This window comes from Papio anubis, chromosome 2 (assembly GCF_008728515.1).
Source record: "Papio anubis isolate 15944 chromosome 2, Panubis1.0, whole genome shotgun sequence".
Classification (NCBI taxonomy): Eukaryota; Metazoa; Chordata; class Mammalia; order Primates; family Cercopithecidae; genus Papio; species Papio anubis.
Genome location: NC_044977.1, coordinates 67,575,676 through 67,697,571, shown reverse-complemented (window position 1 = coordinate 67,697,571; position 121,896 = coordinate 67,575,676). Strand labels below are relative to the sequence as shown.

At 41.6% G+C, this 121,896-nt stretch overlaps 1 protein-coding gene across 2 annotated transcripts; it reads right to left on the bottom strand.

The window, feature by feature from the left end:
- Positions 1-6,787: 6,787 nt before the first annotated feature.
- RYBP (RING1 and YY1 binding protein) lies at positions 6,788-76,995 on the bottom strand. 2 transcript variants are annotated; one of them, XM_003894188.4, is made up of 5 exons: positions 76,750-76,995; positions 75,880-76,005; positions 11,349-11,525; positions 11,155-11,253; positions 6,788-10,832 (listed from the first exon to the last, which is right to left on the bottom strand). In XM_003894188.4, exons 1-5 carry the CDS (start codon positions 76,779-76,781, stop codon positions 10,580-10,582), a joined length of 687 nt encoding a protein of 228 aa, XP_003894237.1. In that variant the 5' UTR covers positions 76,782-76,995; the 3' UTR covers positions 6,788-10,579. The 2 variants fall into 2 exon arrangements, with proteins under 2 accessions (XP_003894237.1, XP_017810783.1); XM_017955294.3 differs by lacking the exons at positions 75,880-76,005; positions 76,750-76,995 and adding an exon at positions 62,597-62,761.
- Between the last annotated feature and the right edge of the window lie 44,901 nt (positions 76,996-121,896).

Below are 121,896 nucleotides of genomic sequence, written 5' to 3'. Positions count from 1 at the left end.
GGGTGAGGGTATTGACCAGGTCACTGTCTTGCAACTGTGTCCTTTGATCCAAACAGCAGCAGAGGCTGGGCGCGGTGGCTCATGCCTGTAATCGCAGCACTTTGGGAGGCCAAGGTGGGTAGATCACCTGAGGTCAGGAGTTCGAGACCAGCTTGACCAACATGGTGAAACCTTGTCTCTACTAAAAATACAAAAAATTAGCCGGGCGTGACAGCTCACAGCTGTAATCCCAGCTACTCGGGAGGCTGAGGCAGGAGAATCATTTGAAGCCGGAGGTAGAGGTTGCAGTAAGCCAAGATCGTACCATTGCACTCCAACCTAGGCAACAAGAGCGAAACTCTGTCTCAAAAACAAAACACAACAAAAACGACAACAGAGTCAATGCTGGTCTTCCATTGGCTTTTTGGGGTGCTGGGATGGTTGATTTTCATGCTTTTGAGAGGCCTTCAGGAGTATGTGTGAGAGACAGCCGCTGGCTCGATCTGCCAACTGCCAGAGACTAGCAAATGCACATGGAATCTGGAACAAACAAACAAAAACACCTGCTCATGGGAGGGCCTGGGAACTCATACCTCCCCCTCTTTCCAACCCTCCCCAAACTAGGCACTCTGTGGGGTGGGAGGTAGGAAGGTATCAGGCTTTTTCAAACTTTCCAGCCAAAGTGCCATCAGGGCAGAAGAGTATACTAAGAACAGGAAATTTCTGAGTTCTTCCCTTTTGTTCTTAGAATACATGTTGAATTTGCATTTCACCAAACTCCATAATTTGGGTAGTGAGATCATCTGCTGAGCTCCTGCTGTGTGCCAGGTGGTGTGCCACCTTCCCTCTCTCCCCCTGGGGAGGACCAGCCTTTTCCAGGAAGGCAAGCGTAGGCACTGATGAGGGAATTACCCTGGCTCAGGCAGAGTAAGTCCAAGGCTGGGCTCGCCAAGTCCCAACACACCTTCTGGCAGCAGAGTCTATTAAGCAAAATCTTCAGATGTCTGGGTCGCGGGGCAGCCGGGGATTTTCGAAAGCACTGAAGTGAATGGTCACGTCAAGAGGCTGCCAGCCTCTCACCTGCTGTCAGGAAGAAAGGCTTCTGGTGTCCAGGGAGTCAAGAACGACTCACTTAAGCAGGAGTGTGACTAAGATGAGAGCGGATTCAAGAGCGCTACTGACAGCCAGAGTACACTGTTAGATCTCTCCCAGAAAATGATGGACGAGAAACCCACAAGGCGGGAGTGCAGCTCCCTGCCACGGTGCCGGGCCGGGCCATGCTGTTGGCATGCAGATGCTCCGGGAGCATTTTCTGGTCTGCAATTACGATGCCAGAACCTTCCCTCTTCTGCAGTTGGGATTGCATTTGATGGCTCTGAATGGTCCTATCTGTAACCACTAGGCACCTGAACTGAACGTGAAATGAGCTGTCACTTTGCAAAGCTACAGTGGTTCCCAATGTGGCCCCTACGGTGGGAAACAGCAGGTTGCAGGACATCAGAGTTAGTACCCAAGTGGAGGAGGGAACTGTCATTTTCTGGGCATCTACCAGGAGCCAGGACCTCATCAGCTCACTAAATCCTTACAACTGTCTTACCGTTCTACAGAGAAAGAAATGAAGGTTCAGAGAGGTTTAATGATGCGCTCAAGGTCACAGATGCAAATTGTACCTAGTATGTCTTACCTGCAAGTCCCTCGCTCTGTTCACTTAAGCTTTCACCCAAGCTATATAAGCTGGTGGAAGGTAGGTCAAATTTTTTTAAGTTTTTAAAACACCATAGTAAAGAAAGTTAAATGGGTCTCTTTCCTGCAGCACTTCTCACAGTCTTTGATACGCTAATGATCACTGTGAAACTTCAAGAAGGCGTCTATGTCAAACAGTCATTGCCAAACACATTTGACCAAAGCTAGGCATCTGGCCTACTTGATGTTTCAAGGAACACGCTTTGGGGCAAGCTGTGCATTCAGTCTCTTGAAAACTAAAAGCCAGGGCTCTACATTAGACAGCCTTGATTCAAACCTTGACTCCCCTACTCACTAGCTGGGTAACCTTCCTGTGCCCAAGCATCCTCATTTGTAAAGCAGGGAGTTAGGATTCCTGCCTTCCACAACTATTTATTGCGTTCTTACTGAGTCTCCAGACATGGAGGGCTGTATCAGTGCTTACCTCACAGAACGTGACTAAGATGTTATTGCAGAGATTCGCACACTTTTTCTAGAAAGGGCCAGAGTGTAAATATTTTAGGCTCTGGGCCGCACAGTCTCTGTTGCAATGACTCCACTCTGCTGTCGTGGTGGGGAAAACAGCCAGTCATAGACAATGCATAAATGAATAATTGTGCTGTGTTCCAATAAAACTTTATTTACAGACACTAAAATTTGAATTTCATATAATTTTCACATCACAATTATTCTTCAAAAATCATTTAATAATCATTAAGATGATTTATTTTATTTTTTGAGATGGAGTCTCGCTCTGCTGCCAGGCTGGAGTGCAATGGCATGATCTTGGCTCACTGCAACGTCTGCCTCCTGGGTTCAACTGATTCGCCTGCCTCAGCCTCCTGAGTAGTTGGGATTACAGGTGCACGCCACCATGCCCAGCTAATTTTTTGTATTTTTAGTAGGGATGGGGTTTCACCATGTTGGCCAGGCTGGTCTTGAACTCCTGACCTCAAGAGATCCACCTGTCTCAGCCTCCCAAAGTGTTGACATTACAGGTGTGAACCACTACATCCAGCCTAAATTATTATTCTTTAAATATTTTTTTCAACCATTAAAAAAATGTAAAAGTAATTCTTAGCTTGAGGGCTGTGCAAAGACAGGCATTGGGATGGATTAGGCCCATGGGCTGTAGTTGCCAACCCTTGCTATATTCAATAGAGTCACTGTGAAGATTAAACGTGTTTACAATGCCTTATTAAAACAGTACCAATAAAATGTGCCATTCTTTCTATTTCAGTAAGTTTTGCAATGATGATACCAATCCATGTTGCATAGAACTAATGAATAACTGACCAGGCACGGTGGCTCACGCCTGTAATCCCAGCACTTTGGGAGGCTGAGGCGGGAGGATCACTTGAGGTCAGGAGTTTGAGACCAGCCTGCCCAACATGGTGAAACCCTGTCTCTACTAAATCCAAAAAATTAGCTGGGCGTGGTGGCACATACCTTTAATCCCAGCCACTTGGAGGGCTGAGGCAGGAGAATCCCTTGTATCCCGGAGGTGGAGGTTGCACTGAGCCAAGATTGCACCATTGCACTCCAGCCTGGGCAGCAAGAGCAAAACTCCATCTCAAAAAAAAAAAGAAAAACAAAAAAGCAAAAAACAAACCACTAATGAATAACTGTCAGAGGGCTGGGAACATAAACAAAGGTTGTAGAGTCAACTGTTGTTCCCACCACTTCTCCTCACATGTGTCTCCATTTCCAGTTCACTCAGTCTCAACTGGGCCTAAGCTCCCACGTGGGATTTATCAACCTCTGTAGAAGAGGGGTGAGTCCAGCCGGGGTGTTGGCATTCCTGCCTCTGCTCAGCAGCCCACCAAAGTGGTCCCCATCTTGCCGGCCAGCACAGGCCACACGCGACACCACGACACGACACAACACGATTAACAGCATTAACAGCGCCGGAGGCCGCTGATTGTTCTAAGATGGATGGAAGCCACTTGTAATTCTCCCTCTTATTCCCCTATTTGTTTGCTGCCTTCGTGTGCATTGTCAGGATGATTTCTACAAGCAGGAGTTGCTTGAAACTTCACAGTATAATTTATTAGAGGTCTTTGCCTCTTGGGAATGCCTTGAATTCACACATTTTCTAGATTGCTCTAATTCCAACCAATAAGATAACTTTATTGGAGACTTCTCCAAACGGGTACAAATTCCTTTTAATGTGAAGAGGCAATGAATACAATTTGTAAACCTGCCTGGCTCCCAGACACCGAGCGCTCCTCATTCTGAGGCTGCTGTGATGGTTGAATGACTCAGGCTGGAAAAAATGATTCTCATCTAGAATTCACTCCATGAGTGTATTTGTGGCAGATCTAGGGGTTTGTAGCTCAAACTTGTCTGTGCAAAAAGCCTGTGGCATTTATGCACCAATGAGAAAAAATCCCATTCTCAAGAAGATATACATGTATGTACGTACACATTTATTTATGCACAACCCAGGAATTAATGCTTAGTAAGCTTCTACTGTGTGATCACGGCAGGTACCATGCATGTCTCTACTTCTTCCATCAACTTTCAACTTTTACCTTTTCAATAACAACAGGACAGTAAACGTCATTTTTAAAAAATCGAATGTTTAATGATGAAAGGTCGTATCCATTACAACACTGTTTGTAGACAGAGAAACATCAAGCAGGTGTCAAAAATCCCACTGGACTTTACATGCAGGCTTTCACCAACTTTGCTCTTTGTTTTAGTACAGGAAAACTCATGAATTAAAACTTGAAAACACAATAAATCACAAAACAAATTCTCTTCGTTTCCGATGTCATCAGTGAAGCATCAGAATGAAAGTTCAGAAAAAGTTTTTGCTCCCTGTTATTAAAAACATGGTAACACACAACCCACCTCTGGGGGCACTGCGCCATGATTCCTTGCAGCAGAGAACACAGCAGGAGCGCATACACCTCTAATCCCTATTTGAGAACTGAGGGAAATGGCCCAGTCGGCTGACTTGCCCAAGGACACCCAGGCAGTCAGAGGTAGGAGTCTCGCTTAGTTCTGTGGTTTCCAGGAATCATATCCGTGTGATGTTCTACTCTGCTATTTGAGAGTCCCGGGTTGACAGAACCAGTGGGACAACTTGGGCAAGTAGCTCCTGGTCTGGCCTGTAGGGTAAGACACTGGCAGGGCTTCAGGTCTGGGGTTCAGGGCTGCATTTAAAGTTACAGTGCTCAATACTGGCCTCCCTAAGAATCCCCTGGACTGTCCCTGTTTTCAACAGGAAGTTGAACTCTTTGAAGAGTTGGGTGCTGGATATTTAGTTTTCTTCCTTCCTGACTCCTCCAAGCCTTTCAGCTGGCCTTCTTGGATTCATGCAGTTCCACAATTGAAGCGTTCATTAAAAACTGCCTTGAAGGGTTTCCCAGTTCTTTGGGGTGGGTTTCGTCCAGGGAAGGACTGGCAAATGGGTTGTACCAGTGCTTCCCATGGCTAGAGTGTGACAGGATCATGCTTAGGGACTGGATGTCTTGTAGTGAGCCCCCATCCAGCCTTGTAGTTAATGCCTGGAGAGAGGCACTATCAGGCAGAACATCACACCTGCATATCTACCTTCACTCCCCAGGCTTCTAGACACATCCTAGGATCCTGTCTCGGAAAATCAGAGCCCTCCTGCAGTATCTAGTTGTCTACGTCCATTGTACTTTCCTGACAGAAGCCCTAAAGACAGGCCGTGGGCTTCCTTCAGTGGTTAGCAAACACCTTTCTCAGGAGTTTTGATCCTAACACAAAGATTGCTCTAACCTTCCTTGCTATGGTTTGAAGGTTAGGAGTGGCCTTCCAGAACCGCTGGGAGGTCAGGGGCGTGGACGTCCCTTACGTTCTCTTCACTGCCCAAGGTGGAGTCTGGCTGGTTTCCATTTCCACATTGCATGGCTACGAAATCAGAGAGCACAAGCCTGGGCCCTTGCTGGCTGAAGTCGCCACTCCACCCTTGATCAAGAATAATTGAGCAAGAGCTGCTTCCATGATCCTGTCACACTCTAGCCATGGGATTTTTCAATACGGGGTCTGGACACTTGGTGTTAACACTAGAGTTTGGCTGAGGACTAGAGAAAACCTTTTTGCGTCCCTTTCCGTCCACACAACTGGTAAGAAATGACTCTTCCTTGTGCCTCCCCTGTAAAGGCCAAGTGCTTGCTTTGGCCCACACCTAGTAAGGGAGACAATTCCCATCCTCCTCCAAAGGGTGGTACCAGTGCCACCAGCAGTGGGGGCCCTCACAGAGAACTCCTCAGGCACAAAAGCAAGCAGAGGGGCATGGGGTTAGCAGATTGCACGTCTGTATCCAAAATGGCCTATGGGAAACATCAGAGACCCCATCCAATCCCCGTCCTTCAACCCTTCCAGATCCTTTCCTAGACTTTTGAGGGGCCAAACCTGGGTCATGTTCAGTACTAAAAAACAAGGACGAAGAACAGAACTTGCTGTTTTATCAAAACAGACCCATTTTCAGCTCAACATCCTGCGCTATCTACACTCTTTTCCTTCCGGCGCTAGTTCAGGTGCAGACCCAGGACAAAATAATCGGGGATGGATCTTGACGTGTTTTAAGTGGTTTCTTAATTCTTTGGAAGGTTATAGACTGGTGTGCCTCAGCACCTGCAGCAGCAGGCAGGAGTCTCCCTAGTATGGGGCAGTAAGTGAGCTTGTGTGGCTTTTAGGTTAGTAACACTCTTTATTCACATCTCTGAGACAGAGTTGACCTAAACTCCAGTTGGTCAGAGACAGGGGTTGTCTTCTGGGGATTTTCAGTCCTCAATTAGCAATTTTTAGCATTATCTTCATTTTCTTTCCTTAAATCCCATTTCCTTCCTTTACATCATTGCAATTTATCTCAAAGGTTACACTTAGGAGGCAGTCCATTTTCTTCCAAATTTTGGTGATTCTTTTGCTCAATTATGTCTTCTTTTGCATCGTTGAGGCATGTACTTAAGCACCCAGCTACTTCAGCTTCTGATAAACAAGTTCTAAAATACAAAGTGAGCTCCCTATTCACATTGGAAATATTCCACAGGTTAAAAATTATTATTCTAAAGGCTAAAATCTATACACACAAAAATAGAGATTTCCAATGTAAATTTTACTATTTTATTTGTGAAAAAACTACAAGCAGAATTCATAAATAGACATTTCTATTTAAAGCAGGAAAATGATAAAGTGGCTTCTAATAACATAGTCGTGCACATGCCAGTAACAGGAATATATTAACATCTTTTATTTGCTAGACAAAGAGCAGTGTCCAATATAAATTTCCCCCAAAACATTTAAGACCTGTGAATTTTTGACCAGTTCACAAAACCACCAACTGACACTTTAGCATGAAGAAAAAAAACAAACCTAACAGACTGTCAGCTCTAAAGACATTACAGAGCAGAAACTTCCAAAAGCGTTATACAAGCTGTCTTTCTGGGCAAATGAAAAATATAGCTCGTATAATACATTAACAAAAATTCACAAGATAAGATTGTTTTGACATACTTAACAAGCATTCTCTATTTGTCTCCAACAAACAAAGCTAAGGAAATAATGTAACCATCTTTACACAGTAAATTAAGGTTACAAGTCATACACAAGAACAGAACTGCTTGCGCATTAAAAACTGTTCAGCTCCATTGTCATACTCTAAATGTTGGCTCTTAAACCATTTTCGGTTACATACAAGCAAAGGTTATTATATATTCAGCAATTAATAAATTTTCAATAATTTAAGATACGGTAGCTTAAAAAAGTAGACTGAGAATGGTCTTGATAAGGCAGGTGAAACATCTTAGTGGAACTAAACTCACAGAAGCTTCTGCCAATGTTTTTAAATATCCAGATTGAAACTGAAAGGTTTTGATTAGAATATTGTGTGGGTGTCAAGATGTCTTTTTTTTTTAACTGCATGACTCAAGCAGAGCAAAGTCAGGTAAGCTCTGTGTGCGTGCACACGCACCAGTGTAAAAGATTGCGTGGTATTAAAACAAATGGAAACTTGCAAGCATAACACTGTGCTTTTTGTTTAACCTGCTTTCTGTGCCACTGAATACCAAGTATTTCTGGTCCTCTTTTAATATATATCTTTAAAATCTACACTAGTGTTTTTACGCGCTGCCTACTAATTGTAGGGCAAACTGCAGACACAGGAAGTTACAGGAATTCCATTTCCAGAATACATGCCTGAGGGATGTCATCAATTTCCAAAATTAAAAGTCTATAAAGTACCTACTACCTCACTACCCAACAGAATACACCACAGCAACTAAAGGGCTGGCCCTATAACATCTGATTGCTTAGATAACTCCCACTGTTAGCTGTGGTTTCTATGAAGATGGTAATTTCATGCCACTTGTTCTAAAGCAATCCTCCCCTTCCTTCACCCCTCCCCATTCTTTAATTTATCACGGAGGCAAAACTGAAAAACCAAAACATTGGCATGAATGAATTAGCAGCCTATGAGTAGCTGGTTAATCAGCTTTTTCCACTAATCTATGGGGTCCAATCACTTTACATGAAACTAGTTTTTGAAAAAGTACACAGTGTGTCTGAACAAAGTGCATACCAACACTTATTGGTTCAAAAAGCAGTGCAACCTACAGGAGTTTGGTGGCATTTAAGTTTTTTTTTTTTAAAAAAGTTAAAAACAGCAATTCCTTAAACCTCTGGAAAATAAATATGGCTGACTAATTTACCCTCCCTGAGACCCTTAATAAAAGGAATATTAAAACTTTAGAAGGAATGTCTTTGCAATATCCCACTAATATTAAAATGTGGATTGAAAATTCATAGTCAAATCACTATGTATTATATATTCTGATGCCTACAGAAAGCATCTGATTTCCTTTGGTTCATTAATAAATACCTTAAAAATGTATTTAAAAAGATAAGAGTAGCTTGCATCCCAGACACAAGCATTATTTTAAAAACGGGGGAACATTGTCCATGCATTTGAGAATAGGACCACAGCAACAAATGGCACTGCTTTATAATCTATACCTTTGAGAAAAGAATTTAAATTATGGTACATTAGTGACTACAGAATAGTTTTAATGTAAATGTGAAAGGAACCTTTCCTGTTGGCTACTCAATTCAAGCTGTTAATTTTTTTATTTGTTGCCTCCACAGACAGAAATTACTTCTATTATTAAGCAAACCAGGTTTTTAACACCAAAATGTGGTGCTTCATTACAAATTAGGCTGCCCTCCTGAGTCCCTAAACATCAAATAAAGAGAGGTAACCTCAAATTCTCATGCTTGAAATGTCTCTGAAGTACTACAAACTCTGTATCTAAATGTAAAAGTCAAATAGAAGAGAGACCCCACATCCAAACAACAGCAAAACCAAAATTTAAAAAATTATTTTAATAAGGAGAGGTGGAATTGTATTAGTGGTCTTTCATTACTATTATTATTATTATTTTTTTTTTTTTGCAAGACAGTAAAAAGAGTGAAGAGAATGAAAGAGAACAGTTTATTCAAGCTATCTTTACGTCCAGGAAGAAAAAAGATTACATGCTGCTCGCAGTAAGTACGAGCTTTCCCTGCAACTCTGGCTGCAGGCGCGCAAGCCGTTCACCACTGGAGTTCCTACCACAGCAGGAGATTGAGAAACGTCTCCAAACACTGAAAAGCTCCATGTCAGGACTAGATGTGTGGTTGATAACCTTTGTTCAGTAAAACAAATCATAGTAGGTTCTGAGAAGGAAAAACAAAGAATGCTCACAACTGAATCGGTAGAGTGAAGGTTTATGAGACGAAGGGACATGAGGCAAACAAATTTTAATTACAGAAACCACCACTGCAATGTCATGTAGAAAGCAGAAACAAGGGACAGCTTCCTGTATGGACCAAAAATACAGTTTATAGACCGCTTCAATCCTAAAACTAAAACAATTTCTAGATTTACCTCAGACACGAGTAGAGGTCTGGAAAATGGAGGATGGAATTCGAGTTACAGAATACCATATTTTCATGAGTGCTTATGTAAGAACAGCAAATGATAACATGTAACCATAATTTACACGAATACTTGGCATTCTGGAGCTAGTTTAGTTACTTCTGAATGATCAAAGCCCTCCCCAACTAAACCACTTGTGATTTGTCAGTTATTCCATTGCAAATGCAGGCTATCTGGAGCAGTCTTTAAATTTGAGATCACATTGTTTAAAAAATATATATTTTTATATCGTCCAGTATTCTTTAGACAGATGAGAGAGTCAAGTTCCCACATGGATTGGAACATACTTCATGTAAGACTGATTTTAGTTAAATTTCAGCACTTTCATAGAAGGGACTGTCCCAGATCTGTAACTGTTCAATGTTGTATTCACTTCACAGTGTATCAAGCACCAGCGTTGCCATGGATTGGTTTCAAATAACCCTTTATATATAATTTTATATTTATATATATATAGTTATATCAAAACTGATAGTACATAGTATAACTGGAAGAAAGAACTAAACTTAAAAGGATATGCTGAAAGGATGGAGTTTGTGAACACAATAAATAAAAGTTCCCTCCCCCTCCCAACCCTCCCCCCGCAACAAAACAAAAACAAAAAACCAGTTGTAATGTACATGGAAAATTGTGCACAGCAGATTTTTTTTTTTTTTTTTTATAAAAAGTAGATTCAGGAGCACATCCAATTATAAATGATTGTTAGGAAAATCATATAAAACAATGGAATACATAAAAGTGTCAAGAGTAATCGTCAGGGTGCGAAATTCCTTGGTGGCCAGATGCCCATGGCAAGCAGAAATTATCCTGGCAGCATCACTAAGAGGTCGATGTCCACAGAAGATTCTCCAGGGATGCAAGCAGCATGGGCAGGTGGAGGATTTGAATTTCATACCCTGATTCATAGTTTTCACAATTCCATGTGCAATTTCAGAAAGATTCATCATTGACTGCTGACATGTCGCCCTTTGGCGTGGAGGAACGGGAGGAGCCCTTGTCTGTGCTCTCGGACCCCGAGCTGCTCTGGTTCTGCTGTTCTGACCCTGCACTGGAGGTCACTGTGGATGAGGATGTCGATGAGGAGCGAGTCTTTTCCTTAAAGTCTGTGATAATGACGGTGACGTTGCCCACAGTTACTGCCAACTGCTGTGCAGTGCTCCTGTCCACGTTTTTCAGCCGGGGCCTAGAAGCAACACCACAGGGGAAGAGCCAATTAAATAAGTTATGGATCAAAAACAGCTTCTGGCAGAACGTCATCAATACACACAAGACTTCACGACACTGTGGCAATGAATCTGAACTGCCTACCGCACATGCCAAAGCCGACTACAAAGTGTGCTGCTCAGCTTGAGCAATAATCAATCCAACAAGCACAGACAGCAAAGTTTGAGACCACTGTAAAATTACTAGCCTACAAATCCAAGGCACAAAACCACCCCAGGTTCATGATTACGATTAAGTAAATCAGAGCGGTAATTTAGTATGTCATTCTAGCTTTCGAGTACCTTGAGGTGTGATTTGTTTCGCTGGTCTTTGTTGTAGCATTTGCAGACTGTATGCTGTTTGCTTCACTAGGAGGATCTTTCAGAATGTCAGACTTTGGTCTAAATGAGGGAGATACAAAATAAACAGGCATTTAGAAGATATCTTGAATTCACTTGTAAAGTAATATCCTGTACTTTGTTAACCAGAAACTTACTTGGTTTTCTTGTTGGTATTTTTCTTGGTAACACTAGGACTAATTTCCTTGTCTTTCTCAGGTTTCTCTTTGTCCTGCTTTTCAACTTTCTCCTTCTTCTCCTTTTTAGGGGGTGGTGGGGTGGCATACTGCTGTGCCACTTGCTGTGCCACCAGCTGAGAATTGATCCGAGGTTTTCTAAAATGTTCAAAAAATATATATCACTATTTGCTTTATAATTTTTTTTAACATTTTTATCTGGTCTCACAATTCCTTGGGTATTTTATTACTGATATCTGACAACTCAAAACTAAATTATATGGTTCGTGTTATTTCTGCATGATTTTGTATGGATTATTTAGTATGGACACTAAACTTTTCCTTTTTCAAAGGAAATGATACATTCACAAGTGATAACACTAACATACACATCCCTGTGCAGTAAAATAGTCTTTGAGCCAATAAAACATGACAGTGTTTCTGAGAGTGCTGAGAACACTACTTCTTTCAAGCCGTCAAGATTATACTGACTGACAGCTTTCAAATACTCCTGCTGCAGAGGGTTAATCTCATTTTATTAAATGGACACGAGTAATCCCTTGAAAAGAGAATGAAATTAGAAGTGTGACATTCACTCCTCAATCTAATTATTCCAACTTGTTCTGCTCCCCTGCAGCTCTGTGATTGGCACAGACAACATATACAGAGCAATAAAGGTAACTATAGCTCATACTAGCTCCCAAGGGAGTGAAGACTGAAAGTCACTGTAAAAAAAATCTTACACAAGTGACACATTCATTGTGCCATAAACCATTATGTCTGTGCCAATCTCCAACTGACACTGGCTCTTAGCACTATTGTTCACAAATTCTAAGAGATGCCAAAGACTTTCACAATGCATGACCATTCACAGCCCTAAATGAGATAGGGAGAGAGGAATGCCTATGCTTTATTGCTACATAATATTAATTCTCCAAGACATTCCCATCTAGATAGATACTTGCAATATAATAAACTTTCCAAGTTCAAGATGGAAAACAAATATAGAAATGGTTCATTAACAAAGTAAAACAACTGGCTACCACAATGTAACAGTCTCCTTTAGATCCAATAGCTCCCTCTCCAATTCCCCAGGATGGAGAAATGGACTGGAGAAAAATAACTGGACAGACCAAGTCTGACTCATCAATGGGAGAATCAGTGGTGGAGGATTAGAAAACAAAAACCTAAAAACAAAACCCAAAACAAAGCTGCTGCATTCTTACCTAACGCTGTTATTCTTTGTTTGTTTTGAGGTGGAGTCTCACTCTGTTGCCCAGGCTGGAGTGCAGTGGCACGATCTTGGCTCACTAAAACCTCCACCTTCCAGGTTCGAGTGCTTCTCCTGACTCAGCCTCCTGAGTAGCTTGGTTGGATTACACGTGCCTGCCACTATGCCTGGCTAATTTTTGTATTTTTAGTAAAGACAGGGTTTCACCAAACTGTTGGCCAGGCTGGTCTCGAACTCCTGATCCACCCGACTCCGCCTCCCAAAGTGCTGGGGTAATACAGGTGTGAACCACTGCACCTGGCCAATTTTGCTATTCTTTACCAGGAAACAAAATGAGAGCCACTAAGTACATGACATGCTGGCTCCCTAAGCCATAAGTGTGGTGACTGGAGCACCTCTTGGGCAGTGGCTATGATATAGCTGACAGGGGCCACAGGAGAGGTGGGGACAGATGCTCATGCCATGACAGTATCACAGTTAATCTGAGCATTGAAGGAACTGGTTATATTCTGAGTGTTTCAGAACTGGTCATGACTCTGCAAGAAAACACTGTGAAAAAAGGAGCAAGCTCAGAGCAAGCTTACCACTGGTCTCTAGCAACACAAGTTTTGGTCATGGGATGGCATACCACGAAACCTTGTATTACCTGAGCCTGGATCACAAGTGACAAGGGATTCAAACCCATGTGAAAGTGCCCTGGAGAAGGGGCATGTACTTACTCTAAGCCAAGAAACACACAGGACCCCCTAGGTGAAAGGTGACTTTCCCTTTTTCACAGATTCTAACAGCAGCAGTAGTCATTCTAACACATTTTACTCCTTTTAAAGAGGAAGTATGATTGTGTTAATACTTAAAAAAATAATGACCACTACAAGACATTGCACATGCACTCACTGGGGACACAGATCAGCTGTCTACAGGGATTACTAAACAGTTTAAATTGGTGCTAAAATAAACTACCATACATTAACCAATATTCAGGTGTTAAAATGAAATAATGTAGCCAGAGTTAATAATGTGAATAAACCATTCAAACTATGAGAAACTACACCCTGATGAAGAGTTTCAATTAAGCCAATATGGGTACTTTACGCCAGAGAAATCCAATCCAAGAACAAGAGAGGACACCTGAACACCAATTTAAGACTATCCTAAACACGAGAAGCAAAGGTAAGCCAGGTGCTTGTCCCCAGAGAAATCTCAGCCTAATCACCAGGCCCACCCAATCTGAGACGGAGGAGCCTGCCTTACTCCGGGACAACCTATAAAAGTTGTCACTTACGACGTTACACTGTACCTGTCAATCAACTGTATACTACTCCATAGCAAAGACCACATTTAATCATCTTTGTCATCATGGCATTAGGCAGTGCTAGGTACTCAATAAAATTATCTACTGGATGAATAAATGAACACCGCAGAGAAAGACAAAGTAAGATGCAAACTGAGAAGAGGGCCTAAGCTTTGGAGATTGAGGTCGCTGGTGACTTTTAGGAGAGCAGGCTATGTGGGATCAGGGCGGCAAGAATTAAGAGCCTGAAGGTTGTCAGAGGAAGAGCACGGGAGCTCTTCCTCACCTCAGAACTGTGATGCTGAAGTAAGGGATTGCTCTGCTCATTACCCAAGCAAACTGAGGAGGATTTCTGTAGGAAACAGTGTCATGGATGATGCTGTACAATCAAAAAGGGAGAACGATGGAGGGCATGCAAGACAGAAGGGTTAAATCATCGGTCAAAGGGAGAGAAAGAATACAAACAAAAGGCCTAGGGAAAGGAATGGGGACACTTTCTACTGAGACATGAGAGGGATGCTAGGTAAAGATAAAGTGACATTTTTACTAGAAAAGATGACAATCTGAGGAAGTTCTCTCAGTTGGTCTCTCCCTTCCCAGGGAGGCACGCAACATGGCAGAGGTAGTGTAGGGGTCGTGAGCAGAATTTGGAAATGAGAAATCAGAAAAGAGATTAAATGAACCATGGAGATCAAAAGCAGTGCCTGGTTTGGTGAGTAGCAGGCACTAACAGTATAGGAGAAAAGAGAGCAGGTGATGAACGAGAGAGAAAAGGAAATTTACTTGCATCTCACAAATTACTCTTAATAGCATGAATATAGCATGCCTAAAAGAAGCAGGTCTCCACTACCCAGAGATAATGCTTATCCAAAATGGCTTATTCCCTAAAACACAGCCCATCTGCCAGGAATATTTATTGGCACACTGTAGACAACAGGTAAGGTGCCCTCTGAATGGTTCTGCCACTGATATCATTCAACAGTTCAGCAAATGCACACTCAGAATTCTTCAGTGCACGCAACACAATCTGGTATCTACAGGATGAAGTCTGTATGTACAAAAGGTAAATTTCAGCCGTAAGTCCTCTTAAAATGCAACATATAAGCACAACTGGGTGAAAGTCTCACTCGTTCCTAATGAAATGTTTGACTAGTATGGTGAAGTGTTTCTCCCTCTGTTGGTCAACAAACCAAAATTTCACAATTGAAAAGGACGCAAGACTATTCGGGATCTAGTTATTATCAAGAAAAATGGGGCATCTGCTAAACCACCTGTGTTGTTTGAAAAGTACTGCTGTGTTCCGAACGTCCTGTATGTGTCCTTAAGTGACAACCTAACTCTTAAACCATCACTTGTCCCCCTTCCCCACCCAAATCCCTCAACAACAGGTAAGCATTTATCATCTTAACTAGTATAACTGCTTTTTCAAACTAGTTCTCCCAACAAATGCCACAGTACTCCTAGAGTTGGGGAGCAGGGGATGAGGTAGGGAAATTCGCCTTTTAGAAGGCAAATGAACAGAAAAATACAAAGGCCACCAGGCTGAGCCCTCCCATATAAAGATGCTATGTTGTCAGAGATGTTCTGGCGGCTCTTGCAATCTGTCCCCTTCCCCACTTCTAGGCTAATACTCTCTTCGCTGCACGGCAAGTGGAAGAATGAGAAAGTCCAATTTCCATTGAGAGCTATGCACACTCCCACACTCCACTCCTAGGATGCTGTGCCAGGCTCTCCAGGTTAAACATTACAAATGTACCTAACATGGGAGAGAGGCAGAACCTTTTCAAAGCTATCAGAGGACAGGCACATCAAGAAGTCAGATTCAGCACAACATGCCCTCAAGGAGGAACTGTCATCTCCATTTTACAAATTAGGAAGACTGAGGAGCAGAAAGAGTAAGAAATTCATCCAAGGTTCAGCTCCATCTGGACTCTTTATGGACTCCTCTTATCTTCAGGTATCCTTAAACACTTTACAATTATGCCTTTGAAGAGTTCAGCCTGGCGTGCGTGTGTCGGGGTGGCAATGTGAGATGAAAAGGGTGATGAGGGTACTCGGGACTGAAAAACTCAGGTCCAAGTTACCGTTTAGCTAGACTCCTCCCTGAGAACAGCACTGCCACCTTTGTTAGCCTCACCATGCCTTACTCTGGCAAGAAGGGAACTACTTGGTTGTCTTTAAGAAAAGAGAAGGGGGCGGGGGAACAGGCAAGACTGTTTTCCTTGCTTTCCACTGCCTTTAGAACATTCTCTGTAAGGAATGAACCCATATTATGATACTTAACACTGCTGATGGGTGAGAAATAGTGACTTCCCACAAATTCACATTGCTTAATGAAGTCTTCTAAGTGTCATACAACACACTGTAAATAGCACTCATTTAATGGGCAAAACTTTCAACATGTTGTGGCAAGTCACTTCTTCAATACGAAGCTGACAGCTTAGTCTCTGAGATTATTCAAGTTTCCCCAACGAATCTTAAACAAGCAGGTAAACACCTTCACAATACAGCAGTAAATGTTAGATCAGAGCCCATGGCCTACACCTTTTGGTGTCTAAGTCTCAAATTAAAACCAATCAATCACCACCACCAGCACTACCAATCTCCAAAACAAAACAAAACAAAAATGACCAGAGATTCAAGATAGTAAACAGTTTCCCTCATAAATTTAGCAAACAAGCTTTTTGTGTCTTCTTCACGACTGTATTTTCTTATGAAAAGGGTATCTTCTTGAAATATTTTACAGGTTTATTGTTGCCATTTCAGTAGCTTATAAATGAAAATGTGCTATGAAACTACAATAATAGACATCATCAGGAAAATATTTATTTGCATTTAAGCAGCTAACATTTCAGAAGAGTCCATTCTATAGAAAGTGAAGCAGATCTTTATCTGGGGCATCCTTAGTGTCTGGAAAGGAAAAACTTCAGAGAGTTCAAATGTACACAACCACAAATGAGAACAGAAAACAAGACACCTTTCCTGGATTGCTTTGGTATGTGTACTGATACCACTTTCAGGGAGCACAGGTAAAACAGTTATTTTTTAAAGAGGCATTTTTCCTGTGTACTACTCTTTTCCTTTTCCTCTTGTGCAACGTGAGATCTTACTGCTCATTTCTCACATACTTCTCTGGATCTCAGCTACCACAACAAGCAAGGAGATGACAAAGCCATCTTGTGATTCAGGCAATAAAGAGCAAGAAGAGTCTCTAATAAATTGCATCCTTTCCTTGATTATGTGTCCAGCTTTTCATAAACTATCAACCATGTGTCCATTTTGCTCACTTTCCGAATTCCACCTGGCATTTCACTTTTCAATTAAAATACCCACGGGTTGTGGAATTAAGACAATAAACCCATCCATCTCAAACAAAAGGTACTTTACAATTAACACAGTTCCTTACAACCTACAAAATGCCTTCATCAAATCAGCTTACATCGAGCCCTTGAGTTCTTTGTATGCTGCTTTTATGTTCCCCCTAACCCTTCCTTGCTTTGGCAATCTATTAGTCTAAGAATTAGCAGCTTCAAGAATTTAACAACTCTGGGCAAGTCTCTCCACTGAATGCACTCTTTATCAGGATTCTTTATGATAGGTCACATTATGATACTGTAATTAGCCTTCTCACATGACCTGTTTTCCTGTCCCTACATTCAGAAGGTCATATACATGCACACTGTATAGACACACACATGTGGACTGGGTTGGCTAGGACAGATTTTACCACATCCAATAATGACTGAATTTTTATATTACTGATATCCCAAAATGCATATATCCCACCTTGGAACCTACCAAAGTATACAACTCAGCTGTTATTCTGTAACACCTGCAGACTAAAACATTCTGAAAACAAAATAGGAATGGCAGTAAAATCCAACTGCAGGAAACTAGGTGGGCCACATGTGTGAAAATGCTTTATAAACTGCATACAAGTTTTTTTTCTTCTTTGCAAAAGTACCTTGTTAAAGCCATACTGAGGCTAAATCTTTGTCTGGACTTGTCTAAGATAATATATTCCAAGTTGTAAATAACCAAATTGCAAATATGTTTGTGGAATACAATCCATGTTTAAGTTGGGCAACATATCTATTTACTTCTAAGGAAAGCAGTGTTAAAGTGTGAAAGCATCGGAGTTGTTTTATCCCAACAGCACTGTCCAGTAAACACTACTGGTCTCTGGCTTTGATGATTAATACAATTTGTTTTCTGTTCACTTAACCCATATACTCTGTTCCATTATATTTTTTATATACCAAGGAACCTATATGACCTCATGACTTGACTGAAGCCAACCATCATTATAATATGAATAATTAAAAACCCAATTGTCACTTTACCAAGATCATACATTGCAGGACATTATTAATTTCCCTCTGCTTCCCAAACAGTATTTTTTTCTGCAGTTCTTTTGTCTCTTAAATAGTACTTTCCTCTTTCATGTAAACACTTTTCTTCCATTTCTCAAATCCTTTGGCCCATCTACAAGGAGCTACTAGGTGACCTGAAGGGGGTCCTAGTCCCATTCTAGGTTACTCTTTCCCACATACATCCTTGACTCAAGAGAATCACTCTGCTCTGTATTAGAAAACTAAAAATTTCCCTCAAATTTAATCCTATCAAAATTTCACAACTCAAGTCATCCCCTTTCTTCCTAATCTTTCCTTCCGTCACCTTCACAGGTAATAGGGAAACAGAATAGTATAAAGGAAGAGTATAGACTTTGGAGTTAAGACAGCCTTTGGACTTTATCCAGACCTGCTACTGAGCTTAGGTAAATTACCTGAAATGAGAATGAGGCCACACCTGCTTTCACAGGGCTGAGGTCAGGATGAAATGAGGATGAAATTAGGTACCATTCACTTAGCTCTTGTAACAGGACATGTAGATAGATAATCCACAAGATAACTCCCTGTAAAAATAATATATACATTCCAAAACACTACTTTTCCAGCCGTAGATGTGTCTGCCACCCTTCTTCAGATATACTGGAAGGCAAGTGGAAAGATTTACAAGTGAAAGAAGCTGGTAAGTCTGCCCTGGGAAATGGTTCTAGAGACATAAATCCTTCGCATATGTTAGCATCCTAAAGTTAATTATGCTGTCTAACAGCAACAGCAGCACTAAGGAGCCTCACCAACATAGCTGCCAGTTTTTCTGCATATTTCAGAGAGAATTTTGGTTTTGCAGAAATCCCTTTTAAAAGAGGATGCCTTTAGGGAAGGCCACTGAACTTCAATTGTACAATATCCACACATGGTGTTACACAAACTCTCACCAGATACAGCTTGGTTAGAAACAACTGGCTCCAACACGACTAACAAGTATCTTTACCTTAATTAACAGCAGATTCTGAAATGTTCTCCTTCACCTTAAACTTTCATTTTGGATATTAAAATGTCTCTTATGCCCTGAAAACAGACTTTCACCTGAGCACCAACAGGTGAAAACACCATAACTTTTCTGCAACTCAGGAACATATATTCAATAAACAAAAAGAGCTAAAAGTGGTTCTGATTTTTGGAAACAAAAGACCTATTTTATAAATCAATCTGGCAGCAACAGTTATCTCAGCCCAGTGGGCCTCAAAGTGTTGATCCAGAGACTCTTGGGTGTCCACACGACCCTTTCAGGAGGATCTACAAAACAAAACTATTTCCATAATAATTTTAAAACATTACTTGCCTTTTCACTTTCTTTTCTTCAAGAGTTTACAATGGAGCTTTCCAAAGCAATGACATCTGACGTCACTGGTCCGAGAGTTTGTATATTTTCATGTTTTAAACATTTCTTAGTTTTAATTTCTGATATGGGAAGTATCTATACATATAACTAAGATGAACAAAAGCTCCTTGGGGTCATTAATACTCTTACGAAACGTAAGAGATCTTCTGACCAGAACACTTGCGAACGGCCACCGCAGCACCATGCCAAATATTGGACTGTGCGACTCTACTGCACCACGGGTCAAGAAAGAGACAGTCTTGAGAAGGCAACTTCTCAGGCTTAAATTTTTCCTCAAAAAAAAGGTGAAAAGCAGCATTGACTCCAATTGCTGGAAACATTTTGAAAATAAAGAAAAATCTTAAACTTATTTAACACTAGAACAACTTTCTAAAAGTGGGCTTCAAGTATTTAAGCCATAGACTATAAAGCTGGCTTCCTTCCATTTCCTCTCTCCTGTGGTGCCTATAACAGAATTTTATTTGTGGTTATTCAAATATTTTAAGTAAATGTCCCATAATAAATAGTCCCTTTAGCTCTCCCTCAGCCCTTCTCCAAAGAACATGCCCACTAATAAAGAATGTGTTAGTTCAATGTATCATGTAAAGAAAAGCATTCCCTAAATCGTTTTGAAAATGGACTTTTGTTGGAAAACGGCTACATTTCTTTTTGATACCTCCATTCCATATTTTCAACACAAACTTTCTTCTATGGTAAAAGATTTTTTTTGCTTGCTGATCATCTGGTTTAGTAGTGTTGCAGGATCACTGTCCCATCTGAGGCAGTGTGAGCACCACAGCAGCTGCTGGTACTACAACTACAGGCGAGGTAGAGGCAAACTTCTCCTCACCTGACTCCCTGGAAGGAGCAAAAGCCTACGTGGACATCCAACCCTACTCTCTGCGTCAGAGATGTAACATTTCTTGTGCCATCTCCTCTCGCATCTCAACTCTATCTTCGGCATTCTGGCTTATGCCACCTCCTCTCCATCTCAGTTTCACCTTCAGCATTTTGACTAACGTTTTCAAACTCAAGCAAAAGACTTCTCCAAGTGCCTAGTAAATGCAGAGGCACGGTGCTGTGCATTCTGGATGTGTGTGGATACACGTTCATTTTCCAACGGGCCAATTGAGATATAACACAAGAGATTCCAACAGCCCAGACCTCTGGTGAGGACCTTTGTCTTACATGGGGTCTGCCCTGTCATACAAGCTGGGACACGGCCCTTTAGAGAAAGGGATATCTAGACCTCCCCCTTTTTGCTTTCATATTATCTTGGAACCCTAAGTCTGTGACTTTGGATGAGTTAGATAATCTCTCCAAACTTCAATTTTTTTGTTGACAAAAAGATTACAGTAAGTGATCTATAAGGTTCCTTTAGCTCAGACACTTGTATTGAGTATTTAATAAAGACAACTAAATAGAGTATTTGTTCTTGAGGTGCAGGCAAGTTTGCAGTTTATGTTCTTAGTAACTCATGCAAGTGAGAAATAAACATTATGCTTTTACAAACCTTCTACAAACTACATATCGTTGGTTTAGTGACTTAGACATGACTGTTCCTTCTTCCCCACCAAAAATGATACACAAAAGTACCTTCTAAACCATGTCAATGATGAAGATGAATCCCAGAAACTAAGAATCTCTAAGCAAACGCCATTTTCAGATGCAAATAAATGTGACAAATCAAGTCTTTCTCCAAGAAACATTACACTAAAGCAATCCAATCTGCTCTGCAAATTACTTTAAAGCTGTCAAAGATCCTATTTAAAATGCATTTAATGATTCTGAAATTACAGTTCATGTCACAAACATGGGTACTTGCAAAACACAAAAGAATTAGTAACTTACCAAAGACAGAAGCTATTAGATAAGCCACAGTCTAACAAATACTTAACTAGTTGCCCTCCTCAGGTGTTAGTTTCCTCACCTGTCAAATTAAGATTCCAACTAAACTAAGGTAAATTTTAAGGTTTCCCTCAAATCTAACCTTTAAAACAAAACAAAAAAATAATACAAAATAACAGCCCTGACAAATTCATTCATGGTCAAGAGATCTATTATAATTACTGGTTATTAAAACTTTATTGGTTTTAATACTTTACAATTCTATTAGTGGTTATTAAAAATCACATTACTGGTTATTAAAAACTTTCTTGAAGCCCATTATCACTTCAGAAGATTCTCAACACTTCACTAACTGCAGTGTTCACAATCTGAGCACTATTCATTATTTTGGGCCCCATAATTCTTTGTTGTGGGGGCTGTGCTATGCATTGGCGAATGTTTAGCAGCCCACTAGATGCCAGCAGTACCACTCTCTCTCAAGTTATGACACCCAAATTTGCTTCTAGACATTGCCAAATGTTCCCCAGAAGAAAAAAAATCACTCCCAGGTGAGTATCACCTGTCTAACCTTAACTACAGGTTACTGTCTAACCTTAACTACAGGAATACAATATAAGGGAGTAGAAACTTTTGCAAATATGGGAGGGCAATCTAGAACAAAGAGAACTTCTCTTGTGCAGTTTTATCAAAAGATGCCTGCACAAGACATCTGCATATGTGTTCACTGTTCTGACTGGTAGGGGCTATAAAAGGGTAGGACATAGGGAGAGGAATCCCAAGAACACTGAGTATACTGATACTATATTATCTCTGTATTCAGACGTGTGATCACTCTTCTCCCGCCAGATGGAAAGACAATTTGATGGTCTCTATACAATTACAACTCTGACAATACCATCTATACCTCAAACATTTCTGGTAATCATGGTCTTTATTTCCATTAAGGGAAGGAAATGGCTTTTGAGTAAGGGAAGAAAAGTTTTAGGGTATCTTTATTTACTTGGTCAAATGGCTGAAAAATCAGGTATGAATGAAGGTGAAGAAGACTCTAAAATTACCAGTATCTATTACTAGAAACACTAGCACCAAGCTTGATAATTCCTTCAACTCCATAAAAATGGTTTTGTTTTTCTGGGGGCTGGGAGGGCACAGAGTGGCACAGGTAGATGAGAATTCATATGTCAATTTAAATAGTGATCTTTGGACTTAAAATGTTGGTCATATTTTTTTACATATGGATGAAATATTTATCAGAATAACCAGAACACATTTGCATAAGAATAGAAACTTGAATAAAGAGGAGAAACTTCAAGGCTATCAACAGTCATGTACTACATCCTAACACACCCAAGCAGGCACATCTTAGTGCCTAAGAAATTAATCATGCAAGTATCAAAGTCCACTCTAACTAAAGAAAACATCTGTCAGGAAATCTTAACCAATTCTTTCATTCTGTACTCTTTTCATTTTGAAGAACCAGAGGGTGTTAATAAGTATTTCTACATAAAAACTTAATTCTGCACAGCTCCCACTCATGAGTACTTTTCTTACCTAAGCAAAATTCTCCAAAGAACTTTTCAAGCAAGTGTGGTGAAATGATGTTTAAAAAAATGTATCAGAATGTGTATCATCTAATGTATTCAGCATCAATTAGTTAAGATGATTATGTTCGGAACACACTGCTGGGGATACTCCAGTATGTGAACTCTCCCCTCACCCTCATTTTTCACATGCCAAGGAAACCTCAGAAAGGACTCTCTAATCTCCTATACTCACCTTTCATCTTCATTGTCTTCCTCCATGCTAGTTCAGGACCTAAGTATCTTCCTATGTCCATAAGGTCCTATCTGGTCTTTTCTAGTCCTCCCTCTAGCTATTATACATGATGCTAAAAGCCAAAGGGCCTAAAGAGAAAAGGTGAATTGCCTGTTCCTCTGATTAAAACTCTGCCTGCTGCTAATAGAATAAAATCCTAACTCCCTAGCATGATATATAGGCTCTTCACAAGTTTCTTCAGACACTTCTCTCAGCTTGCTTTTTCTCCACACTCACTGTCCCAGGCCCCTCATTCATAGGACCTCAAGTCACGCTAAACTTTATCTTATCTTTTTCAGAAGATACCTTTTACCACTTGTTTTATTTCTTATCTGCTATTCCTTAGCTTCTGCAATGCCCTTTTTCTCCATATTTCTTCAATAAAACCCATACCTGCTTTAAGATCCAGCTCAAATGCCACTTCTTTCCCAATTTCTCCTGGCAAGTAAGTTTGTGGCCAGATTTTCAGTGTCCCCAAACCACCCTGACATACCTCCACCACTTAAGGTTCTACATTATAATTTATCACCCTAGTTGTCTATGTCTCCCTACTAGATGATGAACATCTCTGAGACAGTACCAACCTTTTCAATGTTATGTATACTCCCCAAACTTGCTTCAAAATAGTAATTTCTTGCCAGTAGGTCAGCTAATGCTGGCTGCAGGAGTGTATGTCCTCTGTATAATGCAGTGCAGACAGCAGATGCTACATCAGCATGTTGCATAACATTGTATTATAATGATACACTTAACTGTCTCTCTCTGAGCCTCAGAACTGAGCTCTTTGGGGATACTATATATATGAGAGAGAGAGATCTCAATGTATATGATACATGAGAGAGACAGACAGAGAGATCCCAATGAATATAAAGATCTACCCAGAGACAGAACTGCTCCCCATTAAAAGAGGGAAGAAGTAAGAAAATTAACAGGTAATGAAAGTTTCCTATGAGGAAGCACTGTGTTGAGCATTCTACATGCATCACCTCTCACTATCCTCATGACTTCTTGAAGTTATTAAATAAACCAAACACCCAACAGTAAAAACGAGACTAGTGCAAGTGGAGTTTAACCTAAGTTTCTGCTCTTTCCACCAAACCTTAAGAAGGAAGGGAGATGAACAGAAGCCAGTAAAAGAGGGGAAAACGAAGAGAATGAGATGCCATTTTAAAAGGGAAAGAAGATTTTCCAGGAAAGAATGGTCAATAATATTAAAAATAATCTTAAAAGCTATTAACAAATAAGGCCTGAGGACAATCCTATGAACCTGGCAATCAGGAAGGTATCCTTCCAAAGCGTTTCTTTTCCAATTCCTTCACCAGATTACATACATGCCCCTTAACCCTCCACCTTTCCTCCCACCTCAAATAGCCCAACTACCAAAACATGTCCCACCTATACTGGTATGAAAAAAGCTACTTTTGCAATCTGCTCTAGAATGCCTATGATTTTTAAAAATCTTAGAACAAGGAACTAGGACAAACTTCTTAGGAAGTTGAATCTAGTCCTTCAGGAATGCTCTTTGTCTTTTTCTGTTTCTCTATCAAAACAGAAAAGGTCTATAGGTAGTAAAAACTGAGTCCCTAGAGCAGGGCATAATACGCCTGCTTTTCTAACCTCAGAGAAACTACGTTATCACAAGCCCAAGTATTGTGGCATCAAGTGAGATTCTCACACTACTAGTAAGATCTCCAATTACAGACTTACCTAAAATCTTAGCTTTAAGAAAGGGATATTTTGAAAATTGGGATTGTATACTGCATACGTGGAAGTACCTGCATGACCGTAATCATTCTGACACAAAAGCTTTTCTTTTTTTTTTTTTTTTTTTTTGAGATGGAGTCTCGCTCTGTTGCCCAGGCTGGAGTGCAGTGGCCCGATCTCAGCTCACTGCAAGCTCCGCCTCCCGGGTTCACGCCATTCTCCGGCCTCAGCCTCCCGAGTAGCTGGGACTACAGGCGCCCGCCACGTCGCCCGGCTAGTTTTTTGTATTTCTTAATAGAGACGGGGTTTCACCGTGTTAGCCAGGATGGTCTCGATCTCCTGACCTCGTGATCCGCCCGTCTCAGCCTCCCAAAGTGCTGGGATTACAGGCTTGAGCCACCGCGCCCGGCCTCAAGCTTTTCAATTTAGTACTTCACTCCAAATTATCTACCTTTGGCATCAGTGTAATCCAGTTTTTATCACCTGTAAAAAGTTTCCAACAAGGTGAGGATTCTGTATGTTCCATAAATGACTTGGAAATGTCTTTATTTGAGGGGGGTGGGAGGGAAGCCAGGTGTGGTGGCTCACACCTGTAATACCAGCACTTTGAGAGGCCGAGGCGGGCCAATTACTTGACCCCAAAGTTCAAGACCAGCCTGGGCAACATGGGAAGACCCCATCTCTACCAAAACACAAAAAAAATTAGCTGGGTGTAGCGGCACATGCCTGCAGTCCCAGTTACTCAGGAGGCTGCGGTGGGCAAACTGTTTGAGCCCAGAAGGTCAAGGAGGCAGCAAGCTGTGATCATGCACCACTGCACTTGACCTGTGCGACAGAGCAAGACCCTGTTAGGAGAAAGAGAGGGAAAGAGGGAGGGAGATACCCTCCTTGTAAGTGTACTTTCTGCAAAGACTTACTGAAAATGATTCACTAATTTGCAAAGACAAAACAGATTTTTCAAATGCCTTTTTAGAAGTAGAAATTTTAGATGCTTTATTAACTAATTTTTGACTTACAGAAAAGTTGCAAAAATAGTAGAGTTCTCATATACCCCTCACCCCGTTCTCCCTAATGTTACTATCGTATATAAACACAGAATGATCAAAACTGGAACACTAACATCTGTACAATTCCGTTAACTAAACCATTCCTGAACCTCACCTGTTTTCCCACTAAAGTCCTTTTTCTGTTTCAGGATCCTATCTAGGTCTCACATCACATTCTGTTCTTATTTCTCATTTTTTGGGCTCCTCCTGATATTTTTCTGCCCTTTGTCCTTTATGAACCTGAAACTCTCGAGGACTGGTCAGTTATTTCGCAGAAATGCTCCTTAATTTGGGTCTGATGTTTTCTCATGATCAGAATGAAGGTCGTGCCATGGCAATGATGTGCCCTCCTCAGTGTATCACATCAAAGGGTTCATGATGTTGTTTTATATTTCTCCACCTTAAAGTTATTGTCTTTCAAATAAATATTCTGGCAGAGATACTGAGACTATAAAATAAGCTGTTTCTCCTGAAACTTTATATTAATTTTAGCATCCAAATGTGGATTCGGCACAAATCTCTAACTTTCTGTTGGTAGTGGTGGTATTTTTGTCCTAATGGTGATTTTCTAGTTCCCTCTTTCCTTTTATAATTATTAAGTGGAATTTTTCTTTAAGAGCTGTCTCTACTCTCCCATATTTACTCAATTATTTATATCAATATGAATTTATGGATACTTATTTTATCCTATAGGTTAAAACAGAAAACTGTCAAATGTTCATTTGAGCATTTTTTGCTCAAATTGTTCCAGCTTTGGCCATCAGGAGCTCCTCCTTCGGGCTGTCTCCTATTTTCTCTTCTTTTACAAAAAGAGACGGGGTCTCATTCTATTGAGCAGGCTGAAATGCAGTGAAGTGATCAAAACTCACTGCAGCCTCAAATGTTTAGGCTCAAGTGAACCTGCTACCTCAGCCTTCTGAGTAGCTGGGATTACATACAGGCACATCACACCATGCCTGGCTTATTAATTGTAGGGACGGGGGCGTCTGTGTTGCCCAGGCTGGTTTTGAACTCCTGGATGCAAGTGATCTGCCCACCTCAGCCTCGCAAAGTGCTGGGATAACAGGTGTAAGTCACTGCACCCAGTCCCTATTTCCTTTCGACAAGCCCCCATCCTTTTTTGAACCCTTAAAAGTCTAGAAGACTTTTAGGAACAAATGTTTCTTGGACTTTTTCACATTCCTAAGCACTGTACTCAAAGAAAACCATTACAGGCCACCTAAAGAAGGATTACAATATTCTAATCAGTAAGTCACGTGAAGTATCATTATACCCCATCCCAATCAGCCTTATATTCCAGACAGCACAACCAACACCAAAAGTTAGGTGTGGGATCTCTGAATATCATTATGAATATATTTTCTCAGAGTTTTAACTAATTTATATCACTAATCGAATACCTCTGCTAGTGGGAAACTGCTGTGTTCTAAAGACATACTTAAGCATCAAACAATTTGTGGCCAAAAGTAGAAATATCAGGAGAAATAATGATAGATTCATTAGTTTAGACGAAGTGTTCTCTAAAACATTAAACATGTTTTTCTGGGATTGTGGGGAAGGGAGAGGGAAAATATTTCAGTCTCTGAAAGAAACTGGAGCTATCCTGCCCAGGAATAAGGATGTAAGAGCCAAAGCTTCATCTTCCAAAGAAGACCCAAACAGCCTGTAGTAGAAGAAAGCAGCAAAGAATCCCATTACTTCTGACCCTATCCAGCCCTCCCTACAGCTGGAATAGAACTAAAGACTAGAGGTACCTCCAAAATTACACCCTGCTTGTTTACAGGTGAATGATTACCTGCCATTCAAACAAAAATAAAAACAAAAAAGGTGAAGAAGAATAGGTGCTGCAGTTTACTGACATGGCCAAGGTTTGCCTAGGGTAAATTTTAATGAGGTACAATCTACATACAATAAAGTATACAGTTTTAAGAAGTTGTGACATACGTATACAACCATATAATCATCACTCCTAATCCTCTTCGGTGCCCCTTCTAGACAATCCCCATTCCCAGCTCCAGGAAGTCACTGACGTTTTCTGTCACTATGGATTTGATTTGTCTTCCCTGGAATTTCACATAAATGGAATTATACAGTATATATTCTTCTTTATGTGTAAGGCTACTTTCACTGCACAGTATTTCTGAGAATCATCCATGTTGTTATGTGTTTTGTTTATCCAGGCTCCTGTTGATGGATACTTGGGCTTCTTCCAGCTTGCCACTATTATAAATAAAGCTGAAATGAACATTCATTAACAAGTCTTTGTGCAGACATATGTTTTCATTTATCTTGGCTAAAACGCCTATGGCAAGTATATGTTTAACTTTATGGCAAGTATATATTCAACTTTATAATGAACTGCCACACTCTTCTTCAAAGGGATTGTACTACTTTACATTCCCTCCAGCAAAGGATGAGCATTCCAATTGCTCCACATCCTCAACAACACTTGGTTCTGTCAGTCTTTTTAATCTGAGCCATTAAAGTGGGTGTACAGTAGCATCCCAATGTGATTTTAATTTGTAATTCCCCAATGACTAATGGTGTGGAGCCAATTTTTTGCCCAGAATGCACTTTTATACAAGTGCACTGTTAAGCTGATGGCTTAACACAAACAATAAGCCCATACAGTATTTAGGAAGATCAAGAGGCCTGCCAATATACAAACTGTTGATGCTGGGTAATGAACAGGGAGATTATTTCTATTCTTGTGTTTCAGTTATATCCATTTTTAAAAGTTAAAAATAAACTAGAAGCCCGCTGAGTTTCATGCCCAAAGAATGTCTTAATTGAGGTACAAGAACTCAGAAGAGAACGAAAGTAAAGACAGCTACTTGTCAAATTTTGGCGCAGAGTAATAGAATAAAGTATTTTTTACTCTAAGCTAAACAGCTTTATAAGAAGGTACTATCAACCACCTCTTAAAAATGAACCATTGACCTAGATGAGTAAGAGTGTATGCACTGCATAAAGGTTTGTAGAATCGGTGAATTGGAAGTAAACACAGAAGACAAACGACAAGACTGGAAAGGAGAGATGGATGGATATGCTGCACTTTGGATGAGACAACCAAAATCTGAAGGGGTTCAGTGAACTGGAATAATAGATTTTGAGATCAGACAACAAGATTTCACATCATAGTAATATTTAGAGCTCATCTGCTTGCTTTTTTTTTTTTTTTTTTAGGACAGGCTCTTGCTCTGTCACCCAGACTGAAGTGCAGTGATGTGATCACAGCTCACTGTACCCTTGAACTGCTGGGCTCAAGCAATCCTCCTCCCTCAGTCTCCCGAGTAGCTGAGAGTACAGGTGCATACCACTGTGTCCAATTTTGTTTTGTTTTGTTTTTTTATAGTCAGAATCTTGCTTTGTTGCCCAGGCTGGTCTCAAACTCCTGGCTTTAAGCAATCCTCCTGCCTTGGCCTCCCAAGGTGCTGGGACTCCAGGATGACTCACGTGATCGGCCCTTGCATTTCTTAATCTGCATGTAACTCTAGTGAAAAGAGTAACAGATGTTAAGAAAATGGAATTTTAGCCCTGGTTCTTTTATTAATTTGCAGATGACTTGTAAGAACGAACCACAGCCTTCAGCTTGTTTTCCCAACTGCTAAAACAAAGAAAATACCTGTCCTACATTCTCATCAATATGATTGAGGAAAAAAAGGTTGGAATCAGTAAAATAGACACTTGGAAGAAAAAGTATACAAGTGCTATTTTGTTTTTCTCACACACTTGTATATACGTATTAATAAAGCAAATTCAAGTTTTAAAAATTTTGGTCTTAGTGAAATCAGAAGAATATATTTTCCCCCAAGTTTCAGACAAATATATGCCTCAGAATGTGGATGCTACATAAAAAATATTCCAAAAGAAAAAAAGCCTTAATTGCCACACTACATTTATTGAGCACCACCACTGATTCTAGTTTTTAAAAACTGTATTCTATAGACCCTGTATCATTTAATACTACATGGAAAATAATGTTTTCTTCTTTTGATTACTTTAGGTTGCTATTACGGTGAGATTCCCTGAAGAAGTATTCAGAGCTGCCCTACGCAATACAGCTCCTGCCACTGTTTTGATGGTTTACAGCAATGACAGTGTCCCACCTGTTACTCTAGCAGCTGTCCATGGTTCCTGCTATTATTGTCTCTTCCACACCAGCACCCAGCCCTCATTATGGGAGACACACGCATTTAAAGCAACACACTAGAATTGAGAATATAATTGTTTCAGAAGCAGACCACAATTTTGAGTTCCATCCATGACCAATAACAAAGCATCTTCTCCAAGTGTCCTTTAAAGAGACTTACCCTCTTAAATAAGGTATTCCTGCATTAAATTTATCAGTCATAAAAAGCACGTTTAAAACTTCCTCCTATGGCCAGGTATGGTGGCTCACGCCTGTAATCCCAGCACTTTGGGAGACTGAGGCGGGCAAATCACCTGAGGTCAGGGGTTTGAGACCAGCCTGGAGAACACGGTAAATCCCGTCTCTACTAAAAACACAAAAATTAGCTGGGCGTGGTGGTGCGCACCTGTAATCCCAGCTACTCTGGAGGTGAGGCAGGAGAATCACTTGAACCGGGGAGGCGGAGGTTGCAGTAAGCCAAGATCGCACCACTGTACTCCAGCCTGGGTGACAGAGCAAGATTCTGTCTCAAAAACAAAAAACAAACAAAAAAACCACCAACTTCCTTTCATACTCAACTATTTTTAATAAGCAACCCACAACACCATGTTATTTCAGTATGTTTCCACAACCCAAACATAACATTTAGTAAGAAAAATTTCAAGAATACTCAAACACATCAATAGTCTCTTATACGAAGTATCATCTCATGGGAACAACAAATACAGTCAACCGGAGCTAAATCCATTCCTTTTCAAACAAGAGTTAGGAAATATATTTGCGACTGGTAGGGATATAAGTGAGGACATACCAGGACTAACCACCGAAACCTTAATCATAAAACAGGTGTTGCCTATCCAGCAAATGACCCATCTTCTCTGAAGGAATTAGCAAATTCAACTAAGAATATTTCCAAAAGCACAAAATTCAAAATAAGCCTTGGCACAGAAAAAAATACTCAATAATTATCAATTTAATTGATCTGTTTGCATAATAACAATTAACTTTATTTAACCTTCTGAAATATTTAAGATCATGACAAACCCCCCGGCTGACAAGGTTTTGGCAGAACTGAACAAACTGTCCCACAGATTAACTATGAACACGTTTAAAACAGAAGTGGTAAGTGTTTGATTGTGGGGGAGGGTACTGCATATGGTGATTTCCCCCTCTAAATTTTTTAGTTCTGAGTAGCTATCCACACTCAGACCAACAGCTGCAATGACTAGCCTGGACAGTGGCGCTGCCAACCAAAATCTTTCTTGTGCAGACTGGTTCCAGGACCCCCATGGATACCAAAATCTGTGGGTGCTCAAGTCCTTTACATAAAATGGCATATTTGCATTTAACCCATGCACATCCTCCTATATGCTTTTTAATCTCTAGATTACTAATAATGCTTAATACAATGTAAACGCTATGGAAATTATCAAACTATTATTTTTAATTGTTGTATTGTTATTTTTATTGGTTTTATTCTCTTGAATACATTTTCAACAAGTGGTTGGCTGAATCCGAGGAGTGAAACCTGGGATACAAAGGACTGTATGTTGAAACTTCAACCTACTCAGAAATAAATACACACACAAATGTCTGCATGCAATTTCAGAGGCCTTGTGGATCTCAAATAATGAACGTCTGGTAGAGCAGATCCCCGTTTACAAAAAACAATAGGGATGACTGGCTAAGATTCCATGTGGGACCTACAGAATCTCAGGTAGTACATTTAATATGTCTGATTTTTAATTTTTCTCAAGTTATCAACTATGAGAACTAAAAAACATAGCATTTACATTGGATTACGCCTTGACGACTATTCGAAAACATAGCTAAATTGACTGAAAATGACCACACACAAATGCCGTCTACCTCTTTTCTACAGATATTTTCATCTACACAGTGACACAATCATGGAGCAATTTAATATCTACACCCAAGAAACTTCCCTCTCCACCCCAGCCCCATCATTGCTTTTTATTGCAGAAGAATTGACAGAGTTTATATTCTGTTTTTACTTGCTTATATATTCTTAAATTGAGTTTTGGGGTATTTAATTTCGTAACTAAATCTTAAGTACCTCATGATCAAGAAATACAGTTTTCACTCTTTCTTTTAAAACCCAAGCCTCTGGAAAATAGTATCTCAAAGAGTAAGTAAGAATGTCAACACCTGGTATTGCAGGATCAATCACCACTGTGTTTCTTTCCGCTGATGACACTTGACCAACAGCCTGATTTTAAAATTCACACTTTAAGGTCTTCTCAGAATAGAGATGCTCTGGGGTATATTCCAATAGGAGGGAATAAGTCTTTGTATATGAATCAATCTCCTTCACAGATAAATCCATTGGGCCAATTTGGAACCATGAAAATTAAGAGTCCAGAGATACCTCAAGCAAACCCTCGAGCTGACGGAGGTAACCACAATGGGGTGGCTTGGGTGAGATGCATTCCACAAGCTTGTGCAGCAAAGTCATCCATATAAAATTCGCATGTGTATGTATGTACATACATATGTGTATTTGTAATGAAATAATCCCAGTTCAGGACAAAAGCAGCCCCCAAAAGTAGAGATACGGCCTCTCCTAGGCGCCTCCAAATGAAATCCTAACCCACCTGATGACAGTGGGGAGTCTATTCTTTCCCACCAATCAACTTTCCTTCCAGATAACACAGCATCCCAGTGTTACCCTACTCCAACCTCACCTCAGACACACCAGCATACACTCGCCCTTCAGAGAGGTACATGTGCGCACATGCACACACACACAAACCTGCCCATGCCCCTCAAGCAATCTATCCCCACACAAGTGCACACACCCCTCAAATGTACGTGCCTTCAAACACATACACACACCAAGATACCAACAAAAAATACACACACCATCCAAATAAGCACGCCTAATTTCACCCAAAATATACATGCTCATGTGCCTCCCTTCTGCTGCTTGACTAGGCAGGTCACCAAGACCTACTATATGTAACCCAACCATATCCCTAAAAGAAATACAATCCATCAATGCCTTCCAATGCATATATACTACAGCCCACTACCATTGCCACTGCCACCACTACCACTGAAATAGATTGCAGTGGTTCTAAAATTTGTCCATAAATTTTTTGATACTCCTCCCTTAAAAGAAGAAAATAGGCAGCCTAATTCTCTTCTCCTTCCTTGACTGTGGGGCTAGACTTAGAGAATCACAGTTAACAGAATATGAGATAAGTGACTTCTGAGTTAGAATATAAAAGAAATCCTGGCTTCCACCTTGCTCTCCCTCCGGTCACTGGTGGAGGCCAGCAGTCACATCATGAGGACACTCATAAAGTCTTATGGAGAGGTTCGTATGGTCAACAATTAAGACCTGCCTGCCAAAAACCAGCAAGGAACAGAGGTCTTCAGCAGTCATGTAAGTGAGTCATCTTGAAAAGCAGATCCTCCAGCCCCAGTCAAGCCTTCAGATGACTGCAGCCCCAGTCAACATTTTGTTATAGCTTCATTAGGAACTCTGAGCCAGAATCATCCAGCTAAGCCACTCCCAGATTCCTGACTCTCAAAAATCTGTGTGAGATAATATTTAAGTGGCTAATTTCAGAGTAATGTGTTACACAGCAACAGACAATGAATAGACAGACATGCACTTTCCACACCCTCAAACATTCCTGGCCTCAGGTGATCCACCCACCTGGGCCTCCCAAAGTGCTGGGATTACAAGCATGAGGCGCTGTTCCTGGCCATGTATTGTATTCCTTTGGACCAGGGATCAGCAATTTTTTTCTGTAAAGGGTCTGATAATAACTCTTTTAGGCCAAGAAACAAAATCAAGAATATTATGTAGACACATACACGATCATTTAAAACTATAAAAAACCATCCTGAGCTCCCAGACCCAAAAAATACAGAGGGTAAGTAGGCCAACTAGAGTGTAGATGACAAGAGCTACCTGGAATAGCAAACCTTGTTTTTTCATGAGAGTAAGGTTTGCTATTCTCAAGTTAACAATATTTGGTATCCACTCAACCACACAGCCCTAAAGAATAAAGACATACAATCCTGTCAAACTGGAAAAATGCACATTTGTTTCAGTTAGGATACTGAGGAAAATGGACTTACTGTGATACGAATGTTTGTGTCCTCCTCGCCCCCACAACTCATACGTTGAAATCCTAATCCCCAAGGTGATGATACTAGGTGGTAGGGCCTGTGGAAGGTAGTTAAGTCACAGCTCTCATGAATGGGATTAGTGCTCTCATAGAGAGAGGCCCCTCTCCCCTTACAGCATGTAAGAACAGCCAAAAGGTTGTGATGAACCACGTACTGACTCAATCTGCCAGCACCTTGATCTTGGGCTTCACAGCCTTCAGAATTGTGAGAAATAAATTCCTGTTGCTTATAAACTATCCAGTCCATGATATTTCGTTAGAGCAACCTGAACGGACTAAGACAGGGGTGGCGGTGGTAATGTTCCTAGCAAATATCCATCATTAAGCAAGTAAGGGGTCTGAGTAGCAAGGCTGACATACTGGTGACCCATGTAAGCAAACAAGTATACAATTTACCTTTGACTACTGATATTATCACATTCTTTGGTTACAGGCTTCATAACATATTTTTTTTTAAAAAAAGAAAAAGCACACAGCTCTGTAAACTCAATTTATTTGAACCAATAGATGCTTGGGATGAAGTTAATCTGATTAAATTAGCCCTCATAACAGTAAGGTGGTGAAGTGACCAACGTCTGGCCCTCATGCATAGTAACTAGCTGTGCGATCCTTGCTCCGTCATTTGTTTTCTCTGGCATTCAGCCTCTTCATGACGGGGCTATAATTTATTATATCTGAAACCTTTGAATGACAAGAAGAAATTTTGGTCTGGAAAATGCGCCACTGCTTAGGTTCTCATATTAGGAAAATTCTTCTTTCCAAGAACCCGGTGAAATGTTTTCTGAAGGGAATGCCAGTCCCCCTGTTTAATTTGTCTTAAAACAGTGTTTTGTCTCTGTCTCTAAAATTACAGACCCATTAATCTTCTCAGTAGAATTCTTTTTTCCCCAATAAAAACTTCCCATTAAATGTCCTTTTCTCAAGTGAAAATATCACTGAAAGCACTTGGAATCAGTCTAGTGGGCCAATCTATGATCCTGAATATCCCCATAGGAAAAATAACAGGATCAAGTTACATCTGCCACAAATGGAGAGCTGGGTGCTCATTGTGAAATTATACAGTCTTGAATTTGCTTGGCTATACTTGGTGGCTGAGAGCATTATCCTATATTTCACATCCGATAACAGGTAAGGATCCAGCTTGAATCTAACTACCATAAGCACTGATAAATTGTTTAAAGTCTTCAAAATTTCAGACATATTTAGTCTAAAGTTGTGCATGTACTTTACATAGGGTATATACTAAAGTAAAATTCTTTAAAAACTGAAAAATATTAAGTACCTTAGGAGAAGTCAATGTTTTAAGAATTAAATCTTATTTTTTAAAATGTAGTTTTTAGTAAATTTAGCACTGTTCCATGGCTAATCAACTCCCTTCCAAAAAACCTATTCTATATATTATTTTAATGTAGGTTTAAGACAGGGATAGAAAACACCTAGATGTTTCAAAGTAAAGAGTGGAAACAAATATTTTAAATGTGCTTATTAGTAGAAAATTGGGACTAGCAAAAAGAACAAATATACAATATACAACATGTTTGCTATGGTTGGGTGAACTCCAGGTAGCTCTGATGAAAAAGGACAGAAGACAGGGATGAATTAACGATGGGGACACAAGAGAAGCCAGCAAAGCAAGTAAGTTTCTTAGGGTTAAGACAAGAGAGGGTCCCTGCATGTTTGACACTCTTCTGGGTTTAGCAGCCTCTGATTAGCTCCATTTGATCCTTCAGGAAAGACAGCCTGGGGGAAAAGGGACTAAACTGCCTCTAATCTTCCTTAAATGCAAGTTTTTGTTTTTGTTTTTGCCACTTTTGGGAAGAAGCTGGATAGAAAGCAGTAGAGGAAGCATTTTCTAAGGGGTCTAGATATTAGAAACCAGGTATAGAGATAGGCGCTGAAGTATGGCAAAAATTAAGGAACTTAAAATCAGGTCAGGCCATCCTACCCCACTGTGGGGTAAATAGTAGAGACAGTGGAAGGCAAAGCCATTAGGTATCTGGAGGGCCTACTGCAGCACATGTACCAATACTAAACTGACTCCCCAAAGTTGTACATCACAGGTCATTTAAGGTAACTTTTGCATGGAAAATTTTCCGACCAGGTGCCCACCAGGATCACAGAAAAGCCTTCAAGATACTGCCATGGATATTCTGGCTTTGACAATGCATTCGGATGAGCTTAGCCACTAAATAGGCTTAGGCTTCCTGCAAGGCTAGTCATTAGCAAAGAACACTGATAATCAATCCCCATGCATCTTACTCCCAGGACAATTAAAAACAGGAACAATTACAGAAAAAATTAAAAAGCACCAATCATGATTACCATTTTTCCTTGTATTAGGATCTGTTTTCTTTTAAGCTGTGGGGTAAGTCCAGACAATAAATAGTGGGCAACCATACTCTGTTGTCCCTTGCCACTTAGAATATATTTAGTCCAATTTCTTCTACCAGTAGTCCATTTTATCTGCGGAGGATATGTTCCAAGTCCCCCAGTGGATGCCTGAAACTTCAGACAGTACTGAACCCTACATACTATGCTTTTTCCTACACTTACATACTTATGATAAACTTTAATTTATAAATCAGGCACAGTGAGACTAACAATATTAAAACAGAACAATTATAATGTACTGTATTAAAAATTATGTGAACATGGTATATGTTGCTCTCTCTTCCTACCTCAAAATATCTTACTGTACTCACCTATTTTCCAACAGAAGTTGACAGTGGGTAACAAACTGGTAAGTGAAATCGCAGATATGGGGGACTACTGTATTTTACAGATGAAATGCAAATACTAAGTGATTTGCCGAAAGTTTTACTGCTATTTAGTGTCTGCTAACTTCTGGGTACAGTAGTCTTGCTTTTTTAAAAAACTCTTGTTACACTGTCTTCCTTATAAAATTCATATAAATATCTTGGATTTAATGTTCATAAATACATGAAAATATATTTCTAAAATATTAAAAATCTGTCCTGGGATTCATCTGCTATTAAGAAACAATCAAAAGAATGAACAAGTAGTCTGCCTGCCAATTTAGAACTTCAAAAAGGTTTGGATTATCCTAATTTAAAAAAAAAAAAAAAAGATCAACCCAAAGAAATCCAAACTACTTAAATTTTGCTACAACAAGCATTAACTATCATCTGATAACAATTCCTCTAAAAAATAACCACCCTTTATAAACACTGGCTATTTCTCCTCCACAAGGTTTCCCACACTGACTTTACCATTCATCCTTAGTCATTTCTCAAAAGCCCAGAGATGACAAACACCCAAGCATAAATAAATGCTCTCCGTCCTAAACCCACAGGAAACACAGCAGAAAATGGGGCTCCAGATTCCTCAAAACTACACTCCAGGAAGCCAAAATAAAACCTATATCCTACTCATTTCTCACACATAGTATTTCCGGTTCCTTCCTTACCGTTCCCACTTTAGCCTCTACCCTAAAGTTAAATTCATCTTTTAACAATACTGCTTTAATCCCTCCTCTAAGACCCTCAATGTCTTTCCACTAAAGCCTAAACCCCTCAATCTGATACCAATTTAATGTTTGCCTTTCCCAAGCAAGATCCCTATACCCTAAACAAATAGGTCTGGTTACTTTACCCATTTTCCCACTATTTCTCACCCCCAAATCTGACAACCATTACCCTCTTCCTTATTTCTACCTCCGATTTACAGCCTTCCCTGACTATTCCTGTCCATTATAATTTCTCCAGCCCCAGAAGCCTTTACATTACTGCATTGCTCTCCTATTCGGTTCTACATACAACTAATTGAATTTCTGTCTAGTTACCTTGTACTTTTCATTTATGCATTCATTCAACGTCTGCTATATCTCAGGCACTGAGGAGATGCTAGAAATACAAAGATGGATAAGAATAGGCAGATTCAAAAAGCTTGGTCTAATAAGGGAGCCAAACAAGCAAATAATCACACACAGACAGAAAATTGCAAATGAAGGAAGTGTTCCAAAAGACAGGAACATCAAGGACTTTTTCAAAAAATGTGGCCATGTCTGGGCCAGGGGTGGAGTACGGGGTGGCCAAGGATGGGTGGTCTCAGTCAGGAAAAACATGGAAAATGACCCTGTGGTAGGAAGAAAAATCATACGTTAGTTAACACTAAAAGAAGACTAGGGTGGCTAAGCTGAAGAGACTGGGCTGGCAAGACTGGGCTGACAAGACAAGGCAGGAACTGAAGGCAAGGAGCCAGATCAGCACTGTTACTTACAGATCATGTATGTACTCAGCTACTATGAACCCTTATACCATACTATTGTACTATCTAATTGGAAACTTAAAATTCACTTGAAGATTAAACAAAATACAAACACACTACTAAAAAATAAGCAACCTGGGAGACAAAGACACCAGATCACATCATTGATTCTCAACCATGCTTGTCCTAGAGATCAGTGGCTCAAAAATCTGACTGCACATTAGATCAGTTGGGGAGCCTTTAAAAGAACAATGAGGTTCTGGTCCAGCCTAAACTATGTCACAAATGGAGATTTGTCACCCTGACACAAGTGTCAGATGAAGTCTTTGAATGAATTAATTAAAAGAAAATCAAAGTCTGCTTAGTAAATGGCTTCAACCTCTAAAACTCCTAAGTTTAAATAGGTGAAATGTTGTTTCCTTAACAGACACTGATTTAATGGGTAGGAGATAGGCCCACCTAAACAAAGGTATTTTAAATAGCTCCCCCTAGGAGATTCTAGAAAGGTGAAATCCCAGTAGAGAACTACTTGCCTCAGGTACAACTCTCTTAACAAGCTTCTCAGAAAATAGAATTTTGTTTCTCACAGCCCTTCCTCAAAACACTAGACATTCCCCCACCTCATTCCTCCTAGATTTAACCCAACTCCTGCAGTCTCCTCCTACTCCCCATCTGAGTAGCTAAATCTCAGGAACCACACTGTTTTCATACCCTTTCAAACTAGCAAGTTTGTATCAAAAATTCAGTAGGGAGTGCAGTATTGGGCTGGAATAATAAAGCTACCCTGAAAGTAAGCAATTTGGTCTTGAATACTCTAATCAAAACTCTATTCTGTAGGAGATGGTGTAAAATCCATAAAGTGGCAGAAAAAAATGAGATGAGTGATTTCTGTCCAACAAAGAAGTTTCTCCCCTGTTCTCAAGAAAGGAAAAAAGGAAAGGGAAACTACAGAACCCAGGTTTGCTTGTGTCCCAGGTAGTTTTTGAGAATCTGATAGATAAGGACAGGCGCAGGGTTCCAAGAGACTGGAAGAGAGGAGCTGCACTCAAAACTACTCCTAAAGTTCCTGGCATATTACAGTTAGAAGAATTCAAATGCAAGTCAAATATAGGTCAACTCTTAAGCTATTACAATTGCCTAAATACAAGTAGAGACACCTTGGCTGAAAAGCCTGTGCTCTGTTATATAAGAAAATTGATAGCCAGTGTTAGTTATCTGTACCAATAGGACTCTGCCCCCAATACTGGTTATATACACAGGTTAATGTATATAATAATTCAAAACTAAACTCCCTTTATGAATAGTTTTAGATTTCACTGGTTACTTGGACTTATCTGTGCATCTGTTTTTAGCATCAGGCTGTCGCACATCTTTAATAAGAAATGTTCACATTAAAGCATAAGGAGACTTCAACCATTAAGCAGGCAGTTTTACACATGAAAAAAACCAAGACTTGTTTACCAAAATTTATCTCAAAAGTAAAAAACGCAATGTAACGTTCACTTCTCTATTTTAAAAACAGATCCATTCTGAGGGCCAATTACAATTGCCATAATGAGAAAAATTAGTTCTCTCAAAGAACTAAGGTGAATCTGGGCCAAATGTAAATTACACCATCCTGGCACTATTGTTTGAAGTTGCTTTTCACTAAAACAGTCTCCCATCAATGCCAGAAATATCTTTCAATACCTATCCCACCTACTGTCCACAAACTTTCCACAGCTACACTTGTACAGTCTTCACTGACCACAGTACACAGAGACAGACGTGAGAACAGGTTACTGGGTTTCTTAACGCTCATCCCACCTGTTAGCTAACGGCTGCACACCTGGCCTCATGATTGCACTCTGTAACACATGTGATTTTGTCAGCCTGATACAGATGCCATACGGAGCCTTAAATGAATGAAAAGAAAAACAATGCTTAGCAAATGCCTTCAGTTTCCAAAACTTCTAAGTTCCAATATACATGAAATGTTTCTTTAAATCTGTGAAGAACATTACATCCCACCTTTTGATGACATAATTTAAAACACATTTTATTCATATTTTTATTTCCTTCCCAAACACAGTTACACTTTGAAAAAAAAAAAAGGATGACTTACATATGTCTTCCAATAGAAATCTCTGTTTTAACAATAGGTGAATTCTTAGAAATGTGTTCTGCTCCACCATCCCCATTAAAGCAATGGTATGTCTTTATATTAAAGTATTAACTTATAAATCAATCCTGTGCTGACTGAAATACTGCTGAATTGCTTTATCATACATCAGGCATCTTTTTCAAATACATTCCTTTTCATGCAGTACATATGTTATTTCTATAAACTCAGCAATTTCACACTTCTAAACCATTTCCTTCACTTTATTTCATCCAATTGATACAGATTAAAAAACTAAACTACCACTTCTTCCCAAAACTTTTTTTAAAAGTAGTAAGCCTGTTTATACTGGTTTCAGTTCAATTACAAGTTAGAAGTTATTACAATTTCCCTTTTGGAGATTATGAGCTAAACCTATGAACACCACAAAATATTCAGAGCACACAAAGCAAAAATATTTGATGCACGCGCCTATAGTTTGGAAGTGGTCTGTCTCCACCAAAACTCATGTTGAAATCTGATTTTCAATGTGGCGGTGTTAGTGGGTGGGGCCTAGTCAAAGGTGTTTGGGTCATGGGAGGGGATACCTAATAAATAAGACTATGTCATCTTGTGGCAGTGAGTTCTTGCTCTCACAGGACTGGATTTATTACTCCAAGAGTGGGTTGTTCCTTCTCCTTGCACATGCTGGCTTCCTTCCGTTTTCTGCCATGAACCGAAGGAGCACAAGACCCTCAACCAAAGGGGCTGCCTGATGTTGGACTCTCCAACCTCAGAATCATGAGCCAAATAAAATTATTTTCTTTATAAATATCCAGTCTCAGGTATTGTTATGGCAACACAAAATGTACTAAGATGTACACTAGAGAGTACAGTCAGTGGATTCGCAGTGGATGAACTGGCAAAGCAGTTATAGCAGTATGTTGTAATAAATCATGACTTTCTATAGAAGAAACTAAACACTTCTTGATATCATATGAATCTACCTGATTTAAATCTCTGGGGCCGAGGGGAGGAAGCTGACAAGATGCTCTAAGGCATTTCAGAAATAAATGTAATTACGAAGAAGGTTTGCAGGTAGGAATTAAAAACAAGTGACTCGCTCTATCTGCTCTACAGAAGGTAAAGAAGTGTGAGAGAAAAAAATGTTGTCCATTCCATAAAGGTAGCTTTGAAATGTAAAACGATATAATGTGTACAGCCAAATATTTGAATAAAAGTTCTATTTTCATTACTTCTTTGGGTGGTTAATATGGTTAAATTACTGACGTGGGAAGTTAAATTACTACACACAGTTCTTAGCTTTACTTTCAAGAAAATTCAACTGTTATTTTCCTCTGCAAATTCAGAGCTTTCACAATACACTGCTACTACTCATTCATCAGTTGATCTTTTAAAAATATGTAATAAGCATTATCAAGTGTGACCCTTCCTCACAGTATGACCAATGTTCAATGTAACAGAACAAACGTAAAAGTCTGCACTAAATCCTTCAGTAAATAATTAAAACAAAAACAAGTAACTGTTTCCAAAAGAAGGAAAACTTGCTTCATCTTTGTTCCCCACCAAATCTGTAAAGGCAAAGTCTGAGAGATCCAGTGTGAAGGGCAACCCTTGCAGCACCACAACTACTATCCCTCCTGCTTTCTTCTTCCCCTCTCTCTTCCATGTAACTACTTCATCTGCAACTTAAGTTACTGTATCATACTATCTTCTATGTATTTTCTGGATGGCTTATTTCTATCCTCATCTTTTAAATGGGGGTAAAAACAGGTGTCTTCAGCTGCTGTCAAGATAAAAATCATCTATAAGGTGCTTTGTACTTGGTCTAACATACAACGGTCATTCAATAAATGGTAAGTATCCCACCTCCTGCATCAGATCAAAGTAGGGCTACCTTGGAAGTATCAGCTTGGGTTACCACAATGCACTACAGGCCAGATCTAAGGTTTTAATTAACTTCACAATCCATTCCCATGTAGCACTGGTACTTCCAGACATTCTCCAGAGGCCCCTTTTGCCTAGACTACTCTTTCTGGGCCCCAATTCAACCTGGAGTGTCATTCTTGTTAATTCTATCTTGGAATTTCACTTCTTTCATTGGCTCGACAAACATTTACTGAACATCCACTATATGGCAGACTTTATATATTAGTCTCTCTGACTGAAAAGAGAAGTGATAGAAACCTCTCAACAATCCACTTAGAATTTGTTCACTGCAGTTCACGCATCTATTTTGTTGCCATCTCACTTTCAACACACTTGCTCAAATATTCAAGAAACTCTCCCAAAACAACAATTTTACAAATGAGAAAATGGTATGAGAAGCCCAGAGATGGTGGTGACCTTTCAACATATCAGGTGGTGACAATGCAGGCAATCTCATCTAGGTCTTCTGGGTACATACCTCCTTTGAAGCCCTATCTATCTATCTATCTATCTATCTATCTATCTATCTATCTATCTATCTATCTAATCTATCAAATACTACGCCGGCTCATCCACTGCAATTAATTACATACCTGCATTTGAAGTATTATGGTTTTACATCACTCAGAATGTGCTTTAATGTTCTTATGCCCAGTCAGGCTATGGTTACGGATTCAGCTGGGTTGAGCGTGGTATTTTAATGAAGCCATGATGGTATTTCTATCTCCACAAAGGCCAACGTTCTGCTGTTTGGTGCCCTCTGAATGTTTCATTCTGGGTTTTGGGGGTTTGTTTTTTGAGACGGAGTCTCGCCCTGTCACCCAGGCTGGAATGCAGTGGCACGATCTTGGCTCACTGCAACCTCCGCCTCCCAGGTTTAAGCGATTCTCCTGCCTCAGCCTCCTGAGTTGCTGGGACTACAGGAACCTGCCACCATACCCGACTAATTTTTTTGTAATTTTAGTAGAGATGGGGTTTCACCAACATGTAGGCCAGGCTGGTCTTGAACTCTGGACCTCAGGTGATCCGCCTGCCTCAGCCTTCCAAAGTGCTGGGATTACATGCATGAGCCGCCGCGCCCGGCCACTGCCATTGTTAATACTGCAAAACTTTACTGTAAAATGCCTACTTTATACAGCAAACGTGTACCAACCACTCATTCAACATTCAACCAACACACATTATGCGTTAACAAATCTAACAGTCCCTGCCTTCCAGGGATGGATAGAAATAGGAATGGTGAGGCAATTCTGTAAAATATTATTTTTAAATGTGATAGGTAATGATTTTAAGTGCAGGTACTGCAGCACAAAAGGGGGAATACCAACCTTGTGCTGGCAGATGACTAAGGGCTTCACAAAGGAAGTGACTCTTCAAGTTCAGTGAACTAGGTGAACAAAGGGAACATCCCCAACAGAGAAGAAAACCTATGTAAGGTGAGAGACAAATAAAAAGTACAGGAATTCCAAATAATTTGAGCAGCCAAACCACATTACTGCCCGTGAAAGAAAGAACTACAGGAAGTTCACTAAGTATTTGGGTTATTGAAAAGCCAAAAGCATATGCCAGGTGATGTCTCAAAGTACTAAACAACTCTGCAGCCAGTTTTGTTTTGCATTTGTAAATCTGAATGAGAAATAATAATTATATCACAGTGTACTCTCTAGGTCTATGGCCCTTCTCAGTCTGAACCACGGAACACCCAAAAAATGATGACAGTGATTATTTTCTCAATTCTTCCAAGTATCTATTATAACCAGTACCATTCTGAATGCATACGAGAAAAAGTAACTGTCTACAATGGAAGTCTTAGAGCAGGAGGGCTTAATTCTCTCAGAGCTGGTTAAGAAAGGCTGATGGGTATAAGAACTCTTTGCAGTTACCCAAATACTGAACACACAGAACTCTACCTGAGGTTTGTGCTCTTATCTGAAAGCTAGTAAACAGTAAGGAACTTTCACTGTGATTACAAAAGCAGTAAGGTATGCTATTTTCCACAATCTATAAAAATGTGCAATTAATTTAATTGTTAAGCCTTATCAGATAATTACTTATCTTTTACTCTAAGCTATTCAGAAATTTTAAAGTGTATTATAAACCATATAGACATCTCAGAACACAAACCTAAGGACATTTTACATACATATAAAGAGAATGAGAAATCAACTTTAGCCCAGATAACAAGTTCTAAACCAACAAATAGCAAAGATTAAGGATGGGTCAGCCAATTCATAAATCGGTTATAAGAAGCCATCTCAATGTTTATCTATGGAAATCAATGTTTTTGTTTTTTTTTAAAAAAAAAAAGGATCCCCCATATCCCATGAAGCCATTTCATCGGTGACAAGAACTACAGATGCACTTTAGATGTACTAACAGCCACGATCTGCAGGGAGGTCAATAGTGAAGTTGGTTTATTCTTATCAGTCTCGAAAGATTCAGAAGGGTTCCAATCAATCCTCTTTTGCAGCTATACTAATGATGAGAATAAGAGACAAGAGATACTACATTTATATTGCACCAAATGAGATTCCATTATTTGTCAGGAGGTTTACCTTTTTATACACATTATGCCCACATGAAGTAGAGCAGCCTAGAGCTGAGGTAGTAGCACAAGTCTCCCAGTCATATCAGCATTCCTTCCCCAAATGCCCTCCCTCCCCACTCCCAAAGACACTAATAAACAAAAGTGTCAGAGAATATGCTTCAAAAACAGAAAAGTAAAAAGCATCATTAGTGCTGAATCTTGTAAGGAAAACGTAATTAAACCATACAGTGAAAATGCAGCTAATGAGGGCAAAACCTGTCATGCTTGGGAAAGAATTAAAGAAGGAAATCAAGTCCAGTCACCTGTTATCCACATTTCAACAGCCTGCAAAACATGCTTCCTGGTTTGTAACTGAGGGAAAACATCCAAATCAGCTTGGACAATCCATTCAGTTTATTAGGCAGTGCTTGGTAAGAGGACAAAATCAGACTACCTACATGGTCACATGTAGCTCTTTGCTAACTAACTGTAGCCTAACTAAAAGACTGTGGTTAACTCAGCAGTACCCATCATCACCAGAAAAGACTTGAAAACACTCAAAATCCATTTCAGGCAAGCTCCAAGATAATGTATGTTTAAAAGATTGCAACATGCTTAGTAAAACACTGTCCTTATTATCCATATTAGCACTTCTGTGCATCAACTATGCTGGAAAAATACTGTGTTAAGTTAATGTCTGCATGAAGCAGGTGCTTCATCTGTTACATGAATCTCCACATAACTGTAAAATACAAAATAAAAGAGAGATCTTCCAAAAAGGCACAGCCAATTCTCTGATGTGAATAATCTTGCACCAGAGCTTATATGTTAATCCACCAACACTCCAAGTCACTCACTTTCTCCCTCGTAGAGTTCTCATTTAAGAAGCTTCGCAGTAAAGCACCAACGAAATCCCTATTAACTTTTTCCCCATCTAACCACCAGTTTAGGGAGGTCAATTTTACTTTTTAAGCAAGAAAAATTTTTCTTTTGCAGGCAAAAAATACGTATGAATTGGAAAATGTATATTCCTACTATGATGTGAATGTTTGTGTCCCCTCCATAATTCATGTTGAAAATCCCAAGGCAACAGCATTTGAGGTGACAGCATTAAGTGGTAGGGCCTTTAAGAGGTGATTAGGCCATTCTGGCTGTGCCCTATAGATGGGATCAGAGCCTTCTAAAAGGGGGACCGGGCGCACTGTAATCCCAGCACTTTGCAAAGGCCGAGGTGGGAGGATCACTTGAGGCCGTGATTTCAAGAGCAGCCTGGGCAACATAGGGAGATGCTATCTCTACAAAAAAATTAAAATAAAGAGAGGGGCTTGGAGGGAACTAGCAAGGCCTTTCTGCCCTTCCACGTTCTGCCATGTGGGGACACAGCAACAAAGCTGGAAGTAGAGAGCAGCCCTCACCAGACAATCTGCCGGTATCCCGATCTTGGACTTCCCAGCCTCCAGAACTGTGAGAAATAAATTTCTACTATTTTTTGTAACTTTAAATTAGTCTGTGGCTTGATTACTTGTTCTTCAAGAAAAAGACCTGAGCAGGCCTAGGCTGAGAGAATATCTATTGCTTTTCACTACAAAGTAATACAATGAAAACTTCTCACAGATTTGTAATACAGTAATCTCCTTTTATCTGAGACTTTGCTTTCTGAAGTTAACCATGGTCCAAAAACATTAAATGGAAAATTCCAGAAATAAACAATTCTTAAGTTGTGAACTGCATGCTGTTCTGAACAGCGTGATAAAATCCCTCACTGTTCCACTCTGTCCCACAAGGGATATGAATTACCCCTTTGTTCAAGATATCCATGTTGTAGACACCATCTGCCTGTCAATAGCCATTTCAGTTTGACTGTGGTGGTATCAGTCTTGTGTTTAAGTCACCCTTATTTGCCTTAATCATGACCCAAAATGCAAGAGTAGTGAGGTTATTTTTGTTAATCTCTTAACTGTACTTAATGTATAATTAAACTTTTATCACAGGAATGTATGCACAAGAAAAAACAGAGTTTATCTAGGGTTCAGCTCTATCCACAGTTTCAGGCATCCACTGGGAGGTCTTGAAATGTATCTCCCACTAATGGGGCAGGGAAGACTAGTATACATCCAGAAGGTTCCGAACAGAAATACAAATACGTTAAATGGTTTTTTCGTTTTGGGATAAGAAAACTAAAAACCAAGAATCAAGGCAGTATCCCAACATGGTTTTAGAAACTAACTAAAAAAGGCTCATGAAGTATACCTCATTGTTTCACTGATAAAATTACCTTCTTGAAAAACACATTTCTATAGAATTATAAAATGAACTCTTAGTCCATCAAAATGCCTGATACTGGGTAATTTATAAATAACAGAAATTTACTCCTCACATTTTGGAGCCCTGGAGGTCCCAAATCAAGACACCAGCATATCTGGTATCTGGTAAAGCCCATTCCTCAACTGTCCACAACTCGATAAATAAGACAGACAACCCAATGTTTAAAATGGTAAAATATACGAATAGACAACACTTGACCAAAAAAGATCTACAAATGGCTAATGACAAGAAATGGTGCTAAATATCATTAGTCATTTGAGAGATACAAATTTTTAAAAATCACAATGAGGTTTCACAACACACCAACTCAAAAAGTCTATAATTAAAAAAATACCAAGTGTTGGTGAGAATATAGAGAAACTGGAACCTTCATATGTTGGTGGTAATATAAAATTACCACTTTGGAAAAACAGCGTGGCAGTTTCTTTAAAAGTTAAAATATCTCGTTACTATATAACTCAGCAATCTATTCCTACATATCTACTCAACACATATAGACTGAAAAGAAAAAATAAAACTCTTTACTGACAGTTTACACGACTGTCTATGCAGAAAATCCCAAAGAACATACAAAAAATTACTAGAATAAAATAAGTGAAGCTAAGCAATGCACAGGATACAAAGTCAATATATAAAAATCATTATTTCTGCATACTAGCAATGAACAATTAAAAGATTAAAGAAAAAATATCACTTTCAATAACATCCAAAAATCATTAAATACTCCAAGAAAAATTTAACAAAATATATACCATAAGATCTTTTATGTATGCTGCAATCTCAAATGTTTGGACTCAATAGGGAGATATACCACATTTGTGGGCTTTAAGGCTTAATACTGACTTTCAGAAGTCAAAATAATATATAATTGTGCCCAAAATAATCTACGTTATGCTGTCCAATACAATAGCCACTAGTGACATGTGACTATATTTGAATTTAAATAAATCAAAATGAAATAAACTTTAAAATTCATTTCTCCAATTTCACAAGCAACATTCTTTTTTTTTTTTTTTTTATTTTGAGACGGAGTTTTGCTCAGTTGCCCAGGCTGGAGTGCGGTAGCGCGATCTCCGCTCACTCACAAGCAACATTTTATGTAGTCAACAGTCATATATGGCTAGTGACTACCACACACTGGACAGTGTAAATACACAACATTTCCATCATTACAGATAACTCTATTGAACAGTATTGATCTACACATTCAATGCAATCCTGTCAAAATTCCAGCAAGTTTCATAGAAATTGACAAGCTGACTCTAAAATTTACATGGAAAAAGAGAACACCTAGAAGTCAAAACAATTTTAGAAAAAAAAGTACCAACTTGAAGAGCTGATGCTACCTGATTTCATGATTTACCTATTTACAATTTTTAAGACAGCGTGGTATTGGCAAAAAGACACTTAAGAGTCAATGGAGCGGAGAGTCCAGAAATAAACTCACACATATATATTAATAGTAATCAGGTTTTTTACAAATATGCCAATCTAACTCAGTGGAGAAGAGAGTCTTTCAACAAATGGTGCAGGAAAAAAATGAGGTATCCATTCATCAAAATTAAGAACCTCGATCGATATCTTTCTCCATATAGAAGAACTAAAAAAGCAAAAGCCATTAAGGAGAAAAATTGATATACTGGATTTCATAAAAATTAAACATTTCTGTTCTTCAAAAGACACCATTAAGAAAATGGAAAGTCAAAATCAAAAGAAAATGAAATGGAAAGTCACAGACTCAGCAAAAACAGTTGCAAAACAAATACCTAATTAAAAACTATTATTCAGAATATACAGAAAACTCTAAAAACTCAGTAATAAGAAAGCAACACAGTTTAGAAATTGTGGCAAAAAATCTGAACTCACTTCATCAAAGAAATATATAGATGACTCATCTAAGCACAGGAAAGATGCTTATTATTAGTCATCAGGGAAATGAAAATTAAAACTACATTATTTTTTCTTGGTTGTCATCACAGGACTTAAATTCATCAAAATTCACAGAACCTATACAGCAAAAAGGGTTACTCTTACTATATTATCACACCTCAATAAATGTAACTTTAAAAAGATTTCTCACGATTACAACATTCTGGTTTTCCATTAGAAAATTCCTCCTGAACTCCTGAAGATACTTCAGGAAGATACATGTACTTCCTGAACTCTGCAAGATAAGGTGACTGGATGTTCCATATTACTAGACAATCTGTTTCTAATGCATGGGAATGTACAACCAATCAGATAAGCTTCAAAAAGGATAGACATGTAAAGCATTCCACTTCAGCCAAAATGCTCCAGGTACTCCACAACTATCTACAAAGAACGTCAAATAACCAATATGAGAGGATTCTAAAAACAAAGGAAATCTTACAAAGGGAAAGGAAGTGCTATGGATGTGATACAGATGGTAACTTAAAATCACCAACCCACACTCATACATACTGCCCGTTAGGGGGAAATTAGGTGGGCAGAAGAACAGAAATATATGTCAAGAGAAAGCAAGTTCACACCCCAAAGCCCATCGTACCAAATTAAAAAGTTGGTCAAGCTAACTGCTGTTTGAGAATAGCAAGCCAACCTAAATCATAGACTTCCTAAAGTAACATAACTGGAAGTCTGAGATAGTTATCATTGTTTGTGGACTATAACAAAAAATAGTTTCACAGAAGTGTTTGTATGGAGAAATCAAAGAGCTGGAAATTGAGATAAGGCACAGCAGCAGTCACACTCACAGGGTCCAGAGTAGTATCTCTGGTCATCTTCCTAGTACTTGGTTTGTCAGAGAGGTGGTGTAATTTCATGGGAAGACCCAAGGCTAGACCAGGAGTCCAGTGCAGGCTCTATTACTATTAATGTGCCCCATAACCTTGTGCCAATCACTGGATTTTAGTTAATGGTTGGACAATATCTCTAAAACCTGTCTTAAAGAAATTTTTCCAAGGAGAAGGATACAGTAGCAACCAAGGGCAATCTAAAAGAGTCTAGCTCTTCTTGGTCTGATAGGCTATGGCATATTTCTTAATATGAATGAGAATTTAACATTCTCATAAAAATTCTATGTATTTCCCAATAGGATATAAGCTTTAAATAAGAAGGCAAAATGCTGTTCAGCAAACCCCAAGTCCAACAACCAAGAAGAAAACTATACCAAGGCCCTTTATAATCAAAATGCTAAAAAAGCAGTGATTAAGTGAAATCTTAAAAGCAGTCAGAGAAACCAAGACTCATTTTAAAGAACAAAGATAAGAATGATAGAATGACAATCAAATATTGGCCGGGCATGGTGGCTCACACCTGTAATCCCAGCACTTTGGGAGGCCGGCGGATCACTTGAGGTCAGGGGTTCAAGAGCAGCCTGGCCAACGTGGTGAAACCCCGTCTCTACTAAAAACACAAAAATCAGCCAGGCGCGGTGGTGCAGGCCTGTAGTCCCAGCTACTCAATGAGGCACGAGAATCGCTTGAATCCAGGAGAGGGAGGTTGCAGTGAGCAGAGATCGCGCTACTGCACTCCAGCCTGGGTGACAGAGTGAGACTGTCCCAAACAAAACAAAACAAAACAAAACAAAAAAGAATGATAATCAAATATTACGTAACCCAGGAGACAATAGAGTAACATCTTTTAAGACAACTAAAAGAAACAAACTGAACCTGGAAATTTTATACACATTGAAAATATGTTTTGAAACGAGGGCAAGAAATGGGAAACCACTGTTGGGAGGAATTTATTCATAAAATGCTACAGCCACTTTGGAAAACCGGGGCAGTTCCTCAAAAGGTTAAAAGGCAGTTCTTACCTGACTCAGCAATTCCACTGCAAGGCATATATCCCGGAGGACATATATCCACACAAATATGTTTTGTTTCCAAAAGTGGAAACAAAGTGCAAGATGGTAGATTTAAAATTGATCATGTCAATAATCACTTTAAATACAAATCGTCTACAAATCACAATTAAAAGGCAGAGATTACGATATCTGATTAGAAAAACAAAACCCAACTACATACTGCCTATAACGAACTCATTTCAAATACAAAGACACAAACACAGTAAAGGGAGGCCATGCTAACACTATTTGAAACAAAGCTGGAGTGGTTATATTAATAATGGCCAAAGTACATTTCAGAGCAAATACTATTACCAGGGATAAAGTGGGTTTACTTCAGAATGAAAAAGGGATCAATTCATCAAGACATAATTTTAAATGTTTATGCACCAAAGTAACAAAGCTGAACATCACTTAATTAGAAAGCAAAAACGGAAGGGTATTTGGAAAATCTTCACATATCTAGTAACTAAATGACAGTTCTAAATAATCTATAAGATTTAAAAAAATTAAAAGAAAAATTAGAAAGCGTCTGAAACTGAATGAAAATGAAAACACAAAAATATCAAAATCTGTGGGTTACAACTAAAGTAGAACTTGAGGGAAAAAATTTTAGCGCCAAACACCCACACTTGAAAAAAAGAAGTTTCAAAACAAGGAGCAAAGTATACATACACCTTAAGAAACTAAAAACTGAAGAGCAAATGAAACTCAACATAAACGAAAGAAAATAATAAATGTCAGATATCAATGAAATACAAAACAAAAAAGACAGTGAAATCATAAGCCTGCTGAGATCAATAAAATCTTGACAACCCAGACTCATCGAAAGACAAAGACATAAATTACCAATGAAAACTGAGAAGTGACATCTCTACAGATTCTACAGGTACAGATAAGGAAATCTCATGAACATTATTTCAATAAAACAAATTCCTAAGTTTCTTGGAAGGTACAAACTGCCAAAGCTCACTCAAGAATAAATCAATAATTTGAATACCTTTATGTATTTTAAATAAATTGAATCTGTAGTAAAACCTCCCCAGAAAGAAAATCCTAGCCCAGATGGCTTCACTAGTAAATTCTACCAAGCATTTAAGAAAAAAATAATTTCAATTCCTCACACACTATTCCAGAAAAGTGAAGAGGGCAGAACATTTCCAACTCATTCCGAGACCCACATTGCCGTGAATCCAAAACCAGACAAATAGCCTAGAAGGTAAAAATAAGTACAGATCAATGTTCTTCATGACCACAGAAGCAAATTTTCTTAACAAAACAAACCAACGTGGATTATTCATCATGAAAATACATCATGACAAAGTGAGATTTAATCCGGAAATGCCAAGTTGGTCTAGGATTCCTACAATCAAAAATCAACCAATGTAACCCAGCATTATATGGAAAACTATATGACTGTCTTACTAAATGCAGGAGGAAAAGGTATTTGACAAAAGTCCAACTTCTATTCCTTAATAAAAAGGCTCAGTGGGCTGGGCACGATGGCTCCCAACTGTAATCCCAGCACGCTGGGAGGCTGTAGCCAGGTGGGATGATGGCTTGAGGCCAGTTCCAGACCAGCCTAGTCAATACAGTGAGATCCCATCTCTACGACTTGGCCCCCCAAAAATTAGCCAGGCATAGCGATACATTAGTCCCAGCCACTCAAGAGGCTGAGGCACGAGGACAGGTTGAGCCCAGGAGTTTGAGGACACAGTGACCTGTGATTGCACCACTGCACTCCAGCCTGGGCCACAGAGCAAGACCCAGACTAAGAAAAACCCCTCAGCAAATTAAAACGGAAAGGAATTCCCTACACCTATTTAAATGTTTACTACAGCTAACATCACACTTACTAATACAACAATGTCCACTCTCAGAACTTCTACTCAACACTGTACTGGAGGATTTAGCCAGCCCAACAGGCAAGTGAAAGAAATAAAAGGCATCCACATTGGAAGGAAAGTAAAAATTGTCTCAATTCACAGACAAAATTGTCTGTGGAGAAAATTCTATAGAATCTACAAAAAAAGTTCCTAGAACCTATTAAATTTAGCCAAGTTACAGGAAACAAGATATACAAAACTAACCTGTATATAAACTACCTGCAAACCACCAGAAATTGGCATTTTAACAGTAACATTTACACAGCATCGAAAACATGAAATAGTGATAAATCTAACAAATGAGACTGAAAACTATGAAACGCTGCTGAAGGAAGCCCTAAATAAAAGCAGAGATACCTATGTTCATGGATTGGAATACTAAGTCCAATGTTTTGGATTGTCAGTTTTTCCCAAATGTATCTATATATGCAATGCATCCTAATAAAAATTCCTGACCATCCCTTCTACGTCGAAATTGACAAGCTAATTATAACATTTTAAAGGAGATGCAAAGGATGTAGAATATCCAAAATAACTCTAAAAAGAACTGAAGGTCTTACTCTTCCTAATTTTCAAGACTTATAAAGCTACATTATTTTAAGTGACAGTATTGGTGTAAAGAAAGATCAATGAAACAAAATGAAGAGACTCACACATATACCGATTGTTTCAAAGATACCATGGCAATTCAATAAGAAAAGGTAATTTTTTCAATAAATGGTGCCAGGACATTTAGATAGCCGTATGTTTTTAAAAAAGAAAAAATGAACTTACCTCACCCTTAGAAATATGTATTCAAATATTACCTCAAAATGGATCCAAGTACTTAATATAAGAGCTAAAATTATAAACCTTCTAAAGGTAAAGCTATGAGAAAATCTTAGTGTTCTTGGGTTTGGTAATGATTTCTTAACTATGACACAAAAAGCAAAAGTTAAATCTGCTCTTCAAAAGACACTCTTAAAATATATACATGAATCTAGGATAAAGGACAATTCAGTAATGCCAAACAACCAAATTGAAAAATGAGTAAACAATATGAAGACATTTTAAAAATATACAGGGGGGCCACCAGCCGCGATGGCTGATACCTGCAGTCCCAGCACTTTGGGAGGCCAAGGCAGACGGATCACTTGAGGCCAGGAGTTTGAGACCAGACTGGCCAACATGGTGAAACCTTGTCTCTACTAGAAATACAAAAATCAGCCAGACATGGTCACGCATGCCTGTAGTCTCAGCTATTGGGGAGGCTGAGGTGGGAGAATCGCTTGAACCCAGGAGGTGGGAGTTGCAGTAAGCCAAGATTGTGCCACTGCACTCCAGCCTGGGCGACAGAGTGAGACTCTGTCTCAAAATAAGTAAATAAATAAACAAATAAAAATACAGGTGGCAAATAAGCACATGAGAACAGGCTCAGCATCACTAGTTATTAGGGAAACAGAAGCTAAAACCACAATGAGCTATCTTACCACTAGACACCTGCCACCAGCCTAAAATTAAACAGACTGACCATATCAAGGCTGGCAAGGATACGAAGAAACTGGAGTTCATACAGTGCTGGCAAGATTTCAAGTGATACAACCACTTTGAGAAACAGCTTGTTAGTTTCTTAAAAAGTTAAAAATACCCAGCAATTCCACTCCTAGGTATTTACTCAAGAGAAGTGAATGCATATGTCCACACAAAGACTTGTTCAGGGATGTATACAACAGCTTTATCTGTAAGAGCTAGAAACTGCAAAAAAACTCAAATGTCCCTCAACAGGTGAAGGGACAGTTAAATTGCAGATTGTTCACCCAATATATTACTCAAAAATAACAAAATAAACACGGATCAACCTCAAATAACCACGATGACTGAAAGAAGGCAAACCAAAAAAAAAAAAAAAAAGAACGCATACACTGTTACATTTATATAAAATTCAAGAAAATGCAAACTAATCTATAGTGACAGAAAGCAGATTAGTGGCTGCCTGTGACAAAGGAGCAGGAAGGAGGAACTACCAAAAGGCAGGAGAAATCTTTTAGGGATGACAGATGTGATCATTATCTTCACGGTGGTAGTTTCCCAGGTAATATTTTAAAAGTGAAGTTACTTACATGCCAATTACACTTTAATAAACCTGAAAAAATTTAAATGAGAATGGTAAATGCTGTGTTTTTATGATGGTTGCAGTGTAATACTTGTTGGATTTTCTTAAACACAGAGACTAATTCAAAATTACACAATAGTCTACAGCATTTACTTCAGACAAGTTTTATCAGGAGATAAAATCTAATTGTTTCATATTATTTGATGATGTAGTATAGAAATACAACAAATAAATTCTATTTTTGTAGGCTAGGTGCGGTGGCTCACACCTGTAATCCCAGTACTTTGGGAGGCTGAGGCAGGCGGATCACAAGGTCAGGAGATTGAGACCATCCTGGCTATCATGGTGAAACCCCATCTCCACTAAAAATACAAAAAAAAATTAGCCGGGCGTGGGGGCAGGCGCCTCTAGTCCCAGCTACTTGGGAGGCTGAGGCAGGAGAATGGAGTGAACTCGGGAGGCGGAGCTTGCGGTGAGCCAAGATGGAGCCACTGCACTCCAGCCTGGGTGACAGAGTGAGACTGTCTCAAAAAAAAAAAAAAATTCTATTTTTGTACAGCAAAGTATTTTACCACAAACTTGTATTTTCAAAATGCTCTATCTTCATTCTGGGCAATTTTAACTGACAATAGATTGTAACATTTTAGCAGTAAATTTGGTATGAATACCATCATTATCATTACCCACACATACACAAAAAATGCACCCCATAAATTATAACGTGCATCTCTTCAGAAACAACCCATGTTGCCAGTTTCACCAAGGCATGAAGTGGTTTTTGTGGTGATTGGAAGAGATAATCAACCTAGCATATCTACACTGGAACACAGCTTCATATATTTTGAATATATTTCCCATATTCCCAACAATAAAGTAATTCTACTCTTCTTCCTTATCTTCATACCAGTATCTGGTCCAAAGTCTTTCTTATCTACCACAAGACAGAGAAGAAACAAAGTCTGAGTTTACTCAAAAGTCAACTATCTAGTTAGTCCTTTCTTGCTTCATGTCATGTGAAAGTTTCTGTGGGCAGGATATAGGGAAAAGTGTGACTTGTTTCACCACTTTTGAGTCTGAATCTTGAAAGGCCAGAGGTAAGGAAAGAAAAGTAAATCAACTTTATTTGCCAGAGTCTTTTTTTGGTTTAATTTTAGGGCTTGGGTGGGTTTTTGTTTTTGATAGGGGGAGGAGGGGTACGTCTTTGAGGGAGAAAATAATGAAAAGATTAATGACTAAAATAAATTATTGTGTTTACATGAGGAACTTTCCAATCATATAAGACAACTGAAAACTGGCAGCTACACTAACTGTTCTGCATTCATCACTCTCACATTGCTTTTACAGTAAAGCAGCAGAGACCAACAAGCCTTGCTTCCTCTGATTCTAAATAGCCTGTGACAAGAATAAAAAATGTGTTCATTCATATACAATGAAGAAATAATGCACAACTCAGTGCAAATATTCACTAACCTGAAGGTCAAATTACGTCCTCTGTCACAGAAATACAGAAGAATTTTGGTTTATCTATACACTAAAGATATTCTGACTCTAAAGAACAAGTCATCAGTCAAAAAGCCCACTTTCTTAGAGGAAAAAATGTATAAACAGAAGAATACCACAAGTATCACTCTCTTAAAAATGAAATTTATAGCTGGGTGTGGTAGCTCACGCCTGCAATCCCAGCACTTTGGGAGACTGAGGCGGGCGGATCACCTAAGGTCGGGAGTTTGAGATCAGCCTGACCAACATGCAGAAACCCCGTCTCTACTAAAAATACAAAATTAGCCGGGCATGGTGGCGCATGTTTGTAGTCCCACTTACTCGGGAGGCTGAGGCAGGAGAATCGCTTGAACCAGGAGGTGGAGGTTGCAGTGAGCTGAGATCCCACCACTGCACTCCAGCCTGGGCAACAAAATCGTATCAAAAAAAAAAAAATGAAATGAAATCTACAATCCAGATAGGTTTACTCAGTTATACGGAGGACATCAGAAAGTCAGCTCTTCCTCTTTCCTCTAAAGTCTGATTCATTAGCAGATTAGAAAAGTTAAAATGACAAGAGAACTACACAAAAATATCTAAGATGTATTTGTCATTATGTTACTTTGCAGGGTTTTTCAATTTCAGCACGCTGCCTATTAACTGAGAAGTTAGAGAATAAAAACTACTGTAAGTATGAATTTTGCTTTATAGACAAGATAGCTGAACAGGAATTACAAATAAATTGCTCATTCCTAAAGCATTATTCAATATAAAACTCTCTTGCCTGGATAAATGATAGTGGAATAGGAATAATTAGGTGGTATTTACTTGACAAGATCATTAAACTGAGAACAAAAACTTCCAGGGATACCTAAACTAAAAAGTACACTTTAAAAGATTATATTGGCCACCAAGAAAAACAACGCATTATCTTTACACCAAAGTTCTCTGAGCATGTTATGAGGGTAATAAAATTAATTCTGAAAATACATCTTTCAAAACCACAAAAGGATCAAAATTATTCATGGCATCACCAGTTGATTTAACTATTAGGATTAAATCTAATATTAAATTAGCAAAAATCCCCCAATCTAGGGATCAATCTGATCACTGTGTACTAAATTTATTCACTTCTATATAGAACATTTCCTACTTTTAATTTTTTTTAAACTAGGTACTGAGATTACAGAAGTTTCTACATAGCATCTACTGAGAAACTAACTTTGTAGTTGAGCATTAAGTCTCCACACGTACTGTGCCCCAAAAAGTAAATGCTTACTAATGTCTAATAAATTAACTTAAAACAAAAAAAAGTTTGATTGAAACATTCCAATTCATCAGGAAAAATGTCTTCTCTCATAAAACTTACTAGATCAAAGAGTTCTGAAAATACTAATGAACAATTCAGAGGCTTCATTTATTTATAAAACAGTACCAGCTGAAGAGGAAGATTATCTAGGAGGTGGCTCCCGAAAAAGAAGAGAAAACATTCCAGTATCTAAATCATTTATCAGTTCAAACAATTATCTAGCCCAAGAGAACTACAACTATTCTGAGTCCTATTCAGCTGCAAAATCTCATGAAGAATACAGACTTCACGATTTTCTCAATTTTCATCCCCTTTGCTTCCTTACACTGTATTCTAACTCTAGACCACTCCAGTCACTCTGTTTCTAAAACTTTCAGCCAGAGAGCAGAGCGCAGAAAAGAACTTCAGAAGGCATTCTATGGGAACCCTCCTAAGAGGGATCACCGTTTTAAAACAGACCCTGCTTCAGAAGCATCCTATTTAGCAATCAACTGTTGTATCAGCTATGAACAGAAAAGCAGGCATGAACTTGAAAGAGAGACAGATAATCAAGGGAATCATCTTAAGAGTAACAACAGAGATGATGCACAGAGTAAAACTGGAAACTGAAGTGAAAAGGAAAGTAGTGTAGCAGTATTTCCAAGGCATTTCCCAAAGGTTTTAAGTGAATAAACCTATTTGCAGAGGGGGTTAACCAATATATTACACAATTATTTTAAAAAGAAAACATTTTAAATAAGAAATCAGAAGAACAGACTGCACTCTAAATACATTTGAAGAACACAAAAGCAGCACAGTAAGACCCTGCCTCTGAAGATTCAACATCAGGTCACACAGGGGCGGATGTGGAGCAGCAAATGTAAACAAGAAATTCTAGTACAAAATGACTGTGTGGTATAATGTATCACAAAGTGCTTCAATGATCACAAAAGACAAAAATCAAGGCCCAGCAATGGCTCACACCTGTAATCCCAGCACTTTGGGAGGCCAAAGTGGGAGGATCATTTGAGGCCAGGAGTTCAAGACCAGCCTGGACAACATGGGGGAGATAACATCTCTCAAAAAAAGAGAAAAAAATTATCTAGGTATGGTGGCACATGCTTGTAGAGTCCCAACTACTTGGGAGGCTGAGGCGGGAGGACTGCCTAAGTCCAGGAGTTCTGAGGCTACAGTGGGCTTTGATCATGCCACTGTACTCCAACCTGGGCAAAGGTACAAGATCCTGTCACAGAAACAAAAGAATCAAGGAAGGTTTCCCCTAAGAGTTAACATGAGCTGGGTCTTGAAGCAGAAGCTAGCATTTACCAGGTAGCAAAGAGGTAAGTCTTCAAGCAGTTCTAGAAACACATGTGGCAGGCAACACAGTGGCATAAAAGAACATGTTCAGGGATCACTGAACAGTTTGACCAGAAAGTGCATGCTAAGAAGGGCAATACCTCTTTGGGCAATGAGGCAGTATCCAAGGTTTTTTAAGCACACTACATGATCTATGTGCTTTCTAGAGGTATCTCTAGGCAGCACAACAGACTAGACTTGGCAGAACAGTTTCAAGACTAGTGCAATGGTACAGGTCTGGGCAATACAGGCTTGTAATTAACAATTGAAATAAAAAATGAAATATAATGAGAACCTAAATTAAGGTAATCGCAGCAGGGATACTAGACAAAGTCAGCAGAACTTGGTGTCAGACTGAATACTAGGAATGGTTATCAATAAATGTTAAGCAGGAAAAACAGCCAATGTACACCCTGTTCTATTAGAACAGCTTTGCTGTGGAGCATGATTCATTTTTAACAATTTCAGTAATAAAAACACTTTTCAAAAAAAAAAAGATCAGTGTCATTCTTTTAATTAATATAACCAAGGTCTAAGTAAGAACAGCCTTAGGGCTGCAGTACACCTGTTTATACTTGAAAACACTAGCCTTCCACACCAGGTGTTCTGTCCTGAAGCCCTCATCTCAGAGATCCTGAAAAGGAGATTCACTGAATCTGGTCTTTGGTCAGTCGGCATTGAGTCTAATTTCTTAGAATGGGGCAAGGATTTGTTAACCCCTGAATGAAGATTTCAAATTTAAAACCTTAATTATAACTTAAATAAAACCATTCAGCTACACATAAATAACACTACCAAAAAATTTTAAGATAAAGCTTTCCTCTTCAGAAGTCACAAAATGCGGCCGGGCACGCAGGCTCATGCCTATAATCCCAGCACTTTGGGAGGGAGAGGTAGGTGGATCACCTGAGGTCAGAAGTTTGAGACCAGCCTGGCCAACGTGGCAAAACCCCATCTCTACTAAAAATAAAAAAATCAGCTGGGCGTGGCGGCAGACGCCTGTAGTCCCAGCTACTCTCGCACCACTGTACTCCAGCTTGGGCAACAGAGCGAGACTCCATCAAAAAAAAAAAAAAGAAAGAAAGAAAGAAAAAGAAAAAGAAGTCAACCCCAAATGCATGAATATTTATACAACACACTGTGGGAGAGTAAATGACAAATTATTTTCTCTATAGATTTTCAGACAAGTAATTTGGCACTGTAAAATTTTAAGAGTCATCTTACTGTATGATAAATTGCCCAAACTGACATAGCACAGTATTTTAGAACTGGAAAGGACAAAGACATCATCTAGTTCTGGCCAGGCTCGGTGGCTCATGCCTGTAATCCCAACACTTTGGGAGGTCAAGACAGCAGGATCACTTGAGGCCAGGAGTTCAAGACCAGCCTGTGCAACATAGCAAGACTTCATCTTTACAAAAAAAAATAATAATTAACCAAATTAAATTGTGCCTCGTGGCACAAACCTGTAGTCCTAGCTACTTGGGACACTGAAGTGGGAAGACTGCTTAAGCCCAGAAGTTCAAGGCTACAGTGGCCCAGAAGTTCAAGGCTACAATCCTGCACTCCAGCCTGGGCAACAGAGTGAGACTCTGTCTTTTTTAAAAAACATAAAGAAGGAAAGGAAACACCTCGTCCAGTTCCATGAATTTCAGGGAATCTTTTATTTTAATTGCAACCCACAGTTTTAAATCTCAACCTAGCATATACATCTTTACATACATAAAGTTGTGTCTTATAATTAAAGCATTTATAACATAATTGCAGGAGCAGAAACTGTGTACAGTGAAATTTTTCAGAAATCCTAGGCATTGAGATCCCTCTTCCAAAATAGAAATCTTTGAAACTATCATCACTCCCATCCTAAGCACCAAAATATAATTCCCTTCTTACAAATTTGCTTCAGTGGTCCATACCGAAAGTACTTGCCAAGAAGAGCTGATAGTTTACTGTCATATATTTTGTCCCATAGTACCCAAGAACAAACTGGATGTCCTGTGACTTCCTCCATATTTTAACTGGAGAAGAAACTGGAAATAAAGCCAGCAACGCATACAGTGCAAACAAAATCTACATATTAGAACACAGAGCCTGAACACCTAATGAAATAGCTCCATCTAACTCTGCCCAGGTAACAAGTGCCTTCCACTGCACCCCTGCCCTGGGAAAGTCAATCACTCACAAACTTACTGCCTTTCACTAGCGATTTTAATGGTGGCACGCAGTATCTTAAAAGAATTGTGTAATTTTCTGAATAAGTGAAGAGACAAACCACACTTCAAAGAATCCAACTTTAAGGCAGTCAGCACAGAATGCATATTCTTGGCCCGTTTTTATAGGTATATGTATCCAAAAGACAGGATGAAGAATACTCAACTTCGTAAAGAGAAACACTGCAACGAGCAAAATAAATCATCTAATCTATGCAGGCTTATGTTAACTTTTTACATTATAGATTATCTGAATAGGTTAATAACCTCAGGATAATTTGGAGCAAGGTAACTCCTCAAGTGACATCATATTGTCCTCCTCTAATTTAAATGTTCCTGGAAATGATGGCAAAGTTGGAAGAAAGAATCAGAGGAGTGTAGCTGAAACACTTTAAACATCATATTAAATTGTCCATTTAATTAAATCACCTGTCTTCTATTCTACTAACTGGGTATGACATCAAGTAAGTTACTTTTCTGAAACTCAACTTCTTCAACCGTGAAAGTCAGAGTAACAACTATCTCTCAGGACTGCTTTGAATATTACATTGAAAAAAAAAGACACAAAAGTGGCATGCGAAATGTAAAGTACTTACGTAAATATACACTATCTGAGGATACCATCTTAAGACCTACCTTCTAAATGTTCAAGTGGCTGGTACCATATTTTGCACATGATTACTAAACATTTGTCCATTCGATCAGTCATAACTTAAAAGGACCCAAAACTTTAATTGTAAAAAGTAAAGATTATTTCATGAACTGCTTATATATTTACTCACTACTACTGTTAAGAAATCAGTCACACTTTTAGAATGGTTAGTCATTCAATTCAGTACACAATATATTGGAATTTTAAAAATTACCACTGTATAACATATACTACTTATAGTACATATTCTGTGCCCAGTCCTGTGCCAAGCATGCTACCTACACTGACTCATTTAATCCTTACAATACCACTATGGAGAAGTTATTATCCCTATCTTATAAATGAAAAACGAAAGCACAGGTTCATGTAACATACCCAAGGTCACAAGGTGAGCAAATGGCAGAGCTGCTGTTACTCAAACTTGGGTCTGACATCAAAGTCCTCACTTCCAACTACTCATCCTCTTCTTCAATATGGTACCCACTAGCCACAGGTGGCTGAGCACTTGAAATGTGGTCTAAACCAAACTTTGCTGTAAACCTAAAATGTACACCAGATTTTAAAAACTTTGTTTGAAAAAAAGAATGTAAACTATCTCACTGTAATTTTATACCGATTACATGTTAAAATAACACTCTGGATATAATTGGTTCGATAAAACATATTCTTAAATTAATATCACTTGTTTAATTTACTTTCTTCCTGTGACTACTAGAAAATTTAAAATTACATGTGGCTTACAATATATTTATTTTGGATAGCACTGATTTAGAACATCACATAATATGTCTTACAATACATATGAAGAGTACAAAATAATTTTAAATTTACAAATACATTTTAAAGAATACATTCAGATACTTTCCAATCTTAACAGCTGTTTTAATACTAAGTTAGTAGTGTGCCCAATAAAAATTTTAATCCCTTAATGTAAAAACACATTGTCACTTAAATATTCCAGATTAATTCTAAAAATTTCCTATTAGGAAAATTGCTTTCTTCCAACTATGAAAGTGATACAGACTCATCTACACATACACTACAGAAATACAAAAGAGAATCCATCATCTCAGAGTTAAGGTTTTTATCAGTCATTCCTTCCAGGCATATGTATTAGGATGAATGGTATGAAATATTTGTTTCATATAATTTTATCATTTTGTAACTTTTACTGATTATGAACCTTTTCCTTCATCACATATTCTCAACATTTTTAGCCATTTTGAAAATAATTATAAATTCACAGGAAGCTGCAAAAACAGTACACAGAGGTCCCATGTAATCTCCACCCAGTTTCCCAACATGTGCACCTTCTTGATGATAGCACAATGATAAAACCAGGAAATTGACACTGGTAGTTATGCATGTCCCCTTTATCACCTTTAGATTCGTGTAACTACCACCACATTCAAGATACAGACCTACTTCATCACCACAAAGATCTTCTCTTGCTGCCCTTTTACAGTTATATCCATCTCCCTCCCTCCCACCACTAGTCCTAACTCCTGGCAACCACTAATATGTTCTCTTATCTCTATAATTCTGTCATTTCAAGAATGTTAATGGCATCCTATAGTAAGAGACCTTTTAAGATTGGCTTTTTTCACTTAGCATAAAGCCCCAGGAGTCCACCCAAGTTATTCTATGTATCCATAGTTTGTTCCTTTTTGTTGCTGAATAGTATTCCATGGTATGAAGGTACCATTCACCTACTGAAGAACACATGCGTTTTTTCTAGTTTTGGGCTATTACAAACAAAGCTGTGGGCAGGTTTTTTGTGAACATTAGTTTTGATTTCTCTGGGATAACTATTCAGGAGGCAACTGCTAGGTCATATGGTAAGTATATGTTTCATTTTGTAAGAAACTGCCAAACTATTTTCCAAAGTGGAATGTACCATTTTACATTCTTGCCAGCAGTGTGTGGCAGATCTGAAAACTTTTTTTTTAAAAAAAGACAGGCATGAAAACCTACAAAACATTTTTAATAGCCGCAAAATATTCCATCATGGTGGTTCCATAATTCTGGCAATTCCCTAATGATCCCTATTAAGATCATTTTCAATTTTTTGCTATAATAATGATGTAATTCCTAACAGAAATTTTTATGTGCAGGTCAAACAAATTCCTAGAAGTTATATTGCTGGATCACAGGGTACAAGTATTTTAAAGGCATTTGATACCAACTGCCATACTGGCATCCAGAAAATGTAAATCAACTCCCATACTCACAAAGAGTCTGTAAGAATGCCTATCTCTCAGTCTCACTAAAGTTTTTTTTTTTAATCTTTAAAACTTGATTTGCCAAAAAAATGGTTATCTTATTTTGTATTTCTTTGAGTAATGGGAAGGCTATACATTTTTCATATTTACTGGCTTAATTTGTAGTTCTTTTATTACTTATTTGCATTCTTTGCCGGCTTTTTACTGGAATATTGTTTACTGATTATAAGACCTGGTTCCATCTCTCTACTGTGCAACACACACAAAAAAAAAAATAGGATTTTTTTTTTTCTTGAGACCAGGTCTTGCTCTGTGGTCCAGGCTGGAGTGTAGGAGCACAATCATAGATGACTGTAGCCTCGAACTCCTGAGATCAAGGGATCTTCCTGACTCAGTCTCCCAAGTAGCTGGAATTAGAGGTGTGCACCACCATGCCCAGCTAATTTTATTTTTGTAAAGACAGGTTCTCACTTTGTTGCCCAGGCTAGTCTCAAACTCCTGACTGTGAGCAAGCCTCCTGCTTCAGGTTCCCAAAGTGCTGGAATAACAGGCATGAGCCACCACATTCCAGCCAGAAATGAGATTTTTTTAAAACGTATCTGAAATCCAACCCTAAATGCTAATAATGCAAGATAGATGATTTTAGAATGCAAAAAGATACGAATTTAATTGATATGGTTCCCTAATTTATAAACACGCCTATACTTTGCACAATGTTTTCATCAATTAAGGAATCACCTCAAATGCCAAAAACATGGTTCCTATAAATGCTGACCACTTAAGTTTACTTTGAAAATGCCAACATCGGCAGGTCGCGGTTGCTCACGCCTGTAATCCCAGCACTTTGGGAGGATGAGGCGGGCGGAGCACGAGGTCAGGAGATCGAGACCATCCTGGCTAACAAGGTGAAACCCAGTCTCTACTAAAAACACAAAAAAGTAGCCAGGCGCGGTGGCAGGTGCCGGTAGTCCCAGCTACTCGGGAAACTGAGGCAGGAGAATCCCTTGAACCAGGAGGTGGAGGTTGCAATGAGCCAAAATCACCCCACTGCACTCCAGTCTGGGCGACAGAGCGAGACTCCGTCTCAACAAAAAACTCCAACATCTAATTTTTTGAACCTCTGAGAATGGGACCCAGCAATGTGTTGAAGAAGGCTTCCAAGTGATTCTGATAACATGCTAAAAGTTTGAGAACCAGCACTCTAAACAAATTTAGAACAAAAATATTAAGTCTGAGTTCCCTTGTATACATAATTATTCTTTAATGGAAGATTTGGGCAAAGTTAACTATACTATAAGAATCCAATGTTTTGGGCCGGGCGCAGTGGCTCAAGCCTGTAATCCCAGCACTTTGGGAGGCCGAGACGGGCGGATCACGAGCTCGGGAGATCGAGACCATCCTGGCTAACATGGTGAAACCCCGTCTCTACTAAAAATTACAAAAAACTAGCCGGGCGAGGTGGCGGGCGCCTGTAGTCCCAGCTACTCGGGAGGCTGAGGCAGGAGAATGGTGGGAACCCGGGAGGCGGAGCTTGCAGTGAGCTGAGATCCGGCCACTGCACCCCAGCCTGGGCGACAGAGGGAGACTCCGTCTCAAAAAAAAAAAAAAAAAGAAAAAAGAATCCAATGTTTTGGTTCTTCCCAAAATGAAAATAATCCTGAAAGAAATCTAGATTTTATCTTTATTTTCTACAATTAGAACTCTAAAACCATTAAGTGTTCATAAAACTTTTCCCTTAGAAGAAGAAACCAAAATGAACTCTATCAACCAACAAGCCAGAATACATGCCTTTAAAAATCAAACTCAATTTGTTTCATATAACACATAGCATAATTCTCCCACTCCCACAGGGAATCATCATTTTGAAAATTCAATGAAATATCATTATAAAAGCAAAGTACCTGGAAAACCGTAGTTACTCAAGTATGTGAGGTCCAATGAACAAACTGCTCAATAAATAATTCTGAATAGCGGGATGATGGATGAGCTTGGTTTATTTGTTTTTCTGTTTTAATCTAGGGACTAGTCAAGTGACAGGAGTCCTGATTCTTGCAGTTCTTCCCGTTTCCCTGAGTTCAAACATCAACCTTCTCTCATTGGCTACGTGGCCAGTACATTTTTGGCTTTTTTGACCTAAGGTAGTTTGAGCGAGATTCCTAATTATTACAAACTTGACTATTTTTGTAGCACTTACGATATTAAACCTGTTTAAGGTTTAAGGTTCTTTGTAAAAGAAGGACAAGAACAGTTAAACCACATAGATACACAAGAAATCTGATTTGTTCTTAAAAACCAGTCACCAGGTTTGTTTTCTCCCTATGACTAACTACCATGCATTGTATGTACTATGAGACCCAATACATCAATGATACTGGCATCATATATCACCCTTAATTTCATTTCTCGTCCCTCTCAAAGGCTATTAAAGTTTCATCCTAGGTTGTATTTGCTAATGCTCTTAAATTGTAGAGAAAAATATTTTCAATACATTTTAATAAAGAGGTTTTTTAAACATATTCCTTCCACTAGTTTCTTTTCCCAACCACAGGATAATTTAAGTAGATTTTCTAAATTGACAGAGGGAAGAAAGGAGGGAAGAAAGTCATATCTAATCCTATTTGAAAACAAAATTTTCACCATTTACCTTGTGATTTCAACTATTCATGATTTCTGAGTAACACAGTAATTTATGTGCATTGCCCTTACTGAGAATTCCTTTTTGGCACCATAGTCTGTGTCACCCACTGCATGGAACTGAAAATACAGCTAAATAAATGAGTGAAGTGAATGAGTCAAGACTTCAATCTAACCAAACTAATTAATCCAAATTACTCAAGAGGATAGTGGTATACACAACGTACAAAGTATGACTACCAAGGGTACAAGATGCAACTATCAACTTAAAGGTTTATTAACATGGCAGAACAGACAACGTAACATTTGCAACAATACTCAGAATGGTTTTGCCACCATTTTTAAACTGCCGTAGATGCCAGTTTACAAATGGAAATGTAGTTGCTTATCACATCTTATTTTTTATTCCCCACAACTGGTTTGGCACCACATGACTGATCCCCCGCTTTATTATCAGACTTTCCAATATGACTACTGGCCACTGAAATCACCAATGGGCAACAGCAAATAGAATTGTCACAGTTATTTAGGGAAGTGTGTCAATGCTCTGAAGCTCAAAACCACTCCAGAAGTACTTTAAATGCATTGCCTACAGCCTCCAAGACTACAGTTCCATGTTTAACTTATAGTACTTGTTTTTTGGGGGGCTATGGGGGGTGGGAACTGCAACAGAAAAACAGGAAAACTAGTTTTAAGGGCACACTTCATAAAGACAACTTTCCCCTAATCCAGTAACTTTCAACACACAAGATGAAAGCCCCAAGACTTTGAAAAAACAGTTATTTATTAGAACTCTTAACTGGAACTCCTTCTCCCAGTCTTCATTTATTCTGCATATATTTACTCAACCACTACCAAATGCCAGGCATTGTAACAGACACAGTAAACTAAAGCTATGCAACAAAAAGGTCTTGCCCTCAAAAAAGGTGACAACCTAACAGAGGCAGATTGGAAATCAAATAAAAAACACAGTCTATGTGTTATGACAGAGGTATGAATGACTGGAGGGGAATGGAAAGGCTTCCTGAGACACATGGAAGGACAAACAGGAGTCGGCCTGGACAAAACGAAGAAGCATTTCAGAAGAAGACACACAGGAAAAGTATAAGAAGGTAAGGTAAGGAAGTGAGATATCATGGTCCACTACTGGAAAACACCAAGCAGTTTGGCATAACACACACAAACGCTGTGTATGGAGGGCAGATGGAGCGATGATAGGCTGCTTCCAGAAATTCTAAAGAACAACACAGAAAAGGACCAAATCACAAGCCCCTTATGATACTTAGGATTGGATTTTATCCAAAAGGCAGTGAGAATCAGGAGATCACTTTAAACAGGAATGGGACATAATCAATTTGGGATTTTAGAAAACACTCTGACAGATGAATTCAGCTTTTCACCCTGTGGGATCTGAACTGCCTTTAAGTTGTCAAGTAGAGATGCCAGGGAGCAGCTGGATTTGTTTGTACTGTGTATGCATGGGAGTGGTGATGCTAGTTAACGAATAGTATCTGGGAATCACCAGCTCCTGGGGAGATGTGGGAAGATGTGGATGTTGTCACCTGAAGATAGTCAATAGGGAAGTGGGCAAACAACTATTAATAAGTAACTTGTATTAACCTATACAATAAACCCTACATCCAAGAATCATAAGGCCCAGTTTAGATCCCAGATTCAGTGAGGATTTTCCCGATGAAGCCCCAGAGAATGAATCTCTAACTTCTAAAAAGCACTTGCAGTCTCTATTATGTACCTGCTCATTCCATGCCTACCATAGCGTTCACATCACTGGGTGCTTCACTGGCTTTCCTCTTATGGTCTCATCTGTCAACAGGTCTGCTAAGTTCCTTGAAAGCAGGAATTTTCCCATTTATTCAACCAATGCCTCGAAAAAGAAATGACTGATAAACAATACTAGTGATGAGAGGCAAAAGCTGACTCCTTTTACGTCCTCTAGAAAGTTGTACACACCGGGTTTCATTCCTTTTGCATAATGATGCCTGGAGGAGACAGCTGTTCAAGTATGTGGGTAATAAACACAGGGTGAGGACAGGTCCTCCCTCTAGAACGTGTAAGGAAGGGTCTGCATGCAGAGTTGAATGCCTAAGATATTCTTAGGATAGAATAGCACTGGTAAAATAAGCAAGAACTGCACACAACAACATGAATGAATCCTGCACACCTGACCATGAGTAAAACAAGCCAGATTCAGAAGTATATGTATGTACCACAGTGCGTACACTGTGGCTACTAAGCAAAGTGGTACATACAGTATATACACTTCTGAGTCTGGCTTGTTTCACTCACTGTGGAGTATACTGTATATACATATATACACAGTGGTACATACAGTACTTACTGTGTACTGTATTCATAGTATACTCCACTTGCAGAAAGTTCAAAAACAAGCACAACTGACCTCTACTATTAAAAGACAGGATGGGGGTGGGGGAGGTGGTCCACAGGGGACAATGTACAAGGGGCTTCCAGTAATGTTCTAGTAAGGTTCTCTTTAAGAATCTGATTAAGAATCTAGGTGCAAGCCAGCACAGTGGCTCATGCCTATAATAACTCCTCTCTGGGAGGCTGAGGCAGGAGGATCGCTTGAGCCCAGAAATTCAAGACTAGCCTAGGCAACATAGGGAGACCCTGTCTCAAAAAAAAAAAAAAAAAAAAAAAAGCTCTTAAAAATGTGCCAGGCATGGTGACACATGTCTATGGTCCCAACTACTCAGAAGGTTGAGGTAAGAGGATCACCTGGGCCCCAAAGTTGGGGCTACAGTGAGCTGTGATCACACCACTGCACTCTAGCCTGGGCAACAGAGCCAGAAACCTGTCTCCCAAAAAAAAAAAAAAAAAAAAAAATCTACCTGGGTGCTAGTTGCAGAGGTGTGCTCATTTTGCAAAAGTTTATCAAATCCTTATACTTACTTGTGCACTTCTGTGTATGCTACAGTAGAAAAAGTTTGTATCTACAGGTAAAAAGGGAAGTGGGAGTACTAGTTATGAAAAGTAACACAAAAGATGCCACAAAGAGAAAAAGCATGGGTAATGAGGCAAAAGAGAGAACAAGGGCCAGAAAGACTGTAGAATGTATTAGCTCAAGTCATTTAGGACACGAGAGACCTACTATTTACTGAAAGTACTAATGAACTGAATTAGTTCTAATAACTATTTTGGCAAACTACAGCTACTTGAGAAAGTTTTTCTTAATCTTAGAATTTTCTTCAGCACTTACTGAAATACACAACAAATATATGCCACATGAATAAATAATATGTAAGTGAATCCATTCATAATCTTCCACCTTAATGACTAATACAAATACTAGTAAATTAGCTGGCCTGGGCTTAGTCTACAACATGCAACTAAGTTTACAAGTTTAGTAGCCTATGCACAAGGGCTCCAAATCTAAAAGCTGTCCGTCCCCCCAACCAATGGCACAGGTAAACCTACTTAAGAATTATCCCTGGCTCCAAAAGGAAGTAGCCTTACTTTTTCCTAAAAAAGTAAATGCATTATCTCAACACTGTCTATAAAGCAGTCACTCCACCCAGTTCTCATCACTCTGTGTAGTTCCTTATCCTGTTCTAAATTCTTCATAGCACTTGTCGCTAGCTGAAATTCTTATTTTTCTGTTCATTTGTTTACTTTCTCTTCCTGTCCATAGTATTTTAAGCTCCATAAGAACAGGGACCTGGTCTGTCTTTACACCACTGTACACCAAGAGCGCAAATGGCTGTGTGCTCAATAAAAACTTGTCAAATGACCACAACTACTCAGGTAATTTACTTTAAGGTCACCAAGTACACATAAGATCAAGTCATACCAATAAATCAGTAAGTCCAATGCAACAGTAAACACAAAATAAATTATTACTCTGTTCCTGGGTAAGAATGATCTTAAAATTGTACCAGTTTTCAGCTTGAAAGGTTTGATAAAGTTTCATTTGGAAGACAGGTAATTTTTACGTATTTTTATGGAGAATTTTTATGAAAGACAAACACTACAACAAAAACAATATGACGAAAGGAGCAAAACCACTGCTGTGGATTACCAGGAAACATGAGTAAGAGGCTTGGCTTTGCCCAGTGCAGGTATCTTATCTTATTCTGGGAGTTTTTCTACCTAAAAAGCATCACAAGATGATGCCTTTCTGAAGATTCCAGCAAAGATCATAACTATGTCATGTTTTTCCATAAAACTTCTAAAGTACTTCATGACTGTTCAAGAGATTTTGGGTTGCAGGGTATCTCAATTTAAGGGGGGGATGGACAGTCCAAAGTTACAACTGCGAAAAACTGGTAAGTTCTCAAACAAGGGAAACATTACATATAAAACAGCTGCTAAGAAGCAATTCAATATCCTGAATACCAACTTTTTACAAAGATAATTATTTCTACACAATTTTATTCTACACCTAATTTTCTCACTCATACTTGTCTACAAAAGCTCCAAAAACAGCCAACTTTTTCAGAGCGGCAGTATTCAAATAAACAGGGATGAAATAAAACATGATCTCAATACAGTGATACATTTCTGGAGTTGAAGACCAGAAAGTTCTAAACCTACGGTAATTAGCCAAAGTAAAAGTTTTCCAATTTTGCAAGTGACTGTGATTAAGCAGCAGCTGAAAGTAAAAATGCAGGACTACTATCAAGGGAACACTAATCAACAACTATATTCAGCAATGTCTTGGTAATTTTTATTTTACAATTAAGGTAACATTGAATGCAGAGAAATAACAAGACCACAAAAGTAAAATTAAATCACCAAGTCTAAGAAGCTACTCTGCCCAACCTTGAGAAATACAACTTAACAAAACAACAGTTAGGGGGTGGGCAAATCCCAGCACTTTGCGAGGCCAAAGGAGGAGGATCCCTTGAGGCCAGGAATTCAAGACCAACCTGAGCAACACAGCAAGACCCCGTCTCTACCAAAAAAAAAAAAAAAAAAAAACCACAACCACAACAAAAAAACATTAGCTGGAACTGTAGGAAGGTGGAAAATACAAAGAAAAAAAAAACAAAACAAAAACACAGTTGGGTACATTCATTCATTTGCAGTTTTTTTTCTACTTTTGGAAGCTGGTATCCTCTTTCTTGAGACTGGCAAAGCAGGATGGGAAATACTACTTTAGCTATCACTTAAGGAACGGATAGTGTTTCTCCCCCAGCCACTTGCCACCTTCCACACACATTCTAACATACACTCTTTTATTTTCTACCTTGAAAGGCTCAGAGTACATCAGCATGGTAGGGAAACACCACCTGTTGCCCATGACGTCTCCATTCTGTTGTGTTAAAGACTTACAGAATGGATATGAGGAAACCATTTGACATGATGGAAATGGTCTAAAACTGGGTTGTGGTGATGGCTGCACAACTCTTTAAAATGACTAGAAATCATTGATTTGCACACTTATAATGGGTGTTATAAGTAAATTATCATTCACGCCTGCAAGGCAGGAGGATCACTTGAGGTCAGGCGTTCAAGACAAGCCTGGGCAACAAGGCGAAACCTTGTCTCCATAAAAAATACAAAAATGTGCCGAAGGTGGTGCACACCAATAGTCCCAGCTACTCAGGAGGTTCAGGTAGAAGAATCGCTTGAGCCAGGGAGGTTGAGGCTGTAGGGAGCCATGATCAAGCCACTGCACTCTAGCCTGGATGACAGAGCAAGACCCTGTCTCCAAAAAAAGGATATACATAACCAGAAAGGCATCAAGAGTAGACAGTCTAGTTAGAAAAACAAGTGTATCAAAGAACCAAAGAAACCCAACACATATTGACAATACATCTAAAATACAGATCTCTCCTGCTGCCCCTGAACCTCCACACAGCCTAGGTCACCTTCTTCCCTTAACAGATTCCTTAAGACCATCTCATCTTTCATTCGGCTCTATTGCTGCTCCAAAAAGAAGAAAAAAGACTTCATTCTCAATCACCTTAACACTTCCACCTGCAGAATTAAAAATATCTGATGTACATGGTAACAGTGAAATGGGGCCAGGTGATTTTGTAAAAACTAACTATCCTTGTCCAAAAGAAATGGAGAAGAAGGAATCCTTCTAACTGATTCCCTAAGCCAGACCCCTCCTTCCGTAGAGCCTTTATAATTGGAATTCTGGTCATTCCCATACATGGTTTATCAACCTTTTAACACTCCCCTCGCCTCTCTCCAATCCCTTCAGCAGCATCTTTCATATCCTACGAATTTAATAAGTGTTCTTTAGACGAATGGCAGTATTTTCCCGATCAAATCAGCAGTATCAACTCTACCCTCAAAGGGCAAATATAGTTCTCTATCATACCGGCCTACCACTAAGTCATAGGTGGTTTCCTTGGTTGACTGGTAGATGATCAGTGATGAGAATGATCAAAAACTGCCAAATAACCACCGGTTAGCCAACTAGCTAGAATTGTTAAAATACATAACACCAGCTCAGAGCAATGAAACACAATTTCTGTGCCCCGAAACAAATTATTCTAAACATCACAAATATTTGCCTATTATCCAGCATTCAAAACACAAGTTTTCTACTGCCATCATTCAATACCAAGTCTGATTAAAACTACACAAGACAGAAAATGTCAAGTTCATATTCAAACCTTTGAGGTACAAAAAAAATACAAGCCCAAGAAAAAAACATGGCAGTAACCAGTATCACAAAGAGATTAACCAACAGTTAGCACACGAGACAGGATAGAATGAAAACCTGTCAAACTCACTTCTCCACATAAAACCTGTTCATAATGTCGGAAAACCAAAACGTTATTTGTATTCCAATCAATGATGACTTCTGAATAGCTCTGGAACACCAAAATATTGACAATAACCAAATTGAAACAAATTGTGGCCAGTTAAGAGTGTCATGAATGTACACAGTTTTCAGTCCTCATACCTGTTAAATCTGTACTCAAATCCTATTAAATGGCATCAGAAAATTACTCGAACACCCTTAAAGTACATGCCTTTCCTTGTTCCTGAATAGATTCTAAAATATTTTCACTGTGAATAATTCAGTATTTGTAAGCGAAGTTTCAATTGTCATCTGTGGCTCTGAAAAAACTTTAAACATATATACTGTTTTCAAAAGTCAAAACCTTCCATGTGCTTCCGAAAAATTGATGAGTAAGGTTTTTTAAAATGCATGTTAAAAACTGAAATGCATTTCATTATGAGATAATCATTCCCAGCAATAAATCAGACATAAACTTTTGAATTTGGTTTACGTTTCTCTTCACCAGTAAGGTTCTCAAGTTCTTAGGAGTTTCCTAGTCATTTACTTGAACACCATCTACGGTAACACTCAAAGCAAAACCACAATAAAGAGGTTTGGCCTCTGAGGGATTCTACATGTAAAAAACATTACTCATAAATAATATACAATCACTACTGCTTTAAGTAACAAATACATTTCTAAAAACTTTCATGCCATTTGATGGAATTCCCTATTTTAGACAGCAAAACAAAACCTATGAAACTACTGAGCGTGTTTTTTACTTTAGATATATTCCATGATAATACAAAAATGCACTTAAAACAACGTATGGGGTAATATTTTTAGTTGAGTATTTTTATTGAAAGGTCTCATTATTCAAAGAGTGCAATTCACAGAAACAATAATTAGGCCAATTAATCCCAGAGTTAAGATTATTTTGGGTTGCCCAATAATCCTACTTAATCCCAGGTATAAATAAACCAATGAAATCTTAACATGACATATTCATCTAATCAAAGAACAATATCCAGTTGGCACTGTGAAGTACTACTACACAGTCATACTGGAATGTCACCAATTCAAAAACAGTACCTGATAAAATGAGACTTTTGGCAATCAACTGTAATGTTTTAAAGGATTCACCAAAAACTCATTCTGTCTCACACAAGCCAATGCCTGTTCACTAAACGACACCAAGAACAGTTTCAAACTCTAACGGCAATGAAACAAATTTCAGACACAAATTATAACATGACCGGAAGACTACAAAATCAGTCTTGACATTTTATCCAAGTATTTATGAATGTTAAATCTAAAGTAGTTCAACTCGTTTTAATATCACATGCAGTTTACGACCTTCATCAAAATGGAAAGGAATTCTTTCAACATTCTTTTAATCATAATAGAGCTTTAAACACAAACTTCCATATAGTTACTGCCCATTTCACCATTGTACAAAATCGTCCCCCATCACCACGCCACATAAGCTAGTCAAAGGAAAAAAAACAAAACAAAACAAAACAAAACTGACAGCTCAGCCTCCCACAAAATGCACTTACTTTATCAAACACCGACATTTATTTTCCAGTGCAAGAAAGTAACAGACATTTGCAGCTCAATACAGGAAAAGCACAGCCAGCCTTACTACCCCCACTAAATTTCTCAGACAAGAGAAAAATAACTCGGGACAGGCAAATTAAAACCACTCTACACATGGCAAAAATATAAAAGGTCTATGTCCTACAATCCATAGCGATAGTACTGCTTCCTCTCTTCCCCAGTCAATACCAATAAGCCAACAGACACAAGTGTCAAATAAATCCAGTGTCTGTTTGAAATAAGATGAAAACCTGGGAAAATTCCCTCCCATAAATCATTTAGTGAACACAAGGCTTTTCACCCAACACTTAATACACTCAACCCAAACACACACACAACCCACCCCCAAATGCAAAAAAAGCCTTAATCAACAAGTTGGAAAGAGGGCAGAAAGTAAGGCTCACTACCCTCTCCCTCACTTTAAAAAACAAACAAACAAAAAAGTCCTTTAACAAAAGGTAACACAGATCTTCAAGTACCTGGTGGAGGTGCCTTTCCTCACATCGCAGATGCTGCATTTAAAGGCTTCAGCACTGTTTCTGAAGGTGCAGACGCTACAATCCCAAAACCCCTCGTCTGCGGCAGGTTTCGCTTGTCTTTTTGGCCTTCGGAGGAGTGGAGAGTGGGGGGGAAAGGGAGGGAAGAGGCAGGGAGCAGGAAAACGGGGGAGAGACAGCAAAACACAAGCGCGGGTGAGCCGTCGTAATTTCGCAGGAATCCAATGCTGGAAACTTCGCTCGAGAGACCACCCACCCACCCTTTCCGGGGACTGGAAGAGGGAGCGAGGAAGGGAAGGGGGCGCCCCCACTGGCACCCTGCAAGCCCTGGGCCCGGGCCGGATAGCCTTGCACACCAGGCGGTGGCGGCGGCGCCCCGGGAAGGGCCGCGGCGGGCGCAGGAAGCGGGCGGACTTGTGGACTTGAGCGTGGGGCTGGGGGGGCCGGGAGGGGAGCCGCGGGCCGGATCTGGAGGGGGCGCGCAGGGGCAGCCCGAGGCCGGCGGCGGGGAGTGGGCCGGCTCCTTCCTTCTCCCCTCCCAAGCTCGCGCCCTCCCTCCCTCCCCACCTGGTTAAATCTCCCTTTGTCTGGGAGGAGTGGCGGCGGCGGCGGCGGCGGAGGGCGGCTGAGGAGGAGCCGCCATGGCTGCGGCGCGCACGGCCGCCGGCCCCGAGCGGGAGCGACACCGCCTCCCGCCGCCGCCGCCACCGCCCGCCGCCTCCCCCCGCCCCCGGATCTCCATCTTAGCAGCGCCTCCCCCCGCCCCGGGTGGCTCCGGGGCCTAGTCGTCGCCGGCCCCCGCCCGCCCTCAGCCCTCCCTCCCCTTCCGCCCCCTCCGCTCGGAGCAGGTACCTGGTCGGGCTCTTCTTGTCGCCCATGGTCATGGATGGGCTGTACCCCCGCCCCCCCCAAGCCGAAACCGGCGCCGCTCGGAGGAGAAACGCCGTCCGGGGAGTCGTCGCGGACCGGCCCCCCTCCCTCCCCCGCGCCCGCCCGCCCGCCCTCAGCCGCTGGGGCTCGAGCTCCGGCCGCCGCCGCCGCCGCCGCTGCCAGTCTCCGGACGAGACTAGTCCCCGCCAGCGCCGCCTCCGCCGAGTGACTGACGAGGGGCGGGGCCGGGCGCCGCGCGTCACGCGCCGTGCGGCCAATGGGAGGGCGGCGGCCGGCGCCGCGAGGGCGGAGGCGGGGCGCGGGGGAAGGCGGGGCGTGGCGGACGTGGGCCGGGCCGTCGGTGTGCGTGCCCGGGAGTGTGTGCGCGCTGGGGGCGCGCGTGCCTGTCGGTGGCCCCGCGGCCCGGCGCGGCGGAGCGTGCAAGCCCGGCGGAGCGCACGTGGCCGCGCCCGGGAGCTGGCAACTGGCTTCGGGCCTCGCACAGCCGCCCCGTGAGGCTGTTGCTGGGACACCGGCCCCGAAGCCGCCCCGGGGAAGTAGTTCCACGCAGTTTGCGCGCGCCGCGGGAGCTTGCAACAACCTCACCGCTCGCAGCGCCTCGAGGCTTGCAGTGCCCTGGGGGCCGACAAGGTCCTCCTTTGGCCCGCTTTCCCCCGCGCCCTTCTGTTCCTCTGCCACGCGGAGCTTTGTATTTGCCTCTTCTGAAGTCCCTGCCTCCGGCCGAGACGCTAACCCGAAGCCCCCCTCCCTGTCAGGCCCCTGACGCGGGAGAGAACTGTGCAGAAAGGGTGTGGCATAACTAAATGCCCCAGGCCAGACTGTGAGCTCCTGCTGGCGGACTCCTACTGGGATCCTCCTCTCCCCTGGAGTCTAAAGAGGGCGTTTCCTTAGGGAAGTTGCTATTCAAATTCTGGCGACCACATGCCCGCTTTAAAACCTCGTTCCTCAGCTCCTTCATCTCCAATATGGGGCTAATCCTCCCAGGGTTGTTTTGAAAATGCAGAGAAATCATGCATGGAAGGTTCGCTGATGGATGCCTGGTATTCACGAAGGACCAAAACAAGATATTGGGTATTAGGAGCTGTTATAACTGGGCCTGAATTGTGCACCATTCCCCCCGCGTTCGATTTTTGAAGTCGAGGAACAGGGTAGTGCCCTTCACTTTCTGCCTTGCTCCAAAAACGCTTGCCAAATTGTCTTGAACGTGACTCAGGACCTCTGTCCTCAGGCCGGGAGATCTGGTAGGAGGAGGACCCCAGATGATAAGATAAAAGACACAGATGGGGCTGGGCTGAAGCCCCAGGTTAGGGGAGGGACGGAATCTTAGAATGCTGCTAGGAGTTGGGCCCCAGGGATGGAGGGGTTGGAGATAAGACAGACCCTCAGCCCGGTTTATGTGCAAATACAAAATAGATTGTTATCAAGACTGCCCCGTGGAAGGGAAGCATATCAGGGCTTGCGACCAGGGAAGCTCACTGAGACTGAGCACCCAGGGAGCAGGAAGTCCTAGGGATCAGTCCAGGTATCAGAAGGGAGAGAATAAAAGAGAGAAGGAATGTGTCAACAATAAGTTTGATCAGCACGCAGTGTCCTCTCCAGGCAGGCGCACCCAGGAGGGCCAGGAGAAGCAACACTGTTTAGCAAGGATCAGCAACCTCTCAAGGCTTCAATGCCACAGCTGCCTCCTTAGGGGAGGGATGAAAGAAGGAAGAGGAGGAGAGAGAGAAAGGGTTCTAGGGGTAAAAGGGCCGTAGAAAGCCAAAGGGTATGTACACAAGCCATGGCCCAGTGCAGCTGCGCCATGGAGCAGCCTTGGCCTCTGGTGTCTCCCTGGCATGCTCCCAGGACTCTGCCCCTGGCATAAAGGTCGTGAAAGAAACGGGGCACTAAGAAACCCCCACTGGAAGAGTGGCCTCCGGGGAGGTAGCTGGGAGCCATACGTAGTGGAAAGGAGACTTTGTTATTATTATTCCATACATAGAATAAAATACACAGATTTTCACACTGCAGCTTAGTGCATACATCTACACCCCTCTTTCCACCATTAGAACAATAAAACATTTTATCCTCCCAATGAGTCATCCCTCACTTAGGTAACCGCAATTCCGACTTCTGTCATCAAAGATTAGTTTTGCCTGTTCTTTAAGGTCATATGCAGGGGTCATATTGTCTGTACTCTTATGTCTAGCTGGCACCTTTCGCTCAGTATAATATTTGTGATAACCATCCACGTTGTTGCCTACATCAATAGTTCATTTTTGTTTGTTTGCTTAAGTGTGTAGAATTCCATTGCAAATACACTGTAATTTATCCACAGGAGACTGACTGTTTTAGTATATCTTTTTGTATCTTTATCTTGTGTTATCTTTTCAAAAAAGAAAAAGTTTTTAAAAATGTGTTTAAGAAGGGCCAGGCATGGTGGCTCACACCTGTAATCCCAGCACTTTGGGAGGCCGAGGCAGGTGGATCACCTGAGATCAGGAGTTTGAGACCAGCCTGGCCAACATGGTGAAACCCTGTCTCTACTGAAAATAAAAAAAAAAAAATGAGCCAGGTGTGGTGGTGGGCACCTGTAATCCCAGCTACTCGGGAGGCTGAAGCAGGAGAATTGCTGGAACCAGGGAGACACAGGTTGCAGTGAGCCAAAATCACGCCATTGCACTCCAGCCTGGGTGACAGAACAGGACTCGGTCTCAAAAAAAAAAAATGTGTTTAAGAAAAAGAATTTTGGAGTAGAGAACTAATCTCTAGGAACTTATCAGACCTAAGGATCACCATGTGGTTGTAACTTTAGAGGCTGTAATTTCATTCAGATGTTGGAGGCAAATGTCTGTTGAAAGTCTCCTTGTAGGTGTATGAGCCAAATGGGACTACTTCTGGTACAGTGTGCTCCAGAGTCCCAGCTACTCGGGAGGCTGAGGTGGGAAGATCACTTGAGCACAGGAGGCAGAGGTTGTAGTGAGCTGAGATCACGCCACTGCACTCTCACCTGGGCAACAGAGTGAGCCTCTGTGTAAAAGAGAAAAAAAAAAGTTGTTTGAAACCCATGGTTTTAGTGTAGATGCTGGTTAGAAGCACTGGCCAAGAAATGTCCTGTATAACTGTTTCCACAGATACAAAAGACACATTCGAAGTCTACATTTTGACTTTCTTCCCCTCATTCGCTTCACTCACACTGGCTTCCTGGCTGTTCCTAAAACAGTTCCCTACCTTCAGGGCCTCAGAGGCTTCGCACTTACTGCTCCCTTGGCTTGGAATGCTCTTTGCGCAGATACCCACATTCATTGTCAGCTGCCTCAATTCCTTCGGGTCTTTACGCAAAAGTCACATCCTCACTGAGATTTTCCCTGGTCACGCAATCTACATGTGTTTTGTTTTGTTTCGTTTTTTCCCTTTTCCTTTTCTTTTCTTTCTTCCTTTTTTTTTTTTTTTTTTTTTTTTGAGACGGAGTCTTGCTCTGTTACCCAGGCTGGAGTGCAGTGGCATGATCATGGTTCACTATAGCCTCAACCTCCTGAGTTCAAACAATCCTTCCACCCCAGCCTCCCAGGTAGCTGAGACTACAAGCATGTAACACCACACCCAGCTAATTTTTGTATTTTTTTTTAAGTAGAGAGAGGGTTTCACCATGTTCCCTGGGGTTGGTCTGGAGCGCCTGAGCTCAAGTGATCCTCCAGCCGCAGCTTCCCAAGTTGCTGGGATTACTGGCATGAGGCACTGCACCCGGCTCAATCTAAAAATTTCATACACCAACCCACAAAATGATGTCTCATGTCCCTCTGTCCTGCTCTACTTTTCTCTCCTTAGCATACCCTACATTTGGCTGTTATAATGAGGAGACTTTCTCTCTAACGTTCCCCACAGTTCAGTTATCTTGTTTAAGCAGATCCTTGCCCCAGTAGAATACATGCTTCATGATGGCAGGGATTTTATCTTTTTGTTGTGTTCCCCCACCACCTCCCACCGCTAGCATATATCAAGTGCCTGCAACAGTGACTAGTGTACATTCATTGAAAAAAACTTTCAATTAACAATATATTGAGTAACAACTAGCTATCATGCTCGTGCCAGGGACTGGAAGATCAGATAAACAAAACAGACTTCATTCCTAATCTTTTGGAGTTTACATCCTAGTTGAGGAGCCAGACATTATACAAGTAATTACAATTGTGACAGTTGCTACAAAGACCAAATACGAGATGAGAGGTGAGAGGGTACTAAGAGAGGGAGGGTGTTGATGTAGCCGGTGGAACTGGGAAGCTCCCCAGAAAAAGTTAAGTTGCCCACAAGAAAAAAAGGCAAAAGCAGTCAGGTGTCTGGCGCTTTGGAGGAGCTAAAGGCAAGCAGCTGTGGCCAGAGTCCCACAAAAGAGGAGAAATGAGGCTGGAGAGGCAGGTGCTGGATAGATCCATATGGCAGGGTAGGGAGTGAGTTGGGAGTGAGGTATTTATCCTGAATGCCATGGAAGCCATGGATGAGTTTACCAAGAATATGTCTACTTAGAACTGTCAGTGTCTGCCTTAATGAATTAGATGCTGGGAGAAGCAGACTCCTTGGAGGAGAGGAGGTAGTGGAAGGACCTTTAAAATGGCCCAGATTCAGACCATGAAGGGCAGCTTGGTTGGGCTTCCCTCCTATCTTCAGCTCAAGAAAGAATTGAAAGCCACTGAGGCTTGCCAATGGGAAGGGCTGGAAAGTTATCAACTCAGACTTCCTCCTGCCGTTAAATTTGCAAGTGCTACTCCCCAGAGGGAAACCTGAATACTCACTAAGCCTAGGACTTTGAACCTTAGGAATCCCCAATGAAGGTATTATAAACAAGTGAGAGAAAAAATGTTTGCTGCAAACACCTCAGTGCTTACCTCTGCCCCACCCATGATACACCTCCTTATGGTCTGAGTCCCACACCGTGATCTGGGGTGACATTTTCAACAATCTGCAGTGAAATGAGAAAAATAAGGGGTAAATGTATGAGTACTTTCCTATGACGAGATAAATTACCAATGGTTGATTCTTAGGAAAGACTATTTTTTATTCTGAGATTACGTTCTTTCCCTTTTTTCTTTTCTCAGAGGTTTGGGTAATTTAAGCATCCCTTCTTTAATGGAATGATGGCGATAGTATGTGGTAGTTGCCTTTCCTAAAATGTCCTGAATTGACCAAATCACTAGTTGGCAATCTGGTGTTGATTTCTCAATTCTCTCCCCTCGCTGATTTTATCCTTTAAGTTTTAAGGGCACCAAGACCTAAATGATCTTAATGAAGCTTTCTGAGTTATGTGTGATTGAGGGGAAGAGGAGGGAGAAAACAGTATCACGAGGTGACTGAAAAAGCCACCCAAGAAGGAGTGAAGCCAGAAAGGCTAAAATGTCAATCCTAATCGCTAGGAATTAATGCCCTACTTTGCACATAATGTTCCTTCAGTGGCTTAAGAGAGAAAACTGTTGCTTGGAGCAACTACCTACCTGGAGCTGGAGGGTCTTAGGAACTGGGGAGAACTCAGCTCATTTCACTTAAAGCCTCAGGCTTGTGCTGGTATCACTAGGGACATCTGGAAACTAATGCAGAAGATAAGATTAACTTCTAAAGAAGCTCTCCTGGAGTCAGAGCGAGATGGAACTTCCCTGACCATCTGCTTTGAACCTTCACCAGATTTTGCAACCTGGTGACATTTTACAGTGTCATCTGTGCACGTGCTTATCAGAAATGTGAAGTTTCATTGATCTGCCTCTTCTATAGTAGGAAATATCACAAGTCAAAATTGTCCTGGCTTATACGTCACACCCTTGACAAAAATTAACTCAAACTGTATCATAGACCAACATGTGAAACCTAAACCTATAAAACTATAAAACTTCCAGAAGAAAATATAGGAGAAAATCTTTCTGGCCTTGGGTAGGCAAAGGTTTCCTAGATATGAAACAAAAAGCATGATCCATAAAAGAAAGAGTTGATAGCTTCTACGCCATCAAAGTTAAAAACTTCTCTCTGAAAGACACTGTTAAGCATATGAAAGGACAACTCAAAGACAGAGAAAATATTTGCAAAACACATATCTGATAAAGGACTTATATCCAGAATACACGAAGAACTTTTACTATGCAATAAGAAGACAGTCCACCTAATGAAAACATGAACAAGAAATGGGAGTGGACATTCCACCAAAAGATACACGAATGCACAATAGGTACATGAAAAGATGCTCAACATCATTATTCATTAGGGAAATGCAAATTAAAACCACAAAGAGACACCGCTGCACATCAGAATGGCAAAACACACACACACACACACACACACACACACACACACCTACCTGACAATCCCAAGTGCTGGGGAGGATGTGGAGTGACCCTCACACATTGCCAGTGGGAGTGCAATATGGTACAGTTCCTCTGGAAAAACAGTTTGGCAGTTTCTTATAAAGTTAAACATACACTTACCATATGAGCCAGCAATCCCACTCCTAGGGATTTACCAAGAGAAATGAAGACATATGTTCACATAAAAACCTGTGCTCAGATATTTATAGCAGCTTTATTCATAATCACCAAAACTTGGAAACAACCCAAATGCCCTTTAACTGGCGATACAATAAACAAATTGTGGCACATCCATACTGTGGAATACTACTCATCAATTAAAAGGAGCACACCACTGATCTATGCAATGGGATGAATCTCAAATACATTATCCTAAGTGAAAGAACAAAGTCTCAAAAGGTCTCATACTGTGTGGTTCCATTTACGTAAATTTCTGGAAAAGGCAAAATTAGAGGGATAGAGAACAGATCAGTGGTTCCCCAAGGATTAGGGGTGGAGGGAGTATTTGACTACCAAGGAGTGGCAGCAAAGAAGAATGCGGGGGGTGGAAGTTATCTACATCTTTACTATGGAGGTACTTACAAGATAGAATGCATTTGTCAAAACTCAGACCTGTGCACCAAAAAGAGTAAATTTTGCTACTCAGGAGGCAGAGGCAGGGAGATTGCTTGAGTCTAGAAGTTCGAGGCTGCAGTGAGCTATGATCATGCCACTGCACTCCAACCTGAGAGACAGAACAAGAACCTGTCTCTGAAAAAAGATAAGTACATTTTACTGTATGTAAGTCACATCTCAATAACTGTAGACTGAAAAGTTCCCTAAGCATCTACATTCCATATTCCTTCCCCTCTTAAAGTAATAACCGTAAGACCTAGCATTTTGTAGCTTTGCTGTGTGCCTAGCACTGTGAATACTCCTGTCCTTTCCAGAGTTTTCTTCTTTTCAGTAATTTATCCAATTACTCAGGCCATAATCTTTGGAGTTATCCTTGACTTCTCTCTTTTTCTTATACCCTACATCAGTCCAGCCTTTGCACTTGCCCTTCAGTATATATCCTGAATCTGACCGCTTCCCATTATCTCTATTGCTGTCACTCCAGTACAACACAGAATTACTTCTCAGCCTCCTAACTGAAAAGAGGAGGACTTCTAATCTTCTCTTCTTGCACTCTGTACTGTCAGGATATGCTTGGTTATGCTATGGTAACCCTCCCAAATCTTCGTGATTTATCCCAACAAAGTGATTAAAGGGATTTCTTGCTGAAACCACATATCTGCAGGTCAACACCTCCACCCTGTCTCTCTTCACTCTTTGGACCTAGGCTGTCATGGCCTGAATGTGTCCCCCACAATTCATGTGTTGGAAATTTAATTCCCAATGCAACAGTGTTGGGAAGTAGGGCCTTTGCAGAGGTGTTTAGGTCGTGAAGGCTCTACTCTCATGAATGGATTAATGCTGCTATAAAAGGGCATGGCAGAGGGAGTTCATCCTCTTTGCCCTACTGCCTTCTGCCATGTGAGGACACAGCATTCCTCCCCTCTGGAGGATGCAGTGTTCAAGGTGCCACCTTGGAAGCAGAGAGCAGCCCTCAATAAATGCTAGCACCTTGATCTTGGACTTCCCTACCTCCAGAACTGTGAGACAATACATTTCTGTTCTTTATAAATTACCCAGCAGTCTTGAGTACTTTGTGACAGCAGCACAAACAAAGACCCAGGCTTTCTGAGCTGCATCTGGCTTGAACATCACTGGTGGCTGTAAAGGAGCTCTGGAGGCACACATTCTGGCAATCAGCTGCCTGGCCTGGAAGTGACACAGTGACCTGTGCTCACAACTCATTGGTCAGAGTTTCATGGCCACACTGCCATGACAGGAAGCATAAACAGGAAGCCAGTATGTGCCCAGGAGGTAGAGAGCAAGAGATATTTGGCCATCGGCTTTGTGATTACCATGATTCTTTAAAATCTTCTCTCAAAACCATGTCAAGAGATCCTTTCAAGATGTTGATGACTCACTTGCACAAAATCCTCGAATGACTTTCATGACATTTAGAAGAAAATCCAGAATCTTGACCCTGGCCTTCAAGACCTGCTAACTTCATCCACCCTTGGCTTCTTCACCCCCAGCTCAGCTCTAGGAACTCAGGCCCATTGCTGCTTCCTGCCACGCCCAGCCCCTCCTCACGGCCTTTCTGCCTGCTCTCCCCTAGATATTCCCACAGCTACATTGCTCTCATGGTCCAGGTGGATGCTAAATGCCACTTCTTCGGGGAGGACCACCTTGACTAGGACATCTTACATAGCATAACCCCCAGTCACTGCCACCCTCACCCTGTTTTATCTTTCTTTACACCCTTAGCATGACCTAGCATTGTATGATGGGGTGTGTGTGTGTGTGTGTGTGTGTGTGTGTGTGTGTGTGTGTGTGTGTGTTTTGGCCTGGTTCATCCAGTAGAATGTAGTATTTGTTGGTACAGGGACTTTCCTTTGTTCAGTCCTAGTTTGTGGGCCTGTGAGTTTTTGCCAAAGCAGTCCAGCCACGCGTGCCAGAGCCCAGGAAATGGATGATGAGCTTTAGCACTGTTCCAGTTTGGGCCTTGTGAATATTCAGGTGAGTGGTTCCCTATCATGGTATGATTTCCTTCGTTTTTTCTATAACTTTTTTCTGGGGTTTTTGTTTTTTGTTTTTTGTTTTTTGTTTTTTTTAGATAGAGTTTTGTTCTTTGTTGCCCAGGCTGGAGTGCAGTGGCGTGATCTCGGCTCACTGCAACCTCCGCCTCCTGGGTTTAAGTAATTCTCCTGCCTCAGCCTCCTGAGTAGCTGGGACTACAGGCATGCGCCACCACACCTGGCTAATTTTGTATTTTAGTAGAGACAGGTTTTCTCCATGTTTCTCAGGCTAACCCGACCTCAAGTGATCCGCCCGCTTCAGCCTCCAAAGTGCCGGGATTACAGGCATGAGCCACCACGCCCGGTTGTGTTTTCCATTGTTATTGTGATTATTGTTGTTTGTTTTTTGAGACAGGGTCTTACTCTGTTCCCAGGGCTGGAGTGCAGGGGCGTGATGTCAGCTCACTGCAACCTTGACTTCCTGGGCGCAAATGATCCTCCCACCTCAGCCTCCCAAGTAGCTGGGACTACAGGCATATACCACCATGCCCAGCTACTTTTTGTATTTTTTGTAGAGATGGGATTTCACCCTGTTGCCCAGGCTGGTCTCAAACTCCTGGGTTCAAGCAATTCACCTGCCTCAGTCTCCCAAAGAGCTGGGACTACAGGCGTGAGTCACTGCACCTAGCCAGTTCTGCAATGTTTATTAAAGCCCTGGACCCAGAAATTGCTTCCCTAGCAGCTTGTTCTTTTATTATTATTATTTTATATTTGAGACGGGGTGTATTTTTCCCAGGCTGGTCTCGAACTCCTGAGCTCAAGAGATCCTCCTGCCTTGGCCTCCCTAGTATCTGGGACTATAGGCACACACCACTGGGCTCGGCTACTGGCAGCTTATCCTTGATACTTGAATTTCCACCCTTAGAGTAAGAGTCATAGAATGTTGAAGATGGAATGAAGAGTTAAGACCATCCATCTAGTACTGTCTTAGTTCAGAGGCAAAAACCCATGGGCAGAGAGATCACAGAGGGCCTTCACATACATCTCTGCCTCCCACAGCTGCCTCTGTGTGAATTACCATTGACACTGGCAGCCTATGTAGCTCATCCAGGTTCATTCCTGCAACTGACCAGGTTTTGTACCTGGACTTCAAAACCTGCTTTTCTGATTGCAGATTCTATTATGCCACAAATGGAATCCCTAGAACTTAAATATCCTGACATTCATGAAGAGTAAGATTAAGAAAGAGACTTACCCGCAGGAACATCTAATAATGTTAGGGTCTATGTACACATTGTTACGAGCTGAACTGTGTCTCCACCCCCACTCTCAAATCAATATGTTGAAGCCCTAATCCTGGCTACCTCAGAATATGACTGTATTAAAGATAGAGTCTTTAAAGAGGTGATTAAGTTAAAATAATGCCATTTGGGTGAGCCCAATCTGCCTGGCATCCCTATAAGAAGAGGAAATTTAGACACTCTACATAGAAAAATGAAGACAGGCCGGGCGCGGTGGCTCAAGCCTGTAATCCCAGCACTTTGGGAGGCCGAGACGGGCGGATCACAAGGTCAGGAGATCGAGACCATCCTGGCTAACACAGTGAAACCCTGTCTCTACTACAAAAAAAAAAATACAAAAAACTAGGCGGGCGCGTGTAGTCCCAGCTACTCCAGAGGCTGAGACAGGGTAAACCCGGGAGGCGGAGCTTGCAGTGAGCTGAGATCCGGCCACTGCACTCCAGCCCGGGTGACAGAGCGAGTCTCCGTCTCAAAAAAAAAAAAAAAAGAAAAAAGAAGACAAATGCACACACAGAGGAAAGACCACATAAAGACACAGCAAGAAGGTGGCCGTCTGCAACCCAAGGAGAGAGGCCTCAGGAGAAATCAAACCTGCCGACACCTTGATCTTGGACTTCTAGGTCCTGAAATGTGAGGAAATAAATCTCTGTTGTTTAAGTGGCACAGTTTGAATTACTTTGTTACAGCAGACCTAGCAAACTTATCCATACATCATGAGTTTGTGGGTAGCTAAAGAGAGGCTGCCCTGGCCGGGTGCAGTGGTTCACACCTGTAATCTCAGCACTTTGGAATGCTGAGGTGGGTGGATGGCTTTAGCTCAGGAGTTCAAGACCAGCCTGGCCAACATGACAAAACCCTGTCTCCACAGAAGATACAAGAATTCGCCAGGCATGGTGGTGCAAGCTTCTAGTCTCAGCTACTCAGGAGGTTGAGGTGGGAGGATTGCTTGAGCCAGGGAGGTCAAGGATGCAGTGAGCTGAGATCATGCTACTGCACTCCAACGTGGGCAACAGAGTGAGACCCTGTCAAAAACAAAAACCCAAGAGAGAGGCTGCCTATGAGATAATAATAACCAACGTATACGGAGTGCTTACTCAGACAAGGTGCTAAGCATTTTAGGTGTTAAATAAGAACTGATAACTCAATGAATATTAACAATAAGCATATGAGGTAGATTATATTACAGTGCCCCTTTTATAAATTAGGAAGTTAAGAAGCAGTAAAGTTAAGTCACTTACCCTGAGTCACACATCTGGAAAGTGACTGGGCTGAGACTTGAACCGAGGCAGCTTGGGCTCCAGAGTCCAGGCTCTGAAGGAACTAGTTAGTCAGTTATGACCATTTCTATCTTCCAGATGAGGAAACTAAGACTTAGACACTGGTCCAACCCACAGCCAGGGTGTGGCAGAACCAGAATTTCCAGTTCTTTGTACTTCATCACAAACCGAATCCCTGGAATGCAAGAATCCTGAAAGTTGTTAACTGAAGGAAGGAAAGGGGCCCACCTGGAGGAGGAAGAGCAAAAATCTATTTATACACAAAATAGCTTTGCAAGGGGAAGAGGCACCTGATATAAAAGTTTTGGGCCACTTGAAGCATGACAGGGAGATAGTAAGATGGAGCCAGAATCTGAGAAGTCTGGGAAGAGGTGGAAGTACCAACTGCAGGGCTTTGAAGAGCGCCATATCCCTCACCTCCTCTTCAGAGCCTCTCCTCCCTGTTGCTACTGCCAAGAGAAGAGAGGTAGAGTATCTTACCTCAGGTCACACAACTAGGAAGACAGTTGGCGGGATGCATTCAGGTCTCCTGACTCCAACTCCATTCTCTTCTTACTTTTATTTTTAGTCTTGACAGATATTTATGAAGTACCTACTATGAGCCAGATACAGCATGCTGACGATACAAGGATCACGGACACAGCAGGCCTCACAGTCTGGGAGAAAGAGGCACATGAGCAGGTGACAGGAACAGAGAAGTGGCCAGGTGATCGGTCACTGTCACCCCATGTTCTTTTGTCTGCCGGTATTTTCCCCTTTTTCAATCTGACTGTTGATGCTTCCTGTCTTAGGAAATGTGGCAGAGGAGAAGCAAAAAAGGCCCATCAATCCCTGCCTCTCATGTTCCCTGAATTCTAAATTCCCAAAGTCCCTGGTAGGGGAACTGAGAGGAGGTGGGGGATAGACAAATGTTTGGAAGAAGTAGGGTCACGGGAGTGCTTCCTCTAGGCATTGCAGAAGGAGAGAAGATGAAGAGTTCATAAGGTAGAGAGGACTGTGGGCCAGAGAGCAGGAGGAGCCTGCCTATAAATGGGCTCTGGGAAGGTGGACGGATCCCAAAGCAGGAGTGGCAGTGGTTGTGTCTATGCAGAGGCCACTGTGCATAGCTTCCAGGATCTCTAGCCTGGGTTGGGCATTGCCAAGACAACTCCCGGGCTTGAAAGGGCCATGAAGAGGAAACTAGGGATATCTCTATGGCAACCTGTGATTAACACATGCCCTGAGACCAGATAGACAACCCCCTTAGCACTGAAATTGAGTCAGGATATGGGTTCCAAATAAAAATCAAGGAGAGAGAACAATAAGGTAAGACATTTCTGGCATGCCTGAAATTCCTACCTGCTATATTATAAGAGACACAAACCAAAGTACATGGGAACATACTGGCCAACCAGTATGGTTTAGGGAAACAAGTCAGGAAGGGCATTCAAGGTCAGGGAACAGCACATGCAGTGACACTAAGGAGAGGAGCCTTATAGACTGCAAGGCAACCAGTGTGCTGGAACTTGGAGTGCACGTGGATTGGTAGATGTGAGCATCCAGAGAGGTAAGCTCTGCCTTGAAGCATCTTATGAACCATGCTGATTGGTTGGATTTTATCTTGAAGACAATGGTGGGCTATTCACAAGCTATGGCTGGATTTTATTGTGAAGACAATGATGGCCTATTCACAGACTATAATCGGGAAATTTATGGAATTTACATTGAATTTTTAAAATGTCTTTAGGGGCTGGGCGTGGTGGCTCACACCTGTAGTCCCAGCACTTGGGGAGGCTGAGGCAGGCAGATCATGAGGTCAGGAGATCCAGACCATCCTGGCTAACATGGTGAAACCCCATCTCTACTAAAAATACCAAAAAAAAAAATGAGCCAGGCGTGGTGGTGGGTGCCTGTACTCCCAGCTACTCAGGAGGTTGAGGCAGGAAAATGGTGTGAACCCGGGAGGTGGAGCTTACAGTGAGCCAAGATCGCATCACTGCACTCCAGCCTGGGCAACAGAGTGAGACTCCATCTCAAAAAAAAAAAAAAAAAATGTCTTCAGGAACAATGCATATAGTAGTAGCTTGGGTCAAAGTGAGAAAGGGAAGAGAAGATGAGTAAAAATGACAAATAACTGAAAAAGACAGGGAAAGGGTTACTGGAAAAAATGAAGAGATTTCCAACAGTAAAAGCTGCTGGACTTAATTCATGATTGGACACTCTGGATAAGGCAGAGGGAGGAGTCAAGGATAATACCCAGGTTTCCGACTTGGGTGACTGAGTGGATCATAGTGCTATTAACAGACATAGAGTCACAGAAGGAGAGGCTGTTTAGAGGAGGAAATATTGACCTAAGTTATAGATGTGATGAATTTGATGTGTTATTTGGGACGCTTGTGGCTGCAAGTAACAACCACCACAGCAACAATAAACCCATACAAACCGTGAGAAAATGTATTATTAATAGTCAACATAGTCTAAAGCCCCAGTCCTAGATGAGGTACAATCAACTTGTTCATAAGCACACGGATACCATCCTTTTCTTACGGCTTCAACCTGACATTGGTTCTCCTCATGGCTGCAGACAGTTGTCACCACTCCAATATTACAAGGTTCAGCATTGAAAGGAACAAGAGGTACCATTTTTTCATGTGTCTTCTTAGGAGGGAGAAAAACCTTTCCCAGACGTCCCCAGCAATCTTCCCCTTCATGTCTTACTGGCAGAAGTGGGTCATGAGCTCGCTCCTAAAATAATCACTGGCTTTAGCCAACCATCAGGAATGAAACGGCAGTTGGGGAGTCCACCACCCCACCTCTATAAGGAGGCTGTGTCACATGCAAATGGAGATAGCATGAAAACAGTTGGAAACCAGCATCAGAAGACAGAATTTGGCTGAAGATATCATAGAAGAGTTAACTGCAGGCAAGGCTGAGAAGGAGCCCTAGCCGAGACAGGGGCAGAGAGGAGAAAAAGGAGCAAAACACAGAACTCTGGAGAACACCTCTATTTAAGGGAGGGGCTACTTGAGAAGGCGACATTAGAGTTTAATAGCTGAGAACTTGACTCTGGATTCAAACAGACCTAGGTTGGGATTCCCATTCCTGCTACTTATTAGCTATGTGACCTTGGGTGAGGATCCCTTAAATCACTCAGAGCCTTAGTTTTCTTATCTTTTTTTAAATAATAATTTAATTTTTTTTTTTTTTTTCTGAGACAGAGTCTCACTCTGTCACCCAGGCTGGAGTGCAGTGGCGTGATCTCAGCTCACTGCAAGCTCCGCCTCCCCAGTTCAAGTGATTCTTGGGTCTCAGCCTCCCAGGTAGCTGTGATTACAGGCTCACACCACCATGCCTGGATAATTTTTGTATTTTTTGTAGAGATGGGGTGTCACCATGTTGGCCAGGCTGGTCTCGAACTCCTGACCTCAAGTAATCCGCCTGCCTTAGCCTCCCAAAGTGCTGGGATTACAGACATGAGCCATCGCTGCCTGAAGTTTTCTTATCTTTAAAACGGAACCAATAAGCTCAGGAATGCTATGAACTGTTGATACGAAGATGCATACAAAGCCTAAGCACAACTTCAGTCCACAGTTGCTACCCCATAGCTGTTGAGGAAAAAAGAGAGCAGCCTAGGAGAGGGTCTTAGAAGGAGTGATAGAGAAAGCTGGAGGATAGCCAGGATGGGATGGTGTCATTGAAGCCACAGGGTAAGAGAACTTCAAGGAGGAAAGAGTGGGCAATTATGTCATCTGGCTGAAGAGAGGTCAGGTCAGAAGAGGACTGAAAAATGCCCTTTGGATTTAGCAATTAGAAGATCACTGGTACCCTTGACAAGAACACTTTGAGTGGAGTGCTGGGGCTGGAAGCCAGGAAGCCGGGGTCAGCGGTCAAGCCCGGAATCCAAACTGCCTGGCTGCCAACATCAGTGTTCTCTTCGCTATGCCAGGAGCTGCTTCGTTTTGAGAATCCCCATTGAAGTCATGCCTCAAAAATACTCATTTAGAGAGCAGTAAACAGTAGGATTCCACAATCTGTGAATGAAAATGGCCCCTCTTCATCCTTTTACATTTTTTTGTGGATAAAGCGAAGGTGTTTGTTTCCTTTCATTAGAAATATGTTACATCTTTTTGGAGGGTTTGTATTTACCATTTTATTGACATATGCGTCTTTCTTATATAACGTATTTTGCAAAAATTAAAACAAACAAACAAAACAAAACCCAAACAACATACGTGCTTTGCATGAAACTCAGAAAGTTCAAACCCCTCGCTCTGGGTACGTGTTCGAGGCAAAGCGTGGGACTAGGAAAACTCTAGGAGAACCGTGCAACTTGGCAAATCCTCCTTTAATAAATGCTCGCAGTTGCATTTGAGATTGATTTGGTCATACAGATCGTGTTTGTCAGGGCTATCATTAAAAGCCTAATATTTTCCCCATTGCAGACTGTCTCCGAGTAATCCAAACGTGGGCAGCAGCTAAGCACGGTCAATTTCAAGACCTCCTTCCTGCTACCCACCTCCCCCTCCCGGCTATCTCAACTCCCAAGTGGATGATCCCTCATCCCTAGCAACAACTGCAGCTGCTACTGTTTCTTGACTCTGGCGAAGAAAGTGGGCTTGGGGCCAGGCCTTCTGTCCAGTGCTCCCTGTGGAAGATGCTAGAAGAGAGCAGCACACACTCTCTCACCGTCAGTGACCCGAGTTCATCACCTTGACCAAACATCTGGATTACAACACACAGAGTTCAAAGGTCCAGAATGTGTGTCTGCACCTGGCCGGGCTGTTTAAACGGAGCTGACCTTAAACCAAACACCAGTCCTTGGTGCTGTTATTTATGTGGAAGATTGGATGCCAAATATTAATATTAACTACAGCATCTTCTCTCCGCAGGCTTTGTGACTCAAGGATGCATATAAAGGATGCATATTCACCATCTACTGTGCATGAAGAGCTACCCAACTCTACTCTGAGTACCAGACTCTTCTCCCTAGCAGGCAGATTTCCTTTCTACCAACCGTTTTTTAATGTTTGTTTGCCTGAATTGTATCGCGACTCCCTTCTGCCGTGGAGCCCTCACTGGCCTCTTCATTTCAGGTCATCAGGTGGAAAGCACGCTGCAGAAAGGACTGTTCCCATGCCCAGGAGAGGCTTGCAAGTGAGTTCCATGTAATTACCCCCTGGCAGAATGCAGTGCAGGAGGCTGGGGTTACAGTGAGCGAGGAGCGAGGCACAATGATGCTTTGGAGTGGAAGTGAGCTTTCAAATCTCAGCAGCCCTGAGTGATTCCTCCGCTTCGGGTAAGTGTGTGTGTGGTGGGTGTGGTTGAGAGCTGCCAGGGACACAGCAGGCATGGCAGTCGAGGGACAAGTTAGACCATGAGGTTGCTGGGCACAGCACTGGACTTGGTTTTTCTGTTTTTAGAAAGAGGCCTCAAGATAGAGCATTATTTTTTTCCCACAAGATTTCACCTATTGTCTTGATTGTCATTGCTATCCAGTGTACTAAGATTTCATTATTTCACCTATTGTCTTGATTGTCATTGCTATCCAGTGTACTCAGTACTAGGGAACAGGGCCATGAGTGATAATATTATGGGGGAAGAGAAGACAAGGCTCAAAACTCTGACTAGGATACTTCGGTTAGAGAGAAAGAAGTGATTGAATGGGAGCATTCAATCATTCCTTCATTCAACACATACTTACTGAGCACCTATTATGTGCCAGCACCACGCTGGCTACTAGAGCTATCATGATGAAGATGACAGCTGCTCGCATCACAGAGCCCACTCTTCCATGAAGCTAGGCTGCATGCCTACTGGGTGCCATGCCCTGGGAGGTGCCCTCCTAGATAACAGCCTTTGGAAGCAGATGAGACAATCAGACAAGTCACTTCAAAACTGTGCCACGAGCTGGGCGTGGTGGTTCACGCATGTAATCCCAGCACTTTGGGAGGCCAAGGTGGGCAGGTCCCTTGAGGTCAGGAGTTCAATACCAGCCTAGCCAACATGGTGAAAGCCCGTCTCTACTAAAAATACAAAAATTAGCGAGGCATGGTGGTGGGTGCCCATAATCCCAGCTACTCAGGAGGCTGAGGCAGGAAAATTGCTTGAACCTGGGAGTCAAAGGTTGCAGTGAGCCAAGGTCACACCACTGCACTCCAGCCTGGTGACAGAGTGAGACTGCGTCTCAAAAAATAAAATAAAAATGTGCCATAAGTGTGGTGATCAAGGAAGACCAGGAAGCCATGGATGATAAGAAGAAGACCTGGTCTAGTTTCATAGTTCTCTACTGGGGGCAATTACTTTCCACAGGTGACATTTACAGTGTCTGAAAACATTTTTGGTTGTCACACGGGTGGGCGGGGTTGCTACTGGCATCTAGTAAGTAGAAGCCAGAGATGCTGCTAGACATCTACAAGGCACAGATCAGTCCCCCACAAAAAGAATTATCTAACTCTAAAGGCCAGTAGTGCTGAGGTTGAGAAACTCAGGTCTGGTCCTTGGGTCAGGTAATGCTTTTGGGAAGAAGTGCAGTTTGACTTGAAAACTGAACGAAGACAGGAGTTCAGAGTGCTGGGAATTGATCTCCACCATCTAGTCAGAGGAAGTAGTGGAAGGAAAGAGGAATTCACAGGAGCTTGAGCTCAGGATTCAGGGACAGTGAGGGGAGGTAATAGGAGATGAAATGCAAAAATTAGTGTGTACTCAGAGAGACTAGAGGGCCTTCTATGCTGTGCTATGAAATGTGGACTTTATTTGGAGGGCATGATAGCTAATACAGTCTCTAAACCATACTCCCCTCACATACACACATACCCTCTTGGAAATTTTTTAAACCAGTGAAATGATTCAATTTGCTTTTAGAAAACCCACTCTACCAGCAATGCAGATGATTGGAGAGGGGGAGATTGGAGGCAGGTGAAGCCTTGTGCACTATAGAAATGATAAATGGAGGCTGTTGCAGTGAACATGCGGAAGCTGCAATAGACTCCTGAGAATAGAGAAATTTTTATACTTGGTGATTAATTGGATATTGGAAGAGAAGGAATTGCTTTGGATGACTCTGGGGTTTCTAGCTGTGGGCTAGTATGAGTGGTAAAGTGTGTTATAGAGAAGTAATTTGTAAAGGGACACAGTTCAGTTTAGGAAATGCAGTGTTGACGGTTCTATGAGGACATCCAACTGGGCATGTTCTGCTCACATCTGGTGCTGCAAAAAGATCTGCCTATGAAATATGAATGGGACCATTGCTAGCACCCACAGATGGTAACCAAAGTCTTAGAAGTGAAGGCAGCATGCTGGGAAAGTGCTGAGTGAGAGAAGAGAAGGCAAAGGGCAGAATGTCAGGGTTCATAGGTAGGTAAGGAGGCAGAAAGAACGGACCACAGAGGAAGGACCAGAGACGTAGAAAGAAAGAGCAGTGAGGCCCGCTGAGGGAAGGATTCACTTTAGGAATGAGAACATGGTCAAGCTGTTTAATGGAATAGAGGTTCAGCAGAGTGCAAAATCAGTTGGAGCTATTGGACATGTCAATCAAGAGGTCATTGATGACCTTTTCAACAACAGTTTCACTTTAATAGTGAGGGTGGAATTTATTTAAAGACACTTGACTACCCAAATGTAGAGGAAGAAAATAAGAACAGAATGTCTTTATATCTCAGCAGAATTTGAATAGCAGTCATTTTCCAGGCTTGGCAAACAGAAAAGGAGTATACTGATTAATTAGTAGAAAACCAGATTAACAGTAGCCCAAATCATAAGAACAGTTATTGTATACTAAGAAAGAAGTCTGGAGAGCAGCAGCCTCCAAGTTGATTTGGCAGCTTAGCAATGTCATTAAGAATCTGAACTCTTCCTATTTTTCTGCTCTGCCATCTTAGCAGTGTTGGCTTTTGTCCTCATGCTGGTACCTCCCTCATGGCCCCAAAATAGCAACTTGCAGCTCCAAGCATCCCATGACAGTAGCTAAAGCAGGGAGGAAGAGGGCAGGGACCAAGATGAGGCTCACCTTATGCTCCTCTCTCCTTTTATTATGACACTTTCCCTTATGTCTCAGTGGCAAGAATGCATTCACATGCCCTCACCTAGACCAACTAAGGTAAAGCCGAATGAGACTGCCATAAATGGCTTGCATTAATCAGGCTTTTTACCCTGGGGCTAGGCACATGGCTGCCTAAGCAAAATTTGTGTTCTGTTCACAAGGAAGAAGGGGGACTTGCAGTGGGGGTGGCCACCAATGGTGTCTGCCGCAGGAAATCATCCTTTCATAGGGTGAGAGCAAGCTATAGCGGGCAAACCAGAGGCCTTACAGAATGAGGCAAGCCCTTGGAGAGCTCCAAAAAGAATAATTTGCTTCTGTAGTTGATATTCACAGCAGAAACATTCTAATATCCACCATTAATAGCATACCAATGTCGGACAGAAGGCTGATTGTTTTGCAGAGCTTATATTCTATACCCAGTAACGCCAAGAGCTAGGTAGTAATTATGAAGATGGTGCTGATGATAAAGTTTACTTATTGATTGCTTACTATGTGCCAGGCACTTTATATTCATTATCTTAATTAATCCTCAAAACACAAGTGAGATAGATGCTATTTTACAGAAGGATTTCCATTTTACAGAGGAGAAAACTGAGGTGTACGGAGGTCCAATAATTTGCCCACTCTCTCAGCTAGCAGCAGCCAACCCACGGCTCTCTCAGCCCAACCTCAGCGCGTATACTGACTACATTCTGCTATCTCCTTACATAAAAAGAAGTCGCTGGAAGGTTTTGTTATACCCTGGAGGTGGAAGCAATTGCATGTGAGAATGGAAAATCTGCTGCCATGAGCATTCTCTAGGAGTGTCCTGAGTTTTCAGCAATTCTGTTTTCCTACACAACTTTGTAACTAGAGCAAATACATTGGCAGCCCATTCTTACCAGCTTTGCACCCTTGTTAAGCTCACTAGTCTTACATTGTACTCCAGGGACCTGGAGAACGAGATCATTAAGCATGCTCACAGGATAAATGCATGCCATGGCAACCAGAGGTTCTCCTTGGTTGGAGCAGTCACACAGATGAGATTTGGGGGACAGTGAACAAATTCTGAGGGGATTCACACTGAGGAAACAGGGGGCCCCCAACAAGGGTACAAAAACTGTCTTGGATGTTCAACATGTTTCCAACCAGAGTTGAGGTTTGCATCTCAATTTCTGAGAAGAAGAGCTGGCATTTCTGGGTGCTATGTTCTTGGCTCTATGCTAAGCATTCTATTATACATGCATCAGCTCACTGAACCTCACAATGAAGTTTTGAAGAAGAAGCTTTTACCATCTTTGTTGAGGAAAATGAGGCTTAGAGTGTTTAATGAATTTGTTTAAGGAGACACAGCTAGTGAGTGGCAGAGATGAGATTTGAACCCACCCAGATCTGTCCCTCCAGACTGATCATTTTTAACTCCTACACTTTACTGCCTAGGTACTCCCTAGGTACTGCCATGCATAAATATCTCTAGGTATCAAATGAACACCTGGGGCAGAAGGAAGGAGATCTTAAAATTCAGTTTTTCTGTCTCCTTAAAATCCAAATTCCATTCCACATATATTCCAAAATGTATATACACATTTTGTATACACACATACATAATTAAAATCATGGCAGCATGTTGGAAAGGCATTTTAATAGTACCTAGAAACAAAATACTGTGTAACACTTCAGCTGTGCCCATAGTGTCTTGTGGGTTGGATAGAGGATTTTCACCTTCCTTAGAAAGAAATCAAAGACAGCCAGGTGCAGTGGCTCACACCTGTAATCCCAACACTTTGGGAGGCTGAGGTAAGCAGATCAGCCAAGGTCAGGAGTTCGAGACCAGCCTGGCCAACATGGTGACACTTTGTCTCTACTAAAAATAAACAAATTAGCCAGGCATGGTGATATACGCCTGTAGTCCCAGCTACTGAGGAGGTTGAGGCAGGAAAATTGCTTGAACCCAGGAGGCAGAGGTTGCAGTGAGCCAAGATTATGCCACTACACTCCAGCCTGGGGCTACAGAGCAAGGCTCTGTCTCAAAAAAAAAAGAAAAACCTCTAAGACAAGTCAGGCTTTCTCAGGAATAACTTTGGGTTTCCTTAGTTTGTATCTTCACTGAGTTGTTTTACTAAACCAAGTTCCAGTTTCTTTCCCCACCATTCCCAAAGCTGCTCAGATTGCCCTCTGTGGATGGGACTAGGGGTATATGGGAGACAAGCCAGGAGGTGACAAGAAGAAAACCCCCCCATGAGCTTGCGAAAACCCAGTTCTAGGTACCAATATCAGCCCCTCTTTCCCTTGAGAATGACTTCCAGAATTTGGATTCCTCTCTCCAAAATAGAGATTGGAGATATTATCCAGAAATAGAATGTCAGAAGTCATAATCAAAATCTAAAGCAGGGGATATCTGAAACAATGTTATATCCATCCAAGGCTGCCCCTAGCCCACAAGGCACCCACAGGGTGGTTTAGGATGTAAATTAGAACACAGCATCTCTTCCCCTGGGCCAGACAGCCTTGTGCCAGAGTACATGACTTGGCGGGTGGAGGCCAGGCTCGATTCAGCCCTCACTGTGCAAGGTACAATAAAAAATGGCAGGTTTGACCCAGGTCTTGACTCAGATTTCCAGATTGTTTTTCACTGGTTAAAAGCAGAAAGCTGGAGGTTACATTCTCACTCAGCTAAAAGGAAAAGGAGGGAAATTCTGAGAACTTTTTGGTTGTTGAATTACTTAAATCCTGTAGCTCAGCTTGGAAAGACTCAATTAAGAGGAGTTGTAGGAAATCCTCAGAACCATGAAAGGCCCAAGGCCATGTTCAAAATGCTTTCAAAAACTGTTAGAACAGAACAATTTTGTTTAGTTCCACAAAATTGGCATTGACCCAGCCAACACCTCTCCTCTTAGCCTCATCTCTCAGCCTCATTCACAATTCCTCATAGCACTGGAGGAAAGACAATACAGTGCTTAAGAGGACTGGGCTATGATTTAGGTTTACAATTGGCCACAGTACTTTGGAACTGTGTGTAGTTAGGTAAGTTGAGCTCACTTCTGTGAGCTCTGGTTTCCTCAAAGGATTATTGTAGTGGATAAATGGGATAATAATGTATAAAGCACTTTATGCAATGCTTGCCCCGTGGAAAATGAACAGTAAATAATAGCCATTATTAACCCAAGCTGTGCTGGAAGAAAGAACTCAGGAGTGATCAAAATATATGACCCCCTTTCTTTTTCTTTTCTTTTCTTTCTTTTTTTTTTTTTTTTGCCTCAATACCAAGTTAGATTATGATTAGCACTATTAGAAACATGTATGATTGGGCTGGGTGTGGTGGCTCACACCTGTAATCCCATCACTTTGGGAGGTTGAGGTGGGCAGATCACTGTAGTCCAAGAGTTTGAGACCAGGCTGGACAACATGGTGAAACCCTGTCTCTAAAAAACTACAAAAAAAAAAAAAAAAATTAGCCAGGTGTGATAGCATGCACCTATACTCTCAGCTACTAGGGAGGCTGAAGCAGGAGGATCACTTGAGCCCTGGAGGTCGAGGCTGTCATGAGCTGAGATCACACCACTGCACTCCAGCCTGAGTGACAGAGTGAAACCCTGACTCCTAAAAAAGAAAGAAAAAATAGTATATGATTGGAAAAAGACATGACCACCTTTATATCTTTTTAAAAGTTTATTGAGCATCTTCTCTGGCTGAGGCACTGAGCTCAGTATGGTAGTGAAGACAAAGATGTTACCTTTAACAGGTTTGCAGATGGGTGAAAAATAGAAGTAGCGAAGAGGCATCTGCTATTATCAGTTCAGAAAATATTCTGGAGGTGTTCTGTCATCTCTTCCCTGCTTCATCTGTCACTTGGAATAGCCAACTCCCACCATGTCATATGTCCCCTGACTCATCCTGGGTAAAGCTGATTGGACCACACCTAGACACCAGATCACACTAAGCCAACCAGATTATCTCCTGGGAATTTAAAATTGGGTGAATTTGAATTCAGACTCAGGCCAGGCACGGTGGAGCTACTTGGATGGCTGAGGCAGGAGAATCACTTGAACCAGGGAGGTGGAAGTTGCAGTGAGCCAAAATTGCACTACTGCACTCCAGCCTGGGCAGCAGAGCAAGACTCCATCTCAAAAATAAATAAATAAATGAAAACTAAATAATGAATTCACACTCAGAATGAGGTTAGTCTGTGGAATCAGTTCCACAGAGTTGAAAGTGATATAAAATCAAAGTTGATGGAATTTTCAGCCCTGGGCATTAAGAAGCAGAGAATTCCAGGGGAAAGCAATGATGAGAGGCTAAGTAGCTACGAAGAGAGAGAGAAAGAGATGGGAGGAATAGCCTTCCTTTGTTCCTAATGGTTTTTCAACTCCTATGAGTCTCGGCTACGCTTTCTTTAATGGGGCTCCACGCCTCTTCTTTTCTGATAAACCCTTTTTGACTTGAGCTATCCATGACCACTGGTTCCACACAAGGGCTGAGTGTGTGGACCTCACTGACTAGCTCTAAGAAATTGCCAAAGGCCATTCATATATGGTCCCTTTAATCAAAATAACTGCCTCTTGAAAGCCTAATTAAATTAACCATTTGGTTTTAGTCCAAACGGCTGTTTGGCAATTGATCCCATTTGAAGAGATTGAGGAAAACAGAAGTATCAACACCTTTTACTGGGAATACCACAGTGTTATATGATGATAGACCACTGTGAAGAGTTCCCTGAAAAATGCATACTTTGGGGGAAATAAAATCCTGAAAGTTGTAGATAAAGGAGAAGTGCAGTTAAGGTTCTTTGGGGCCTGCTTTCTGATTTCTGAGGGGGGTGTAACCTGCTTGCTTTCAGCTCCTGGGCCTATAGGCATGTGCTTGTTTTCTAGGCTGGCTTAAGGGACACTTGATGCCAACATCACCCCGTTATGCCGAAGACAGGGACATCTAGTCAGCATTCCAAACAAAGTGTCCATCCAAAAGATCTTTTAAAAAATCATAAACACTGTTTCTTTAATCTAAGCACTCTTTCTAAATATCCTGAGCTTGCTGGTACACTAGCAACATTATTTTGTCATTGCCAGCGCCTCTAAAACTTAATTCAGGAAAGTCTATGAAAGGGGTATTGTGTTCATGGAATATGTATATTGCCCGTACATCAATTGGCATCTTGGGACTGCTCTGGGGCCCAAAGGTCAAAGTTTAGTGATGCATGGAGTTGTCATCCTAATGGTAAGTATTGATTAGTAGCCTCGTAAACAACCAGCAGGCATTCAGTCTTTCTCCAGCCAGACGCCAGGCTCCCAAAGAAGTGTCTTTCCAAGAGAGCCTTAAAAACAATGCATAGAACACTCAACCCTGCAATACACAGAGACGCTAAGAGAGTGAATGATTGCTTCAGCAGAATAAGTGGAAAATGATAAACAGCATTGTGCAACATCTGCATAGCAATGATACTTGGTTGCAAAGTACTGAAAACCAATAAATATCATATATAGATATGTTTTCTATTGCTGCCATAACAAATTATCCCAAACTTAGTGAACTGAAAATAACACAAATTTATTTATCTTAGACCTCTGTAGCTCTGAACTCCCAGCTGGCGCAACTACTTTTTCTTCCCTGGCTTTCACAGGGCCAAAATCAAGGTGTTAGCAGGGCTGCATTCCTTTCTGGAGACTCCAGCACTGAATTACTTTCAGGCTTTTTCAGGTTGTTTCAATTCCTGACAGTTGCAGAGTCCAGGTCCCCGTCTTTTTGCTGGCTGTCAACTGGGGTGGGGTCTTTGCTCCTAGAGGCTGCCCATCTTCATTTTCATGCTTTACATGTTGCCTTTTCCAGCAACAGTGAGGTCCTCTCACACTTTGAATCTTTGCAACTTCCACTTCTGGCAAATCTCTCCTCCCTCCAGCCAAAGTTCTGTTTCTAAGGGCTCAGGTAATTAGATTGGACCCACTCAGCTCATCTAAGATAATGTATTTTAAAGTTTGTAACTTTAATTACATCTGCAAAGTCCCTTTTGTCTTGTGGTGTAACTCACAATATGTTCCAGGAAATTAGGAATGTGGACATTTTGGGAGGCTCATTATTTGGTCTACCACAATATAGATACTTTTATATCCTGAAAAACAGAGTTGCAGCTGGAGCTGTAGTAGGGTCTGCCTTGCAATTTGACTGAGCAAAATGTATTTGATGGTGTATTAGTTACCTATTGCTGCATAACAAATTACTCCAAAATTTAGTGGCTTGAAACAATAAATCTTCATTATTCTACACATTCCCTGTGTTGAGAATCTTCCACAGCTCAGCTGGGTACCTATACTTCAAGACAGGGGTTCCCAATCCCCGGGCCATAGACTGGTACTGGTCAGGAGGTGAGCGGTGGGCAAGTGAGCATTACGCCCAAGCTTCACCTCCTGCCAGATCAGCAGCAGCATTAGATTCTCATAGGAGCATGAAGAGGGATGTAGGTTGTGTGTTCCTTATGAAACTCTAATGCCTAATGACCTGAGGTGGAAGGCTCAACATAGGGGTCAAAGATTCACTTCCCAGCCTATTCACATGTTGGCAGGCCTGGGAAGATACATGTCTAAGTTCACCCATCTGATTGTTGGCAGACTCCTCACCATGTGAGTTCCTCCACAGGCTGCCTGAGTGTCCTCCCAGCATGGCAGCTGGTGATCTGAAAGAGAGAGCCAGTGAACAACAGAGTAAGCACAGCAAGACAGAGTGAGGGAGCTCGAGATGAAAGCCACAGTCTTTTTAAAAAAAATTTTTTTTTTTTTTTTTTTTTTGAGACAGAGTCTTGCTCTGTCACCCAGGCCAGGAGTATAGTGGCATGATCTCAGCTCACTGCAACCTCCACCTTCCGGGTTCAAGAGATCCTCCTGCTTCAGCCTCCTGAGTAGCTGGCATTACAGGTGTGTGCTGCCATGCCCAGCTACTTTTTGTAGTTTTAGTAGAGATGGGGTTTCACTGTGTTGGCCAAGCTGGTCTCAAACTCCTGACCTCAGGTGATCCACCAACTTCGGCCTCCCAAAGTGCTGGGATTAATCCAGGCATGGTGGCGGGCACCTATAATCCCAGCTATTTGGGAGGCTGAGGTAGGAGAATTGCTTGAACCGGCAGGCAGAGGCTACAGTGAGCTGGGATCACACCACTGCACTCCAACCTGGGTGACAGAGTGAGACTCCATCTCAAAAATAAAGAAAGCAAGCTATCTTTACCATTTTTAAGTATGCACTTTCATAGTGTTAAATATATTCACATTGTTATGCAACTGACCTCCAGAATTTTCATCTTGAAAAACTGAAACTGTGCTCATTAAACAACAACTCTCATTTCTGTTTCCCCCCAGCCTCTGGAAACCACCATTCTACTTTCTGTGTCTATGAATTTGACTATACGAGGGACCTCATATACATAAAAGCATACAGCCTTTGTCTTTTTGTGTTTGGCTTTTTTCAGTTAGCATAATGTCCTCAAGGTTCACCCACGTTGTAGCATGTGTCCAAATTTCCTTCGTCTTTAAGACTGAATAATAGCTCATTGTATGTTGCTGTGGTTTGGATGTTTGTCCCCTCCAACACTCACGTTGAAATGTAATTGCCATTGGAACAGTATGAAGAAGTAGGACCCTGAAGAGGTGATTAAGCCATGAGGGCTCCACCCTTATGGGTGGGTTTAGTGCCTTTTAAAAAGGGCTTCGGGGAGTGGGTTCTCTGTTTGTGTCCTGCTTTTCTGCCATGTGAGGAACACAGTGGTCCTTCCTTCCAGAGGAGGCAGCAGTCAAGGTGCCATCTTGCAGGTGGAGATAGGGCTCTTACCAGACACTAAGCCTGCCGGCACCTTGCTCTTAACCTCCCCAGCTTCCACAACTGTGAGAAATAAATGTCTTTATACATTACCCAGTCTGTGGCATTCTGTTATAGCAGCACAAAATGGACTAAGGCATGTGTATATATCACATTTTAAAAATCCATTCATCCATCAGTGGGCACTGATGGGACTGAAGGGTCCATGCAGAAAGATGGCTCAGGCCTTCAGTGTGCCAGACTTCCCTTTTGATACGGTTTCCTAAACTTCCCGTTTGATTCACTTGGTGGGGGGTGGATGTTAAAAAACAGATTCTTGTATTCCTCCACTGGAAGTGGTAAATCAGTGGGCTTCAGTGGGCCCTAGGAATCTGTTTTTCTAAACAATTGCCCAGGGAAATCTTTTTTTTTTTTTTTTTGCCTTTAAAAAAAATTAAGGTATAATTCACATATCATATAATTCACCCTTTTATACACTTCAGTGGTTTTTAGTATATTCACAAAGTTGTACAACTACCACTACCATCTGAGAATATTTCATCACCCCATAAAGAAACCCATACCCATTAGCAGTCACCCCCATTCCTCTCTCCCTCCAAGCCCTTGACAACCGCTGATCTACTTTCTGTTTCTATCGATTTGCCTACTTGGGATATTTCATAAAAATGGAATCATCTGATATGTGGCCTCTTGTGTCAGGCTTATTTTACTTAGCATAATGTTTTCAAGGTTCATCTACCATTGTCCTGTGTATCAATACTCCATTCCTTTTTATGACTGAATAATATTCCATTGTATGGATATACCGTGTTTTATTTATTCATTTATTTGTTGATGGGTCCATGGGATTCTTACCATAAAGGAAACTTAGGAAAGGCTGCATGCTAAATTGTACAGGGAGATCAAAAGCAGATAGGATACCTAGGATGCTTGTAAAACTGCAGGTCTCTGGACCAAACTCCAAATCTCCAAATCTCTTGAATTAGAATCACGGGAAAGCCCAGCAATCTGTTTTTTTTTTTTTTTTTTAAAAAAAAGGGTCTGGCTGTGTCTCACAGGCTGGATGCAGTGGTGTGATCTCGGCTCACTGCAACCTCCTCCTCCCAGGCTCAAGCAATCCTCCCACCTTAGCCTCCTGAGTAACTGAGACCACAGGCACATGCCACCATGCCCGGCTAATTTTTTGTATTTTTAATAGAGATGGGGTTGTGCCATGTTGCCCATGCTGGTCTCGAACTCCTGAGCTCAAGTGATCTGCCTGCCTTGGCCTCTCAAAGTGCTGGGATCACAGGCACGAGCCACCATGCTGGGAAGCAATCTGTATTTTGAACAATCTTCCCAGGGAGATTCTTTTGCCTACTGAGACTTAGTCTTGGAGTGGAAGTGAGGTGAAATGGGTGGCAGGAAAACTGATTATTACCTCCGAGAACAGGATTTCCAACAATTTTTAAAGATCATGTGATGAAATGACAGTTCAACATTTAGCAATATAACTATGATGAAAAGATATGAACAGAAACCACACGAACACAAAACCTTGAGACACACAGAGGAGGGAGTCAAAGAAGAGGTCTTTTACTGTTTTTCCTGTTTTCTGTTCTCTCTCTCTGTCTCTGCCCGCTGGGCAGACCTGCTCCCAGATCAGCTTTTTCTTATATAAGAATTTAACTAAGTGGATCTAATGCCATAGACTCTTAGAGCAGAAAAGTACTTGGAAGCTTGTCTTGTCCAGTGGCTCCCAAACACAGCTGATCTTCCAAGGATTCTTTTGAAAATCCAGATTTCCAACATTCCCCCTTCCCCTTCAAAGTCTGGACCTTGAAATCTGCAGCTTTGAAAAGTTATCCAGGTGAATGTGATGGTCAGCCAGATTTGAGCTCCACTGGGCCAGCACTGTCATTTTTCAGAGCAGGAAATTGACCCAGCGTCAGCCAACTCAGGGAAAGAGCGCTACCTACAACTTAGGGCTTTTAGGTCCGCATGAATATTCTTTCAAGCCTGTGTGGTCAAAAAGTTCTAATCATTAGAGTAAATACTATATGGAATCTAAGAATTCAGTTGTTGACACCAGGGTGTAAGCCTGTACACAAATGCAGGACTGTTAGATGTAGGTCAGTCTTTGATACCATGGGTAGTAGCTGGGCAATGTCAAATTTTGAAAGAGTAAATGATTAACAAAATTGTCATTGCCATATCAAACTATTTAGAATCAGCAACCATTAGTATTTCAATTCAGGTGATATCTCCCAGTGGTCTGATTATTGTTAAAATTCAGAAACTAGAAAATTTGGACATCAGATATATCATAAATATGGATAAAATTCTCACTCACATATATTTACTGTAAACCTGGAAAATAACAACTTTGCAGCTCAGTGGCTCTCCAATCTCATTCTGTATTAGAATCACCTGGGAGTGTTTAAAAATATACCCTTCACCAATTCTGACCTGCAGGATCTCAGGAAATAAAATCTAGGTCCAGGGCCCAGGCTCATGTATTTTTAAACCAAGTTCCCCCAAGTTATTCTCACGCATAACCAGGGTTGATAACCACTATTGTAGCTCCTTAGATAGCTAATAAAATGAGAATAATTAGAAAACTTTAAATTTCACATAATATTCCTGAGAAACATTTTCACCCAGAATGGGCTTATGAAGGATACCATTCTGTGATCATACAGCCTGGAAATTGTAAGTAACATTTGTGCGCGGCTTTAAAATTTACCACACACTTTCACGTACATTTCACCACCCAGGTCTGATTGTTTATTAAGTTTCTATGATACTTTGTCTGCTTAAGTCCAAAGTGATGGATTCTCCTGTCCATTCTAAAAATGACTCCATTAATGAGGCTTTTCTTTTTAGAATTTGAAATTAAGGAAAATGAAAAAAAAAAGTCAGAAAACAGGGCAGAAATCTTTTCTCCTGGAAAACTGCACTGTATTTAATGATACCAGGACTCCTTGGACATTATATGTTGAGATTGGGTGAATTTCAGCCTGGGAGGCTCATAGACCCTTGGGGTTGAAGTAATGATAAGAAACGAAACAAGAGGGAAAAATGTAAGTTCTAGACCAGTGGTTTTCAAATTCTGAAGTGCATGTGAATCAACTGGGGATCTTGCATTAAAATGCAGATTTTGTTTCAGACAGGCTGGGGTTGGATTTTAGCATCAGCATTTTTAACAAGCTCCCAGGTAACATCGATGCTGCTGGTCTACAGATCACATTTTGAGATGGAAAGTTCTGGAATGAGGGACAGGCAGTAGGAAAGAAGTCAGGAGATCTGTGGTTTTCTTTTCCACAGGTTCTGCCTCCAAGTCACCAAGATTCTTTGGAGAAGTTACTTCACCCCTCAGAACCTTAGATTTCTTATCCAAAAATAGGGCCTTTGGATTGGTCTAGATCAGAGATGACAAATACCTAGTCCTTGTCACTGCTCTCTCAGATGCTGTGGAAAGACAGAAGATCCTGGAGGCCAGATGGGAGTAATTACTGGTCCTCCAGCCCAAAACATGCAGGCTGTATCTTCAGAAAGCATCCCACTTAATTGTAAATTGTCACATACTTCAAATTGTGACCCTGGATCTGATTGTCAAAGCCATTAGGTTTCAAGAGAGTTGGACATTCTCAAAGTGCTAGTGGATGCATTTTGATGGGGAAAGAAGTTGCAACGATAAGAGAGCCTGAAGCACCAAGAGCTACTCTGATGAGAAAGATGCCAAAAGGGAAGGAAGGAGTCTAGCAGGAGATTGGCAGGGAGCCACAGGAGACAGACTTAACCCATTTGATAATGTCCAAGTCCTTGGATCATCATCTGAAACCTTGGTTTTCCTGTGATGTCAGCTTCAGACCCCAAAACCTGGATTACTACTAGAGAAGGACCCCCTGTTACCACCCAAGCAGGAGAAGAAAGGAGACCCTGCTCCAGGCAGAGTCCGGAGCTGCCTCCTACCCATATTCTCCCTTCAGGGCCCAGGTATCCTTTCCAGGCCTGACTGATGCTGGTGCTGTGCTCCTGGGACTTCCCAGTGGGCTTCTGTGTCCCACTGCCTCGAGTCATGCTCCACCATCTCCTAATCTCACGGGAGGCCGTTCACGGGCAGAAACCTTGGGAGTCGTGTGGCTGGTACTGCTTTCAGATTTTCAAGGTTAAGGGAGATATTCCCAGAGAAAAATATACATATTCTTAGGCACACTGTGTCAAGGCATCACGCTGACGACTCTCACTTTTATCTCATTCAAGCACCAAAATGCTGCAAATTTAGTGTTATTATTCCTGTTTTACAGATGAGGAAACTGAGTCTCAGAGAAATAAACTCCCCCAGCTCACACAGCTCAAATGTAGATGACCTGGCATTTGATACCAAATCTGATGCTCATCACACTTAATATTACCTCACTGCCTCCACACCCAGCACTTGGAAAGAATCCACAGAAGCTGAAATTGAGTGAGATTGATGAAATGGAGTGAATTTCATTTCATCTCTCTAGTTCAGCACAAAACAGATGCCCAAAACTTTGAAACAGTCCTTGCAGTTCTTGTAATTTTTTTTTTTTTTTTAAATGTGGACCTAGCTCTTCTGTCTCCAGGTGGTGGCAACCTGACCTTGGGGTTTCCGAGTTACAAATAGATGACACAGAGAAGGTGCCTGGGACCCTGACTATGCCCCTTGAGTGGGGTCTAGTTCCTTCTGGATACAAATTGTGGATGCCCCTAGTAACTTTCTTGTGGACAATCCCCCAAACCATGCACTCAATTCAATCAAACATGTTTTGAGAAGTACGAACTGCCAGACTCTGAGGCAGGTGCTGAGAGGCAGATACAGGTGAACAAGGCAGATGAGGCCCCCTGTCTGGGGCTGATCTGGTTGGGGCATGGCGGGCCAGGGGAGCTGGTCACAAACAAGACATTTCATGTGTAAGGCATATGATGAAAGGGGGCACACAAGGACCCAACCTCAGCAGGCAGCTCAGAAGACCAAATGGATTGAATTAAACTTAATTAACCTTTCCCTGCCTAGAGGAACTTAAACCAAACCAGAGGGCAAGCTATTTCTGCCACCTGGAGCCAGAACTGCCCTGCCTCTCATTTGAAGAAACACTCTCTACTGAGGTTGCAATAAATTCCCCTTCAACTCGGCTAACTGCTGATGTGCAGAGCCTCTCTCCATCTGGGCAGAGAAGCACCAGGCGTGTACACATGTGTGCACACCTGCACACGCACACAGATGCACAGCCTACTGCCTGCTCGAGGTCATATTTCACATCCTTCCTCCCCACAGGCGAAGCTGAGTGGATGGGGTTTCCTTCAGAGTTTGCCCTGGAGATGCTGTTAATGTAACGTATTTTAAAACCATGTCTTTTGTTCTTAGGGGCACATACTAAGATATTAACTGTGGTAGATCTGGGTGAGAGAAGTATGGGGGAATGGCTTTTCTTAGTTTCTTTTTCTTTAACCCTCAATTATTTCTATCTTATAGCTTTTCCATAGTGAGTATGGGTCACCTGTGAACCACAAAAATTTAAAGAAAAGTAAGATTTATCTTGCTACACTACAGCTGCTTTTTAATTCCCATTTGCCCTGGAAGATAAGCAGGCATGGGGTGTCTTTGTGGCTTCATGGCAGCTGTGAGGTGTGATGGAAAGGACAAAACTAGGAACCACAACATGGTTCCCAGCCCTGCAGACCTTTTTAACTGTGGGACTTCGGGGATGTCCTTTAACTTCTTTAAGCCTTCATTTTCTCATCTGCAGTATGGGGCAGTAATCGCTCTGAGGAGATGAAATTGGTGCACAAATGTCAAGAGGGAATATTATTATAACTATTTAAGTAGCTGAAAATTGGCCAATGTTATACTCATGTAGAAAGAAGAAAAAACAGTGGTTCTGAGAATTATAGCATAGAGGAGGTGGCCCTTGTCAGACGGCCCCAGATAATTCCCACCTCCTGGTATTCATGCCCTGTCCTTCCATGGTGAGGAGGGCTGACCCATGGAACCAATAGGATGTTGCAGAAATGACAGCATGTGACTTCTGAGGCTGAGTTATCAAATACTAATATGCTTTGGCTCTGTGTCCCCACCTAAATCTCATCTTGAATTGTAATTGTTGAGGGAGGGATCTGGTGGGAAGGGATTGGATCATGGGGGTGATTTCCCCCGTGCTGTTCTCATAATAGTGAGTGAATTCTCGTGAGATCTGACGGTTTAAAAGCATTTGGCAATTCCCCCTCTCGCTGTCTTTCTCCTGCTGCCATGTAAGACTTGCCTTGCTTCCCCTTTACCTTGTGCCATGATTAAGTTTCCTGAGGCCTCCCCAGCCATGTGGAACTGTGAGTCAATTAAACCTCTTTTCTTTATAAATTACCCAGTCTCAGGCAGTTCTTTATAGCAGTGTGTAAACTAATACAAATACATTGAGACTCTGCCTTATTCTCTCTCGGGTTACTCATTCTGGAGGAAACCAGCTGCCATGTCATGAGGACACTCAAGTGGCCCTATGGAGGGGTCCTGCAAGTAAGGAGCAGAGGCCTCCCTGTCAACCTGCCAGCATGTGTGAGCCATCTTGGATGCAGATTCTCCAGCCCAGAACTTCAGATGACCACAGCCCCAGGTGACCTCCTGACTGCAACCCCAAGCCACAACCATGCAATGCAGCCAACTCCCTCTTTCCTGCCTACCATAAACTGTGTGAGAGAATAAACTGAGTATATTGTTACTTTGGGCTATTTAATTGAGCAGAAATCTGTTATGCTGCAATAGACAAAATCAACCCTTCAGCTTTGCAACCATCTAGGAAGGTTTAGGGACCGGCATGGCTTTGGGAGGAGCAATTCATTCCAAGCCAATTTAATTTCCTCTCATGATGAAGTGACCTGGCATGTGGATAAGGGAGCAATAAGTGTATCTCCTCGCCTCTGGAGGGCTTTTAATTCAATACCACATGCCACTCTCATCAACATGCAGGGAGGCAGGGTCTGAGCAGTGGTTCATTGATTTGGCCCTAGGAGAATACATGTAGGAGCTCATCCAGGACTTGAGGGAGGGGAAAGAATATGGATATTGCTGTAATATGAATGTGTCCCCCAAAATTCATATGTTGAAAACTTGATCCTCAATGCAATAGTTTTGGGAGGTGGAACCTTTGGGGAGGTATTTGGATCAGGAGGGCTCTGCCTTCATGAATGGATCAAGGCTATCATAAAAAGGCCTGATGGAGGCAGTTTGGTTCTTTTTTGCCTTTCCTTCTGCCTTCTGCGTGGGAGGGCACAGCATTCAAGGCACCATCTTAGAAGCAGAGACTAGGCCCTCACCAGACACCAAACCTGCCATTGCTTTGATGTTGGACTTCTCAGAATCCAGAACTGTGAGAAATAAATTGATAAATTACCCAATTTGTGGTATTTTGTTATAGCAGCACAAACAGACTAAGACAGATGCTAATACTAATACAATACCAACATCAATACTGCTAGCAGACTGGGCACGGGGTTCACACCTGTAATCCCAGCACTTTGGGAGGCCGAGGCAGGCAGATCTCTTGCAGCCAGGAGTTCGAGACCAGCCTGGCCAACATGGTGAAACCCTGTCTCTACTGAAAATATAGTCAGGCATGGTGGCATGTGCCTGTAACCCCAGCTATTACTCGGGAGTCTGAGGCACAAGAATCGCTTGAACCCAAGAGGCAAAGGTTGTAGTGAGCCGAGATCCTGCCACTGCCCTCCAGCCTGGGTGACAGAGCAAGATTCTATCTTAAAAAAAAAAAAACAACACTGCTAGCAATGCTCTTCACTAATACTCATTTTAACACTGCTAATACTTGTCACCCAGATACCTCCCTCCTGGAGAGCCCCAGGTTTTTCAGAACTCAGTAATCACTCTTTAACAAACAAGGAAAATGGTTTCAGCCCCACTGCAGCACTCTGACACATCTTCAAAAACTCCACAGATTTCCAGAAAGACATACCTTCTCCTGGTCAGTGGGGGTTACACCCTCGGTCACCACTGTCATCTGGTCCTTAGCCATCATCCTCTGTTCCTGAAGCTGCCATTCTCTCTCCCTATCTCTGTTACCCTGGACCACCTCACATCTGCTATGCCTCATAGCATCATGAACACAAAGCTGGTTCCCAAAAGTGTTTGTGGATAACGGAAGGGGTATTGCAGTCCTGCATATCTGGTCAATTACAGCAACATAGCATCCTGGTTCTTGGCTGGGTGCAGCAGCTCACGCCTGTAATCCCAGCACTTTGGGAGGCAGGTGGATCACTTTAGGTTAGGAGTTTGAGACCAGCCTGGCCAACATGGCGAAAGCCCGTCTCTACTAAAAATACAAACAATCAGCTGGGCATGGTGGTGCACACCTATAATCCCAGCTACTTGGGAGGCTGAGGCAGGAGGATCACTTGAACCTGGGAGGCAGGGGTTGCAGTGAGCCAGGATGGTGCCACTGCACTCCAGCCAGGGTGACAGAGCAAGGCTCTATCTCAAAATATTTTAAAAAGTAAAAAATAAATAAAAATTTAAAAGGCAATATAGCATCCTGGTTCTTAAGTTGTTTGGCCTGTCCCTACACCTGGGACTTCTCTTGCTCTAGAGATGTCCTTGCTTATCACTGCTCTCCTGAGCTGCCTCTGTTTTTCTCTGGACCCTCTCCTCTCAATCCCTTCCTGCTTCCCATCTCCGTGGCCCTGGCTTCCTTCTCACAAGTTTGCCACCGCCAACTCCAAGTTCCTGTCACTTTGTTGAAAACAAGCTACCTCTGTTTGTGTCTTGCCTTTTCCCACCAGGGAGGTATAGACATGGTTCAAGACACGACCTCTGGCACTGGAAGTCCTCCTTTTCACTCCCAGCTAGGCATTCTTCAAATCCTTCCTATCCCTATTTTATAGCTGACAAAACTGACTTCCGGGGGATTTGGTTTTGCTCAAGGACCCAGGGTCCTTCAGGGGTAGGTAGGAAAGATCTGGGACAACTCCCAGGCCTCTTCCAGGCAGAAGGAGAACTAGGTTGGAGAATGCTAGTTGAGGGCACCTGCAAAAGCTAAATCAAGCCTGCCTGAAGCTTAGGAGGAAGGAAATGTGTGTAGATTTAGTTCCTCGAGGGCTTATAAATAGGACCATTGCTCATTTGTCCTGAAAAGTCGCTGGGCAACCTTCCCGAGGTGAGGGGTGGGGGAGGGGCCACATGCCCTCCTGAGGTCATTTCTAGCTTGATGATTCACATGGCAAAATTCCAGCGTGGGTTCAGCGCCCCTCCCCCACCCCACCCCGTGTACTTTCATTTTGCATTATGATTTTTCACTCAAGCTGATGCGAACCCAAATTGATGTCATTTCCCTCCCAATAAGCTCTTGACCAGAAAACATCTAATTCTCCATCTAGCTGGGATTTTTTTTTTTTTTTCACTGAGTTTCTATAAAATCATGCTGTAGTTTGCCTCGATATTTTCTTCTCTTTTAAAGATAGCATTTGTCAAGGCTTATCTTCTGGTCGTAAAACTAATATATATGCTCAGTGCAAAAGAATCTGGAACACAAGAGGCCTGAAAGAAGAAAATAAAAATTATATATAACGTCACACTCATAGACAAACAGGAAAGATCACAGTATGTTTTCTTTCTATCTTCCCCTTGTATATATATTTTTATCATAATTAGATCAAATGCTTTTAAAAAATCTATTTAAGAGTGAGAGGGAGGAATCATAGATTCTGGCTTCAGTAGAACATGTGTTTTAATAGGTTACATTTATTGAGGGCCGAAAATGTTCTAGGCACTTTACTCAGTGTGCATTGGCGGAATGTCAGCCATTTACGTTCATTGCTTTTTTAAATCCTCACAACAGCCGCTGAGAAAGCTATTAATACCATGCCCATTTTACAGATGAGGATGCTGAGGCTCTGAGAAGTCCCAAGAACAGCTGGTTCATAAAGCAGCTGGGATGAATTTTAATTAAAATCATCTTGCTTCCACAGGCTGGGCTATCAAACTTTTTATTTATTTACTTTTTATAGAGACAGGGTCTTACTGTGTTGCCCAGGCTCGTCTTGAACTTCTGGGCTCAAGCAATGACCCCACCTCAGCCTCCAAAAGTGCTGAGATTACAAGCGTAAGCTACCACGCCTGACCAGCTATTAACCTTTATAGTATGTATAGAGTTTGTCACTCCTTAGGGATGAGTGCTTCAATTGGGAATGCCACGAAGGAAATACTGGCCTGCTTCTCATGTAACTGATAATTTTTTTTTATTTTTGAGACAGGGTCTCACCCTGTCACCCAGGCTGGAGTGCAGTAATACAATCTCAGCTTACTGCAATCTCCACCTCCCAAGTTCAAGCGATTCTCGTGCCTTAGCCTCCTGAGTAGCTGAGACTACAGGCGTGCACCACCACACCTGGCTAATTTTTGTATTTTTTGGTAGAAACAGGGTTTCACCATGTTGGCCAGGCTGGTCTTGAACTCCTTAACCTTAAGTGATCCACCCACCTCGGCCTCCCAAAGTGCTGGGATTACAGGCGTAAGCCACCTCACCGAGCCTATAACTGGGAATATTTTAATCAAAGCACAACATATTCATGGAACAAAGATAATGCTCCATTCTGACCTTCTGCAACCCTTTGCTTTAAAGAATATATAGGGAGAAAGGAAACTGGAGGAAATGGTCATAAGTGTACTCACCAGTGCTACTACAAGTTTGCCCATGCTTTCCTATAAGTGTTGCTATTTTAGTGCTTGATGGACATCTAAAGTGTCCCTGGGCATGGGGGAGCTGACAGGTGCTGGGGCTCAGCACAGATTCTGTAAAGTGACTGCTCATTCTTTCTGTGGCCATTGATTGAGTACCTACTGTGTGTCTCTCAGGTACAGTGTTAAGCATATACTCCAAATGTAATCTGTATAAAACCAGCATGCCCATGGGGGCTTCAAAGTGGTGAAGTGATATCATAATGTATTAGTCATTCTCATAAAGTATGCTCATAAAGACATACCTGAGACTGGGTAATTTATAAAGGAAAGAGGCTTAATTGACTCACAGTTCCACATGGCTGGGGAGGCCTCACAGTCATGGTGGAAGGTGGATGAGCAGCAAAGTCACGTCTCACATGGTGGCAGGCAAGAGGGCTTGTGTAGGGAAACTTCCCTTTGTAAAACCATCAGATCAGGCTGGGTGCAGTGGCTCATACCTGTAATCCCAGCACTTTGGGAGGCTGAAACGGGCAGATCATTTGAGGTCAGGAGTTCAAGACCAGACTGGCCAACATGGTGAAACCCCATCTCTACCAAAGATACAAAAAATAAGCCAGACGTGGTGACGTATGCCTATAATCCTAGCTACTCGGGAGGCTGAGGCATAAAAATCGCTTGAACCCAGGAGGTTACAGTGAGCCAAGATCACATCACGGCACTCCAGCCTGGGTGACAGAGTGAGACCCTGTCTCAACAAAAAAACAAAAACCAAACAAACAAAAAAACCATCAGATCTCGTGAGACTTGTTAATCACCATAAGAACAGTATGGGGGAATCGCCCCCAATGATTCAATTATTGCTACCTGGCCCCACCCTTGACACATGGGGATACAGAGACACAGACAAACCATATCACATAATTCATACAACACACATACACACCACACACACAGTGTATCTGGAAATGAAACATTATTTCAAAATAGCTCAAAATATTATACTGGCTATATCTGTGAGGGTGCTTTGATTGCAAGCAACAGAAACTGCCTCCGCTGATCTAGGCAGAACGGGAATTTCTTGGAAGGATATTAGAGAGCATGCTAGAGCAAAGGAATGGCTAAAGAGTCAGGCTTGGAGCCATTAGGCACCCACTATCTCCAGAAGGTTCTTGGCAGCAGAAAATGCTCAACAATCTCACTGAGCTGCTGTGGCTGGAATGAGAACACTCCAAATGTTCTCTGCTTTGGGCCTGAATCCATGATTGAGATTTCAGGGAGGGAGCCCCCACTGGCCTTGCTGGCAGTCATGTGCTGGGGAGGGAGGGCTGGCCTGGCTAACCATTCCACTAGACAATTTGGAGAGCTAGTAGCAGAAGATGGATCAGCAGCTGGGCAGATGACAAACAACAAAGGTCTTTGCATTTCTTGAGAATGATGACAGCCAACTACTGAGGCTATGACAACACTTATAAAAAAATCCCCCTTTCTCTTCTATCCATTTCTCTCACACGCTGAAGCTGCTCCACAGAATCTGTCTCTACAGTTATATGCAAACCTCACCCAGCATCCACTCTTTTATACCCCGGCTGTGCAAAATGTATTCTGAGGACCAGCAACATTTATAATCTCCAGATGTAATCTGTATAAAACCAGCATGCCCATGGGTTCAGCTTCAATGTGGTGAAATGGTATCATAATGTATTAGTCCATTCCTTACACTGCTAATAAAGACATACCTGAGACTGGGTAATTTATAAAGAAAAGAGGTTTAATTGACTTAAACTAGCAAGTTGGGAGCTTGCTAGAAATATAGAACCTCAAACCTCACCCCAAACCTACCAAATCAGAATCTGCATTTTAACAATATCCCAGGTGGCTCTGATGCACGTGAAGTTTAAGAATCACTCATTGATACACTCTCCTCTCCTCCTCTCTCCATTTCTTTCTTTTTTTTTTTTTTTTTTTTTTTTGGAGACAGGGTCTCACTCCGTTGCCCAGGCTGTAGTGCAGTGGTGCAATCATGACTCACTGCAGCCTTGACCTCCCTGGGCTCAGGTGAATCCTCCCACCTCAGCCTCCTAAGTAGCTGGGACCACAGGCACACGCCACCATACCTAGCTAATTTTTATATTTCTTGTAGAGATGGGGTTTCACCATGTTGCCCAGGCTGGTCTCAAACTCCTGGGCTCAAGTGATTTGCCTGCTTTGGCCTCCCAAAGTGCTGGGACTACAAGTGTGAGCTACCGTGCCGGCCTTCCATTTCTTTATTATACAGATCAATCTAGTCTCTCACCAGCCTAAACAAATCCCTCCTCTTTAGCAAGAAGAAAGAGATGGGCTGTCAATGACAAGGTTGCCTCTGGTGGAGTAATAGAAGAAATATGAACATTTGTAGGCTCATAATTGTCTTGTAAACAAGGGTGAATCAGACACAGTCTGTGACCTCGGTGAACTCAGGTTCTGGAGGGAAAAAGCTGGTCGGCGAGTCCCAATGGATATTGAAGTCTTTCAAGGCAGTATGGCATGGTTCTCAGGGCTAAACTGGCTCTAGAACAGCTTGTTCTAAGGGAGGATACCGGGGACAGAGGGACAGAATGGGAAATTAAGTTTTATTGGGCTGCACAGATCAGTTTGGAGGTCCTGTGGTCCTTTGAGTCCTCTCTGAAATGCCATGCTAGACAACAGTGCCAGGGTACTCAGCGTTGGTCTGTCTCCTCCTCCAAGAGAGCAAAGAGGGAGCCAGGCCCAGGCACTCACACAGAGGGGGCTCAGGAGCCAGTAAAATGAAAAACGTTGAACGTAGAGTTCCGAAGAGTCTGGAATCTAGGTATTAATCTGTTGGTCCGTCATCATATCGGTCTTTGCAACATACAAACAAAGCAAGCACGAGATTTCCCCCAAAGTTAGCAATCTCCTGTGAGTCATTTCTCAGGAACTTGGTGGCAGCCACTTGGCTGAAGGCAGCTGTGAGGAGGAATGTCCATGGGGGGGTCGGGGACAGTGGTGGCCACAGTCACGGGAGTGGCTGTGTGGGCGTGACCGTAGCTGGGACTGCTGGGCTATGAAGCTGTGGCTGTGTCTGTAGCTGGGAGTGGGGCTGTGGCCATGGCCGTGGCCGCCAGCCTCACAGCAGTAGCTGTAACAAAAGGAGGAGCTGCTAACTGGCCTCATCTCAGTGACCACGTGGCATCACTCAAAGATTCGTGCTCCTGGTCCCTCTACACCAGTAGAACTTTCGGCAGAGTCGGGGGAAACTGAGCCAAAGGCAGCGACAGGTTGTAGCTACTTGGGCCATGGACCCTGAGGAGCCTGAAAAAAGATTAGGGAAGAGGTCTCCATCACACATCTTGGTGTTCTGTGGCTGCTGGTGGCAGTGGGGTCTGGCATGAGGGTGACCTGAAACCACATGTACCCAGCTCCTAGGTTCCTGGAGCTGACAGTGTCTGTGGCAGAGGGGCTTGATGTGAGGATGCCGTCCCCAACTCCTCTGGTCCTACCCAGCATTTTCCTGTAAGGTGGCCCTAACCGACCCCGCCCGCGTCATTCAAATACCTGCTTGAAGGGATGACACCATCTCACCCTCTTCCTCATTTCCTATCTTTCTCAGTCCTTGCTGTTCACAGAATAGTCTCCTCTCTTCATCAGCCAGAAACAAAATGCCTGTGTGAACTGACGCTGTGGTCTCACCAGCATGGTCCTTCCACAAACTCAGGGTTCAGTTTAGGTGCCTCCCCACCACCCCCACTAGAACACTTTGTCTCAGTAGCCACTGAGTTAACAGTTGTGAAAGCTTTTAGAGAAAGATACATTCTTGTGCTCTTGAAAGAGTATGATTTACATTTCTTTGACATTCTCCAGTTTCAAAAGCCACTTGCAAATGCCAGTACTTCGGAGCTTTATTTCTGTACCTACAAAGAAAGGCATCTTTCATAAAAGAGCTTTTTAAACCATGGCACTCAAGAAGGGAGAACCTAAGATGCACAAAACCATAATGATAAAGTAAACAAACAAATCGGTTTGTGAAGTAGCTCGGGCCATGGTCCCTACCATTCTAGGGCCTCTTCATCTATGCTGATGGCTGAGGTTTACTGAGCATTTATTTGGTGTCAGGTACTCTTCTAAGCACCTTACCTGAATCATCTCATGTGATACTTACAGGAACTCTAGAACTCTAGACCAGTGATTTTCCTTTCTTTCTTTCTTTCTTTCTTTTTTTTTTTTTTTTAAGAGACAGGGTTGCTCGCTCTGTCACCCAGCCTGGAGTCCAGTGGCGTGGTTGTGACTCACTGTAACCTCAAATTCTTGGACTCAAGTGATTCTCTTGCCTCAGCCTCCCAAGTAGCTAGGAGTACAGATGTGAGCCACCATGCCTGGCTAATTTTTAATTTTCACACAGAGACAAGATCTCCCTATGTTGCTCAGGCTGGCCTCAAGTGATCCTCCCACCTCAGCCTCCCAAGTCATTGGGATTATAGGCATGAGCCACTGTCCCAGACCAGAGATTTTCAATTAGGGGTTATTTTGCCTCTTACCCAGGGGACATTTGGCAATGTCTGGAGACATTTTTGTGTGTTACAACTAGGCGGGATGCTACTGGCATTTAGTGCGTAGTGGCCAGGGATGCTGCTAAACACCCTATGGTGCTTGGGACTGTCCCACAGCGAAGAATTATTCAGGGCCTACTGTCAATAGCACCCAGGATGAGAAGTCCCGCTCTCAGAGATAGGGATTATTATTCACCCCATTTTCCAGATGAAGAAACAGAAGTACACAGAGGTACTTCAAGATACTTAGGTTTATAAGCAAATATAATCAGCAAAAATGAGTTTTAGCAAAAGATTGAGAAAAGTTTGCCAATACATATATTTTTTCATTTTTAGTTTTTTGAGACAGAGTCTCCCTGTCACCCAGTCTGGAGTGCAGCGGCCCAATCTCAGCTTACTGCAACCTCCACCTCCTGGGTTGATTCTTTGCCTTAGCCTCCCAAGTAGCTGGGATTACAGACGTGCACCACCCACGCCCAACTAATTTTTGTATTTTTAGTAGAGACAGGGTTTCACTATATTGGCCAGGCTGGTCTCAAACTCCTTACCTCAAGTGATCCACCCACCTTGGCTTCCCAAAGTGCTGGGATTACAGGCATGAAGCACCACACCTGGCCAAGTTTGCTAATATTTGGAATGAACTAAGAGTAGGAGGAAAAGAGAAGCCATTAGTTCTATCTCTGTCCTGTAATTTTCTGTTTTTGGATAACATTAATCTGTGGATCCTACTGAACTGACACACTGCAACAGCTCATGCGCAACGGGGAGCTGTCCGAGACGCTTGTAGTGGCTGTAGCAACACTGCTTTCTAAACTCATTGCTTGCCTCCTCTTGACTATCACTCTGTTTTCCAATTTCACTGCCGTACTCCTCATTCTCTTCTCAATTTGCAGCCTGTCCTTCCACTCTGTTAGGTCCATTTGTGATAGTTCAGTGTGTGAAGGAGGGAGGCCTCTGCCCTCTCGACCCAGCGCTTTCTCACATTAGACAGCCCGCAGCTGTCTGGGAGGTTGTGGCGGATGGGGTAGGTGACCAGCTGTCTCCAGGTCTCTCCTGGGTAAAACCTCAGAATCATTGCAAATATTAGCTGACAGCCTATACAAGGAATGGGGCCAAAAGGAATTAAAAAGAGGATAAGACTCCTTCCACATGGGTCAGGATGAAAAAATGCTCATGATATTTTCAGTAAAAAAGCTAATTACGAAATTGAATATATTGATGATGACTTGTTAAAAGCTTTGCATTTTTGGATGTTCCATTTTCTAAATGAACATGTATTACTTTTATGAGAAACAAACATACTTATTTTAGCAAGAATGTTTTCTAAAAAACAAACAAACAAACAAAACATATAACGGCCAGGCGTGGTGGCTCACGCCTGTAATCCCAGCACTTGGGGAGGCCAAGGAGGGCAGATTATTTGAGGTCAGGAGTTCGAGACCAGCCTGGTCAACATGTCGAAACCCTGTCTCTACTCAAAAATACAAAACTTGGCCGGGCATGGTGGCGTGTGCCTGTAGTCCCAGCGACTCTGGAGGCTGAGGCAGGAGAATCACTTGAACTGGGAGGCAGATGTTGCAGTGAGCTGAGATAGCACCACTGCACTCCAGGCTGAACAATGAAGTGAGACTCTGTCTCAAAAAAAAAAAAAAGGGCAAAATTAATCTGGTGACCAGGATTGACTGGGAAGAGGTACCAGGGAGCCCTCTGGGATGGTTGAGAAGGAGTGCCAGTTCCCTCTTGACTTCATCACCCAGCACGCCACCCAGAGGGTTCCACATTTGCATAAACTACTCAGCAAAACAAATGCTCTTGGAAGTGACAGGAACCTGTGTTTCCAGAAGGCAGTTAAGCCACAATTTATTGGCACTCAAGTGTGCTGCTGCCTTGGGGTCTCACCCCCCAACCCCAAAACCATACTTACCTCTACTCCCAGAGGAGTTCTCATCATCACAATTGTATGGGGATCCCATTTCACCAACCTTATGCCTACAAGTAATTTTGCTTCCCATTTTAAACTGTACCTCTTTGCCACGTCCCAGCTCTAGGGCTGAGCCAAGAGGCTTACTGCCTAAGGGAAGGAGAAAGAGCAGAGAATAAAGAGGCCATTGATCAGCATTAGCGTCTCCAGGCTGACATTCTTGACCTCTGTGGAGGGACAAGGGCCTTGAAAGCAAGGCTTTATGGAGGAGAAAAGGTATTTCTCAACTCCCCAGATCCCTTCTAGCAAACTCAAGTTGAAAGCTTTCCCAATCAGAGTGACTCACCACTCCCTGAGAGAGTTGATACCCTCTGTCCTTGAAGCAGCCTGGCAGGATCTGGGCAGTAGGGGATCTCATTAGTCTTCTGGTATAGCCTCCAATGAGGTTCCAGATCCCCTCTAGGCCACAGAGCGCATCATGCCCTTATTATTTTCTACGTTTGCCACTCCATGAAAAAAGGTGTCGGCCAGGCACAGTGGCTCATGCCTGTAATCCCAACACTTTGGGAGGCCGAGGCAGGTGGATCACTTGAGGTCAGGAGTTTGAGGCCAGTCTGGCAAACATGGCAAAACCCTATCTCTACTAAACATGCA

Excerpts from the sequence above, each read along its gene's own strand:
- RYBP (XM_003894188.4), bottom strand. The coding sequence starts at position 76,781 with ATGACCATGGGCGACAAGAAGAGCCCGACCAG. Across the intron at positions 11,254-11,348 it reads AATACCAACAAGAAAACCAA|ACCAAAGTCTGACATTCTGA; the intron begins GTAAGTTTCTGG and ends TCCCTCATTTAG. Across the intron at positions 10,833-11,154 it reads GAAACAAATCACACCTCAAG|GCCCCGGCTGAAAAACGTGG; the intron begins GTACTCGAAAGC and ends TGTTGCTTCTAG.